Source organism: Triticum urartu, chromosome 7A, assembly GCF_056163025.1.
Source record: "Triticum urartu cultivar PI428250 chromosome 7A, HENAU_Tu73, whole genome shotgun sequence".
NCBI lineage: Eukaryota > Viridiplantae > Streptophyta > Magnoliopsida > Poales > Poaceae > Triticum > Triticum urartu.
In genome coordinates, this window is record NC_141879.1 from 698,013,968 (window position 1) to 698,129,289 (window position 115,322).

Below are 115,322 nucleotides of genomic sequence, written 5' to 3' on the forward strand. Positions count from 1 at the left end.
CACACATGGAGCCTTGGTGCTGATCATGTTTTGCTCGTGGAAGAGGCTTAGTCAACGGGTCTGCTACATTCAGATCCGTATGTATCTTGCAAATCTCTATGTCTCCCACCTGGACTAGATCTCGGATGGAATTGAAGCGTCTCTTGATGTGTTTGGTTCTCTTGTGAAATCCGGATTCCTTTGCCAAGGCAATTGCACCAGTATTGTCACAAAAGATTTTCATTGGACCCGATGTACTAGGTATGACAGCTAGATCGGATATGAACTCCTTCATCCAGACTCCTTCATTTGCTGCTTCCGAAGCAGCTATGTATTCCGCTTCACACGTAGATCCCGCCACGACGCTTTGTTTAGAACTGCACCAACTGACAGCTCCACCGTTTAATGTAAACACGTATCCGGTTTGCGATTTAGAATCATCCGGATCAGTGTCAAAGCTTGCATCAACGTAACCATTTACGATGAGCTCTTTGTCACCTCCATAAATGAGAAACATATCCTTAGTCCTTTTCAGGTATTTCAGGATGTTCTTGACCGCTGTCCAGTGATCCACTCCTGGATTACTTTGGTACCTCCCTGCTAGACTTATAGCAAGGCACACATCAAGTCTGGTACACAGCATTGCATACATGATAGAGCCTATGGCTGAAGCATAGGGAACATCTTTCATTTTCTCTCTATCTTCTGCAGTGGTCGGGCATTGAGTCTTACTCAACTTCACACCTTGTAATACAGGCAAGAACCCTTTCTTTGCTTGATCCATTTTGAACTTCTTCAAAACTTTGTCAAGGTATGTGCTTTGTGAAAGTCCAATTAAGCATCTTGATCTATCTCTATAGATCTTAATGCCTAATATGTAAGCAGCTTCACCGAGGTCTTTCATTGAAAAACTCTTATTCAAGTATCCCTTTATGCTATCCAGAAATTCTATATCATTTCCAATTAGTAATATGTCATCCACATATAATATCAGAAATGCTACAGAGCTCCCACTCACTTTCTTGTAAATACAGGCTTCTCCAAAAGTCTGTATAAAACCAAATGCTTTGATCACACTATCAAAGCGCTTATTCCAACTCTGAGAGGCTTGCACCAGTCCATAAATGGATCGCTGGAGCTTGCACACTTTGTTAGCTCCCTTTGGATCGACAAAACCTTCTGGTTGCATCATATACAACTCTTCTTCCAGAAATCCATTCAGGAATGCAGTTTTGACATCCATTTGCCAAATTTCATAATCATAAAATGCGGCAATTTCTAACATGATTCGGACAGACTTAAGCATCGCTACGGGTGAGAAGGTCTCATCGTAGTCAATCCCTTGAACTTGTCGAAAACCTTTTGCAACAAGTCGAGCTTTGTAGACAGTAACATTACCGTCAGCGTCAGTCTTCTTCTTGAAGATCCATTTATTCTCAATTTCTTGCCGATCATCGGGCAAATCAACCAAAGTCCATACTTTGTTCTCATACATGGATCCCATCTCAGATTTCATGGCTTCAAGCCATTTCGCGGAATCTGGGCTCACCATCGCTTCTTCATAGTTTGTAGGTTCATCATGATCTAGTAGCATGACTTCCAGAACAGGATTACCGTACCACTCTGGTGCGGATCTTGCTCTGTTTGATCTACGAGGTTCGGTAGTAACTTGATCTGAAGTTCTATGATCATCATCATTAACTTCCTCACTAATTGGTTTAGGTGTCACAGAAACCGGTTTCTGTGATGTACTACTTTCCAATAAGGGAGCAGGTACAGTTACCTCATCAAGTTCTACTTTCCTCCCACTCACTTCTTTCGAGAGAAACTCCTTCTCTAGAAAGGATCCATTTTTAGCAACGAATGTCTTGCCTTCGGATCTGTGATAGAAGGTGTACCCAACAGTCTCCTTTGGGTATCCTATGAAGACACATTTCTCCGATTTGGGTTCGAGCTTATCAGGTTGAAGCTTTTTCACATAAGCATCACAGCCCCAAACTTTAAGAAACGACAACTTTGGTTTCTTGTCAAACCATAGTTCATAAGGCGTCGTCTCAATGGATTTTGATGGTGCCCTATTTAACGTGAATGCGGCCATCTCTAAAGCATAACCCCAAAACGATAGCGGTAAATCTGTAAGAGACATCATAGATCACACCATATCAAGTAAAGTACGATTACGACGTTCGGACACACCATTACGTTGTGGTGTTCCGGGTGGCGTGAGCTGCGAAACTATTCCGCATTGTTTCAAATGTAGACCAAACTCGTAACTCAAATATTCTCCTCCACGATCAGATCGTAGAAACTTTATTTTCTTGTTACGATGATTTTCAACTTCACTCTGAAATTCTTTGAACTATTCAAATGTTTCAGACTTATGTTTCATTAAGTAGATATACCCTTATCTGCTTAAATCATCTGTGAAGGTGAGAAAATAACGATATCCGCCACGAGCCTCAACATTCATCGGACCACATACATCTGTATGTATGATTTCCAACAAATCTGTTGCTCTCTCCATAGTACCGGAGAACGGTGTTTTAGTCATCTTGCCCATGAGGCACGGTTCGCAAGTACCAAGTGATTCATAATCAAGTGGTTCCAAAAGTCCATCAGTATGGAGTTTCTTCATGCGCGTTACACCGATATGACCTAAACGGCAGTGCCACATATAAGTTGCACTATCATTATCAACTCTGCATCTTTTGGCTTCAACATTATGAATATGTGTATCACTACTATCGAGATTCATCAAAAATAGACCACTCTTCAAGGGTGCATGACCATAAAAGATATTACTCATATAAATAGAACAACCATTATTCTCTGATTTAAATGAATAACCGTCTCGCATCAAACAAGATCCAGATATAATGTTCATGCTCAACGCTGGCACCAAATAACAATTATTTAGGTCTAAAACTAATCCCGAAGGTAGATGTAGAGGTAGCGTGCCGACCGCGATCACATCGACTTTGGAACCATTTCCCACGCGCATCGTCACCTCGTCCTTTGCTAGTGTTCGCTTAATCCGTAGTCCCTGTTTCGAGTTGCAAATATTAGCAACAGAACAAGTATCAAATACCCAGGTGCTACTGCGAGCTCTAGTAAGGTACACATCAATAACATGTATATCACATATACCTTTGTTCACCTTGCCATCCTTCTTATCCGCCAAATACTTGGGATAATTCTGCTTCCAGTGTCCAGTCTGCTTGCAGTAGAAGCACTCAATTTCAGGCTTAGGTCCAGATTTGGGTTTCTTCTCCTGAGCAGCAACTTGTTTGCTGTTCTTCTTGAAGTTCCCCTTCTTCTTCCCTTTGCCCTTTTTCTTGAAACTGACGGTCTTATTGACCATCAACACTTGATGCTCCTTCTTGATTTCTACCTCCGCAGCCTTTAGCATTGCGAAGAGCTCGGGAATCGTCTTATTCATCCCTTGCATGTTATAGTTCATCATGAAGCTCTTGTAGCTTGGTGGCAGTGATTGAAAAACTCTGTCAATGACACTATCAACAGGAAGATTAACTCCCAGTTGAGTCAAGTGATTATGATACCCAGACATTTTGAGTATATGTTCACTGACAGAACTATTCTCCTCCATCTTGCAGCTATAGAACATATTGGAGACTTCATATCTCTCAATCCGGGCATTTGCTTGAAATATTAACTTCAACTCCTGGAACATCTCATATGCTCCATGACGTTGAAAACGTCGTTGAAGACCCGGTTCTAAGCCATAAAGCATGGCACACTGAACTATCAAGTAGTCATCAGCTTCGCTCTGCCAGATGTTCATAACATCTGGTGTTGCTCCTGCAGCAAGCTTGGCACTTAGCGGTGCTTCCAGGACGTAACTCTTCTGTGCAGAAATTAGGATAATCCTCAAGTTACGGACCCAGTCCGTGTAATTGCTACCATCATCTTTCAACTTTGCTTTCTCAAGGAACGCATTAAAATTCAACAGAACAACAGCACGGGCCATCTATCTACAATCAACATGAACAAGCAAGATACTATCAGGTACTAAGTTCATGATAAATTTAAGTTCAATTAATCATATTACTTAAGAACTCCCACTTAGAAAAACATCCCTCTAATCTTCTAAGTGATCACGTGATCCAAATCAACTAAACCATAACCGATCATCACGTGAAATGGAGTAGTTTTCAATGGTGAACATCAATATGTTGATCATATCTACTATATGATTCACGCTCGACCTTTCGGTCTCAGTGTTCCGAGGCCATATCTGCATATGCTAGGCTCGTCAAGTTTAACCTGAGTATTCTGCGTGTGCAAAACTGGCTTGCACCCGTTGTAGATGGACGTAGAGCTTATCACACCCGATCATCACGTGGTGTCTGGGCACGACGAACTTTGGCAACGGTGCATACTCAGGGAGAACACTTTTATCTTGAAATTTAGTGAGAGATCATCTTATAATGCTACCGTCAATCAAAGCAAGATAAGATGCATAAAGATAAACATCACATGCAATCAATATAAGTGATATGATATGGTCATCATCATCTTATGCTTGTTATCTCCATCTCTGAAGCACCGTCATGATCACCATCGTCACCGGCGTCACACCTTGATCTCCATCGTAGCATCGTTGTCGTCTCGCCAATCTTATGCTTCCACGACTATCGCTACCGCTTAGTGATAAAGTAAAGCATTACAGCACGATTGCATTGCATACAATAAAGCGACAACCATATGGCTCCTGCTAGTTGCCGATAACTCAGTTACAAAACATGATCATCTCATACAATAAAATTTAGCATCATTTCTTGACCATATCACATCACAACACGCCCTACAAAAACAAGTTAGACGTCCTCTACTTTGTTGTTGCAAGTTTTACGTGGCTGCTACGGGCTTAAGCAAGAACCAATCTTACCTACGCATCAAAACCACAACGATAGTTTGTCAAGTTGGTGCTGTTTTAACCTTCGCAAGGACCGGGCGTAGCCACACTCGGTTCAACTAAAGTTGGAGAAACTGATACCCGCCAGCCACCTGTGTGCAAAGCACGGCGGTAGAACCAGTCTCGCGTAAGCGTACGCGTAATGTCGGTCCGGGCCGCTTCATCCAACAATACCGCCGAACCAAAGTATGACATGCTGGTAAGCAGTATGACTTATATCGCCCACAACTCACTTGTGTTCTACTCGTGCATATAACATCAAACCATAAAACCTAGGCTCGGATGCCACTGTTGGGGAACATGGTAATTTCAAAAAAATTCCTACGCACACGCAAGATCATGGTGATGCATAGCAACGAGAGGGGAGAGTGTTGTCTACGTACCCTCGTAGACCGAAGCGGAAGCGTTGATGCAACGTAGAGGAAGCAGTCGTACGTCTTCCCGGTCCAACCAATCCAAGCACCGTTACTCCGGTACCTCCGAGTTCTTGGCACACGTTCAGCTCGATGACGCTCCCCAGGCTCCGATCCAGCAAAGCTTCGGGGAGGAGTTCCGTCAGCACGACGGCGTGGTGACGATCTTGATGTTCAACCGTCGCAGGGCTTCGCCTAAGAACTGCTACAATATGACCGAGGTGGAATATGGTGGAGGGGGGCACCGCACACGGCTAAGGAACAATCACGAAGATCAACTTGTGTGTCCTAGGGTGCCCCCCTGCCCCCGTATATAAAGGAGCAAGGGGGGAGGCCGGCCGGCCCTATGGGGTGCGCCAAAGGGAGGGGGGAGTCCTCCTCCTAGTGGGAGTAGGACTCCCCTTTCCTAGTCCAACTAGGAAGAAAGAGGGGGAAGGAAAGAGAGGGAGAGGGAGAGGGAAAGAGGGGCCGCGCCCCCCCTCCCTAGTCCAATTCGGACTCCCCATGGGGGGGCGCGCCACCTCCTGGGCTGCTGCCCTCTCTCTCCCCTCAGGCCCACTAAGGCCCAATACTTTCCCGGGGGGTTCCGGTAACCCCTCCGGCACTTCGGTTTTCTCCGAAATTACCCGGAACACTTCCGGTATCCGAATATAGTCGTCCAACATATCGATCTTTATGTCTCGACCATTTCAAGACTCCTCGTCATGTCCGTGATCACATCCGGGACTCCGAACAACCTTCGGTACATCAAAATACATAAACTCATAATGAAACTGTCATCGTAACGTTAAGCGTGCGGACCCTACGGTTCGAGAACAATGTAGACATGACCGAGACACGTCTCTGGTCAATAACCAATAGCGGAACCTGGATGCTCATATTGGTTCCTACATATTCTACGAAGATCTTTATCGGTCAGACCGCATAACAACATACGTTGTTCCCTTTGTCATCGGTATGTTACTTGCCCGAGATTCGATCGTCGGTATCTCAATACCTAGTTCAATCTCATCACTGGCAAGTCTCTTTACTCGTTCTGTAATACATCATCTCACAAATAACTCATTAGTTGCAATGCTTGCAAGGCTTATATGATGTGCATTACCGAGAGGGCCCAGAGATACCTCTCCGACAATCGGAGTGACAAACCCTAATCTCGAAATACGCCAACCCAACATGTACCTTTGGAGACACCTGTAGAGCACCTTTATAATCACCCAGTTACGTTGTGACGTTTGGTAGCACACAAAGTGTTCCTCCGGCAAACGGGAGTTGCATAATCTCATAGTCATAGGAACATGTATAAGTCATGAAGAAATCAATAGCAACATACTAAACGATCGGGTGCTAAGCTAATGGAATGGGTCATGTCAATCAGATCATTCAACTAATGATGTGATCCCGTTAATCAAATAACAACTCTTTGTTCATGGTTAGGAAACATAACCATCTTTGATTAACGAGCTAGTCAAGTAGAGGCATACTAGTGACACTCTGTTTGTCTATGTATTCACACATGTATTATGTTTCCGGTTAATACAATTCTAGCATGAATAATAAACATTTATCATGATATAAGGAAATAAATAATAACTTTATTATTGCCTCTAGGGCATATTTCCTTCATCCGGTAACCCCCCTGTACTCCGGTATATATCCGATAACCCCCGGAACCATTCCGGTGTCCGAATATAGTCATCCAATATATCAATCTTCATGTCTCGACCATTTCGAGAATCCTCGTTATGTCCTGATCACATCCGGGACTCCGAACAACCTTTGGTACATCAAAGCATATAAACTCATAATATAACTGTCATCGAAGCTTTAAGCGTGCGGACCCTACGGGTTCGAGAACTATGTAGACATGACCGAGACACGTCTCCGGTTAATAACCAATAGCGGAACCTGGATGCTCATATTGGCTTCCACATATTCTACGAAGATCTTTATCGGTCAGACCGCATAACAACATACGTTGTTCCCTTTGTCATCGGTATGTTACTTGCCCGAGATTTGATCGTCGGTATCTCAATACCTAGTTCAATCTCGTTACTGGCAAGTCTCTTTACTCGTTCTATAATACATCATCCTGCAACTAACTAATTAGTTGCAATGCTTGCAAGGCTTAAGTGATGTGCATTACCGAGTGGGCCCAGAGATACCTCTCTGACAATCGGAGTGACAAATCCTAATCTCGAAATACGCCAACCCAACAAGTACCTTCGGAGACACCTGTAGAGTGCCTTTATAATCACCCATTTACGTTGTGACGTTTGGTAGCACACAAAGTGTTCCTCCAGTAAACAGGAGTTGCATAATCTCATAGTCATAGGAACATGTATAAGTCATGAAGAAAGCAATAGCAACATACTAAACGATCAAGTGCTAAGCTAAAGGAATGGGTCAAGTCAATCACATCATTCTCCTAATGATGTGATCCCGTTAATCAAATGACAACTCATGTCTATGTCTAGGAAACATAACCATCTTTGATCCACGAGCTAGTCTAGTAGAGGCATACTAGTGACACTCTGTTTGTCTATGTATTCACACATGTATCATGTTTTCGGTTAATACAATTATAGCATGAATAATAAACATTTATCATGATATAAGGAAATAAATAATAACTTTATTATTGCCTCTGGGGCATATTTCTTTCAGTCTCCCACTTGCACTAGAGTCAATAATCTAGTTCACATCGCCATGTGATTTAACACCAATAGTTCACATCACCATGTGATTAACACCCATACTTCACATCATCATGTGACCAATACCCAAAGGGTTTACTAGAGTCAATAATCTAGTTCACATCACTATGTGATTAACACCGAAAGAGTACTAAGGTGTGATCATGTTTTGCTTGTGAGAGAAGTTTAGTTAACGGGTCTGCCACATTCAGATCCGTATGTATTTTGCAAATTTCTATGTCAACAATGCTCAGCACGGAGCTACTCTAGCTAATTGCTCTCACTTTCAATATGTATCCAGATTGAGACTTAGAGTCATCTGGATCAGTGTCAAAACTTGCATCGACGTAACCCTTTAGGACGAACCTTTTGTCATCTCCATAATCGAGAAACATATCCTTATTCCACTAAGGATAATTTTTGACCGTTGTCCAGTGATCTACTCCTAGATCACTATTGTACTCCCTTGCCAAACTCAGTGGTAAGGTATACAATAGATCTGGTTCACAGCATGGCATACTTTATAGAACCTATGGCGAGGCATAGGGAATGACTTTTCATTCTCTTTCTATTTTCTGCCGGGGTCGGGTTTTGAGTCTTACTCAACTTCACACCTTGAAACACAGGCAAGAACTCTTTCTTTGACTGTTCCATTTTGAACTACTTCAAAAACTTGTTAAGGTATGTACTCATTGAAAAAATTTATCAAGCGTCTTGATCTATCTCTATAGATCTTGATGCTCAATATGTAAGCAGCTTCACTGAGGTCTTTCTTTGAAAAACTCCTTTCAAACACTCCTTTATGCTTTACAGAAAAATCTACATCATTTCCGATCAACAATATGCCATTCACATATACTTATCAGAAAGGCTGTAGTGCTCCCACTCACTTTCTTGTAAATACAGGCTTCGCCGCAAGTATGTATAAAACAATATGCTTTGATCAACTCATCAAAGCGTATATTCCAACTTCAAGATGCTTGCACCAGTCCATAGATGGATCACTGGAGCTTGCACACTTTGTTAGCATCTTTTGGATCGATAAAACCTTCAGACTGCATCATATACAACTCTTCTTCCAGAAATCCATTCAGGAATGCAGTCTTTACATCCATTTGCCAAATTTCATAATCATAAAATGCGGAAATTGCTAACATGATTCGAACGGACTTAAGCATCACTATGGGTGAGAAAGTCTCATCATAGTCAACTCCTTGAACTTTGTCAAAAACTTTTTTCAACAAGTCTAGCTTTGTAGATAGTAACACTACTATCAGCGTCCGTCTTCCTCTTGAAGATCCATTTATTTCTATGGCTTGCCGATCAACGGTCAAGTCAACCAAAGTCCACACTTTGTTCTCATACATGGATCCCATCTCAGATTTCATGGCCTCAAGCCATTTCGCGAAACCTGGGCTCATCATCGCTTCCTCATAGTTCGTAGGTTCGTCATGGTCAATTAACATGACCTCCAGAACAGGATTACTGTACCACTCTGGTGCGGATCTCACTCTGGTTGACCTACGAGGTTCGGTAGTAACTTGATCTGAAGTTACATGATCATCATCATTAGCTTCCTCACTAATTGGTGTAAGAGTCACAGAAACAGATTTCTATGATGAACTACTTTCCAATAAGGGAGTAGGTATAGTTACCTCATCAAGTTCTACTTTCCTCCCACTCACTTCTTTCGAGAGAAACTCCTTCTCTAGAAAGGATCCATTCTCAACAACAAATATTTTGCCTTCGGATCTGTGATACAAGGTGTACCCAATAGTTACTTTTGGGTAACCTATGAAGACGCACTTCTCCGACTTGGGTTTGAGCTTATCAAGATGAAACTTTTTCACATAAGCATCGCAACCCCAAACTTTAAGAAATGACAACTTTGATTTCTTGCCGAACCACAGTTCATACGATGTCGTCTCAACGGATTTAGATGGTGCCCTTTTTAACGTGAATGCAGCTCTCTCTAATGCATAACCCCAAAACTATAGTGGTTAATCGGTAAGAAACATCATAGATTGCACTATATCCAATAATAGTACGGTTATGACGTTCGGACACGCCATTATGCTGAGGTGTTCCAGGTGGCACGATTTTGTGAAACTATTCCACATTGTTTTAATTGAAGACCAAACTCGTAACTCAAATATTTGTCTCTACGATCAGATCATAGAAACTTTATTTTCTTGTCACGATGATTTTCGACTTCACTCTGAATTTATATGAACTTTTCAAATATTTCAGACTTATGTTTCATCAAGTAGATATACCTATATCTGCTCAAATCATCTGTGAAGGTCGGAAAATAACGATACCCGCTGCGAGTCTCAACACTCATCGGATCGCATACATCAGTATGTATTATTTCCAATAAGTCAGTTGCTCGCTCCATTGTTCAAGATAACGGAGTCTTAGTCATCTTGCCCATAAGGCATGGTTCACAAGCATCAACTAATTCATAACCAAGTGATTCCAAAAGTCCATCAGCATGGATTTTCTTCATGCACTTTACACCAATATGACCTAAACGGTAGTGCCACAAATACGTTGTACAATCATTATTAACTTTGCATCTTTTGGCTTCAATATTATGAATATGTGTATCACTACGATCAAGATCCAACAAACAATTTTCATTGGGTGTATAACCATAGGAGGTTTTATTCATGTAAACAGAATAACAATTATTCTCTAACTTAAATGAATAACCATATTGCAATAAACATGATCAAATCATATTCTTGCTCAACGCAAACACCAAATAACATTTATTTAGGTTCAACACTAATCCCAAAAGTATAGGGAGTGTGCGATGATGATCATATCATTCTTGGAAGTACTTCCAACACACATCGTCACTTCACCCTTAACTAGTCTCTATTCACTCTGCAACTCCCGTTTCAAGTTACTACTCTTAGCAACTGAATTAGTATCAAATACCGAGGGGCTACTATAAACACTAGTAAGGTACACATTAATAACCTGTATATCAAATATACCCTTGTTCACTTTGCCATACTTTTTATCCACCAAATATTCAGGGTAATTTCACTTCCAGTGACCATTTCCTTTGCATTAGAAGCACTCATTTTCAGGCTTTAGTCTAGCTTTGGGCATCTTCACGGAAGTGACAACTTGCTTGCCATTCTGCATGAAGTTCCCTTTCTTTCCCTTTGCCCTTTTCTTGAAACTAGTGGTCTTGTTAATCATCAACACTTGACGCTCTTTCTCGATTTCTACCTTCATCGATTTCATCATCATGAAAAGCTCGGGAATTGTTTCCATCATCCCTTGCATACTATAGTTCATCACAAAGTTCTACTAACTTGGTGATGGTGACTAGAGAATTCTATCAATCACTATTTTATCTGGAAGATTAACTCCCACTTGATTCAAGCGATTGTAGTACCCAGATAATCTGAGCACATGCTCACTGCTTGAGCTATTCTCCTCCATCTTCTAGCTATAGAACTTGTTGGAGACTTCATATCTCTCAACTCGGGTATTTGCTTGAAATATTAACTTCAACTTCTGGAACATCTCATATGGTCCATGACATTCAAAACGTCTTTGAAGTCCCGATTCTAAGCCGTTAAGCATGGTGCACTCGACTATCAAGTACTCATCATATTGATCTATCCAAACGTTCATAATGTCTTCATCTGCTCATGCAATAGGTCTGTCACCTAGCGGTGCATCAAGGACATAATTCTTCTGTGCAGCAATGAGGATAAACCTCAGATCACGGACCTAGTCCGCATCATTGCTACTAACATCTTTCAACTTAGATTTCTCTAGGAACATATAAGAAATAAAACAAGGGAGCTAAACGCGAGCTATTGATCTACAACATAGATATGCTAATACTACCAGGACTAAGCTCATGATAAATTAAAGTTCAATTAATCAAATTACTTAAGAACTCCCACTTAGATAGACATCCCTCTAATCCACTAAGTGATCACGTGATCCATATCAACTAAACCATGTCCGATCATCACGTGAGATGGAGTAGTTTCAATGGTGAACATCAATATGTTGATCATATCTACTATATGATTCATGCTTGACCTTTCGGTCTCCGTGTTCCGAGGCCATATCTGTTATATGCTAGGCTCGTCAAGTTTAACCTGAGTATTCTGCATGTGCAACTATTTTGCACCCGTTGTATTTGAACGTAGAGCCTATCACACCCGATCATCACGTGGTGTCTCAGCACGAAGAACTTTCGCAACGGTGCATACTCAGGGAGAACACTTATACCTTGATAATTTAGTGAGAGATCATCTTATGATGCTACCGTCAAACAAAGCAAGATAACATGCATAAAAGATAAACATCACATGCAATCAATATAAGTGATATGATATGGCCATCATCATCTTGTGCTTGTGATCTCCATCTCCGAAGCACCGTCATGATCACCATCGTCACTGGCGCGACATCTTGATCTCCATCGTAGCATCGTTGTCATCTCGCCAATTTTATGCTTCTACCACTATCGCTACCGCTTAGTGATAAAGTAAAGAAATTACAGGGTGATTACATTGCATACAATAAAGCGACAACCATATGGCTCTTGCCAGTTGCTGATAACTCGGTTACAAAACATGATCATCTCATATAATAGAATTTAGCTTCATGTCTTGACCATATCACATCACAACATGCCCTGCAAAAACAATTTAGACGTCCTCTACTTTGTTGTTGCAAATTTTACGTGGCTGCTACGGGCTTAGCAAGAACCGTTCTTACCTACGCATCAAAACCACAACGATAGTTTGTCAAGTTGGTGCTGTTTTAACCTTCGCAAGGACCGGGCGTAGCCACACTCGGTTCAACTAAAGTTGGAGAAACTGACACCCGCCAGCCACCTGTGTGCAAAGCACGTCGGTAGAACCAGTCTCGCGTAAGCGTACGCGTAATGTCGGTCCGGGACGCTTCATCCAACAATACCGCCGAACCAAAGTATGACATGCTGGTAAGCAGTATGACTTATATCACCCACAACTCATTTGTGTTCTACTCATGCATATGACATCTACGCATAAAACCAGGCTCGGATGCCACTGTTGGGGAACGTAGTAATTTCAAAAAAATTCCTACGCACACGCAAGATCATGGTGATGCATATCAACGAGAGGGGAGAGTGTTGTCCACGTACCCTCGTAGACCGAAAGCGGAAGCGTTAGCACAACGCGGTTGATGTAGTCGTACGTCTTCACGATCCGACCAATCAAATACCGAACACACGGCACCTCCGAGTTCAGCACATATTCAGCCCGATGACGTCCCTCGAACTCTGATCCAGCCGAGTGTTGAGGGAGAGTTTCGTCAGCACGACGGCGTGGTGACGATGATGATGTTCTACTGACGCAGGGCTTCGCCTAAGCACCGCTACAGTATTATCGAGGTGGACTATGGTGGAGGGGGGCACCGCACACGACTAAAAGATCAACAGATCAATTGGTGTGTCTCTAGGGTGCCCCCTTGCCCCCGTATATAAAGGAGCATGGGGAGGAGAGGCGGCCGACCAGGAGGGGCGCGCCAGGAGGATTCCTACTCCCACCGGGAGTAGGACTCCCTCCCTTTTCCTTATTGCATTAGGAGAGGAGAGGGAAGGAGAGAGAGGGGGAAAGGAAAGGGGGGGTGTTGGGGATATTACTACCAGTATGACCCGCCCAGGAGGGGCCGAGTCAGCCCTAATGACGGGTTATGTAAGAAGCCCGATAAACATTCAAGATGATAGTTTACTAAACGTATAGAAGGCCCAAAGGCCTGGGGCTGGCTTAAGGCCTGATACTGTAAACCGCCGTATGTAAGGAAAGACTTGTAAAGAAAGGCATGTAAAGGAAGTCACCGAGCCGGACACGATTATGAGCCGGCCAGGACTCTGTAGGCCACCAGGCGTCAACCCGTGTATACAAGGGGACGACCCGGCGGCGGTTTAGGACAAGAAACAACCAAGTCGATAACCAAGCCGGCGAGTTGAGCCTCTTGGAGATCGAAACCTCAGCAATACCAATCCCAACTAGACGTGGGCTTTTACCTTCATCGTAAGGGGCCGAACTAGTATAAAAACTCTCCCGTGTGTCCTTTGTCCTGATTAACCCCATTAAGCTTCCTAGTGCGATGGTCCTACGACTAAGTCCTTGCTCTAGGACATCTGCCGTGACAATTCCACGACAGTTGGCGCCCACCATGGGGCCAGCGCATAGTGGATTTGAGTTCTTGGAGGGCAACTTCGAAGGGCTCAAGGGATATGCTGTGGGTCGGATGACCAAGAGTCGTCGCGGCAAACTCTACATCGACGATGAGGGCTGGGGCCCCAAGGCCGGCTCGATCGAGTACGGGTACCGGGTCCCCTTCAGCGGAATTCACGTCTTCATCGGCCGGATCGGCGAGTCAGGCCCTGAGCCGGACGTCCACACCAACCTCATCAAAACGGCTCAGCGCACCGGGTCCGCCCGTGTTCAATCTGTCATGAAACATGCCTTCGTAGGCTGCATCCATGGCGGTGAATACTCCGAAGGATCGATGGAAGGCGGGGAGACGGCTGTCTGCTCTGATACTGCATCATCAACAGGTGAGACGGACTCATTGTACCAACTGTAAGACGGCATGCTCGGGGGCTGTTCTGATGGTAGCAGTATTCCGGACCCCCTTGAGCCGCAGAATTGGGCCAGAGTCTTCATGGCGGGGACGCAGCCCGGGCAGAACTCCACCGCAGCGACGGCAGCAGCTACCAGGTCGGCAGCAGCCGGGTCAGGAGACCCCGCGCGCCCCCCGGCTCAGGTTCTAATGGACCTCATGGATAGGCTGACAACTCTGTTAACCGCGGTGGTAGAACCGGCAGATAAAGCCCAGCACGACGCAGAAGTGGCACGTGTGCGGGAGGAGATGGTGCAAGCTAAGGAAAATCTAGCCGCGGAGGAAACCCGGATGGCAGTAGAACGAGCAGCTCTGGATGCTCGTGCTCAGCAGCTTCAAGCAGAAACCTTCCGGCTCTCAGTGGATCTTAATGCATCAAACGAGGTCATGAGGAGGAGGCATCAGAAAACTCAGTCGCGTCTGCCTCTAATGTTGGATCCAAGGAACCTGTTCCATACACCCGGGGCCAGGGGAGCAACCCGCCGGAGGCAAATCGGGTCACGACACCCGGTGCACCAGTTCAGCCACGTGCCATGGAGCCACCTCGCATGAATACAGCTCCTCGTTATGTATCAACACCTCCGGGTCACTTCTCCAACCCTATGGAAAATCTCATCGCAGCGTCGGCTCGTTTGGCAGCTCTCCCAATGGAAGGCGACTCGCCAGCAGCAATTGAAACCCGGAGGGTAAGAGAACTACTTCAGACAGCTTTGGCCCAGCAGGACACATACTCCTACAGTCGAGACATGATTCATTCAACTCCTCACCCAAGCCGGAGCCCGAGTTACAGTAGACACATGGAGTCCACAGAGATGTCAAGTAATGCTCAACGCCACAACCGGCCATACAGGCATGAGCCGGTGCGGGCTGGAGCCCTTAACTTGGCGGATCAGGAGAGGATTCGTGGGTCGGATGACCAAGAGGCGGGACGGGCGGCTCAGATAGCAGCAGAGCAGGCGGCTCACCAAACCTTTCCGGCTTATCCAGCATCTCAGTTGAGGCCGGAGTGGCCACAAGAACCGGAGGCGTGCCTTGCCTGGTCCCAGCCATACGCAATGAGCGGTTGCCCAAGGATTTTAAGGGGCCTCGTAAGGTGCCTAATTACACGGCTGACCTACAGCCGGGGGCTTGGATTGAGAGTTATGAGATGGCTATGGAGCTGTTGGAGGTTAGCGATGCTGCAATGACCAAGTATTTTACCATGATGTTGGATGGAACGGCTCAGACCTGGTTGAAGGGATTGCCACCCAATTCTATCGGCTCATGGGCAGAATTGAAAGCACGGTTCATCCAAAACTTTAAGGACACGTGTAAGCAGCCAATGTCGATTGTGGACCTGACCGATTGCAAGCAAGAGGATGGTGAATCTACAACCCATTGGGTGCGCCGGGTCAAGGAGATAATACATTCATCTGATAAGATGGATGCCGGCTCAGCAGTTTTGATGTTGGAGAAAAATTGCCGTTTTGAACCTCTGAAGCAGAAGTTGGGGCAGCTTAAACGTGACTGTAATGACATGGGAACGTTGATGGCAGCTCTTGTCAAGTATGCTGATTCTGATACCACAATGGACCCGGTGTCTGACAAAGAAAAGGCAACAAAGGGAAAAAAGAATGGCAATGGCAAGGGTCACCAGCATAACCCGGCAAATTAGGGAGGTAATAAACGTAAGGCTGATGAGTTTGTTGCTAATACTAATGCGCAGGGTGGTAATCAGCGATGCAAGGGCAGACAACCCCCTTGATCGGGCGGGTCAGGCCCCACCCTTGAACAATTGTTGAATGAACCTTGTCCAAAACACGGCACCTGGGAGAAACCAGCCACCCACTTGTGGAAGGATTGCATGATCCTGAAGGCATTTAAAAATTCAAACGCATTCGATGGGGGTCACGGCCCAGGTGGCGGCTCAGGTGGAGGCGGCTTTCAGGGCCCGGGCGCCGGTTCAAGCGGAGGAGGTTTTCACGGTCAGGGTTATCCTGGTCACCAAGGAGGATATAATCAGCAACACGGCCAAGGGAATCAGCAGCAGCAGCAATCCGGCTATCAGAGCAACCCAAAGTAGTTGAGTAGCGGACAATATCATGTCTTTACTACCAGTTTATGTAAGAGGGACCAGAAACTCCACAAGAGGGTCGTCAGTGCCATTGAACTGGTAATTCCACATTATCTACGTTGGTCTGAGCAGCCTATTGTGTGGAGCAGAGAGGATCACCCGCCCCGGGTTGATAATCCGGGTCACTTGGCTTTGGTAGTGGCACCTCAGGTTGGTGGGTACAAGTTTACTAAGGTGCTCATGGATGGAGGCAGCAGCATCAACATCCTCTACTATGAGATGTTCCGCCGGATGGGATTGACGGATAAAAATCTTAAACAATCCAACACTGTTTTTCATGGTGTAGTACCTGGTAAATCGGCATACCCAGTTGGTAAGATTGAGCCAGAAGTAGCCTTTGGGGATGAGTATGACTCCAGAGCAGAAAAATTAACCTTTGAAGTGGTTAAGATCAAAAGCCCATATCATGCTCTGTTTGGGCGGCCGGCTTATGCCAAGTTCATGGCTCGGCCGTGTTACGTATATTTGCAGCTCAAGATGTCGGGTCATAAGGGCACCATTACAGTACATGGGAGCCGGAAGATAGCCTTGGAATGTGAAGAAGGTGATGTTGCGTATGCTGAATCTGTTTGTGCAACAGAGGAGTTAAAATTCTACAAGGATCATGTTGACCCGGCGGACATGACGTCATTAAAGAAACCGACAACAGAGCATGAGCCGGAGTTGAAATTCAAATCAGCTGATGACACTAAGATGGTTGACTTTGTACCTGGCGACTCATCCAAACAGTTCATCATCAGCGCAAACTTGGATCCGAAGTAGGAAAGCGCGCTCATCGAGTTCATCCGTGAGAACCAGGACATCTTTGCATGGAAACCTTCAGACATGCCGGGTGTCCCGAGGGAACTCGCCGAGCACACTCTTAATATCGATCCAAAGTTCAAACCTGTCAGATAGTTTCTCCGACGGTTCAATGAAGAAAGGCACAAGGCCATTGGAGAAGAGGTGGCCCGGCTCTTGGCAGCCGGGTTCATTGTGGAGGTCTTTCACCCCGAATGGTTAGCTAACCCGGTGCTTGTACTTAAAAAGAATGGCACCTGGCGTATGAGTGTGGATTACACATATTTGAACAAGGCTTGTCCAGCTGATCCTTTTGCTCTCTCCCGTATTAATCAAATCATTGATGCTACGGCGGATTGCGCACGGTTGAGTTTCTTAGATGCTTATTCCGTTTATCATCCGATTAAGATGGCAGTCAAGGATCAAGAGAAGACAGCTTCTATAACTCCTTTTGGAGCTTTCTACTATGTGTTTATGCTTTTTGGGCTTAAGAGTGCCCAAGCGACTTACCAGCGGTGTGTGCAGAATTGTCTTCACGATCAAATTGGGCGCAATGTTCATGCTTATGTGGATGATATAGTGGTAAAATCCAGGGAAGAGGAAACCTTGGTCACAGACCTGAAAGAGACTTTTGATAATCTTCGGGTTTACAAAATGATGCTTAACCCGGCCAAGTGTGTTTTTGGAGTGCCAGCCGGCAAGCTCTTGGGTTTTTTGGTGTGTAACCGAGATATTGAAGCTAACCCGGAGAAAATCAAGGCAATTACATCTCTAGCCAAACCAACCTGCGTCAATGATGTTCAGCGACTGGCGGGTCGTGTGGCCGCTTTGAGCTGGTTCATAAGCCGGTTAGGGGAAAAGGCTATGCCTCTGTATCAGTTGATGAAGAAAACGGATGTTTTTGTTTGGAGTGATGCTGCGAACGCTGCTTTTGAGGATCTGAAGGCACAACTGGCTGAGCCGCCGGTCCTGGCTGCTCCAATTGAGAAAGAGCCACTATTGTTATACGTAGCTGCCAACTCACGGGCTGTTAGTGTGGCTATTGTGGTAGAGCGCCAGGAGGCTGGCCAAGAGCATCCGGTTCAGCGGCCGGTTTATTATGTCAGTGAAGTGCTAATTGAGTCTAAGCAACGATATCCACATTGGCAGAAGCTTGTTTATGGGGTGTTCATGGCAAGACGGAAGCTTAAGCATTACTTTTAGGGACATCCAATCACTGTGGTTAGCTCTGCTCCTTTGGGAGACATTATTCAAAACAGAAAAGCCACGGGGCGAGTCGCCAAGTGGGCAATTGAGCTTGGGTCTCATGGGTTGAAGTATGTTCCACGTACTGCAATTAAGTCTCAAGCCCTGGTTGACTTCATCAATGACTGGACAGAGATGCAGATACCAGAAGAGAAGCCGGACAACACATATTGGACTATTCATTTTGATGGGTCCAGACAATTGGAAGGCTCGGGGGCTGGAGTCGTGTTAACTTCCCCATGAGGTGATAAATTTTGTTATGTGTTACGGTTGATGTTTCCATGCACTAACAACCCAACAGAGTATGAAGCCTTGCTCCATGGTCTTCGAGTGGCAAAGGAGATGAGCTTGAGCCGGGTCAGATGTCTTGGTGACTCAGATCTAGTGGCTCAATAGGTATCTGGCAAGTGGGATTCCAAAGACCCTCTCATGGCGGCTTATCACCGAGAGGTCGATGTTGTTGCAGGATATTTTAAAGGTTATCAGGTGGAACACATTGATCGTCGAAAGAATGAAGCAGTTGATGCTTTAAGCCGGCTGGGGTTTCAGCGTAAGCCAGTACCACCCAACACCTTTTTGGATGTTTTGCATAACCCCTCTGTCAAGTTGCCCACAGAAGAAGATTTAGCTGTTCCTGACCCGGAGGCGCAGTTGGTAGCGGCTCTTCATGTCATCCCAGATTGGACAGTGCCGTTCTTGGCTTACATGACCCGGGGAGAGTTGCGAGCGGATGAGACCCTGGCTCGGCAGATAACCCGGCGATCTAAGTCCATGACGATTTCGGATGGAGAGTTATTTCATCGCAGTGTTTCCGGAGCGTTTCAACGGTGTGTTTCCCCCGAAGAAGGTCAAGAAATCCTTCTTGAGATCACGCCGGGTCAAAATCTTTAGTGGCCAAAGCGTTTCGTCATGGTTTTTACTGGTTGACGGCTCACGCTGATGCAGAAGATCTGGTCAGTATATGTGATGGATGTCAAAAATTTGCACGACGAGCGCATGTGCCGGCTCAAGAGCTCCAGATGATTCCAATCACTTGGCCGTTTGCGGTTTGGGGGCTTGACATGGTGGGACCTTTCAAAAGGACTAAGGATAAAAAGACACATCTCTTGGTGGCAGTTGATAAATTCACCAAATGGGTTGAGGCGAAGCCTGTGAGTAAGTGTGATGCAGCCACGGCGGTTCAGTTCATGAAAAAAGTAATCTTCCGTTTCAGTTTTCCACACAGTATTATCACAGACAATGGCACTAATCTGTCCCAAGGGGCTATGGAAGAGTTTTGTCAGCGAGAGCACATCCGGCTTGATATTTCTTCTGTAGCTCATCCTCAATCCAATGGTCAAGCTGAGAGAGCCAATCAGGAAATTCTGAAAGGGCTAAAACCCCGGCTTATGGTTCCTTTACAGCGAACGCCGGGTTGTTGGGTAGAGGAGTTACCCTCAGTGTTATGGAGCATCAATACTACGCCCAACAGGTCTATGGGTTACACACCCTTCTTCATGGTTTATGGAGCAGAAGCAGTGTTGCCTAGTGACATCCGTCATGACTCGCCCCGTGTGGCGGCTTATGTTGAAGCTCACAATGAAAAAGCCAGACAGGATGCGCTTGACTTGTTGGATGAAGAAAGAGACTTAGCAGCGGCGCGGTCAGCAATTTATCAACAGGACCTGCGTCGTTATCACAGCCACCGGGTTAAGTCCAGGACTTTTCAGGAAGGCGACTTGGTGCTCCGGCTCATCCAGGATCTTTCAGATGCACACAAGTTATCCCCATCTTGGGAAGGACCCTTTGTGGTCAGTAAAAATTTAAACAATGGGTCATACTACCTCATTGATGCTCGACAGCATGCAGACTCATGTAAGTCGGAAGAGGAGACCCGCCGGCCATGGAACATTGCTCAACTTCGGCCATATTACACCTGAGCCACCGGCTCTTAACATGTACATACGTTCACGTTGTATATACTATGATAAGCAATAAAGTAAGACCATCAGTCTCTTTTCTTTTCACAGACTATACATCTTTATTATTTCTTACTTACAAATGACTATTAAGGAGCTGATCATATTTGAATCAAGTTTAACCTTTTTGGTCCAGCTTATGATCGTATTCGAATCTAGCTACAAATCTCAAGGTCACTTGGGGGCTTCCTGTTCAAACATAGGTCGTATTCAAACCAAAGAGAACATAGCTGTCGTAACCCTCTTGATCGGCTCAAGGCCAAACTCACTCGGGGGCTTCTTGATTGTATCCGAATCATAGATTAACCCCTTTTGAGTCCGACTTGGATCGTATTCGAATCAGGGTCCTTAAAAACCTCTCAAGGTCATTTGGGGGCTTCCTGTTCAAACATAGGTCGTATTCGAACCAAAGAGAACATAGTTGTCGGTACCCTCTTGATCGGCGCAACGCCAAAGCCACTGGGGGCTATATGGTCATATTCGAACCTTAGCTTAACCCCTTTGGTCCGGTTTACTGATCGTATTCAAATCAGAAACCCCCAGCCTTTTGAATACAGTGTTAAAATTATGTTTATTATATGTTGCTTGCCTTTTAGCTTTTGTTGTTTCAATATTACAAATAAGATAGCCTGGTTTTCTTCACCGGCTCAATTATGGGACAACACAGCCGCCCGGGTTATTCAAGCCGGTAGTTCAAGGATCCAAAGTTCACCACCCGGATTATTAAAACCGACAATCTAAGGATCAACAAGGACAAGGTATGGTTTTTACCTATATGCGTTTACCCCCTGCATTAACTCAAGAGTTAGTATTAACCCTTATCCTTTCTTTATATTTGTGTCTACTTTTTATTGAGGTAAATATATTGGCTGTAAATTAGGTGTTTAAGCCCGTTTGGTTCTAAACCGCCTTGCCAGTCTTTTCCTTGTATTCACAGGAACAGAGTTCAAACATTGCAGAGACAAACATTAAATGATGCATACATTGATGTCTGGAAGCAGATTCACATAGAAGTATTTTATGCGCGATGGCATAAGCAAACATGCGGTGTTTTAGCAACTAACTTATTACAAGGCTTTATAAGCCCATGAAGATGATCATCGTCCCTCCCTCGCCGGTTCACCACCTTCTATTTGCTGGAAGTTGGATTTTGACCAAATCAAAGCCGTTCATGGCGACAAATTCGGCTTCGTCGTCAATCAGGCCGACCGGATCAATTTCCAGGGCAAAGGTATCTTCTCGCACGGGTGGGATCAGATCTGCTACTTTGTATGAAGGAGTGGCCATCTTCTTATTTTCACTATCAAAACCCGGCTGGTACTTGTCAACATTGGTGTCGTCTCCAAGACTAGTCGCCTGAGGCCGGACTTCGCGTACGCATGCTATGAAATCATCCTGATCAAACGGAGACCCGTCCTCCTTCACAGTAGGGTAATCTCTTGCTATGTCCGCCGGGTCTAGGTCTGGCACCCAAGCCTTGGAGCAGCTTAGGGCAGTCAAAGCTCTGGCTCGCGCGCAGGAGCGTTTTACTTCTTGGAATCTAGCAAGAAGGATGGACAGCTTCTTCAGGACATCGCTAAGCCGGTTGGGTCCTTGATTTGCAGGAGAGACAGCGGCCAGAGCCCGTTGTGCACCAATATACAATTGTTCAACCAGGGTGTATACTGCCTTTAGTTTAATCAACGGGTCTTGGCTCAGATTTTTACTTCGCGGACCTGCATATATTTTTAACAAAGTAAGTTGGCGGATCATATTCTAGTTTGACAGAAAATTATACGAAAGGTAAAATCAGGCAGCTTACCAAAGATAGCAGCGACCATCTGAGACACCCGGCCTTTCAAACTGTTCAGCTCTGTTGAAATTTCTTTCAAAGCTGTTTCGGCTGTCTCAGCTCGTCGGGTCAGGAGTGTTTTCTCATTTTCCCAAGCCTTCTCCTTGGTAGCAAAGCTGGTCTTCAAATTTTCCGTTGCAGAAAAGCTCATTTGCAGTTTGGAAGTGGAAGATTTGATTTCGGACTCTTGACTTGCTAGCCGGGTCTTTGCGTCTGACAATTGAGAGTTCAATTCCGACAAGGCATTCTGTGAAACGTCCGGATAAGTCAAGACTTGGTTTCAAATTCAAATATCCAAATTCAAGATTCAAGTCTCGAAGTACTTTACGAGTAAACCACTTGACACTTGGGGGCTAATGTATGCCAAATCAAATTTTTACGACTCATCGCAAACATACTTAAAGTCCCAAGTCCCTTACAAAGTAACAGCACTTGGCACTTGGGGGCTAATGTACGCAGTTCAGCAAATTTATCAAGGTTAAACCGGAGTATTAAGTATTTTGAAGACGATTTTAAATTCTAAAGTACCGATTCATTGATGGTCAAAATAAACCGGTCCTTGGGGACTATAGGTGAAGTTTTTGTTTCTATCAATATCAGGCAAAGATTCAGAGGTAAAAGTCTCGGACTGTACTTTAAGCCTACAGGTTATTCAGTTTCTCTCATAATCTGAAGGCTTGGGGGCTGAAGGAATATTAGTAAACAGGAAACAACGTACCTCATACTTCAACTGAAGCTGCTTGACCATCTCGATCTCAGACTCACGACTGGAGTGTACATGACTGAGATAGCCGGATAAGATATCACTGGCATTGAGAAGGTCATAATTGGCAACATCAAAGTGAACCTTCTGCCTCTCCAATGCTTCTTGCTTTGCTGTGCACCGAGCCAACACCGTTGGGTTCCCCGGCTCAACAAAGCGGTTCCCAGTAATTTGAACATCTTGAACACGTGGAGACGGCGGGTCAGTTGAGCTTGACGGTCCAGCTGTAGAAGGATTCATAGTGGCTTTGTCAAGGGACGGCTCCGGAGGATTTACTTCTTTAACAATAGGTGGGTCTTCTGGGGCGGCAGTTAATGGAGAAGGCGGCCTAGCCAGGTCAGATGCTAGTACTGGCGGGTCTTCCACCGGTTTTGCTGCCTTCGCCTTCTTCGATTTAGCCTCGCCACTAAGGAAAAAATATTGCAGGATAGTCAGCGTCAAGATACAATTGATCAACCCGGGAGAAAAGAGGATTTTTGATTACCTAGGAGCAGTCTTGAAAGCCGGAAATTGTGTTTGTGATGAGTCGCCTGAGGAACGAGACACCTCCTGAAAAGGTAAAAGAAAGGAGTTAAAAGAAGTACAAGGAGCAGGATTCATTAAAACAAGTTAAGGACAGTAATAAGTAAACCTCGGTCGGGCGTTTTCGAGGGGTCTGTTGAAGGACGACAGCCGGCTCATCTTCAATCTCAACTTCACAGCGGTTTTCATGTTGCTGCTTTTTCAAATGAAAGTTGGGATCCAAGTGAGCTAAGGGGTTAGAAAACCTTACTTTACGGATCACTCGTCGAACTTTGTGTCTTGGTAAGGGCTCTGAGTCGGAGGAAATGATAGTTACCTATGCTTCCCCGGCCTGACTGGCCCCAATGTCATCCTAGTAAGGATCAGTGTCAATAAGATTGTTAAAAAGTTGGCCAAGGGAATCAAGGGCTACCTCCGAGTCATACGTGTCATCAAGTTTCATTAAATCTTCAATAGTAGTTTTCTTCTTCGTCGTCGTCCTCCGGGTCGATTTCTTGGCGTTCATGGCGGCAAGTTTCGCCTTCTTGGCAGCTTCGTGATCATATTTCACTTTCCAAAAGTCAGAGTTGGCCTACAAAGACAAGAGGAAGGATCAATGATAAACAATACGACTGGACAAAATACAAAGGGAAAAAGATCAGAATATCCTTACTTCTGGTACCGGGTTAAATTTACAGAAGGGATTTAACCCAACAACACTACAATCTTCATACTTCGCATTCACCAGAACATTTGACATTGCGACAACATCCTCCTCGGTTAGTGGAACCGGGGTATGACGGAGAGAGTCGTCCGGGTCTCCACCATATTCATACATCAACTTCGAACAACGGCTTAATGGAATAATCCGCCATGAGATCCAGCAGCGGGTTAGATCGACTCCGGTTAAACCGTTCCCTAACAAACTGTTGATTCTTCTGATAGATGGAAGCAGCTTCTTGTGTTCAGCAATGGTAAGTTTATCTGGCAGGGCGAACTTGGTGTCAAGACGATCAGGGCGGTAACCCGGTAGTGGCTTCTCGTTGGCGGGTGAGATGTCCTGACAGTAAAACCAAGTTTGGTTCCAGTCCTTTGGGTGACTTGGTAAAACTATGAGAGGGAAAACCACACCCTGCCGGCGCTGAATTGAAATGCCTCCAAGTTCTAAGCTAAGGCCATTGGTGCACTCGTTCTGCCGGTTCAGATAGAAGTACTCTCTAAATAGTTCCACAGTCGGCTCTTGCTGAAGATATACCTCACAGAGCACTTGGAAGTTACAAATATTGGATATGGAATTGGGCCCAGTATCCTGAGGATGGAGTTTGAAAAAGTGAAGAACTTCTCTGAAAAACTTTGAGTCGGGCGGTGAGAAGCCCCGGTTCATGTGGTCAGTAAAGACGATCACCTCGCCGTCTTTTGGATTGGGTCGTTCTTCTTCCGGGTCAGGAGCACGATAAGACATGATGTTTCTTGAGGGCAGAAATCCAATGAGGAAGAACTCTTTCAGACGCTCCTCGGTTATGGTTGAGGGGACCCAATTGCAGATGGTGGGTGTCTTTGACGGCATGATGTGCAAGGGACTGGAAAAGGAAAAACAACATGCCGTTTCAATTTACGGCAAAAGGTTGAAGTTGTAAAACAAGTAACGGCGGCTTAAGCTAAGGGCTAATGACATATAAGGAAAAGAAAGCCGAAGTGGTAAGCCGCCACGACTACAGATTTTCTCAGAAAGCAGATTCAGCTAAGTGTTGGCATAAACAAGTTTCACCAAGCTATCATTACTATTTTGGATCAAATGGCTGTCCCAAAAACAAAATATTCTAGACCTAAAAACCCAGTGCAGATGAGTTTATCAGCTAACAAAGCATCTATACAGGAGAAATAGATCTACTGCTATCAAAAATGAATACCAAACAGCTACCGCGGCAGTTCTACACTATCCGACGATCAGGAAAGGGCATCGGAGGTGAAATCTACCAAGAGTCTGTGACGAACACCGACGAACTCGAGAAGCTGAAATGCAGATCTAAGGCAAAGAAGGAAAGGGACTTACAGATGCAGGGCTACTACGGAGGTTCATCGCGTTTTCTCTGGTCAAATCAGGTTGATGCAGCGGCCTGAGGTGAAGAAGACGAGGGGATCTGCGGTGGCGGCGGTAGAGCTCGAGCGGCAGCGAAACAGCGAGAGGAGGAAGACGACTGAAGGGGGAGAATGAAAAAGACCTAGGTCGTGCCTATTTATAAGGGAGTACGCGAACAGGCGGGTGCGAAAATCAAGGAGACCCGAATAATGATTATCCAACTAAACGGGCGCCTCGATTCTCGAAAGGTATTAAAAAATAAAAGATCCGTTGGAAGATGACATCATGAAAGTTTTTTGTGTTTTCAGAAGATGACGTCACGGCGGGTTACAAAAGTTTTCAGACAGAGGATGAATTCCATCTAAGTATTGAAGATTGACAAAGAACAAAGTTCAAAGTCAACCTGGGGCCTAATGTTGGGGATATTACTACCAGTATGACCCGCCCGGGAGGGGCCGGGTCAGCCCTAATGACGGGTTACGTAAGAAGCCCGATAAACATTCAAGATGATAGTTTACTAAACATATAGAAGGCCCAAAGGCCTGGGGCCGGCTTAAGGCCTGATACTGTAAACCGCCGTATGTAAGGAAAGACTTGTAAAGAAAGGCATGTAAAGGAAGTCACCGAGCCGGACACGATTATGAGCCGGCCGGGACTCTGTAGGCCACCAGGCATCAACCCGTGTATATAAGGGGACGACCCGGCGACGGTTTAGGACAAGAAACAACCAAGTCGATAACCAAGCCGGCGAGTTGAGCCTCTTGGAGATCGAAACTTCAGCAATACCAATCCCAACTAGACGTAGGCTTTTACCTTCATCGTAAGGGGCCGAACTAGTATAAAAACTCTCCCGTGTGTCCTTTGTCCCGATTAACCCCATTAAGCTTCCTAGTGCGATGGCCCTATGACTAAGTCCTTGCTCTAGGACATCTGTCGTGACAATTCCATGACAGGGGGCACCGCCCCCCTCCTTGTCCAATTCGGACTTGGGGGAGAGGGGCGCGCGGCTGCCCCTTGGCCGCCTCTTCTCTTCCACCAATTGGGCCCATGAGGCCCAATAACCTCCGGGGGGTTCCGGTAACCCCCCGGTACTCCGGTATATATCCGATAACCCCCGGAACCATTCCGGTGTCTGAATATAGTCGTCCAATATATCAATATTCATGTATCGACCATTTCGAGACTCCTCGTTATGTCCGTGATCACATCCGGGATTCAGATCAACCTTCGGTACATCAAAACTTATAAACTCACAATATAACTGTCATCGAAACTTTAAGCGTGCGGACCCTACAGGTTCGAGAACTATGTAGACATGACCGAGACACGTCTCCGGTCAATAACCAATAGCGGAACCTGGATGCTCATATTGGCTCCCACATATTCTATGAAGATCTTTATCAGTCAGACCGCATAACAACATACGTTGTTCCCTTTGTCATCGGTATGTTACTTGCCCGAGATTCGATCATCGGTATCTCAATACCTAGTTCAATCTTGTTACCGGCAAGTCTCTTTACTCGTTCTATAATACATCATCCCGCAACTAACTCATTAGTTGCAATGCTTGCAAGGCTTAAGTGACGTGCATTACCGAGTGGACCCAGAGATACCTCTCTGACAATCGGAGTGACAAATCCTAATCTCGAAATACGCCAACCCAACAAGTACCTTCGGAGACACCTGTAGAGCACCTTTATAATCACCCATTTACGTTGTGACGTTTGGTAGAACATAAAGTGTTCCTCCGGTAAACGGGAGTTGCATAATCTCATAGTCATAGGAACATGTATAAGTCGTGAAGAAAGCAATAGCAACATACTAAACGATCAAGTGCCAAGCCAACGGAATGGGTCAGGTCAATCACATCATTCTCCTAATGATGTGATCCCGTTAATCAAATGACAAATCATGTCTTTGGCTAGGAAACATAACCATCTTTGATCAACGAGCTAGTCTAGTAGAGGCATACTAGTGATACTCTGTTTGTCTATGTATTCACACATGTATCACGTTTCCGGTTAATACAGTTCTAGCATGAATAATAAACATTTATCATGATATAAGGAAATAAATAATAACTTTATTATTGCCTTTGGGGCATTTTTCCTTCAATGATTCCCAAGCTCTTAGTGATGCTGAAATCGATGAAGGTAGAAATCAAGAAAAGAATCAAGTGTTGATGGTTGACAAGACCACTGGTTTCAAGAAAAGGGCAAAGGGAAGAAGGGGAACTTCAAGAAGAATGGCAAGCAAGTTGCTGCTCAAGTGAAGAAGCCCAAGTCTAGACCTAAGCCTGAGACTAAGTGCTTCTACTGCAAAGGGACTGGTCACTGGAAGCAGAACTGCCCCAGGTATATTTGATATACATGTTATTGATGTGTACTTTAATTATTAGTGTTTATAGCAACCCCTCAGTATTTGATACTAGTTCAGTTTCTAAGATTAGTAAGTCGAAACGGGAGTTGCAGAATGAACAGAGACTAGTTAGGGGGTGAAGTGACGATGTGTGTTGGAAGTGGTTCCAAGATTTATATGATCATCATCGCACACTCCCTATACTTTCGGGATTAGTGTTGAACCTAAATAAATGTTATTTGGTGTTTGCGTTAAGCATGAATATGATTTTATCATGTTTATTGCCATACGGTTATTCATTTAAAGTCAGAGAATAATTTTTGTTCTGTTTACATGAATAAAACCTTCAATGGTCATACACCCAAGGTGAATGGTTTATTGAATCTCGATCGTAGTGAAACACATATTCATAATATTGAATCCAAAAGATGCAAAGTTAAGAATGATAGTGCAACTTATTTGTGGCATTGCCATTTAGGTCATATTGGTGTAAATCGCATGAAGAAAATCCATGCTGATGGGCTTTTGGAATCACTTGATTATGAATCAGTTGATGCTTGCGAACCATGCCTCATAGGCAAGATGACCAAGACTCCGTTCTCCGGAACAATGGAGCGAGCAACTGACTTATTGGAAATAATACATACTGATGTATGCGGTCCGATGAGTGTTGGGGCTCGCGGCGGGTATCATTATTTTTTGACCTTCACATATGATTTGAGCAGATATGGGTATATCTACTTGATGAAACATAAGTCTGAAACATTTGAAAAGTTCAAAGAATTTCAGAGTGAAGTGGAAAATCATGATAACAAGAAAATAAAGTTTCTACGATCTGATCGCAGAGACGAATATTTGAGTTACGAGTTTGGTCTTCAACTAAAACAATGTGGAATAGTTTCACAAATTCATGCCATCTGGAACACCACAATATAATGGTGTGTTCGAACGTCATAACCGTACTTTATTGGATATAGTGCAATCTATGATCTCTCTTACCGATTGGCCACTATCGTTTTGGGGTTGTGCATTAGAGATAGCTACATTCACATTAAATAGGGCACCGTCTAATCCATTGAGACGACATCGTATGAACAATGGTTTGACTAGAAACCTAAGTTGTCGTTTCTTAAAGTTTGGGGTTGTGATGCTTCTGTGAAAAGTTTCAACCTGATAAGCACAAACCTAAATCAGAAAAGTGCATCTTTATAGGATACCCAAAAGAAACTCTTGGGTACACCTTCTATCACAGATCTGAAAGGCAATATCTTTGTTGCTAAGAATGGATCCTTTCTAAAGAAGAAGTTTCTCTCGAAAGAAGTGAGTGGGAGGAATGTAGAACTTGATGAGGTAATTGTACCTTCTCCCGAATTGGAAAGTTGTTCATCACAAAAATTAGTTCTAGTGATCTCTACACCAATTAGTGAGGAAGCTAATGATGATGATCATGAAACTTCATATCAAGTTACTACCGAACCTCGTAGGATAAACAGAGTATGGTCCGCACGAGAGTGGTACGGTAATCCTTTCTGGAAGTCATGTTACTAGACCATGACGAACCTACGTGCTATGAGGAAGCGATGATGAGCCCAGATTCCGTGAAATGGCTTGAGGCCATGAAATCTGATATGGGATCCATGTATGAGAACAAAGTATGGACTTTGATTGACTTGCCCGATGATCGGTGAGTCATTAAGAATAAATGGATCTTCAAGAGGAAGACAGACGCTGATAGTAGTGTTACTATCTACAAAGCTAGACTTGTCGAAAAAGGTTTTGACAAAGTTCAAGGTGTTGACTACAATGAGATTTTCTCACTCGTAGCGATGCTTAAGTCTGTCCCAATCATGTTAGCAAATTGCCACATGTTATGAAATCTGGCAAATGAATGTCAAAACTACATTCCTTAATGGATTTATTAAAGAAGAGTTGTATATGATGCAACCAGAAGGTTTTGTCGATCCTAAAGGTGCTAACAAAATGTGCAAGCTCCAGCGATCCATCTATGGACTGGTGCAAGCATCTCCGAGTCGGATATACGCTTTGATGAGTTGATCAAAGCATATAGTTTTATACAGACTTGCGGTGAAGCTTGTATTTACAAGAAAGTGAGTGGGAGCACTACAACATTTCTGATAAATATATGTGAATGACATATTGTTGATCAGAAATAATGTTGAATTTTCTGGAAAGCATAAAGGAGTATTTGAAAAGAGTTTTTTTTTCAAAGAAAGACCTCAATGAATCTGCTTACATATTGAGCATCAAGATCTATAGAGATAGATCACGACGCTTGATAAGTTTTTTCAATGAGTACATACCTTGACAAGATTTTGAAGTAGTTCAAAATGGAACAGTCAAAGAAGGAGTTCTTGCCTGTGTTGCAAAGTGTGAAGTTTAGTAAAGACTCAAAACCCGACCGCAGCAGAAGATAGAAAGAGAATGAAAAGTCATTTCCTATGCCTCAGTCATAGGTTCTAAAAAGTATGCTATGCTGTTTACCAGTCCTATTGTATACCTTAGCATGATTCTGGCAAGGGAGTACAATAGTGATCTAGGAGTAGATCACTGGACAATGGTCAAAATTATCCTTAGAGGACTAAGGAAATATTTCTCGGTTATGGAGGTGATAAAATAGTTCGTCATAAAGAGTTACGTCGATGCAAGCTTTTTACATCGATCTAGATGACTCTAAGTCTTGATGTAGATACATATTGAAAGTGGGAGCAATTAGCTATAGTAGCTCTGTGCAGAGCATTGTAGACATAGAAATTTGCGAAATACATACGGATCTGAATGTTGCAGACCCGTAGACTAAACTTCTCTCACAAGCAAAACATGATCACTCTTTGGGTGTTAATCACATAGCGATGTGAACTAGATTATTGACTCTAGCAAACCCTTCGGGTATTAGTCACATGGAGATGTGAACTAATCACATAAAGATATGAACTAGATTATTGACTCTAGTGCAAGTGGGAGACTGAAGGAAATATGCCCTAGAGGCAATAATAAAGTTATTATTTATTTCCTTATATCATGATAAATGTTTATTATTCATGCTAGAATTGTATTAACCGGAAACATGATACATGTGTGAATACATAGACAAACAGAGTATCACTAGTATGCCTCTACTAGACTAGCTCGTTGATCAAAGATGGTTATGTTTCCTAGCCATAGACATGAGTTGTCATTTGATTAACGGGATCACATCATTAGGAGAATGATGTGATTGACTTGACCCATTCCGTTAGCTTAGCACTTGATCGTTTAGTATGTTGCTATTGCTTTCTTCATGACTTATACATGTTCCCGTGACTATGAGATTATGCAACTCTCGTTTACTGGAGGAACACTTTATGTGCTACCAAACGTCACAACGTAAATGGGTGATTATAAAGGTGCTCTACAGGTGTCTCCAAAGGTACTTGTTTGGTTGGCGTATTTCGAGATTAGGATTTGTCACTCTGATTGTCGGAGAGGCATCTCTAGGCCCACTCGGTAATGCACATCACTTAAGCCTTGCAAGCATTGCAACTAATGAGTTAGTTGCGGGATGATGTATTACAGAACGAGTAAAGAGACTTGCCGGTAACGAGATTGAACTAGGTATTGAGATACCGACGATCAAATCTCGGGCAAGTAACATACCGATGACAAAGGGAACAACGTATGTTGTTATGCGGTCTGACCGATAAAGATCTTCATAGAATATGTGGGAGCCAATATGAGCATCCAGGTTCCGCTATTGGTTATTGACCGGAGACGTGTCTCGGTCATGTCTACATAGTTCTCGAACCCATAGGGTTCGCACGCTTAACGTTTGGTGACAATCAGTATTATGAGTTTATGTAATTTGATGTACCGAAGGTAGTTTGGAGTCCCGGATGAGGCCGGGGACATGACTAGGAGTCTCGAAATGGTCGAGACGTAAAGATCGATATATTGGACGACTATATTCAGACATCGGAAAGGTTTCGAGTGATTCGGGTATTTTTCGAAGTACCGGGGGGGGGGGTTACGGGAATACGAGGAAGAAGTATTGGGCCTCATCGGCCAAGTGGTGGAAGAGAGGAGGCAGGGCGCGCGGCCCCCCTAGCCCAAACCGAATTGGACTAGGGGCCGGCCCCCCTTTCCTCCTTTCCTCCCTCTCCTTCCTTCTCCCTTTCCCCCTTCCTTTCCTCCTCCTAGTAGGAGTAGGAAAGGGGAGTCCTACTCCTACTAGGAGGAGGACTCCTCCTCCTGGCGCGCCCTAGGAGGGCCGGCCGGCCTCCCCCCTTGCTCCTTTATATACAGGGACAGGGGGCACCCTAGAACACACAAGTTGATCATTGATCTCTTAGCCGTGTGCGGTGCCCCCCTCCACCATAACCCACCTCAATCATATCGTAGCGGTGCTTAGGAGAAGCCCTGCGTCGGTAGCAACATCATCACCGTCATCATGCCGTCGTGCTGATGAAACTCTCCCGTGAAGCTCTGCTGGATCGGAGTTCGTGGGACGCCATCGAGCTGAACGTGTGCTGAACTCGGAGGTGCCGTGCGTTTGGTACTTGGATCGGTCGGATCGTGAAGACGTTTGACTACATCAACCGCGTTCTCATAACGCTTCCGCTTACGGTCTACAAGGGTATGTGGACAATACTCTTCCCTCTCGTTGCTATGCATCACCATGATCTTGCGTGTACGTAGGAATTTTTTTTGAAATTACTACGTTCCCGAACACGATCGTCACCGAATGTTAAGCGTGCGGACCCTACGGGTTTGAGAACTATGTAGACATGACAGAGACACGTCTCCGGTCAATAACCAATAGTAGAACCTGAATGCTCATATTGGCTCCTACATATTCTACGAAGATCTTTATCGGTCAAACCGCATAATAACATACGTTGTTCCCTTTGTCATCGGTATGTTACTTGCTCGAGATTCAATCGTCGGTATCTCAATACCTAGCTCAATCTCGTTACCGGCAAGTCTCTTTACTCGTTCCGTAATGCATCATACCGCAACTAACTCATTAGTTGCATTGCTTGCAAGGCTTATAGTGATGTGCATTACCGAGAGGCCCCAGAGATACCTCTCCGACAATCCGAGTGACAAATCCTAATCTCGATCTATGCCAACTCAACAAGTACCATCGGAGACACCTGTAGAGCACCTTTATAATCACCCAGTTACGTTGTGACGTTTGGTAGCACACAAAGTGTTCCTCCAGTAATCAGGAGTTGCATAATCTCATAGTCATAGGAACATGTATAAGTCATGAAGAAAGCAATAGCAGTAAACTTAAAACGATCAAGTGCTAAGCTAACGGAATGGGTCAAGTCAATCACATCATTCTCCTAATGATGTGATCGTGTTTATCAAATGACAACTCATGTCTATGGTTAGGAAACATAACCATCTTTGACCAACAAGCTAGTCAAGTAGAGGCATACTAGTGACACTCTGTTTGTCTATGTATTCACACATGTATTATGTTTCCAGTCAATACAATTCTAGCATGAATAATAAACATTTATCATGAAATAAGGAAATAAATAATAACTTAATTTGTTATTGACTCTAGGGCATATTTCCTTCACAAACGTGGCTAGAAATTGAGGAGTACAAGGGAATCGAGTCTATGTGTCTGAATGGAGTTTGGGAGAAAATATGGAAACTACAATTCCCAACTAAGGTGAAAATCTTTTCATGTAGAGACATTAACAAGGACGCTTCCCTACCGAGTCAGTCTTCCCAATCGACACACTATGGTTTCTAGACAATGCCCATGTGCAATGCAGGTGCAGAGGATGTAACTCACCTACTATTTAAATGCAACAAAGCAGCCGAGGTATGGCGTCTTTTATGGTTGGATGAGATTATATATCAAGAGGGCGTGCAACATCGATAGGCGGATGAAGCTGTAATGGATTTTTTGATTCAGACTCCGATACAAGAGCTTGGTCTTCTCGGTCAAAATAATATACATGAAATAATAGCCATCGCCTATTGGCATTTTTTATGGGAAAGAAGGGAAATTGTCCATGGTGAGCAAACACATAATTATAATAAAATAGTATCATACATCAAAGCTTTAACAATGAATTTTGTCGCCTCATTAGCTTCAAAGGCAATGATAAAGAAAGATGGATGGCTTAAGCCACCAGTTGGTTTTGTCAAAAGTTAATGCGGATGCAGCTTTTGATCAAGACCACATAAAATGTGCATCGATTTGGACCTGTGTCCTTCGTGATTCATCTGGTAATTTACTAACTGATGCTAACTGAAAGATTGACATGTGTATAGATGTACTATTTGCTGAAGCTATGGCATTGCGTTAGGGTTTATTTGTGGCCAAAAGTGGGATGCAACAAGTTGATGATCAACTCGGACAACTTAAAAGCCATGGAAACTATGAAGAATGAAGGCTGATCAATGGGGATAGTGACGGTGATTTTCCATGACTACTACAATCTTGCTTGCAAGTTTCCTCATTTTTTTTATAATGGCGTAGCTCATGAGCTAGTTTAGGATGCCCATGAGAGCTCTTTCTTGCGTGTGGATGGATGATGCCCCATTGAAGTTTCTTCCTCGTTGAACGATGCAACCATTATCACTTGCTAATAAAAGAGGGATGAAATTATATAAAAAAGGTATAGATATAGATTGTAGTAGAGATATGAAAGAAGGTTTGTTTCTCCAATTTGTTTGTTTGTGCCAGTTTTCTTTACGTCGCCCGCCTCCTAGAAATTCACTATTTGATGCATTTTGCGTCAAATAGTCGTGTCATCGCATAGGAGGTTCGCAACAGCGAGCGCAATGGGCCAGTCCCTAATTTATAGCGGTACGCAGATGCATTTTGTTACGGTTTTAGGAACCTTCTAGATGGTTCCCAGTTCCTGGCTGCTTTTTTTGTTTTCTTTTTTGTTCTATTTACTTGTTTTTATGGTTTCCTTATTTTTATTTTTTACGTTTTTGTGTTTTATGTTTCTTTTTCTTCCTTTTTGTTGTTTCATAAATTCAAAAGTTGTTTGCATATTGAAAACAATTCAGGATTAGAAATTTTTGTTCGTGTTTTAAAACACAATGTTCAGAATTTCAAATATTTTTTCATGTTTTTCAAAAAGGTTCGAAAATTTGAAACATGTTCAAATATTTCAATAAATATTCATTTTTTTAAATATCAGCATTTCAAATTTTTGTTCACGGTTTTAGAAATTCTGCATGCTTTTCAAAATTTGTTTGGAGTTTCGAAAATTCTTCACACTTTTAATAAATGTTTTAAAATTAAAAAAATGTTTGATTTTTTGTTCAGGTTTTCCAAAAAATGTTCGAAATTCCAAAAATGGTTCAAAAGTTTCAAATAATAAGGTTCCCTCTTTGGTAAGTGAAGGCAGAAGCTACAGTAAGGCGCTGCAGTATTTATTTTTTCTGACCGTTGGTGCGTGGCCTCCACTTACCAAAGTTGTTCTTCAACACAGGAAAGGAAAACCCAGCCCAGTAGCCCACGCAATCGTCCGTCTCGTCCGTCTCCAACACAATCCGCCGCCGCCGTCTCCCCTCATCCCCGTCTCTCACATCCCGTCGCTTCCGCCGTCGGCCGTCCCGAATTCTTCGTCCGCCGTCCCTCCCCGCACTCAGGCACGCGTACACCTATCTTCCTCGCTCGCCTGGTTCCGTGGTTCGTGTACGATTCACAGCGGAGTAGGGGGTCAGGTTCGGCTTCCATCCAAACCGGCCATATTGACCACGCGAAACCCTAGACGCCACGGAGATGGAGAATCTCCGCGGCCTCGCCCAGTTCTTGCTCGCCTCAGCTCGCGGGGATGGAGCAGGACGGCGCCGCCCGTCCCCTCGCACCAGGCAGGACGACGGCGCCGTGGATGGCTGGGCGCGGAACGACAGCGAGCCCCCTCCTGTACGGCGCTCAGGCGGAGTGCCCCGAGGTCGTAGATCCTCCTCCTTGCCGGCGCTTCCGCGGCCACGTCTCCGCTGCTGCCTCCGCTTGCGCGACCCTCAACGACGACTGTGCGTGCCCTTCAACTCCTGTCTGGTATCCATCGATTGTATTGTCATTTGTTTCTGATCTGAGTATCCAAATCCATGGATGGTGGCAGCGGTGGGGAGGAGCCCTGCGACGACCTCGACAACGCCTGCTCCCCCGACCACAACTACTGCGTCCAAGAAAGGTACTGAACCAACCACACATCCCCCCTTCAAGAATCAAAACAACCATACATGCTGCCATGAACAACAATACATTACATTGCGTTGTTAGGACAAGCGAATCCATATGGTAGTAACGATTAATAAGATTAGCGGCCTTGGATGCAGTGAAGTGGCTATAGAATTTCAGAATCCAGACTGTTGCTGCTATAGATCTACTCTGCACCGCCATTTGGTAACTAAATGGCAATGCAGTAGTTGTGTGGTTCACGGTTTATGCAGCAGCTGTTCTTCTACCGATCTGTTGCTCGATTGTGTGGGGTTGGTTAATTTACTGGGTAAACTGCACAGCTCAGTAGCATGCAATGCGCTGGGATGACCGGACAAGTCACATGTTCAGTCAGCCATTCCCTGCCTGCCTATGGCTATGTGTTCCAGCGATATCCTTCTAAATTCCACTTGTTATGTGCAGCCACATGGATTGGGGATATGTACCTCGGTTTGGGTTTAAAGGGGCAATCTTTGAGCATTTGTATATCAACTATCGAGGATCTCAAGTTGACATGGACCGCACTATGATCAAGTGCATTCTGGTGCTATGATGATTGTGATAGAAGATGTTAGCTGCAGAAGCAATCACTATGTAAGTGTGACGTCTCTTTTGACCCTGCTTTGTTTATTTTTCAAATCATTAATATTTCCATTGCTTTCCTTCTTGCATAATTGCTCTAATCTCCAGAAATTTTGTGTTGATAAAAATTGCTAGTATATGGATCATGAAATTGTATTGAGCAGAATAGGAAAAAGGTCATTTGATTAATGGAATAGATTATGCCTTGACTCTGCTCAATACAGGTCTCAGCTGTGATAATGAAATTGTACTAAGCAGAACAGGAAAACATTTGATTAATGGAATAGATTATGCCTTAACTCTGTTCAAGATAGGTCTCAACTGTGATAATGAAATTGTACTGAGCAAAACAGGAAATATGTTGTTTTTTTAGTGGAATAGATTACGCCTTAACTCTGCTCGTGACAGGTCTCAGCTCCAATATTAAAAATCAGTGCACCTGAAATACGACACAATTTTTGTCATCTGGAACTGCGCTTATAAGGTGTTTGGTCTGAAAGCTACGCTCCTGAATACAATATGATATAAAAGGTTCATGAAATCATCAGGTATGGAAATGCTTGACCGTTTTTGTAAATCACTTAGTACAATATTATCAGTTTGTTTTTTGCATTATTTCCCAGTTCTCTTGCAGTCTATTCAACAACCTATCTTCCTGCCTACTAGATAAAAGAGGGGTTTTGTTTACTTAACATGGTTGCCTGATTAACATAGTCATGGTTTCTGTTAGTTATTTTTTCCACTACCAAAGCAACAACTTATGTTCCTACCTACCAGATATACTACTCCTTGATTGCTTAGCTCCCGGCTTAAGAAGCTCCACCATTCTTTTATATAATATTAGAAAAAAAATTGAGTTCTAACTTTGTTGAAAGACACGCACAGTTCTGATGTTCTGGGCCCAATGTTCATTTCTAGAGGCAAATACTCTCGGATTTCTTAGTGAACTGTAATCCCATCGAGATAACCCCCCTCGATATAGCTCCCTTTATTTGCACGACACAATCTAGCATATGACGGCTCTGATTTGGATTGTGCGTGTTTCTCCAAAAACTAGGATTATATACCTGAGAACAAACAAATAACGTTATAAACTTACCTCAAAGCCTATGGGTTGACTGAAGCTTGATAAATAGTTTCAGATGCACTATGGTCTCATAACAGTAGAAATAAACTTCGAGGGAAAGAGAACCATAAGTATAGGTGACTGCATAGTAGAAGACGTGTAATCGTGTTGCATTATACTGTCTTTATAGAAGCCGACAAAATCAGAGACATCCTAAATTTGGTTTTCTGTTCTTGTCAGTTAAGAAAAGAAACATTAACTCTTGGATTATCAGTAAGGGAATATGCCTTATTAGCATACTCTTATGGTGGTTATTATTGCTCAACGTTGTGAGGAAAAAGAAGAATCAGATTTTTCTATTTGTGGTTATATCTTTTGGATAAACAATAGAAGGGTAAACTGCGAAGAAGAAACATAACGACCACTAGTAGATATATCTTTATTTTGAATTAAACTAAAGTTGCCATGATAGCAATATTTTAGAATATTCAGATTTTTTTCAATATTTATGGTGATTATATCTTTTGCACATTAACACTGAAACTGAACTATTTTTGTCGGGCTAGAGAAGCGTAATTTCAATACAAACTGCAATTGCTTGGGCAAGAGAAATCAACTCAATACTACAATTTTCCATATGATGTAGTAAGAGGGGGCGTACCATTGTAAACCGATGTAGGGTGAAGGCTAGCCGCATCTTTGGCGTGTGGTCAAACCCGACAAGCTGCAACTATGTGGAGCATCCACATTACTGCCACCACATGCTTGCTAAAACAGTTAATATGTTCGTCCCCGTACATCAGACACATCTTCGGCGAGCATGCTTGATGGCAAAATCGGGCAACTATTGTTGTATTGAGTATCCAGAGATGATAACCGTCATGAAAATAATTGCATGGATCGATGATATCCCACACGGTCTTGTTTGCATCAAAAGCGTTGGATAAGAATACACCAACCATTTTGGTAATGGGCATCTCAACAGTTCTATTTGGGCGTGAGCGGGTATTGCCCCTCGCCAGGTCGTATGTGAACCTAGCCGACATGGAAGGCTCCAGCGACGAAAGGGCGGGTGGCTCCTTGTCGGGAAAGGTGAACCTGGAATGAGTCAGCGATTCGGGTGGTCGAGGGGGGGGGGGACCGGCCTGGATTGGGCTGACTAGCAGCGGCGGGGGTGGCAGCTGCACTCACGGCCTTGGCGGTGGTCAAGGCGGGGCTAAGAGTAGTGATGGACTCGTTAGCGGCAGCCAGGTCATCATGGCGACGTGCGAAGTTCCTTCTGACTAGCGGCGGCGTGGGTGGCAGCTGCACTCAAGGCCTTGGCGGTGGTCAAGGCGGGGCTACGAGTAGTGATGGACTCATTAGCGGCGGCCAGGTCATCATGGCGGCGCGTGAAGTTCCTTGTGAAGCACATCCTCTAGCCCAAGTGGTACATTTGCTCATTTGTGATATGTTCTGTTAGTGTTATGTTCTCCTTGTCTCTTGCTCTGTTTCTCTTGCCCACATGTACATTTGTTCATTTTCGTAGACCTGCTATGTTCTATTGTAATTCGAGTTCAAATGTCAAGTTGCGCCGCAACAAAATGCTGCTACTTTAACTTCTGTAAGCGCAGAGGCGGCCGTTGCAGCTGCTCACATGGAACGTATGCCCTGTTGCAGCCTCGCAGGTACCCACATCTCTCCCTCCCTCCCTCCTCTTGATTTGATCCCCATAAATTCTCAGCTTTATTTCTGTGGATTTTTGTTTTATCTATGCCTGTTATGTCTTTGACAAAATCCAAGCAGATTGAGGGGAAGATTTTGTGCTTAGTTTTTTACTCAAGTATTTCATCTTTCTCTCAAATTTAGCTCCAATGAACTGAATTATTTTGGCATCACTTTTTTCCCTGGAGAGCATTATCATCTCATCTCACCACACTCATGCCACATAACCTGGCGAGCTCACTCCTTACTCATTCTATGTACCACATTTGTAGATCAGTTTAAGGTACTGCTAATGAACCAAAAGTTAATGTTGTTGGCCTTGCCAAAATGCCATGAAGCTTAACATTCGACACTTCCTTCCAAGGAGAAGGGAAGTGATGTCTGACAGGGAAAGAAACTAGGCAAAGCTCTGGATGCTCGATTGAGTACACACCCAATTAGCACTCTACTTCGTCGGTTGTCCACTGAAATTTGCTCCATGACATCTTGCTTGCCATGTGGTCACCTTACCTCAAAATTGACATATTATAATCTATGAACTACTACAAGTAAACTATACAACCAAATGATTGTTCCAAAAATTCAAATTTGCACCATGCTTTCCACCTGATCTGCCAGTTTAACTATCTTAATTGTACCGCAGACATTTGATGTGTGGTAGTAAGTGTGTGATGAAGCATGGTGTAGTAGCAAACTAGCAACTGAATTTTTTGACATACCATGGATTTCTTTCTGCCTCTATTTGATGCTCGGGGGTGCTGATCCGAAGGTCCGTGCGGACCCTGCTCTGGACATACGTCTCCTTAATTTCCGTGTGCAATTCTGCAATCCATGCTTTACACTTTAAAATGAGACAATAAAATTTAGCTCATGTTGCCCTTCCATCATGCACCCAGAATATATTACCTTTCTGCTTTTTATATTTTGGTTGGGCATGTTTCATGATCAGAGGATCGATGATTTGTTATGCTAGACAATGGAAATAAGATTTGGTGGAAAACAAATGATATGATAGGTGATTTATGATGTATTACTATTTTAGATAACATTATCCAAAATTAGTTTTTGGTATACGCAAACTTTGGAATTTGTTGATAAAGAAAGATCACGCCTAATTTGCTGGCTCTCTGTTGACACTTAACAGTACTGGCCTCCTGACTCTAGTTGGATAATGTTGATGACTCGATATGCGGAGAGAGGTTAGGAATTGTTGCTATGGACTAAAACAATGCAGAGTTGAAGGTTCTGAACTGGGAACTTGAACAAACAGTTTGCCTACCTTTCTTGTGGAGTTGATTTTTTAAAAGTGAATGTTCTTCTGGTTGGTGCTTCTTCAGTGGGATCTGGACCATGGAATCTTCAATTGCATCTGCTTGGTTCACTGGGAATTTCCTAGTTTTAATTTGATTGACAACTAGCAAAACAGTCCGGCTAATTTGATGATTAATTCCTGCTGATTGTACACTTTCAACTCAAGTTCCTGCTGATTCTACACTTTTCAACCCAAGTTACATTGTACCATATGCCAGTTTGTTTCATACCTCATCCATCCTGGATTTTTAGACGCAAAGCATCTGGATTTTAAAACAAGAAATAACATGTCTTTAACAAAATTATTCACTCAAAGACCATGCCCAAGATTGGATCTCTCATCTTTACAGTAAATTTGGACAGCAGGGATCTCTCATCTTTACAGTAAATTTGGATAGCAGGGATGTTCAGTAGAAAAGCTATAATAGCATGGAAGCGTTGTTTCTGAACTCGAGCACATATGTGCTCTTTATCTGGGCAGTTCGTCATAGCATTGGGATGCGGTGCATTACTTTCTGTGTCAGGCTGTTGTTCACTGGAAAAGGGGGAAATGCAGAAGGAGCACCTCCTTTAACGATTCAAAACAGGGCCGTGGCTCATGCCGTCATTCCCGTCCTGATCCGTGGCTCGTTTAGGGCCTCAGTAGCTGAGTAAATGGAGGGATGGGTTGCTGGGCAGAGTTCTCTCCTACCTCCGGCTCCTGGTTTTTCCTATTATCGAGTGAGGCTAGATGGGCGGCGGAGCTTCTATTCGAAGGAAACAAAGGCTAGCGCAGAAGATGGAATTTCTGATGCAATCGATTAAAAGGTATGATTCTGCGGTGCTTGTATTCTATTGGCCTCGGATTAGGTATAGCTTTTGCCTGAGTTCTGTCTTCAATTTTAATTTTTTTTCTAAGCAGAACCACCGTGCTGGAGGACGTTAACGATGGCAACGTACTCATGGAGCCACTACACTGCCAGTGGTCGCAACCGTTGCAGATCCGCTGCCGCCCATGGCGGCAATGAGTGCGGAAGGCCAGATCTGTGCGGCTGATGGCGTGGTCGATACTGAAATCGATGGTTTACTGCAAGCATCCGAGCAGTCGATTACTCGATTTGTTAGATCGACCCAAAAGCCCCAGCATGGACTCGAAGGTATGAATTTATTCAGCTGTGCAGTCTGAAGAAACACGAAATGCAATTGCCATTACATGTGGACCAGCAGAATAGTTGTGGTTGCACATCTTGGAATTTTGATTACCCTGGGACTAGCTTAGCACTTATGTATGTAAGAATTAAGATGTGGATATGTACAATTTATGAACTGTAGCAAACATATGAACCTTGGTGAACTCAGGTTGAGTGTCATTAGACAGTGGATGGCATACATAATGCAGTTGCAAAATTTTGCACTGTACTTTAAAAAATATGACATTGCACAGGTTAAAATTTGGATTACATATTCAGTATCCTAAATACATGGTCACAGTTTAATAAGCTTTAGCAACTTAAGGCTGTCTATGAATTAACATCCATAATTATATCGACAGTGGTTGCTGATATGAGTAGTGGAGCTAGTGTGGGCTGAAGTACAAATTTGACAGAGAATGTGGCAAGCTGTCCATAATTGGGATTTCTATTTTGTTGTGTGCTGTATTGAAACTACTAGTCTGATATAATACAATATAATGAGGTATGTAGTTCATGTTCACTGATAAAAGACTTGAAAAAATGTTAGCTGGAATGCGGCAGTATTTTTATTTTTGAAAGCTTAGTTCATGAAGCGGGTTTTGTGTGATTGTGACTCCGTAACTAAAAATGGGCTGCTGCTGCTGTCATATATTTATATCTGTAGCTGATGGCATATCTGGTCTTGCGTGCACAGTGAGGATCGGTGCTGCCGCACCAGGAAGGTCACCTTGTCGTAATCGCACTAGTGCACTGGAGAAGGCAATTCATGGTTTTGCGGAAAATCCAGGAGATGATGTGATTGTCCCTGCACTAGGAACAAGCTTTGATTGTTTGAGTGAAGCCTTCGACTATTGCCATTGGACTTCGATTCTTTTGGATGAAGCATACGACTTTTACAAGCTTCGATTCTTTGACTAATCTATATTTTAGTAATCCTCCTTATTTTCTGAAACTGATGTATAGCGGTATGATGTACATTTAAATGGATTTCTAAAGTGACAGTAAATTAGACAACTATTTTACGATGTGTAGCCAAAAGCCAAAAGGATAATTGCACTATTATCAGAATCAGATATGATTTCAAGTCTGGAGAAAATCTGCCTTTTCTTCTTCCTTTGTGACTTCCAATAATCTAAATCAAAAGCCACTGGGTTGTACTGTTTTTCAGTGCATTTTGAAAGTTGTTAGCACAAAGTAGGAGCAAATGACCCAATTTCTTTGCATTCATTTTTGTCGGGTTTGCTTTCTTTTCACCTTCATTCTGTACTTTTGTGCTTTTGTACTGACTTTGCATACTCCGAATCCTAGTATTTTGTATGCACTAGCAACTTCACACTTAGATAATTATTCTTGTCACACAGAAGCTGTTATTTCACCATTACAAGTTGTACTGATTGTCACCGTACTTCGTGAGCCGTGCTGTCGTGATTTTATAGCGATTTTTCCTGAGAACGATGAACTGCCATCTGTTTTCCAATTAATCTTGAGATCTTGTCGAATGTTTTATGTTTACGGAGGTACTGCCACATCTTAGCTTTTGCAGATGAATTGATATGCGTCTTGGGTTGGCTGACCAAACATGGTAACACTGTCGACTAAATATCGCTGAGGTTTCCTGACTGCATTCAGATCGCAAACCAGACCGCGTTCAGAAAATAGTTGAAACATGGCGTGAAGCCGTGAACCATCTGTACACCTGAACTTGAGTTTGAATCTTGAATTTCGGAACCGTTGAGCGGGAAAAGCTTTGGATTTAGAATAATGGCGCAGACATAGCTTTGGATCTACTAGGCTTGGTGATGAAGAGCCGGACGCCCAACTATAATTCAGTGAGATGTTTGTAGAAGAAGACAGCTTGGCAGGTGGGAGGCATCGGAAACACAGCCGAGGTATTAAGGGCGCGTTTGGTAGTCTGCATTAAGGCCAACCAGGTTCTAGCGGGCTAAGGAAAAAAGAATTCTATGAGACCAGGTGTCATCCATCAGGACGGGTCTCACCTGCTAATCGTGAGACCTGGAGGATAATTGGTTTGATGCCAACATTTGGCATTGCCAATACTTGGCAAGCCAACAATTGGCAATATTCAAAGTTGCCATAATTGACAACTTCTTGTGAGGTTGGCAAGTAAACTTGGTAACCAACCAAGCACTAGCCAATATTTGGCATTTGTCAAATGTTGGCATGCCAATTTTTGGCATCAAACCAATCATGCTCCTGGTCTCATATAATTTTTTTTCCTGGGCTAAGTAGCATATGTTGTTTGGTTGTCTGGCTCGCACGTAGAAACTGGTCAGCACGAAACTTAAGCGCCCTCAACCTGGCTCACTAGGAACGTTTAAATTGACCGTTTTTTCAGATGCAGGCTGGGCTTAGTGCAATTTACGATATGAAGAATATGCGAGTTGGGCTTAATGTGGGCAACCAAACTACATGTAGATGATGGTTCGGAGCCTGTATCTAAACGTTCTCATATTATGAGACGGAGGGAGTAACAAACAGATGTGGGCCAGCTGTGTCCCCCAAATTTGAAATACCATCGCGTGTACATATGGCAATACTATGACGTGAACAAATCTTAGAGCCAAAGGACAGCGTAGATATAGCGAGCATCTGAGCTCTTTCGTAATAGCATAGCATACATACTTCATAGTTCAGAATATTCACAGGATGTGCAAGATTTGCATATGGATTTTAAAACAACAAATAACATGTCTTTAACAAAATTAACTCAAAGACCATGCCAAGATTGAATTTCTCATCTTTACAGTAAATTTGGACAGCAGAGATGTTCAGAATATTCATAGGATGTGCAAGACAATCGTAAGTACCATCCTAAATGACATGCTCAGCCTTTGGCTTTTGGATCAGACCTGGAAATCACGAGCACCCACATGCTATCTACTCCCAAGAAACTATAAATCATTTTTTGTTCATATGATGTACTCTGGCTCCAGATTTTATGGCAAAGCATCCAAAAGACGAACCAAGCATCCAAATTTTCTGACACCCGAGATAATGAAGAACTGCAGACCAACAAAGGCAGAGCTCCAAAAGCTAAACGATAACCAGACAAGAACAAATCTACTACTCTAGTAGATATCCTATTACAAGGTCCCACCAGGATCACATTCTGAGTGACAAATTGCATCTTCATGTATATGAAAATAGAGCAATGTGAAGCAGGGAAGAACATGTTGCTTCGTTGACACATTTAAGTTGCTGGCCGCATTCAAAACCAATAATGCTCTTCTCCGGTAGATATAAGCCATGTGAGTTCATCCCTGCAGTGCGAAGTCATCGCCCCCAACGGCATACTACAGTCATAGTTGGCTGCAGAAGCAACGACAAGAACGATGATGAAGCACGCGGACCAGGAGGGGAGATGGAGATGGACCTGCAAGATGGATGATGATGAATGTCTTTTGGTTTCCATTAAATATATAGCAGGAGAACACTTGTAATGCCAGCTTGTAGCCAGTCATGGCGGCGGAGTTTACGAGCATCAACTAATTGCTAAATTTTCCTGCAGACTGCAAACTAATTCATGATGAGCTACTCCAGCTAGGCAAAGGTTTTATTTGGAGATAATTCATGACGAGTAATTACTATCTACATTCACAAATACACAACTTTCTAGAAGGCATTTAGTCAAAGTTATCTTTAGACCGTCATTACATTATAAATACATAGGCATTTACATTGGTCATACTATTGCTAGATTTATGGTAAATTATACTATTGCTAGATTTATGATAAATGTTATCATATTTTTATGCTTTATTTCATTAGTACGAACAATACTGATCGCACCATGATACGAACTTCTAGCAGTAATTAAAATATTATTATACCACCGTATTACTTCTCAGCAACGACATATAAACATATTATGGAAGAAAAGATCCAAACTAACCACTTGAAGAACAGAAATGCCATATTTCTAACAAACCAAGCATCGCATCATAAACACTGTCATTCTTCAACAACAGAAATGCCATATTTCTAACAAACCAAGACTGAATATCGTATCATAAACATTGTCATTCTTCCACAACAGAAATGTCATATTTCAACAAACCAAGACTGAATATCGCATCATAAACACTGTCATTCTTGCTTCTTCATGATGCAACACGAAAGTAAATTTTGACAGCAGGGACAATCAGTAGAAAAACTAAAATAGCATAGATACTTCACAGTTCAGAATAATCACAGAGTGTTCAAGACACAAGCATCATCCGAAATGACATGCTCTACGAATAGTACTAATAAGTAACAGGAATCAAGATAAGGATCAGACCTGGAAATCCCGAGCATCCACATGCTGACTACTCCCAAAAAAGTACAAACATCCAACAAATATATCATTTTTTTCATATGAAGTACTCTGGCTCCAGGTTTTAGGGCAGCACATCCAGAAGATGAACCAATGATTCCAGTTCTCCAAGACTAGCCAACCAAGAGCTAGCACAGCCAGATAATCCTTCTCGCTACAGACCACCAAATGCCGAGCTCCAAAAGCCAAACGCTCATGAGATGAGAGCAAATCTACATCCTGTTACTGATCCCACCAGGATCACATTCGAGCGTGAGAACCATTCTCCTATTTAGTGACCTCCACTACTGCACCACTCAGCTTCAGCGGGGAGCCAGACGGTGGAGAGTCCTGCAAGATATGTACGATGGTTTCTGCAGACAGTGTCTCGTTCAGCACCTTTATTGCCTGGATAAACATCTCTGCTTCAAGCAACTCCTTTGGAGGTTGGTTCTCCAGTCGCGCATGTTTAAACTCACTCTTTATTCCTATAACGTCACAAGAACTATTTGCGGAGGAGATTCTTGATCCACTGGGTACACTACGCTTGCTCCTCTTACGGGTCCACTTCTGTCGATTGCCCTGCTGAAACTGCTGCTTCACATGCCTCACTCCATGCTTGTGTGCATCAGCCTGCCCAGGCTCCACCAGGGCAGCTTCCATGCTGTCCCTCGCATAATCATTCAGCACTATGAATCCACTGGGTACACTACACTTGTTACTGTTACAGGTCTGATTCTGTTGATTGCCCTGCTGAAACTGCTGCTTCACATGCTTCACTCCATGCTTGTGTGTATCAGCGTGCCTAGGCTCTGCCAGGGCAGCCTCCAAGCTGTTCCTCTTGCCCACGCTTGCATCATTATTCAGCACTATGGTCAGCGGTGAGCTCTGTACCACCATGGATTGCTGTTGAACTTGAACAACTGCTGCAGCTTCATCCCCCACCATGGATTGCTGTTGAACTTGAACAACTGCTGCAGCTTCATCCCCCACCATGGATTGTTGTTGAACTTGAACTTGAACAGCTGCTGCAGCTTCATCCCCCACCATGGATTGCTGTTGAACTTGAACAACTGCTGCAGCTTCATCCCCCACCATGGATTGTTGTTGAACTTGAACTTGAACAGCTGCTGCAGCTTCATCCCCCACCATGGATTGCTGTTGAACTTGAACAACTGCTGCAGCTTCATCCCCCACCATGGATTGTTGTTGAACTTGAACTTGAACAGCTGCTGCAGCTTCATCCCCCACCATGGATTGCTGTTGAACTTGAACAACTGCTGCAGCTTCATCCCCAGACTCCACCGGTTTGGACAGGTTGTTGACCACCTGCGGCTGCTGCACCCGGAAGAATCTCGTAATCTTCTTGGGTCTCGTAAATTCCAACCGGATTCTTTCCGTCACATTGTCGACTACCTGCGGTAAGATTCTGTCAAGTTGCACCCGAGCGAGTATTTCCATCCTGTCCTTCAACCCAAACACCTCTGGATGGTTTACCCAAACAAGTCTCAGGAGATGCAACCCAAAGTAAGAATTTTTATCATCCCTCTTTGGCAATTCAAGAATCTCATTCTGTACTAGGTCCCAGATCAGCTCACCCCAGTCGACGTTATGCGCCAACTCCGCCTTCACCTCCCGCATCGCAGCCGACACAATCGACGGCAACATGTCCCTGCCCTGGAACTGCGGGAGGATCCAGATTTCCATGAACTGCAAGGCGGCGGAGGTAACCGTGGACGAGCTCCTTGTGCTCCTCGTCCTGCGCCGTGGAGGGAGCACCTTGTGCTCCGCCGTGGCTTGGAGGGCTGCCGCGCTGAGGAAGGACTTGCGGTCGACACTGACGCGGACGCCCCAGAGGTAGGCGTGGCCGCGGCAGTTCTCCCGGTGGTAGGAGGCGACCAGATCGGAGACGAGGTCGTGCCGGGGGATACCGTCCGGGAGCTGGAGCCGCGCGAAATCGAGGAGGCCGAGGTGGCGGAGGGCGGCCTCCGTGTCGTGGTCGTCGGGCCAGCCACGGAGAGAGGATGGCGGCTGGTAGATGTGGAACTGGGCGGCGGAGACCTCCCCGGACCTGCCGCCGGCGCTGACCATGGGCGGCACTGCCTCTGGGGCTTTCTCGGCGGTGGGGCTCTTCTCGAACCTGCCGCCGGCGCTGACCATGGGCGGCACTGCCTCTAGGATTCTTTCGGCGGTGGTCTTGGGGGTTGGGGCGAGATTGGCTGGGGATTTGGGGGAGTTCTTGCCTGTGCTGCCTGCTCGGGTAGGGGACGGGTCGGAGGCGGGGGAGAGAGAGGGGCAAGGCGTGGGCTTCGGCAACCGCCCGCGCTGTGCTGTGCTGTGCTGCTGAGGATGGGGACGGCGGCTGCGGAGACGGCGGCTGTGGAGATGGATGAGGGAGAGACGAAGGGGCCGTGGGCACTGGGCAAGGAGGTCTCTCACGTCTCCCTTATTTCACCAATCTTCCATTTTTTTTATTTGCCATTAAAAATTTACTAATGAATTATTCAATTTATTTAATTCTTTACAATCGTGTTTTGATATTTTAATTTTTTGCGTACATATTCATAAATGTTCAAACAGCAATTATCCCAGTCATATTTCAAACACTTTCAGCAACGTTTCATGCAAAATTTAATTGTTTATTTATATTCAGTTTGAGAAACTTTTCATACGATGTACTACATTTTTATAAAAATAATATAAGAATATACTCCCTCTGCCCCATAATATAAGAGCGTTTAAACGCTCTTATATTGTGGGACGGAAGCATTTTAACTATTTTATTAATCTTCCAGTCAATTACAGAAACATTTCAAACAAATTCCCACAAAAAACACACATTTTTATAATTATCTGATGGCGGGCGAACGGAGCTTCGGCGTCGTCCAGGGCCGACCCAGTATAGTTGCCCTGATTCAGATCTGGACAACTTCGCTTACTCTCCGTCTAGCGAAGGTGCCAGATCCTTAAAGTAAAGTATCTATCAGCCTAGTGTACCAACCACGTGGTACGACGGGCACTCAAAGACCTGGCGAATGAGGGCCCACCCCACCCAAGAGCGCTTATGTCATATGGGAACTCTCGGCTGGAAACAATCCTTATGGTTTTTATATCTGGTTAGAATAATAAGAAAGAATCAAAGTCCAGGTTGGTTGGTGAGCCTAGTGATAGGAGACTATCTAGGCGGCGGTGATACAGACCTGGTCGGGCCGGTGATGGCGGCTGCACATTGTACTACAATGACCTCCCGCGGTTTCGGAGGTCATTGAAAGGTCTTCGGAGAGAGTTCATCTTCAGACCTGGTGGTTGACTTTGGCGGTGAGATGCAAACTATGGATGAAGACTTGACGCAGAGAGAGGGTTGTGCAGCAATGAGGATACTTCACATGTAGATGCAAGGATCGCGAAAAGTCGTGGCGACAACACATGTGCGCCCTCGATGGTGGTGATGCGAGCAACCTGGTCTCGAGCTCCGGAGTGAAAACCTAGGTCTGACCCGAGTTGGTTGTACCTGGCAATGACGACATTTTTTTATGTTGTTACCTTCTTGAGGCATTGCTTGGATATGCTCAGACTGATTTTTCAGGGTGAAAACCAAGATTCTGGCTTTGATGGTTGGATCCAATGACGACGATGCATGAGCGTCACTTTCTTCCTGGAGGCGTTGCTGTTGGAAAACTTCGTCATCGATGTGATGTCATGAAATGGTTGGTGAGGATATGGTCATTGCTATAGTTTGCTGACTACGAATCTGATCGCTTAGATCCCCCCACCTACATAGCTTTGAATTTATATGACTACTAGGTATCAGTGTGTGTGTATTTGTGATGCTCTCGATTCGATCGTACACTAATTATACATGCAAATGTGTATGATCAAGATCAAGGACTCACCGGAAGATATCACAACACAACTCTAGACACAAATTAAAATAATACAAGCATTATATTACAAGCCAGGGGCTTCGAGGGCTCGAATACATAAGTTCGAATACACAAGAGTCAGCGGAAGCAACAATATCTGAGTACAGACATAAGTTAGACAAGTTTGCCTTAAGAAGGCTAGCACAAAAGTAGCAACGATCGAAAAGGCAAGGCCTCCTGCCTGGGAGCCTCCTAACTACTCCTGGTCGTCGGAGGTCTCCACGTAGTAGTAGGCATCGACGGTGGCATCTGGCTCCTGGGCTCCGACATCTGGTTGCATCAACCGGAAAGAAGAAGAAAGGGGAAAAGGGGGACCAAAGCAACCGTGAGTACTCATCCAAAGTACTCGCAAGCAAGGATCTACGCTACATATGCAACATTATCAAAGGAAGGCTGTATATGTGGACTGGGCTGCAGAAATGCCAGAATAGAGGGGAGAACCTAGTCCTATCGAAGACTAGCATCTTCTGAAAACCACCATCTTGCAGCAACAGGAGGGAGTAGAGTAGCATAAAGTAAAGTAGTAGTGTTATCAACCTCGGCCAGAGATCCTTTCTCGACTCCCTGCGAGAAAGCAATCCCAGAGCCATACTATCCAGTTATCATCACAATCCATTACTCATCACAAGTATCCAGTTCTAGTTGTATCGATCGGGATACAACTCCAAGTGTCCGTTACCGTAGGACAGGCTATTGATAGATGTTTTCTTCCCTGCAGGGGTGCACCAACTTACCCATCACGCTCGATTAACTCCGGCCGGACACACTTTCCTGGGTCATGCCCGGCCTCGGCTAAACAATACGCCGCAACCCGACCTAGGATTAATAGAGAGGCCAGCACGCCGGACTAAACCTATGCCCCCAGGGGTCATGGGCCATCTCCCCGGGAACTCCTGCACGTTGCGTACGCGGCCGGTGAGTAGACCTAGCTACCTTCCTAAAAAGGCAGCAGCTTACCAGTCCAACCCGGCGCGCGCCGCTTAGTCGCTGACGTCTATTAAGCTTCGGCTGATGTATACGACGTAGAACGCCCATACTATGCCCACGTGATGGTTAGTGCTATCAGGCCAGAGGCCCCTCGGATCAAATATCCAAATCGTAGTGGATTATGAACGCGCGGTAACAAGTAGAGACTCACGAAAGATGCGACCCCGTTACCCCGTCTCGAGGACTTGCGGCAAGGGCTAGGAATGCCCGGCCACGCCTCGTAATTATCTCGCGGGCACCCTCCAGGTCAACCCGTCTCCACATCACTCGCAATTAAGCTCGCGCGGGTACCCCTCAGGGCCGACCCGTCTTCAGTAACATGGTTCAGCGTAAAGTCATAGTAACCATAGTAACTGTGTGTCCAAACATCAAGGAGAAAACCTGAGGAATCACCCTTGACGGATTCCACTCGATGTAATCATCAAGGTGAACGCAAGAGGAACCACCCTCTAAGTTCACACTTGAGGGGTTGCACGACAGAGCCGTATCGGAAGTAGTTAAGGCGGAATCACCCTCGATGACCACGACCAAATAGCTACACTACAGGGTAACATCAGAAGTGCTGATGAGGTCTCACCCCCGGCACTCGATAGTAACCCAGTAGTGTCGAGCAACTAAGGGGAAAGTGATGTGCGGTGTCGGGGCCTGGTCTTCGATCCCGTTGATTGGGTCTTCAATGATGAAGCAGGGGCAAAAGGACAAGGTGGGGGTCACCGATGGATCACTAACCAACCTATACTAAGCAGTTTAGGATAAGCAGGTAGGTAACAATAAGCAGGTTACAAAAAAGCAGGCTATGCATCAGAATAGGAGCAATCAATTACAGTAGCAAAATCTAATGCAAGCATGAGAGAATGGAATGGGCGATATCGGGATGATCAAAGGGGGGGCTTGCCTGGTTGCTCTGGCAACAAGGGGTCATCGTCGACGTAGTCGATCACAGGGGCGGCATCGGTCTCGGGGTCTACCGGAGAGAAGAGGGGGAAGAAACAGTAAATATAAAGCAAGGATAGCATCACAAAGTATAACATGGCAATAAGCTGTGCCAGGTGTGACCTAACGTATAGCTACACGATATAGGTGAAGGGGGAATTCAACCGGGAATGTAATCCCGGTTCCGGACCTGTGTCAGACAGATGACCGGAGGGGGAAAGTTCCATGTTCAGCATGCTAGGGGCATGTGACAGATGAACGGACCGCGTAATCGGATTCGTTGGATTTTTCTGAGCTACTTTCATTTAGAAAACATTTTCATCCGAGCTACGGTTTATTTTCTATGAAATTTCAAAGATTAAACCATATTCTGGATTTATTTACATTAACAAAAAAGATAAAATGATGTCAGCATGACGTGCTGATGATGTCAGCAGTCAACAGACTCGCTGACCAGGTCAAACTGACCTGTGGGTCCAGTGGGACCCACATGTCAGCCTCTGTTAGTCTAACAGTATATTAAACTAACTAATCTAGGTTAATTATCTACTGGACCCCACCTGTCATAGACTAATTAGCTAAACTAATTAGTTTTCATTATTAAAACATTTTAATTAAACGATTAAGCGGTGGGGCCCACACGTTAGTGGCTGGGGTTGCCCAGTCAGCAGTTGACTGGGTCAACCCGGTCAACAGGGGCCCATGGGGCCCGTTGGCAGTGACCCTGGGGGTGGCCCCAGGTCGGCCACGTCGGCGGCCGGCGCCGGAGTTGCTCCGGCGGGCCTGCGCGCGGCGACTGAACGCCGGTGAGCGCTGGAATCACGCTGTAGTTCCCCGTTTTGCACGTTCTTGGTCGCGTTTGAACGGGCAGAACGCGTCGCGTCGATCTGTGGCATCGGTTAGTGCGGGGGCGACCGGAATCATGGACGGCGACGAGGTCCGCGGTGGCGAGTTTTCGGGCGACGACGCAAACGGCGATGCAGCCCATAGTAGTCCAAACTAAAGCTTCGGGCGTGCTCTACGTGCGCGCGAGGACAACGGACACAGGCCCTTGACCAAAAGGTCACCGGAGACGCGCCGGCGACCAAACGAGGCGACGGTGGTTCGGGCTTCGTCGGGGTAGTGGCTACGGGCGGCTAGAGAGGGCAGGGGACGGCGCGTTCGGCGCAGGAGCTCACCGCGGGAGTGTGGGGTCTAGGCAGAGGGCTCGGGGAGGTCCGATGAAGTAGATCGGCCGCGAGGTCGTGTATTGGCCGTCGAGGAGGAAGACGAAGGGGATCTGGCGCTGGGGTGGCTCCCGCCTTGAGGTCGTTGGTGCGGACGAAGCAGAAGACGGTCGTGGGGCTCGTGGACACATCGGGGCGGCGAGGAGGGCACGGTGGCCACGGTGGCGCAGCAACGCGGCGGCGACAGTGCGTCGGGGCGAGGTGAATCTGGAGAAGGGGGCGAGGCCAGAGGAAGAGAGGGGAGAGGGGGCGTCCAGGGGGAGTGAGCGGGTGCGGGGAGCCCGAGGGGTCGAGGGGACGTCGCCCTTATCCCTTCCCCGACGGGGACGGCGACAGGGTTCGGTGGCGACCGGCGAGTGCGGTCGCTGGGTCGGGTGAACAGAGAGGAGGGGGGCGACCGGGGGAGGTGGGCTGCTGGGTTGGGCCGCCCAGATGACTAAGGCCCAGGGGGTCCAGTTTTTTTCTTTTCTTTCACTTTTGCTCTTTTCTTTTTACAGAAAAAGCATGGTAATATTTGGGCTGCCAAAAGGATTTTGTAAAATGTGGGACTTGGCCACATAATTACATTGCAATAGTTAGCACTACCACAAAAAGGTTGTGAGGCTTTTGACATAGTTTGAAATTTTTACAAAGTAAAAAGCCATTTAAACTATTGTTTTAGCCACTGCTTTAATTGCTTTAGGCCATTTAAACACCTTGCAAAAATGTTGGTTCACCACCAATATTAACAAATGGCCATTTGCCACAAGATGAACATTTTAGATCTCATGTCTGACAAATAAGAGTTTTTTTACTTTAGATTGGATTTGAATTTGAATCGGTGATTTGGATCAAGTGAAGATTAGCAATAGTAACAATGATGACAAGGCATCATTAGAAGGGGATGACTGTAGCATGATTCTTGGGGTGTTACAAATCTCCTCCACTACAAGAAATCTTGTCCCGAGATTTAAGGGGTGGAGTAAGGGGAAAGACTCGGGAAAGACGGAGTTCAACACAAGATAGGTACCTGGGGCTATCTCAATGAATGTGGCATAGAGGCATCTCTCGAGTTGAAATTCAAGAAAGTCATCGAGAGCAAGGTGAGGTGCAATAAGAAGCTCCAACCGGGTAGGCAATTGTTTGTTGCCTAAAACAGAGGGTGAAAGGGGTTCAGAGCAATGGGAATAAGTATTGCGTCTGATACCAGAATAGACCACTAGGAAGGTGGCTCGTGATTTACATACGAAGCCAAGTGCGAGGAACAATTTTGGAAAACAGGGATGTATAGGAGAGTCAGGTTTCGATCCCGTGGAACTGTGGGTTATGGGCCCACCATGTGGGTTAAAAGCAGGAAGACGCTAACACCTCGAACGGTCATGATAGCAAGACAGGCCAGAGGATAGCCTGTTAGTTATGTTGGCAACAAAGTTTGGTACCAAGGGCGTGGGACGAAGAGAACCATTTTCCTGCTCGTTGAACGAGGCAGGCCAATAGGCTAAGTTCTCATCCATCGATGGTTACCGGAATGTCATCAACTATAGTAATAGGGTCTTACTGACAAGGTTGTACATCAGGGTATTTTATAAGCAGGGAATTATTTCTGCTTATATCATATAGATCACAAGAAGGTTAAACAACCTAATGGAAGGAAAAAAAGAAATTATCAGATTAATCAGACCAATGGAAAGGAAAATGTGTTTACACACAAAAATTGGGAGTAAATCCTTCCCAAGGGGAAGCGGAGCAGGATATACATGATATGACAACAAGTTCAAAAGCATTTAGATAAAGGGGGCGAGGGAAGAATCATGATATTACCCATACAACGATGTTTGCATAATAAATCAAGAAACATTCGACAATGTGCTTCCAATGTTCTTGTTGATTGTCGGAATACCTCAGTCATGCTTCGAGGTAGCATTAACATGGTGTTCCAAGTAGGGGTTGGAATTGAAGATCACAAGAAATACTCAAGGAACAATTGCAGGAATAGCAAGGAGTCCAATAACCAAGACATGATCAAACATGTGTTGGAAAAAAAGACAAGGGGGTTGTCGATGACAACTCAAATCATCGAAGATCAAGGATGATATTTCTTATCCGAATTTGATTGATATGCTGGAAGAGCTCAGAATGTTGACGAGCACGGCACAATTATCAAGAGATTTCAGGAAGATGTAACCGATCGGCGATGACATCAAGTCAAAGGAATGATGAAGCAAAAATTTATTGGAACCACGGGTACAACACAAACTCGAAAGCAAGCTTGCTGTTCAAGGCGAAATGGTATAACGAGGAAAATCGACATAAGCTTAGCTCTTCGTCGAAAATTCTGTTCCGGGAAGAAGGACCAGGTAGCACAGTTAAAATTTAGCACGATAATGATATAGCCGATCATGCTAGGAGTGACTTGAAGGATTATTAAACTCGTAAGCAACGAAAATAGCTTAGAGTTATTGAATCGGAGTGTGGTATCGATTCACTTATCGGTGTTCTCGAGTGACTAATAACTCAGAACCCGGGGCAATCTGAAATTGCTGAGGAGCAATACCAGGTGAAGACTCATAGGAAGCAACACAGTTCTGTGTTATTCTCGAGATACCAGAGGGTAATACTTGAAGGAAGGTCAAGATAGAGGTTGCGAAGATGCATTGATCTGCACAAGACAAGTGCTTTAACTTGTCCGAGAAATAGAATCAAAGGGGAACAATCATGGTCAGAACCATGGTTGCAAAGTATCAATTCATAGATACAAGATGAGCTTGTACCAGAGAAATAATTATTTTTACGAGCAGCTTCCATGATAAGTTCTACATCAGGTCCATGGGCATGAACACAAAGGTTCAAGGTCAACTCCCACTTCTTCAATGCATAACCTTTCATTCACTCCTCGTTTTCGAAGAAATCATAGAGTAGAAGATTTATTTGGCGAAGTACCAGAAGAGTAAGACTCGTGAGAACTCTCGGGTTCACACGGATTATGGAAGGCATAAGTTCAACCCATCGGGGCATTTTTACGAATATATACAACCATCAACCAAGCAGAAGATACGAGTTCGAAAGCAGAGTATCGAAGTCAAAGCAGATGATACAATTTACCGAAGGTATTATGTATCAGGGGAAAACTCACAAGATTTTGGATGTGAAGGACACTGACGGATATCAACCTAGCACTGGATCTGGCGATTCACGACAGAGTTGATGGGAGTATCGGTAATCAATCAGATTAAGAAGGGGATGCAAAGGCATCGGCTCATAGAAACCGTATGAACGATTCGATGCTTGGGTACAAAGGAATTATGATTTCAAGACGACGGATCAGAAGCAGAGGCTCTGATCAAAAGATGAGTAAGTTGAATAGACTTAGAGTTGCACCCGATCAAATCTGGATTGGGCAAGAACCAGCTCATATCTGGAACGATGTCTGAGCCGGAAAGAAAATTTCCAAGGATTAATTGATGATTGCGAGTATTCGCTCACACGTTGAATCCATAGGAACAGAGTGACAAACACAAAGAATTTTAAAGAATATTGCTAGACATATGGAATTAATCCTAATGCAAGCAGGTAGGGGTGGGCATAAAAACCGACAAACCAAAAACCGAACCGAAGCCGAAACCAAATAAACCGAATTTTCAGTTTTTTCTACTGTCACAAAGAATTTCGGTTTTCATGTCCACTAACCGAACAAAATTCGGTAGGTTCAGTTTTTATCTCGGTTAACCGAAGAAAAACCGAATAACACGACTCAGTGTAACGAACAACGCAAAAGACGGCGCAGACAAAGCCGCGCAGGCGCTCAGCAACGACTCGCGGGAGTCACGCGCCCATGATCGAGCACAGGATCGACCGCCACCAAACACAACCTGGACAACATGCATGCAAGGCCCAACTCACGTGGGCTCTTTTGTAAAGGCTGTGCGTGCCCGCGCGTGCAGCATGCGAACGGCTGACCACGCGCCTGTGCCATTTGACTCATTTAGTCCCACCTCGCCCGACTAATGTGTTGAGGCAGATTTTTTGCCTATATAACAGGGTGCCGTTGCAGCACTCTAGGCACAGATACTTAAACTGTGGTGCTTCGGTTTAAAACCGAAAACCGCACCGAATATTTGGTTAACCGAATTTTCAGTTGCCATTTTTGGTTTTGTGTTTTCCTAACCGAATTTAATGAAAAACCGATTGGTAGAAACCGAAATTTCGGTTTATACCGAACGCCCACCCCTACAAGCAGGCAAGGAGAATCAAGAGCAACAGGCTGCAGAGGATTTTTGGAAGATCAGATAGTATTTCGAAGACACATAATCAACAGGGGAGAAACAAATCCTCGGTGTGGGTGAGGATTAACTTGTAGGCGTATTCAGGTGACAAGGAACTTCAAGGCAGTAGGCACAAAGTATTCTCGGAACAATAGGGAGCATTTCCGGGTATCTTGTAGGAACAAGAGCAACTGGGGACGAATGTAAGAATGGAAAGTGTATGTAGTTATCCATAGGGGTATTTCAATGGAAGGGAATTGAAAAAGCAATGGGCACAAAGTCTCGAGAGAACATCGGAGAGTATCTTCGAAATCCTTCTGTGCATCAAGTAATCATCTGGAGTAAGGGGCTCTCCGGGTGGAAGTAGTTACGAGATCCTAATGTTAGAGTTAGCAAAATCGTTTAACCTGAATGGAAGAGAGAGCAGAGTCCCAGAGTATAGACGAGGAATAAAAGATCCTAATACCACCCAATTGGCGACGTGGGCCCGTAAGCCACACAGCCAAGTTAGTAAAACGGTTTTCGGTTTCTAGACTCAACTTCGGCCAAGGAGTTGGAAAGGGGGATCCTACAGGCAGTCGGCTCTGATACCAACTTGTGACGCCCTCGATTCAATCATACACTAATCATACACGCAAATGTGTACGATCAAGATCAAGGACTCACGGGAAGATATCACAACACAACTCTAGACACAAATTAAAATAATACAAGCATTATATTACAAGCCAGGGGCCTCGAGGGCTCGAATACATAAGCTCGAATACACAAGAGTCAGCGGAAGCAACAATATCTGAGTACAGACATAAGTTAGACAAGTTTGCCTTAAGAAGGCTAGCACAAAAGTAGCAACTATCGAAAAGGCAAGGCCTCCTGCCCAGGAGCCTCCTAACTACTCCTGGTCGTCGGCGCTCTCCACATAGTAGTAGGCATCGACGGTGGCATCTGGCTCCTGGGCTCCGACATCTGGTTGCATCAACCGGAAAGAAGAAGAAAGGGGAAAAGGGGGAGCAAAGCAACCGTGAGTACTCATCCAAAGTACTCGCAAGCAAGGATCTATGCTACATATGCAACATTATCAAAGGAAGGCTGGATATGTGGACTGGGCTGCAGAAATGTCAGAATAGAGGGGAGAACCTAGTCCTATCGAAGACTAGCATCTTCTGAAAACCACCATCTTGCAGCAACAGGAGGGAGTAGAGTAGCATAAAGTAAAGTAGTAGTAGTGTTATCAACCTCGGCCAGAGATCCTTTCTCGACTCCCTGCGAGAAAGCAACCCCAGAGTCATACTATCCAGTTATCATCACAATCCATTACTCATCACAAGTATCCAGTTCTAGTTGTATCGATCGGGATACAACTCCAAGTGTCCGTTACCGTAGGATAGGCTATCGATAGATGTTTTCTTCCCTGCAGGGGTGCACCAACTTACCCACCACGCTCGATTAACTCCGGCCAGACACACTTTTCCTGGGTCATGCCCGGCCTCGGCCAATTCCGCCGCAACCCGACCTAGGATTAATAGAGAGGCCAGCACGCCGGACTAAACCTATGCCCCCAGGGGTCATGGGACATCTCCCCGGGAACTCCTGCACGTTGCGTACGCGGCCGGTGAGCAGACCTAGCTACCTCCCTAAAAAGGCGGGAGCTTACCAGTCCAACCCGGCGCGCGCCGCTCAGTCGCTGACGTCTATTAAGCTTCGGCTGATGTATACGACGCAAAACGCCCATACTATGCCCACGTGATGGTTAGTGCTATCAGGCCAGAGGCCCCTCAGATCAAATATCCAAATCGTAGTGGATTAGGAACGCGTGGTAACAAGAAGAAACTCACGAAAGATGTGACCCCGTTGCCCTGTCTCGAGGACTTGCGGCAAGGGCTAGGAATGCCCGGCCACGCCTCGTAATTATCTCGCGGGCACCCTCCAGGTCAACCCGTCTCCACATCACTCGCAATTAAGCTCGCGCAGGTACCCCTCAGGGCCGACCCGTCTTCAGTAACATGGTTCAGCGTAAAGTCATAGTAACCATAGTAACTGTGTGTCCAAACATCAAGGAGAAAACCTGAGGAATCACCCTTGACGGATTCCACTCGATGTAATCATCAAGGTGAACGCAAGAGGAACCACCCTCGAAGTTCACACTTGAGGGGTTGCACGACAGAGCCGTATCGGAAGTGGTTAAGGCGGAATCACCCTCGATGACCAGGACCGAATAGCTACACTACAGGGTAACATCAAAAGTGCTGATGAGGTCTCACCCCCGGCACTCGATAGTAACCCAGTAGTGTCGAGCAACTAAGGGGAAAGTGATGTGCGGTGTCGGGGCCTGGTCTTCGATCCCGTTGATCGGGTCTTCAATGATGAAGCAGGGGCAACAAGGAAAAGGTGGGGGTCACTGATGGATCACTAACCAACCTATACTAAGCAGTTTAGGATAAGCAGGTAGGTAACAATAAGCAGGTTACAAAAGCAGGCTATGCATCAGAATAGGAGAAATCAATTACAGTAGCAAAATCTAATGCAAGCATGAGAGAATGGAATGAGCGATATCGGAATGATCAAAGGGGGGCTTGCCTGGTTGCTTTGGCAGGAAGGGGTCGTCGTCGACGTAGTCGATCACAGGGGCAGCATCGGTCTCGGGGTCTACCAGAGAGAAGAGGGGGAAGAAACAGTAAATATAAACCAAGCATAGCATCACAAAGCATAACATGGCAATAAGCTATGCTGGGTGTGACCTAACGTATGGCTACACGATATAGGTGAAGGGGGAATTCAACCGGGAATGTAATCCCGGTTTCGGACCTGTGTCAGACAGATGACCGGAGGGGGAAAGTTCCATGTTCAGCATGCTAGGGGCATGCGACAGATGAACGGACCGCGTAATCAGATTCGTTGGATTTTTCTGAGCAACTTTCATATAGAAAACATTTTCATCCGAGTTACGGTTTATTTTCTATGAATTTTCAAAGATTAAACCATATTCTGGATTTATTTACATTAACAAAAAAGATAAAATGATGTCAGCATGACGTGCTGATGACGTCAGCAGTCAACAGACTCGCTGACCAGGTCACACTGACCTGTGGGTCCAGTGGGACCCACATGTCAGCCTCTGTTAGTCTAACAGTATATTAAACTAACTAATCTAGGTTAATTATCTACTGGACCCCACTTGTCATAGACTAATTAGCTAAAATAATTAGTTTTAATTATTAAAACATTTTAATTAGAGGATTAAGCGGTGGGGCCCGCACGTTAGTGGCTGGGGTTGCCCAGTCAGCAGTTGACTGGGTCAACCTGGTAATAGGGGCCCATGGGGCCCGCTGGCAATGACCCTGGGGGTGGCCCCAGGTCGGCCACGTCGGCGGCCGGCGCCGGAGTTGCTCCGGCGGGCCTGCGCGCGGCGACTGAACGCCGGCGAGCGCCGGAATCACGCTGTAGTGCCCTGTTTTGTGCGTTCTTGGTCGCGTTCGAACGGGCAGAACGCACCGCGTCGATCTGTGGCATCGGTTGGTGCGGGGGCGATCGGAATCGTGGACGGCGACGAGGTCCGCGGTGGCGAGTTTTCGGGCGATGACGCAAACGGCGATGTAGCCCATAGTAGTCCAAACTAAAGCTTCGGGCGTGCTCTACGCGCGCGCGAGGACAACGGACACAGGCCCTTGACCAGAAGGTCACCGGAGACGCGCCGACGACCAAACGAGGCGTCGGTGGTTCGGGCTTCGTCGGGGTAGTGACTACGGGCGGCTAGAGAGGGCATGGGACGGCGCGTTCGGCGCAGGAGCTCACCGCGGGAGCGTGGGGTCTAGGCAGAGGGCTCGGGGAGGTCCGGTGAAGTAGATCGGCCGCGAGGTCGTGTGGTGGCCGTCGAGGAGGAAGACGAAGGGGATCCGGCGCTGGGTGGCTCCCGCCTTGAGGTCGTTGGTGCAGACGAAGCAGAAGACGATCGTGGGGCTCGTGGACACATCGGGGCGGCGAGGAGGGCACGGTGGCCGCGGTGGCGCAGCAACGCGGCGGCGACAGTGCGTCGGGGCGAGGTGAATCTGGAGAAGGGGGCGAGGCCAGAGGGAGAGAGGGGAGAGGGGGCGTCCAGGGGGAGTGAGTGGGTGCGGGGAGCCCGAGGGGTCGAGGGGACGTCACCCTTATCCCTTCCCCGACGGGGACGGCGACAGGGTTCGGTGGCGACCGGTGAGCGCGGTCGCTGGGTCGGGTGAACAGAGAGGAGGGAGGCGACCGGGGGAGGTGGGCTGCTGGGTTGGGCCGCCCAGATGACTAAGGCCCAGGGGGGTCAGGTTTTTTTTTCTTTTCTTTTTACAGAAAAAGCATGGTAATATTTGGGCTGCCAAAAGGATTTTGTAAAATGTGGGACTTGGCCACATAATTACATTGCAATAGTTAGCACTGCCACAAAAAGGTTGTGAGGCTTTTGAAATAGTTTGAAATTTTTACAAAGTAAAAAGCCATTTAAACTATTGTCTTAGCCACTGCTTTAATTGCTTTAGGCCATTTAAACACCTTGCAAAAATGTTGGTTCACCACCAATATTAACAAATGACTATTTGCCACAAGACGAACATTTTAGGTCTCATGTCTGACAAATAAGAGTTTTTGACTTTAGATTGGATTTGAATTTGAATCGGTGATTTGGATCAAGTGAAGGTTAGCAACAGTAACAATGATGACAAGGCATCATTAGAAGGGGATTACTGTAGCATGATTCTCGGGGTGTTACAGTATTGGTATTGGTTGTGTACATCTTCGTTATGCAGAGGCCGGGTGTGGGCTCATTATGTTTGTATCCTCTTGATGCTCTATTTTAAGCTAATAAAATCCATCCTTTGTCGAAAAAAGCAAACTTATGAGAGAGAGGTGAGTGAGCTTAAGAATGAGAATGAGGAAGTGAACCTGCAGAAAAGAAGCCTATTGATGATGTGAGTAAACTATTTGATTGGCAAGAGAGGCACGTACATGAGATGCACCAATAGAAGAGATGAAACGAGAATAGTGAGATGTGGACGAAGGAAGAGCTCTAGAGGGCAAACATGAAGATTGACAAGGGCATGCGGCAACAGAATATTAACTACAAGGAGCTAAGGAGCATTCATATCTCTCAAACACGTGACACATTATGGGAATCTAAAGAAGGAGACAGATGATATCAAATAGGATATAGATTTGCTTTAAGGAGGAGATGAAGAAGAGAGAATTCACCATTGCTAACCTGCTAAAAGTTGGGATATGGGAGTAAGGACAAGCTTCTCAAGATCAAGGCCATCTGAGGTGAATTAACTTTCTCGATCCAATAGTTTTTTTTTAAATGTATGAATCCAATAGTTAGCTATGTTAAGTAGTATTTGGCCTGAGAACTACATAGTTGGTCTGGGAACCTAGTGATGCTGCTTGTATAATTTGAAAATGATGATACTAGTTGTATATTCTGCAAACCTGGTTATGTTAGTGGTAATGGTCTAAGCTCGTAGACTGTTATATTAAGTGTTGACTACCATGTTAAGTACTGAACCAGTTAATGTACTATGGGTAATGAAGCCAGGATGATGTGATGTTTGATCTTGTGATGTTGATGCTTACATGGGGCAAGAAGCAAATCTTTCAAGGGAAATGAATTGATCATGTCCCTTCCCCTCATATCAGTGGTGAATCTAAAAGGAAAATGGAGGGTGGGATCAAAGATTATGCCGAGAAAACTAAACGTTCTTTCAAAGGAAAATCGGTTATCTCCCAATCATTTTGTGCAAATATACTAAAATTTCCACAGATTACTACTGAAAACATGTAGCATTTACCATATTTTTTTGTATTTTTGAAAAATATCAAATTTGAAACCAAAATTTGAATATGTTTTGCAAAATAAGCTCTCATTTGTTGTATAGAGGGGATTGTGTCAGAAATCCAATTTGGCTCCCGGAAGCACATGCTCCTGCATGCAAAAAATGATTTTTGAAATATATTAAAAAAACAACAATTTTTTTATGTATTCATAGTCACATCCAAATGCTACCTACAAAGTTTTAGGCAAAAAGGCTAAACATTTTGGCATGTGCAAAAAAAAAACAAATTGAAACACCAAATGTTACCCCAAAATGCCACCCTAAATTTGGTTTTTTCACCAACGAAACACTATAGCTTCGTTTCACATGAAAATTGTCAAGCATGCTTGCGACACTAACACGAACATCCACAAAAAATTCAGTATGTTTTGAAAACATTTTATCACTTTTTTTAAGTTACTGTTAATCTGGGAGCAAATGTTCCCGGGAGCCAAAACGCCGCCCCCGGATTGTGTTCTCCATGGGGGTAGTGTTGGATTCATAAACAGTAGGGGGGCATATTTTAAGTCTTCTTTATCTTCATTCCTACAAATAATCAAACAAGACGTAAATTAGTTTGTGATAACCAGAACCAACTAGTAGCTACTGACTAGAACTTCACCCGCAAAAAAAGCTATTGACTAGAACTAAACTAGCTAAAGCGTACACCATATAATGACTGACATTTGACGACACAAAAGCACACTGCAGCACAGGACTAAACAATCAACAAAAAAAAACAAGAATGAAGAAAATGGAGAGAAAAGAAGAAATCTGCCAGCATGAAGGGGATCCTCGGCTGCCTGGGCGATGGGCGACAGCTAGGCGGTGAAGGATCTGGCAAGCACTGAAGGGCCTAGGCGACGAGCTGCCATTTTCTCCGTGCTGGCTCCCTCGGTGGGCGGCGATCTCGGAGCCTCGGATAGTATGGTAGGTCTGCGTTGTGTGTTGCCACCATGCCGGTCTCCGGCCGCCGCCACCGAACTGGTCCGGCGACTAGGTCGCGGAGAGAGCGTGCGGGCTGCCTCCATGCATCGCTAGTCGCTACACAACTCGCGCGCATGAGGGGGAGCTCCTAGTCGGCGCTTCGAGCGCTGGATGCCGTACCAGCGCTCACGCGCGCGATCTCGTTTGCCGGACCATTAGCAAGGTGCTTGCGTCGCTCGATTGGTCGCTACAAGATCGATCCTCGCTCGCTCGGCTCCACTATATTTTATCTTTAACCCTGTTGACCGTGGACTTCTCAAAATTTATTTTTTTATTCGAATTTGGAAAAAGTTCATCAATTTTTGGAAAAATCATCGAATTTGAAAAAAATCATCAAATTTTAAAAAGTTCATCAATTTTGAAAAATAGTTCAACAAATTTTGAAAAAAATTCATCAACTTGGGAGAAAGTTCAAGGGTTTTTGAAAAAAGTTTGTCGTTGAAGAAAAAGTTTATCAATTTAAAATTGCGCATTTTAAGAAAAAGAAATAAATAAAAAAGAAAAGGAACAGAAAAAAGAAAAAGAAAAAGAAACACGAACCGGGGAAAGAATAAAAGAATAAAAGAACAAAAGAAGTTACTATGCATAGGTCTCCGATGTTCCCGGGGAAAGAATAAAAGAATAAAAGTACATGTCTCGAGTTCGATATGTTACCAACGCTCCATTTTTGCACTTTCAACGGATATAAGAAAAACGCAAAATGGGCCGACCCAGGTCGCGGCTAAGGTGTGCACTTTATGCGCCCGTTTGCAAAATGATCTAAAGCGTCAAATAGGAACCGCCCACGGCGACTATTTCTGGCTTTAAGCAAGACGGTAGTTTGCTCTCGCTGAAGGTTTTCCCTCTATCGCGTTGCGTTGGGCTGGACCATTCGCGCGCGTAGGAAGTAATAATAGCAGATTCTCAGAAAAATAGTTAGTAAAAATAACACAGGACATGGAAGAAAATGAATCGCAGCCGGGGATCAAACCTGGGTTTCCTAGATCCAAGATAGCGACGCTAGTCACTCCGCTCTGTGTTGAGTTCGTGATGTACTGTAGGACGCGGCCTTCTAAATGTAAAAGAGCCGATTTCCTTCATCGTCTTTTCTGTCTTATTTAGTTTTCACCATGTTTTTTTTTTCATTTTCTGTTGTTTCTTTTCTTTTCCCATTTTTTGCATTTGCTTCTTCAATTTATTTTGTTTTTCATTTCTTGAGTTTTTTTGTATATGTCAAAAACATTTTTCTAATACAAGTTTAATTTTTTAAATCCAAATTTAACATTTTTTATTTCTGGTCAACATTTTTTCTATACATGTTTTCAACATTTTTCAAATGCTAGATTAACATTTTTTAAATACAAGATTAACATTTTTTGAATATATGGTCAACATTTTTTCCTTTGGTTTATTTTGTTTCCTTTTGTTTTTCATTCTACATTCTTATATACTTGCACAGCATTTTTATATACATGAACAACAATTTTTTAAATACTTGTTCAACATTTTTTCAAATACTTGATTAACATTTTTCAAATGTTTTTTGAAGATTTTTTTTTGTAATATATATAGTGTTACTATTCATCACCCAGGGTGCAGAATAAGTTATTCTTCACCCGAGGTAATCTTACGATCATTTCATAATTAAATTACGTTTGAAATTCAAATAGTTACATTTCTATTGATTTACTACGCAAAATTTGACATAAGAAAATAAAAATATAGGTCATAAGACAAGAAAATTTACAGTTTATGTGTATTTTAGACTATGTTTTTACGTTTGTAATTTTATATAACATAAAATATTTTTTACGGCGATTATATATTTCTTACGGTCTCTTTTTGCGTCAGAAATAAGACAAAACTTACGGAACGTAAAATTACGGTGCATTAATGGTAAAATAGAGGGGAGCGAAGAATAAATATTCTTCACCCAGGGTGACGAATAGCGTGATATATATATATATATATATATATATATATATATATATATATATATATATATATATATTTGGGCTATTCTGTTACGTGTAACAGAATATTATTCTATTACCCTACTTGAACTGATGAATTCAAGCGGTTGAACTGATGAAATTCGAGCGGTTGACTGATGCTTTCTGTTGCTCTTAAAAATTGTCTTTTTTAGTTCAAATTTTTTTATAATTTTTTTATCGAAACAGGACGTGTAATATATCGTTGGAAAGCTCTTGACATCAACATTACAATCTTATAATTTGTTTTTACAAAAAAATTATGATTTAAGAGCAGTTTTGAAAAAAACGTTTTTTTCAAAACCAAAAACGCGAATCGTATTTTCGACTTAATTTTCAAATGATTTGTCAGAATTGACCAAATGAGATGGCGTTGGAAAGGTTGTGAAAATCCGCATCTTCCATATATCTACTTTTTTTCAAATTGTATATGATTTAAAAGTAATTTGAAAAATGGTGAAATTCTGGGCGAAATGTTTTTTCTCCTATTTTTTGCAAACGGTTTGTCGGATTGACGCAAATGATACGGCGTTGGAAAGCTATGGAAAATGCGCAACTTTTGTGTATAGAAAGTTTTTTCTAATTCCTTTCGGTTTAAATACGAATTCAAATACGGTTAAAATTGGTTTTGAACGCGGTTTTTATTAAAAAGTTTGTCGAAATGGGGCAAATAATATACCGTTGGATAGCTATCGAAAATGCAAAGCTTAGTCATGTTGAACATTTTTTGTACTTCGAAACAATTTAAAAGTAATTTTGAATAAGGTGAAACCCATTGTGTTGTTTTTTCGTGTCTAAAAAACAGAGTACTCGTACCGATTTATGTCTATGTTTGTACTGAGGTATTTTTCACAGAGTAATTTTGAATGGTTCCGAAAAAAGAATACTTTGAACGGATGTCTTTATGATTTTGTACTTGCTCCCATCTTTTAAGAGTAATTTTGAAATACGGTGAGACTCATCGTGTTGTTTTTCTGTCCGAAAAAAGAGTACTCGTACTGATCTATGTGTGTGTTTGTACTGAGATATTTTTCAGAGTAATTTTGAATGGTTCCAAGAAAAGAGTACTTGCACTGATGTTCGTATGGTTTTGTACTGAACATGTTTTCACATACTAGACTTCACTCTGTTTTTTGGGTATCATGGTCCCCGAACTTGCATGGTTTATATCGTCGAACTGAATGATGTTTTTTCAAAAGGAAATAATTTCTTGTGTTTGTTTTTTTAACTCAATTTTCTTGCAAGATGTTTTGGACTTCTCTTGTTTTGCGACTTGAACTTTTAGCATTTGATTTTTCATTGGGTTTCATTTTGTTTGAGCTTTTTTCTCAAACTTATCTGGGACGTCGTGTTGAACTTACAACTTTTTTAATTGTGAACTTGTTGTGTTTTTGCAATGCTAATATTTAGGAGAGCAGGGCGAGGACAAAGGAAATAATTTCGTGTGTTTGTTTTTTTAACTCAATTTTCTTGCAAGATGTTTTGGACTTCTCTTGTTTTGCAACTTGAACTTTTAGCATTTGATTTTTCATTGGGTTTTATTTTGTTTGAGCTTTTTTCTCAAACTTATCTGGGACGTCGTGTTGAACTTACAACTTTTTTAATTGTGAACTTGCTGTGTTTTTGCAATGCCAATATTGAGGATAGCAGTGCGAGGACAATGATAGAAGGAAGCTGCGTGTGGTGATCGTGGAAGCACTACAGGGCTGAGCCACAATGGTGGTTGATGGCAAGGCGGCACGACACGACATGCGGCAGAGAGGCATGGCGACGGGTTGGCGGCGCACTGACATGACACTTGAGATGCGCCTGCTGGACTGACCTCCTTGTCCCCTCTGGAAAGATCAGTTGCAGAACTTGGACATTTTCTTGGAAGTCAACGTCACAGAATACCAAAAGCTAACCATCTTTTATTTTTCAAACTGATCATTGTTTTTAATTCATACTGATCAATATTTTTGATTCAAACCATTTTTTTATTCTTGCATGCACATCAAGTTGTCATGTACTATACCTTCTTTGAAGAATTAGCAATCATCTCATCATATATAGAAATTTTCTTCACACATATAATACATGTACATGAATAACATATACACAACACCGACTGCAAATTTTCATACATGAATGACATATACACCACACCGACTGCACATTTTCTTGCTATTAGAAGCCTCTTCAGATTTAATGGTTTGTACTGGGCATAACAAATTAACCAAAAACCAAATTACAAAGGTCAAAGTTCTTGAATTACAGACCAAAAAACAAGCAAAGAAAGGATAGATAGAGGATTGACAGGGTTTAAGAGAGATCAATTGCAATACACTTTCACTCCATTTTCACTCAGTAATAGCATGACTGAATAAGTAGTTCAATACTGGAGCAATTTTTCCTTTTAGTATCGTTGGGCACAAGCTCCTTGAGGAAGCTTGCGTGGTCAATAGCACGTTGGTCCTGCAATTGTGTCGACATGGAGGAGCCGCCTCCAGGTCAACCCGCAACAGGGTAACTTATCTGCACTACAACAAATCAAAAGTAGTAAATGCACACATTTTGGACATACAAGCATAATGGAAATTTGCAGAAATAACATGGTGTATCCTGATACAAAGTACTGATGCTTTGGGAATTTTCGAACAGAGAAAAGAATTGCAGGCGGCTCAAAGCGTCAAGAGCAGAAGAGCATGGGCTCACCGGGGAAGGAGGTAGACAGACGACAGTGGTTGGCCCAGCGCCCGGCTCACCGACAGGCTTCAGTTCGGGCTGGATTCATCAAAGATGTCAAGCTTATAAGCACTGCAAGAACAACCAAGATTGAGAGAATACACTGAGCACCATGTCTAATTCTCAAGTTAGTGGTTGGTCCAATAAAATTACGAGGTCAGTGCTTCCATAGAAGTAACGAGATCAAGCTTAGTTCTTAGGTTACAAATTTGTAAATACTAGTACTGCTACCAGCATTTACAAATACTGGTGAACTTGAACTACGCACACCTACTCAACTGCTCCATGCCACCGTCCCGCTGCTCATCAATACACTTGCTACCTGCTCGTTGTCGTTGGACGTACCCTGCACACACACAATAGCCACCAATTAGCATGCACAAGTTCATGTACAGTAACATTACAAATTCGCAACGAAACATAAAAAAATATGTACTTTGAAATAATTCATTTTACTTTCCAAATACTTCATTTGTTTCAAAATATGAACTTCTATATTTATTTCCTTAGAACTTATTATGATTTTCCTCCAAACTACAAAAAACATGATTGGTTTACTTACCCACAAAATACTTGAAGTATGTCAAATGAAAAAACATCCCCAGGCCTGGAAGTGAGAAAACACATTACACTCATCGAGGTAGATATCATTCTGTGCATACCTTACCAGAGACCACATAGGATTCCAAGATCCTGAATTGCTAACCACTCCAAATAAACTCTTAACTACTTAGGACAAGTTTTTTTGAACTGACATTTCCCATGTTTTTTTGGTGCGTGTCTTTTCCCAAATCTTTTTCCGACCCTCTTCTCTGAACTTCTATATTTTATTTTTCATGAACTTTTCAAGTTACCCTAGTTGAACTTCTAGCATTTTCTTTCTTTTACTAATTTTGCTTTGTCCAATATCATCTTTGTCTGGTAGTTTCCCATCCATCTCACTATGTTCAAACTTTTGGCAATCTGGAACCTAAACTCTCTGTGAAAACACATGCTCCAGTATAATCTGAGACGCCAACTCAATCAAAACAATCAGTACTACTCACATCTATTAACAACGGCTTGAGATGCTTCATGTATAGGCTAGTGCAAGCTACTAGTACTAGGCATCCGGCGTGGTTGGAACAAACAAGATGAACAAGTGATTTAACGGAGCAACACTACATGCATTAATAGGAACATCACTATGTACCTGGAGACGGCCACAACAGCAAGCAACACATGCGACTACGCCAAACTTAACCATGGTGAGGCGGCCACCAGCAGCGGACCGTCACCGAAGCCCTCGTTGAACAGACACATGCGACGAACACCTGCATTTTGTTTTCATTTTTCCGTTGCCAAAGTGCTCGCTCCACACGTCCCTACAGTTCAAACCCACATAAACCAAATTGTTATGTCAGGACTGATACAAGACTATGAGTTAATGGAAATGCAGTTAGCAGTATGTACAGATACTACAAAATATCGCTTTAGTGTTGGCAGCATAAGACATAAAACTTTCAGTGACTAGAGGAGCCTTTTACAAGCAAGCCAACCAACTTACGTGTCATCCATCTTCAAGGCCTTTGTGCTAGACGCAACATCCCAGAGTTTAACAATGCAATCAGCCAATTCAGATGCAAGTAATGCTCCCTCACAGCTATATAACAAAGGAAGAATTGTTTAACTACGATGATTCGTTGGTATAGCAGATTACCATGCAATTAAGTAATTCTACTTCTCCAACAAGTAACATCATATGTAGCTAGACAGAACAGTACAACATGACACATCACTGAAAGACAAAAAATGTACCTTTTAATACAGAAGAACTATCAGTGGTATTCGATATAATATGTTGTAGTTTACATATACTGAAAACACTTTGTCTATATATCCCTGTCTCCTTGTCTGAGCTTCAGTTTGGAACATAGTGTACGGAGTAGCTCAATTCGTTCTGTATGAATGTTTAAGAGGAAAACCAACCTTGCATTGCAGGAGAGAAGAGAAGTCTATGGGCGTGGGGAGACAACGATGTCCGTTACCCTCCGGCGCCGACATCCAGTAGGGAGCCTGGCAAGATGTTCAGAATCAGTTTCCCCCTTTGTATGTAGCAAGTAACAGAAGATGTTCAGAATCTAAAGTCAGAAGCTCAATAACCTTGAACATTAGTCTAGTTTTCTCCTTTTCTCTGCAAACAAATACAGGAAAAATCTAAAAAGAATGCATTCTTTTAGTCCTCACACACCAAAGAGAAATCTGAAAAAAATGTTGAACTTTCACAAGCATAACAACCTGCTACGTGAGCATGTTGTGGAACTAAACAATCACCACAATCCAAACCGCAGGGGGGCGAATCATGTACATTATTGCACATCAAATTCTTTTTTGAACTGCTATGTGCTTACAATTTGTCCGTTGGCCGTGGATCTGTTCCCCGCTGAAACAAGCATGATTCACAAATGACCTATATTTCTATCATTAGTACATACTTGTCATGAACTGACGGAATTACACAAGTAGACCAAATATGAACTAGATTATACAAAATTCTACAGAAAAAAGTGCATGGCTCCTCCTTGTGCTGCTCTTGCAGTAGAGAGTAGGTGAGGTGGAAGATGGGGTCCTAACCTGCGGTTCCTACCGGCGAACTGACGGACTGACGAACTCAGCATAGTCGGAGGGGCGGCCGCGCTCGGGGTCCAGCAGGGGCGGCTCATTGCCGGAGATGGGACGCGAAGGGCCCCCAGCGCGCTGGGCAGGGGACTAGCGACGGCGGCGCGTGGAAGATGGCGGTGGGGGAGGGCCTGGTGGCGCGCTGGGGAAGAGGGCCAGTGGGGGTGGAGGGGCGAGCGCTGGAAGCATGGGGCGGCGGCGGATGGAAGCAAGGGCGCGGCGGTCGCGTCCGGCTGGGGGCGGCGACACCCGGTGGTGGGGATGAGGATGGCGGCGCGTGGCGACCGGGCGAGGGCGGCGGCGCGTGGCGGTCGGGCGAGGGCGGCGGCGCGCGGCGGTCGGGCGGGGGTGACTGCGCACGGCGGCGGGGTTGGGGGTGACGGCGCACGACGGCGGGGTTGGGGGTGGCGGCGCGCTGGAAGAAATGGGATCGGGGCTCGGGATGTGGTGGATGGTGTGTGGAATGAATTCTTCGCGCGTGCGTATATAGGGACGGATGGTAACAGAATAACATTCTGTTACTAGTAATAAAATAGTCCAGTCCTATATATATATATAAAATATTTTAAAGTATAAATAAAAGTAAAAAAAGAAAGCCAAAAACAAAAAACAAAACAAAACAGAAAACGGGGTGGTGTTTCCGCGCGTGGGCCGGCTTCAGCGAGGGGTGCGCTCCTGTCTCGCTTAATGCAAGACATAGGGGCGCTCGGAACCGCCCGCCCGATGTTTGCTCATGCGGCCGTGCGGGCTGACTAATTTGCTTACATGGGCCGGATGGTCTACTTTTGCTGGGCTGGGCCTATCGATGCTTAGTAGTAAAAATAATTTTGTGATTTTGGACGTTAGGCTCGAGCCTATGTAACCCTCACCGGTAGATTCGTCACTGCCTCAAATATAACGCACGAGGTGATGCAGGAGCAGATTCCCCCCAAAAAAGGTGATCTAGCAGCTGCGTAACATCCCATTGTCGGGAGCACTGGATATTTTCCCCTCCACAAGCCAGCGGAGTCGATTAAAATGAATTTCAGCCTTCTGTAAAGTCATTCTTTAGTTTGTAGATATTTGCTCTTTTTGTCAGCTTATTGCACTCACAATATTGTTCTTTTTTTCAAAACCAAATTGGGTTGGCCACCACAAAAACGAAAGATCAACCCTGGCCGCCGGTGTCGGCATTGCAGTTCTCGGGGACAAAGTAGACCCCGCCGGCGGCAGGGTCGTAGATGAAGCGTGTGCCAAGTTGCTGTATCGCGCCGATGATGGTGATGTGTGTGCTCGGTGACACGGCGAGGCAGATATCTTACTCTTGCGTGATGAACATCTTATTCGGCGAGAGCATAAGGTCCTGCTCGTGCTCGAAGTGCAACATCACAGTCGGCAACTGCGAGAGGATGGCACGGGTCGCGCAGAAGCAGAGGCCGAACTTGGTGCGGGGCACTCGCATCACCCCGATCCTCCTACCATGCTCCGCCAGGGTTCCAAATAGGAACCGCCCACAGGAGTGCCGATTTTTGGAGGCCGAGCTCCAGTGAGCTCGGTATTTTGAAAAAAATCAAAAAGTGTATCTAAAAGTTCGAAAAAAATCTGAAAAAAATTCCATGAAAACATATATGTATTCCGCAAGAACGTGTTAAGTTTCGTCGAAAAAATGCTGTGATTTGTAGGCTGTACAAAAATAACAAATTTCTGGTCCAATAACAAAAATAAAAGGCCCATTAAAAATGTGTATTTGTCTTTTTTCTCTACGCCACACGTAAACGTATAATGCTGTGAAATTTTGCATATACATAGCATACATGTGCATGTGTGTTCAAAAAATAAATTTGGAATTTTTCGCACTCCAAAAAAGTAAAATATGAAAACGAGCACACTGGAGCTCGGCCTCCGTTGGCATTTTCCGCCGCCCACAGCGACTATTTATAGCTTTAAGCGAGACTGTAGTTTGGTCTCACTGAAGGTTTTCCCTCTATCGTGTCGCGTTGGGCTGGACCATTCCCGCGCGTAGGTAGTAATAATAGCAGATTCTCAAAAAATAGCTAGTAAAAATAATACATGACATGGAAGAAAATGAACCGCAGCCAGGGATCAAACCCGGGTCTCCTAGATACGAGATAGCGACGCTAGCCACTTTGCTCTGTGTTGAGTTCATGATGCACTGTAGGGCGCGGCCTACTTAATGTAAAAGAGCTAATTTTCTTCATCAATTTTTCTGTTTTATTTAGTTTTCTCCACTTTTTTTTCTGTTTCTTTTGTTTCTTTTCTTCATTTTTTTTCATTCTTCACATTTGTTTCTTCAGTTTTTTCTTTGGTTTATTTTGTTTCTTTTTCATTTTTCATTTCTTTGGTTCTTTTATTTTTGTTTTCATTCTATTTTTTTTGTATATATCAACAATAGTTTTTTAATACAAGTTTAACACTTTTTCAATACAAATTTAACATTTTTCTTATTTTTGGTCAACATTTTTTAATATATGTTTTCAACATTTTTCAAATGTGGATTAACTTTTTTCAAATACAAGATTCATATTTTCTGAATACATTGTCAACATTTTTTCCTTTGGTTTATTTTGTTTATTTGGTTTTTTTGTGTCTTTTAGTTTTTCATTCTACATTCTTATATACTTGTTCAATAGGGTAACACTATTCTAAGCTGAGTGTAGAATAGCTTATTCTACACCCCAATAAGCTATGCACAAAATCTAGTTGAACGATGTATAAAATTTAGTAATTATGAAATACTTTTTTTTACTATCCATGTTTTTAATTTCCTACATTGTCAAAGAATTTACTATGTTTTTTACTATCCATGTAACATCATATAATATTTTAAAATATAAACAAAAGTAAAAAAGCCAAAGAAACAAAAAAGTGAAAAAAAAATAAAACAAAAAACAGGGTGGTGTTTCCTGTGCGCGTGGGCTGGCCCAACTGGCGGTTCCCTTCAGCGAGGGGTGCGCTCCTGTCTCGCTTAATGCAAGACATAAGGGCGCTCAGAACCGCTCACATGATGTCTACTCATGCGGTCGTGTGGGCTGCCTAATTTGCTTACATGGGCCGGATGGCCTACTTTTGTTGGGCCGGGCCTGTCGATGCTTAGTAATAAAAATAATTGTGATTTTGGACGGTAGGTTCGTGCCTATAGAACCCTCACCGGTAGATTCGCCATTGCCTCAGATATAACCCACCAGGTGATGCAGGAGCAGACCCCCTCAAAGGTGATCCAGGAGCTGCGTAACATCCCATTGTCGGGAGCACCAGATATTTTTCCCTCCACAAGCCAGCGGAGTCGATTAAAATGAATTTCAGCCTTCTGCAAAGTCATTCTTTAGTTTGTAGATATTTGCTCTTTTTGTCAGCTTATTACACTCACAATATTGTTTTTTTTTAAAAACTAAATTGGGTTGGCCGCTACAAAAACGGAAGATCAACCCCGGCCGCTGGTGTCGGCATTGCAGTTCTCGGGGGCGAAGTAGAGCTACCGGCGGCAAGGTCGTAGATGAAGCGCTTGCCCAGTTGTTGTATCGCGCCGATCATGGTGATGTGTGTGCTCGGTGACACGGTGAGGCAGATGTCTTGCTCTTGCGCGATGAACAACTTATTCGGCGAGAGCATGAGGTCCTGCTCATGCTCAAAGTGCAGCGTCACCATCGGCAACTGTGAGAGGATGGCACGGGTCATGCGGAAGTAGAGTCCGATGGTGGTGACTGGTGCGGGGCACCCGCGTCACCCCGATCCTCCTACCGTGCTCTGCTAGGGTGTGCTCTAGGATGTCGTACGTAGCCTTGACCATCACACCCTAGGGTGTCCCGGCGTCGATCACGCACCCGCTATGCCACCTGCCGTCGTCGAGCTGTCGGTGCCTGAACACCTCCACTAGGTTGCTGTGCAGCCGCGACCCGTCGACGCTGATGCCGACAAGGTTGACGAAGTAGGAGCTATCCTCAGGGTAGAGCATCCTGGTGCTCCTCAAGTGCCTTGTGTCCACCGGGATGTCGTTACCGAAACGGAGGAAGCCGTGCTGGTTTGCCGACCCGGGCACGAAGAGGCAATAGGAGAAGCGATGCAAGCCGTCACGATGAAGGAACCAGATGAGCGACGGGTACGTCTTACCCAGGCCAAACACGCCAACGACCACCCCATGGCTCTTGAAACTCGCGGTGGTGTGTGCGCAACCAATGATGACGGTAGGAATGACAACCAACATGGCGCTGTGGCCCGAGGCCGCGAAGGATAGGGTGTCTGCACCTAGCACCCAACTCGCTTGCGAGCCACCGGGGAGGGTGGGGGTGGCATGGAACCTACACACGTTGTGCCCCGGTGGCGAGCAAATGTGGTTCGTGGGTGCGAGTGGGTGGAATGACGGCGAGGTCGCCGGGTTGAAGGGCGGCGACACCTGCTAAAACGGGTGTTGGATCGGCACACACTGCATCCATGTCAGGCTGCTGGTCATCTCCATCGCGAGGGTGTACGTATGGTGTCCATGGCCCGTCCCGACACTGGTGGCGACGGTGTACCTCCCTTGGAAAGGGTGCACGTGCGGCCGGAGCATGGCGGTGTCGAGCCCAATTGGCCCGTTTAGGTGCAGGAAGTCGTCGTAGTTGACGTGGATGGTACTGTTCCAGCCGGGGCTGGGGACCAGGCGCATGCTGAAGCCACCGCTACACCCTGTTTTGGCATTAGCAACAACGACGGCGATGAGGACGAGGTGGAGGAGTGCCGCAAGCACTAGAGGGAGGAGGAGAGCGTGCGCGGCGAGCTCCATGGATGGTACCCGTCGCAACAATGCAGACAAACTGTGGCTGGCTAATCTGTTGGCTCGTGCACACAATAGTGAGTATGATTTTATCTCGACAGCCGGACTGTTGGAGGTGGGTTTGGCTGCATTTACTATGAACCAACAATTCTTTGTTCAGATTTGCGTATCCCTTGCACACTTCATATAAAGAAGGGTTTGACCGCATTTAATGTGAATAAAAAGAAAATCCCGGGTTGGGTTTCACGTACCTTGCAACCCTCCATGTAAATGTGGGTATGGCTGCATTTATTAGGAATCCAACATTCCTTGTTGAGATTTTCATATCTCTTTCACAACCCACGTAGAGAGGAGGATTTTCCTGCATTTATTATGAGTCGATAATCGCTTGTTGAGTAACTTTTCCACACGTTCATGTACGATGAATTAATTTATGTCATTTCTTTGCGCACAAAGGTCCGAGAAGGTTTCATAGTTCAAAGCAGCCACATTGCAAAAGCTCAAACAAGGACGTAAAAAGAAAGGAAATTACAACCAGTCTGGACATTTTCATGAGGGCCCTAATCTTAGAATATAAAATGTAATTGGGTCCAAATTGCAGCTCCGATGGAGGTCCAAGCCTTGTCGTCGCTGTACACGACACAACTTCCGACAATATGACCGCCACCACTGTATCTCGAGCAGCTACGCATGCCAGGGAAAATAGAAGTGGCAACCACACCGTCTCTACACTGCCTCCCTTTCGGCAGATCTGCCGGGAGGGAGCTAGTAAAATGCGAAAGTTCCACCCTTCGCCAGAGGATTTGCCGGAAAGGCTATGAAAGAATGCCATCGAACGTTCTGCGGGTGCCAAGGCTCCATCGCAAACATTGAAGAAGGATCACCAGCACCCAATCGACGGGATCCCGACCTTATCTCGCCCCGTTGTTGGTCCCAATCAGCACGATGGTGACTCAAGAATGAGCCGAAAGAGTAGGCAATCCTCCAGATCAAGGAGGCATGCAAAATTATTAGTGGTGACGCCAGTGTTACATCCACCGACAAGTTCAAGCCCAAGTCCATGGAGCACCGCGATTGGAAGGGTGTTACATCCACCGAAAAGTTCAAGCCCCAACCTAAGGAGCAGTGCAATCGGAAGAACAACACTCGCTAGCTGCCACACGCTGCTCTAATACGGCGGTGGCGCTCTCCAGTCTGGCATGAAGCCAAACGTCACTGTGGCAGGCGACCTAGACCTATTACTATGTACATGGACCCCCCTGCACCTCTCCCTCCTCTGCTCCAGGCCGGCATCACTGCCAGAGAATAAAGGGGACCGGGTCGGGCCCTGCTCATGAGAGATTCAAACAAGGAGTTTGCTGGTAGTACTAGCTTATTTTATTCACTATAATTCACTAACATTTTTAACCATTCAATTTGATTTGCTTCTTGATTCGTGTTGCATTCCCCTTCCTCATATTTTTCTATCTACTGTTGAGCTTTCTATACCTGGAACTATTGTTGGCCCGTCAGTAGCAACAACGGTTGATAAGGTTACCTGCTTAAGGAGTTTGCTGGTTAGCGGTCACAATAGAGATGAGAGAGAGCGAGGCATCAACGTTGTTCAGATGTATTGCTCACCTGCCAAAATTAACTGGAACCGCTCCAGACTCGGACGTGAAGCGTAGGAGCGTTACGAGTTCAAGTAGCAGAAAGCAGAGAGGAAAAAAATAATTTCAAAATGAAAGGAGTTCCGTCGCGGGGACTTGAACCCAGGTCTCTCGGGTGAGAGCTGAGTATCCTAACCACCTAGACTACGACGGAATTGTTGCAGTTGCAATACTAAAACATATCTATTTAGGTGGTATGTCTATCATGTACACAACACAGAACAACACGAACGTTAGAGCTGAATCGCAGCTTTGCTTGAATTCGGACAAGGGTGGCAACATCCCTGAACCGAGCAAAGGCTATATTTGCTCGTTGTAGCTCTCTTTGATCCATAACACATCAGAATTTACCATGGCGACGCATGATCGAATACCAATTAGGGAGAAAATTCGAGCAATATGCCTCCCAATTGATAGGTAGAAGTTGAACCCTACAATTGATCAAAGTCTGGAATCATCAACCATCAGTGTCTCTCAGCCATATAAATATCAAAAGGTTCCATAAAGGTCACCATAACAAAGTAGCAATTAGCTCATCAAGCAACTAATAGCTTGCCAAGGCTTAGCTTTTACAGGCATTTGCTTTTACCAAAGAAACTAGGAGGAAGCAAACTAAAAATATAGATAACTGTCCATCACCGAGAGAAGCATCCTGAAGCCTTAATAGTTAACACTACGAAAGAGATTATTGAGATTCAGGTTCAGGGTGAATCTGTCTTTCTTTTATCAACTAGTAAAGAGGAGGAGCTTGCATGTCGAGTCTTCAATGAAATTAGTCTTTAAGAACTAAGACTTTAAGTTGCACCACATCTGATATATTCTTAAAAACAATATAAAGCCCCGACGAAAGAACTTCATTTATAGACAAACTACCTGATACTGATTGGAGAAAGAAAAATGACCTCGCCAGTTTTGCCTGTGAGAACAATGATAAAATTTCTCAAGTCCCATAGGCAGCCATGTCGCCATCCACATCTACACGCCGGTCTTGATTGCTGCAGAGAAACACTCACTGGACCCACCTCCGCTGCTGGTCTCGACGTTGTGCATGAATCTTGGTTTGTTGTTGTATGGTGAACAACACATGGAGGGAGCCACTAGAGTGGAGAGAGCCGCCGGCTTGGAGGGAGCCCCATCAAATTGGCGTAAGACAACAGTTGGTGCTTAGGATTCATGGTGGATAAGGATTATATAAGGGAGGCGTGTGACGTTCGATGCAGTTCTCTAGAATCAACAAGAGTGCACGCATTTGATGAAAATCAAGAACAAAAAATGACATCTCCAGCTCCAGTAGTTGAACATCGTCAGCAGTTGTACCACCATGGCTTGCTATTTTTAGAGGGTTTTGCTGTTGAACTTGAACAACTGTTGACATTTCATCCCCAGGCCCCACTAGTTTGGACACCTGTGGCTGTGTATGAAATTCCTCATGAATGAGTTTTTTTAATCATGTCCACCATCCTGTCCATCATCCCGAACACATCCGGATCCTTTACCCAAATGAGTCTGAGAAGATGCACCCCCGAAGTATGAATTTTTATCATCCCTGGTTGACAATTCGAGAATCTCATTCTGGACTAGGTCCCAGATCAGCTGCGCCCAGCCAAACTTATGCGCTAACCCCACCATTGCTTTCTCAATCGCATCCGACACATTTGACGACAACATGTCTTTGACATGGAACTCGGGGTGGATACACATTTCTATGAATTGCAAGACGGTGTAGGTACCCGCGTCCGAGTTCAAGTTGGGAGGGAGCTCCTTGTGCTCCGTCATGGGTTGGAGTTCAATGTCTGTTGTGTTGAGGAAGGACTCGCGGTTGACATTGACGTGGGTCCCCCAGATGTAGGCGCAGGACTAGTAGCCCCATCGCCTCTGCAGGTGGTAGGAGACGACGAGGTGGAAGACGTGGTCGTGTCGGGGGATACAATCCGAGAGTTGGAGTCACGTGAAGTCGAGGATGCTGAGGTGGCAGAGGGCGGCCTCCGTATTATGGTCGTTGGGCTAGCCCCGGAGAGAGGATGGCGACTGGTAGATGTGGAACTCGGCGGTGGGAATTTCCTCGGACCTACCGCAAACACTTACCATGGCCGTGTTGCAGATCTTTTATGAAATTGTGTTGTCATACTACCGTTCTACCTTCATAAAGTGCATGTCATGTGCACGATGCCTATGATGGGTGTGTTGGGAATGATACTATGCATGCACTATAGGAGGAGCTAGATCTGTATAGAATGTGGGAACAAAAAGAACTAAAAGTGTTGCACAACTTCTAATAGAATGTGCGTGTCATGCATTGTACAAGATATGCCTTACATTTCCAGGGACAAAAGGAATTACAATCACACACATGTTCGTGATCAGTGCATTACTAAAGCTTTGATTGTTATGTTCTTACAAAATAAAAGCTTGTACTGATATATGAAAAAATGTTAGACTATGAATAATAGTAATGCAAACATCAAAATTAAGCACGGGGATAAAAAATAAACCTGTAGATGACTCGCAATATTATCTCTAGTGAGGCAATCCACATTCATCAGCTCCAATATCTTATTTGGAGCAGCCTCTACAAAAATGTCATCAAAATATTTGTTAATGATAAATACCAAATAACCACAAGTGTTGTGTCAATGAATGAGGCAAAAAATATGGTGTCTTACTATCAAGGCCGATCTGGTTGATAGCTTCTAGAAACTTGTTATGAAGCTCAATTGTCCATTTCACCCTTGTATTCTTGTGGGTAGTGGATGCACGAGTGCTCTCTTTGTTCTCGTTAGAACCATCTTTTTCATTGCTCTTACTCTTGGAGTCCTTATTCTTGGCAAGCGTCCCAGGATGTACTCTCTGGTCGTCATCATTATCTCTACTCATGTGGCTTATTGCTTGGGATCTTCTCCTACTTTGAACATGCTGCCATATGTTTTTGAGCTCGTTGGTATGCACTGGCTTCATCAAATAGTCACACGCCCCATGATTTATCCCCTTCATCACGGCCTTCTTGTCGCAATCCACTGATAGCACTGCATGCCATACGACCAACGGCTTAGCTTTGGAATTCAAACGTTCACAAAAATCTATTAACCGAACATAAATTTTGTCTAAGTGCTTATAGACAGAAAAATGAGTTTGATGTTTTCCAATGTGTCGTGCAAGTGGGGAAGCAAATATGTTACACATGATTTTCAAATGATATCACGACTACAATAAATCTGATGTTTCAATGCAAACTAAATGGGAAAACATTCATACACTCAATATAATGGCTAAAAAAAAGCATAACACAATGCCTAAACCATCATCACAACATGTTCCAACTAGGTAAATCAGATCATCACATAAATCTATTGGTGAACCACAAGATCAATTACTATTGTTGACCATGTTTCTCTAGCGTACTAGATAACAGTTGTCGACCCAAACAATGTTCTGAGCATGGTAAGCGGTCACACATATTAGTTTTTATATGGTAAGCAGTATTATCTATGGGGATTTTATTACAATTTAGGAAAATAAATATTTGTGGTTGCACTTTCTGTCAAAAATAATGTAACAGCATAATAGTTTTCTAGTTTAGCAAAACTAATCTGCATGATTTTTATATGATACATGGGTGACCTACTCAATGTATCTTCTTAGAAGTGGCACTCCTACTTTATATGCTATTCTTAAGAGTAGATAGTTTTAACTACTAACAAACTCAAGGAGATTAAAGATGCATAATCCTTGAATAATGTCAGTACAACTTCTCTGTTTTTGGAATTGTATTACTCATGCCACCATAGAAAACATGTATGGTGCAATTGTATAATTTCTGTAATTGGAAGGACTAGAAATTTAAGATAGTTTAGAAAATAATTAAATATAATTTGGTCATATCACGAAAAAGATATATTATAGATTTAATTCTTATGACTAGGATTTTACAATTTTTAGGATACCAAATTAAATTATGTCCATAAATGCACCCATCAAACAAGTACATAGTGGGGTCTACATTACATTGGAATGATAATTACCCATATATATCGTATGCATGATACTGAACTCTAGACTTCCGCATTAATTATTAAATTTGTAAAAACAAATGTATATAGAATGCAGACGACATCTTTGCATGCAATTGGGTGATAAATTGATCGAAAATAGAAGCAGTTCCTATAGAAAAAACACATCTTGTTGCTTGATTATTTGGAATGCATGACCATGTCTCTAGCATACTAAACACAATCAACACAATTATTGAAATCAACAATTATAATGGAATCTCATAACTCATGTGCTAACCTATCCACGTCCATTCCCCTCCCCCACTAGCCATTCGATCTGATGGATGTATGGTTAGATAGGATCCTATTAGTTCGGGTGATGAACCGACACCACTATGTATGGATCCTGCGCTCCCCCTCCTAACTCATGTGTCGATCCACCTCAGTTCTGCTACCTGCCCTGCCGGCCATCCAATCAAAAGGATGAACGGTTAGATGAGATCTGGATCCCACGCCCCCCTCCTAACTCATGTGTCAATCCACCTCTCCTCTGCTATCACACTGGCCATCCGATCGAGCGGATGAACGGTTAGATGGGATCCCGCTGGTCTAGGCTGGGGACCCTACTCTTTAGATCTTCTCAAAGCCCAAGTTCAAAATAGTGTGCGCATGCTGTGCATCTGTATGTGATTTCATAAAGTCATCCTAAAAATATAGGATCTCACATGCTGCCCAATTAAAGGAATAAATATACTTTTAGTGTATCTTTGAAGATTCAGGAGTAAAAGTACTCCTTAAAAACAATTGTACATGCAAAAATAGAATTAGGACTTCGGGTTGAGTAGTGAGTGTACTGATGACGGGCAGATCCATCTCGAGGCCGATGAGCTCGAGGAGCTGGAAGCCGTCCATGTCCGGCATGCGCACATCGGTGAGGACCAGGTCGAATTGCTCCTTCCCCGCCCTGAGTATCTTCAGCGCCTTCTTGGCATCCATCACCATTGTTGCTGCATAGCAGCGAGCATTATTCAGAGAAACAAAAAGGCTCGGATTCTGATCTAATGAACCATGGCAAAGTGGAGAGATCAAGAGACTCACGCTGGTACTTGCAGTGGCGCAAGAGGACCTCTAGTACCTTGAGGCAGACACGGTCGTCGTCCACCGCGAGCACGCGCAACCCCTCCGGGAACTTGTCCTCCGCCGCATCCTCCATCATCTGCCTCTGGTTCCCACCCATCGCGGCCATGTTTTCCCAACTTCTTCCCACCTGTCAAAGAAAACACCATCAAGAAAAGAGTGATTAAGAAACAACGGGGAGGCAGCAATGTAAGAACATAACCCGAAAACCTCTATTGGATAGGTCCCTCCTTTCCCACCTCTATTAAGAAACAACGGGGAGGCTTCCTCGCTGTAGGCAGAACAGAACTGCAGATTTCAGAGGAGAGCAGGACTGCAGTGGTGAGATGGGCTGGAAGATGCGGGGGTCTATTTGTAGGAGGGGAGGAGGGGTGGGTGGAAGGAGTTGAAGTCTTGCGCTCCAGAGGTCAAAGACTTTCTTACTCCATAATTTCTGCAGCTACTGCATTTGTTTTGGCGATGTCAATGTTTGTGTCTGCTTGTGCCATCGGCCCATGGTTCCTCTTCCATGAGAGGAGAGCAAAACCACGGGCCGTCTTGTTATTTTTTTGCTTTGTTGTTTTCTCAGCAAATGTTCGAGCACGAAGATATCATCTGAATTACAAAGGAGAGTAGTCTCTTGCTTTGTTCGGTTGCATGGCCATGGAGAGAGTATCCTTTTACTTCCTTTGACCGGGACGGATTGAGAGTGCCTTCATCGTCTCAAACGGTGAAAATGTGGTCCGTACGAAATATTATCGCGCGTTTAAAAAGAAGAGAGAAAGAACTACAGAGATCGAAGGTGTGGATTTTCTGTGGTCCAGGCAATGGATGTCTATAGTTTCTGCCGTTTTTGGTTTCGTTCCCCTCCATCAAATTTCCCTTTTTGTTTCCATTGCATTCGCAAATGTCAACATATCTGTTCCTGGCATAGCCCATGACCCAGTCTATGTTCCTGGTTGTGTTTTTGTTGCTTTCTCACCTAATGTTGGAGCTACATGATATTTATCATCTGTATTCAAAAAGGGCTCTTAGCACTGTTCAGGTAATATCTCAGATTAATGCCTTCACCACAGGTCATATCTCAAATTAATGCCTTCGCCTCAATTCTAATGAAATTATTCTGATGCACCGAAAGCGTATGTTCATTGTCTCACTAATTGCATCACGCTGTGATATTATGAACTAATAGATGGTTGGTTCAATGAGTGAGGCGATTTGGAGCCCAGGGCCAATAAGCCCATATTTTTTAAAAAAAAATTGTCTCAAAGTTAGCACGTTCGCCTACACTGGACTGCTGACATTCGCCTTGACCGTGCCGTGCGCGTTGGCCGGTGTGGTGCTGGTTGTGCCCATGCCCGTGCGTGGGAAGGGATGGAGGAACGATGACGAAGGAGACGATCTAGCTACCTCCTCATGTCGCTCAACGAGGAACCATGGGAGACGACGACGACGTGCACATGCATCGGGGCCGGCTTCGTCCCATGCTTCCTGCAGCTTCATGGTCGACGGTAACGAGCCGAGGAGGTGCTCCATGGTGACGCTTGGAGACGGGCGATGGTTGACGGAGGTGGTCTACGGTGGCCGACGGAGGCGGCGCTAGTCGTGCCCTCATGCAGCTTGAGCGGGTGGCGGCTCAGGGTGATGGGAAGAGAGAGACTCTGCGTCTAAGTCCTCTCCTCTCCCCTAGCGACTTCGTATTGGTCTTGGGCCAAAAGTCAGTCCAACCGAGCTAGACCGGTCCAAAACCAAAATGGACAGATTGAGCTTCGGGCCGGAAATGGCAGCTCAGATGCCTTGGGACGACATCACAATCCAAGATATTTGGCATTGATCTTTTTTGTTTATTTATTGCACTCTCCAAAACTGATGACAGCAAATTGGGTTAGCCATTACAAAAACGAAGGAATCAAGTCTGGCCGCCGGTGTCGGCATTGCAGTTCTCGGGGGTGAAGTAGACCCTGCTGGCAGTGAGGTCGTAGACGAATAGGATGCCCAATAGAAAAAAAAACAGAGGAGAAGGGTAGGAGTCAATGGCAAACAAATGAAAGGCTAGTCCAAGAGGAGAAGAAAAATAAACAACCCAGGGGACAAGGGTGAGGGGCACAGGTGGGATGGTGGAACAACAAATATAAGGTGACTGTATTTCTCAGCCGCCTGAACTATAGGCGCGCGCTATGTTTTACCCTAAGAGGCCAGGAGTGCATATTGAAATCCCCAACATTGGTAAGACCCGTTCCTCCAAAAGATTGCTAAGACAAACCCCAATTGACCAAGTGGTATTTACGAACATCTCCCAAGTTACAAAAAAAGTCTCATTTGAGAAGTGATGGAATTTATGCCCATTTTGGGAATTTTGTGAGAGACATTAAGTAAGAAGGGATTAACACGCAAGTGCAAAGCATGACAAGTCTTCAGTGCGGTCTTTCGGTGATGCTAAGTAAGAAGGGATTAACACGCAAGTGCAAAGCATGACAAGTCTTCAGTGCGGTCTTTCGGTGATGCTAAGTAAGAAGGGATTAACACGCAAGTGCAAAGCATGACAAGTCTTCAGTGCGGTCTTTCGGTGATGCTAAGTAAGAAGGGATTAACACGCAAGTGCAAAGCATGACAAGTCTTCAGTGCGGTCTTTCGGTGCTCAAGCATCAGGGAGGCCGCTATTTTGAAAAAAAAAATCACAAAACCCATTTTAAAGTATCAAAAAATAAAAATAAAAAACAATCCATGGAAATTTATATGTATTCTGCATGAATGTGTGAAAACTCATTTCAAAATATTATGATTTGTGAAGGCAGAGAGACACACGAAGAGTCACTGCCGTGAAGTTATATGCCCCCCTCCCTCGCGACCGCACCGCCTCCCCGCGGGCGGCCGACCGCGCCTCCGTCCCCTTCTCCAGAGGCCCTCCCTCGCCACCTCTCCCCCGCCGTCGCCGGCGTGCGGGGCCAGGCTTGCCCCGGGCGGCGCCGGTGGCGGAGGTCCCTTCTTTTCCCCTCTCGGAGGCGACCTGCGCGGGGCGGCGCGCTTCCTGGTGGTGTGCTCAGGCAGCGGTGGGGCAACCCGGCGCAGGCGTGGGAGGTTGGATGCGCGGTGGGCTGGCGGCTTCTCATCGACGGCGGAGCCCCCTGGAGGTGGAGTTCGGGCGTAGGAAGGCTGGGTGGGGGCGGCGCCATCGCCGGCTTGCTGCAGCGGGGCGGCAGCGGCTTTGCGGGCCCGAGATGGGCCTGGCCGGGCCCAGGTGGCCTGGTGTGCCGCTGCGGCCGCGTCCGGTCGGCACCTGCGACGGTGCTGGAGGCACAGGCCTTCCGCACGATGGCAGTGCAGGTGGTTCCCTCCGGCGCGGCTCCGATGCTGCCCCTCCCGATTTCTGGCGCTCCTCTTTCCATCCTCTAGGCCTCGTGATGGCGGTCTCAATGAGACGGCATGGATGACCTCAAGACCGTGGTGGCGTATGCTGGTTGGTGGCTAGCTGGCTGGTTGGCTCCGGATCGGACGTATAGTGGTGGTTGGGATGCGGGAGAAATCCCTGCCGGTTCTTCCGGCGCCGACGCGGTGTCGCCTGCGGGCGTCACCTTTCCTTCCTGATGGGCGTAGGTGTTACCCATCCTCCACTCTTCTCCGTGTGCCGGGGGAAACCCTAGGACATGTCCGGGCAGCAGCGTCGTCGATCGACGTCGCATCCCTTCTTGGAGGTACTGCTTGGTTGCGCGGCGATTCGGAGCCTTGGTGTGTGGTGGGACGAATCAGGAGGGCGTAGCGGCGGCGGATCATCTGTGCTTTGCCGAGTTGCTGTTGTTGGCATTTTGTTCTTCTTTTTTCTCTTTTGGGCTTGATGTGCGGTGCGCCCCAGCAGTTATCGTGTGATTGGTGGAAGTTGCTTTATTTATAAAGCGGGAAAACCCTTTTTCAGAAAATATTATGATTTGTAGGCTGTAATTAAGAAAACAAAATTCCGTCCGGCCAACAAAAATGGTCGGCCCTTTTGGAAATACGTATTCTCCCTTTTTTGTACTCCATGCATGAAAGTACAACGTTATGAAATTGTGCACATACTTAGTGTACATGTGTATGTGTGTTCAAGAAACCGAAAAATTTCACGCTGCGGAAATTTGTATTTTGAAAACGAGCTCCCTGCAGCTCGAGCACCGTCGGCATTTTTCTATAAGAAAGATATTTGATCTTTTTGTTTGTTAGTTATTGCACTCTCAATATAGTTTAATTTCCCTTTTATTTCAGAGACAGACGGTTAACCACATCGAATTGGGTTGACCGCTACAGGAACAGAAGATCAATCCTAGACGCCAGTGTCGGCATTGCAGTTTTCAGGGGCGAAGTACACCCTGCCGGCGGCGAGGTCGTAGACGAAGCGCGTGCCCACTTGCGTCGCTGGGCCGATGACAGTAATCTGCGGGTGCGGTTTCACGGTGAGGCACATGTCTTGATCCTGCAGGACAAACAGCTTATTCGGCGTGAGCACAAGGTCCTGCTCGGACTCGAAGTGCAGCGTCACCGTCGGCCAGTGCGACAAGATGGCGCGCGTCGCGCGGAAGCAGAGACCGAAGTTGTGGCGGGGTACGCGCGGCACCCCGAGCCTCCTGCCGTGCTCCGCCAGGGCGCGCTCCAGGATGTCGTACGCAGGCCTGATCATGAACGTACCCCCCCAGAACATCCCGGCGTCAAGCACGCAACCACTGTGCCAACTGCCATCCGCGAGCTTTCGGCGCCTGAACACCTCCGCCAGGTTGCCGCCCAGCCGCGTCCTGCCAAAGCTGATGCCGGCGAGGTTGACGTAGTAGGCGCTCACCTCGGGGTAGAGCAGCCTGGTGCTCTTCATGTGCCTCGTGTCGACCCGGATGTCGCTGCCGAACCGGAGGAACCCGTGCCGGTTCCCCTGCGTGAACGGGAAGAAGAGGCAGTACGAGAAGCGATGCAAGCCGCCACGGCCCAGTAACCAGATGAGCGATGGATACGTCTTGCCCAGGGCGAGGATGCCGGCAAGCACTCCGTGGCTTCTGAAACGCTCGCTGGTGTGCGCGCAGCCGATGACGACGGCGGGTTCGACCGCCGCCGCGGCGCCATGGCCCGAGGCCGCGAAGGACATGGTCTCATGGCCGAGCACACCGCTTGCACTCGCGACACCGAGGAACATGGGGTTGCTCCTGAACCTGCACACGATGCCCCCCGGCGGGGAGCAAAGGTGGTTGGTGGGCGCGAGTGGGTGGAATGACGGCGAGGCCGTCGGGTCGAAGGGCGGCGGCACCTGCTCAAACGGGTTTTGGATCGGCACGCACTGCATCCACGTCAGGCTCTGGGTCATCTCCATCGCGAGGGTGTACGTTCGGCAGCCATGGCCCGTCCCGACGGTGGTGATGATGTTGTACCTCTCTTTGTGAGGAATGTGCGGCCGAAGCACGTTGGGGGCGTGCTCAACTGGCTCGTTCAGGTGCACGAACCCGTCGTCGTCGACATGGATGGTACTGTTCCAGCCGGGGCTAGGGACCAGGCGCAGGCTAAAGCCCTTGCTGCGGCCTGATGTGGCATCGTCAACAGCGACGACGACGGCAGGATGGAGGAGCGCCGCAAGCACCAGATGGAGGAGAAGAGCGTGATTGGAGAGGTCCATGGATGTGGCTGTTGGAGAGTTAACTTGTTGGCTCGTGCACACAATAGTGAGCACTCTTTTGTGTATGGCTTGGCTGCATTTATAATGAACCAAGAATCCTTTGTTGAGATTTGCATATCCCTTGTACACTTCTATGTACACAAGGATTTGGCTGCATTTCTATGTATCTATCTATCTATAACAATACATCTATAAATCTATCTATATGTATCTATATATCTATTTATATCTATGCATCTATCGGTCTATCTATCTATCTATACATTAGAGACTCTAGAAGTTCTCATGTTAATCAGAAAATACGAGACATTAATTTGGTGGGCCCGAGTTATTATGGTTTAGATCTGTCCATTTAATATCCATATTAATCAAAAAATACAAGATGTGCATCTGATGGGACCAAGTTATTACGGTGTAGATCAACCCATGTAACCCTTGGTTGTAATTTCGTTCAATTCTACGAAAATATTTTTGTTCTTAAAAGGCCCACATCCATGTAGAGAAGGGCTTGACTGCATTTATTGTGAATCCAAAATCCCTAGTTGGGATTTGCGTATACCTTGCAACCCTCCATGTATACGAGGGATTGGCTGCGTTTAATATGAATCCAATATCCCTTGTTGACATTTGCAGATCCTTTAAACACCACCATGTAGAGGAAGATATAGTTGCATCTATTATGAATCAAAAATCTCTTGTTGAGATTTGCATATCCATTACACACTTCCATGTACCGCAAACTAATTTATGTCATAAACACAGGTAGGGGCACGAAGGCCCCAAAAGATTTTGGAAAAAAAAATCTTATACGATCAGATCATATGCTCCACCAGGTTACACCCACTTTGATGAGAGAATTCCTTATTTAACACTGTCTTAATTTTTTTTGCCCTATTTAACACCGGAAAACTTTTTCTTCCTTATCTAACAACAATGCTAAATTTTGTTCCCTTTGTGACACTTCTGTCTATTTTGAGCACTACTGGTGTTAAGTGGCACATGAAAAGACGATCTTACCCCTATTGCAACTTGTGACCAAAATAATTCAGAACAATATCAATAACTTGGTCCTGCTGTTAAGTGCAAAACTGGACAGAACCTCCCCTATAAACATGCCATTTTGGAAAGTTTTTTATTTCGAAATTCAATTCAAATTTTGGGCAGAACCTCCCCTGTAATTTGCCATTCCTGTAGACACAATCCACATATACATTTTTCAACACACAACTTTCAAATTTGCCAATGGCATGAGGCATAAACATGCAGACTCACATCCAAGTACACATATATGATTTACAACATATCCAGGTTAGTTCAAGTCCACACACACATGAAATTAGCAACCCAAAAGTGACTCACATCATACCCAGGTTCACATGCATGAGTCCAACTCCACATACATCACATTAGCAACCCAAAAGTGGCTCACATCATACCCAGATTCACATACATGAGTCCAACTCCACACAACATGACATGAGCAGCAACAAAAGTGACTTTAAGTGCAAGAAATTAGATGGAGTTCACAAGCTTAGTCTTCTTTTCCTTCTTGTGCCCATTGCAGGGCTAGTTGGGTAAGCTTTTTTGCTTCTAGTGCCCATTGCAGGGCTGTGAAATGGCACCATCGGATTATAGCAAGCTTCATCTTCCTTGTGGCCCTAAAAAGAAAGACATGGTTGTCAAATTATTATAGTGCATGCAATACATATGGATATATTTGATACATGTATGACAGCAAACAACAATATTAACTATTCATAATATGTGATATTAAAATTCAGAAACAGAAAAGGTCACCTTTTCCCCCCTTTTGCATTTTTCTTGTTTGTAGTCTCCAATGTTTGGTTATGTTTTCCCTTTTTCTTGGTTGTAGTTGAAGGAAATATGCCCTAGAGGCAATAATAAAGTTATTATTTATTTCCTTATATCATGATAAATGTTTATTATTCATGCTAGAATTGTATTAACCGGAAACATAATACATGTGTGAATACATAGACAAACATAGTGGCACTAGTATGCCTCTACTTGACTAGCTCGTTGATCAAAGATGGTTATGTTTCCTAACCATAGACATGAGTTGTCATTTGATTAAGGGGATCACATCATTAGGAGAATGATGTGATTGACTTGACCCATTTCGTTAGCTTAGCACTTGATCGTTTAGTTTGTTGCTATTGCTTTCTTCATGACTTATACATGTTCCTATGACTATGAGATTATGCAACTCCCGTTTACCGGAGGAACACTTTGTGTGCTACCAAACGTCACAACGTAACTGGGTGATTATAAAGGTGCTCTACAGGTGTCTCCGAAGGTACTTGTTGGGTTGGCGTATTTCGAGATTAGGATTTGTCACTCCGATTGTCGGAGAGGTATCTCTGGGCCCTCTCAGTAATGCACATCACATAAGCCTTGCAAGCATTGCAACTAATAAGTTAGTTGCGGGATGATGTATTACGGAACGAGTAAAGAGACTTGCCGGTAACGAGATTGAACTAGGTATTGAGATACCGACGATCAAATCTCGGACAAGTAACATAGCGATGACAAAGGGAACAACGTATGTTGTTATGCGGTCTGACCGATAAAAGATCTTCGTATAATATGTAGGAACCAATATGAGCATCCAGGTTCCGCTATTGGTTATTAACCGGAGACGTGTCTCGGTCATGTCTACATTGTTCTCGAACCCGTAGGGTCCGCACGCTTAACGTTACGATGACAATTTCATTATGAGTTTATATATTTTGATGTACCGAAGGTTGTTCGGAGTTTCGGATGGGATCACGGACATAACAAGGAGTCTCGAAATAGTCGAGACATAAAGATTGATATATTGGACGACTATATTCGGACACAGGAATGGTTCCGGGAGTTATCGGATATAAAACGGAGTACCGGGGGTTACCGGAACCACCCCCCCAGGGGTTAATGGGCCTCATGGGCCCAAAGTGGAGCAGAGGAGGGGCGGCTAGGGCAGGCTGCGCGCCCCCTCCCCCTCTAGTCTGAATTGGACAAGGAGGGAGGGGCGGCGCTGTTGGAAATATGCCCTAGAGGCAATAATAAATTGGTTATTATTATATTTCCTTGTTCATGATAATCGTTTATTATCCATGCTAGAATTGTATTGATAGGAAACTCAGATACATGTGTGGATACATAGACAACACCATGTCCCTAGTAAGCCTCTAGTTGACTAGCTCGTTGATCAATAGATGGTTACGGTTTCCTAGCCATGGACATTGGATGTCGTTGATAACGGGATCACATCATTAGGTGAATGATGTGATGGACGAGACCCAATCCTAAGCCTAGCACAAAGATCGTGTAGTTTGTATGCTAAAGCTTTTCTAATGTCAAGTATCATTTCCTTAGACCATGAGATTGTGCAACTCCCGGATACCGTAGGAGTGCTTTGGGTGTGCCAAACGTCACAACGTAACTGGGTGGCTATAAAGGTACACTACAGGTATCTCCGAAAGTGTCTGTTGGGTTGGCACGAATCGAGACTGGGATTTGTCACTCCGTGTAAACGGAGAGGTATCTCTGGGCCCACTCGGTAGGACATCATCATAATGTGCACAATGTGATCAAGGAGTTGATCACGAGATGATGTGTTACAGAACGAGTAAAGAGACTTGCCGGTAACGAGATGTATGGGTATCCAGATCCCGCTGTTGGTTATTGGCCGGAGAGTTGTCTCGGTCATGTCTGCATGGTTCCCGAACCCGTAGGGTCTACACACTTAAGGTTTGATGACGCTAGGGTTATAGGGAATAGATATACGTGGTTACCGAATGTTGTTCGGAGTCCCAGATAAGATCCCGGACGTCACGAGGAGTTCCGGAATGGTCCGGAGGTAAAGATTTATATATGGGAAGTCCTGTTTTGGTCGCCGGAAAAGTTTCGGGTTTTATCGGTAATGTACCGGGACCACCGGGAGGGTCCCGGTGGTCCACCAAGTGGGGCCACCAGCCCCGGAGGGCTGCATGGGCCAAGTGTGGGAGGGGACCAGCCCCAGGTGGGCTGGTGCGCCCCCCCCCCACAAGGGCCCAAGGAACCTAGGGTTTGGGAGGGGGCGCCTCCACCTAGCTTGGGGGGCAAGTTTCCCCTCTCCCCCCCTTGGCCGCCACCCTAGATGGGTTTGGGACTGCCGCACCCCTTGGGGTGGAAACCCTAAAGGGGGAGCACCCCCTCCCTCTCCCCTATATATACTTGAGGACTTTGGGGCTGCCAACACATGAGTTTTGACCTCTCCATGGCGCAGCCCTGCCTCTCTCCCTACTCCTCTCCCGCGGTGCTTGGCGAAGCCCTGCAGGATTGCCACGCTCCTCCACCACCACCACGCCGTCGTGCTGCTGCTGGATGGAGTCTTCCCCAACCTCTCCTTCTCCCCTGGCTGGATCAAGGCGTAGGAGACGTCACCGGGCTGCACGTGTATTGAACGCGGAGGTGCCGTTCATTCGGCACTAGGATCTCCGGTGATTTGAAGCACGACGAGTACGACTCCATCAACCCTGTTCACTTGAACGCTTCCGCTTAGCGATCTACAAGGGTATGTAGATGCACTCTCCTTCCCCTCGTTGCTATATTACTCCATAGATTGATCTTGGTGATGCGTAGAAATTTTTTAATTTCTGCTACGTTCCCCAACAGTGGCATCATGAGCTAGGTCTATGCGTAGTTCCTATGCACGAGTAGAACACAAAGCAGTTGTGGGCGTTGATTTTGTCAATTTACTTGCCGTTACTAGTCTTATCTTGATTCGGCGACATCGTGGGATGAAGCGGCCCGGACCGACCTTACACGTACGCTTACGTGAGACTGGTTCCACCGACTGACATGCACTAGTTGCATAAGGTGGCTAGCGGGTGTCTGTCTCTCCCACTTTAGTCGGATCGGATTCGATGAAAAGGGTCATTATGAAGGGTAAATAGAAATTGGCATATCACGTTGTGGTTTTGGCGTAGGTAAGAAACGTTCTTGCTAGAAACCTATAGCAGCCACATAAAAACTTGCAACAACAATTAGAGGACGTCTTACTTGTTTTTGCAGCATATGCCTTGTGATGTGATATGGCCAAAAGGATGTGATGAATGATATATGTGATGTATGAGATTGATCATGTTCTTGTAATAGGAATCACGACTTGCATGTCGATGAGTATGACAACCAGCAGGAGCCATAGGAGTTGTCTTAATTTATTTATGACCTGCGTGTCAACATAAAAGTCATGTAATTACTTTACTTTATTGCTAAAGCGTTAGCCATAGTAGTAGAAGTAATAGATGACGAGACAACTTCAAGAAGACACGATGATGGAGATCATGGTGTCATGCCGGTGACAACGATGATCATGGAGCCCCGAATATGGAGATCGAGAGGAACAAAATGATATTGGCCATATCATGTCACTATTTGATTGCATGTGATGTTTATCATGTTTTACATCTTATTTGCTTAGAACGACGATAGCTTAAATAAGATGATCCCTCACTAAAATTTCAAGAAAGGTGTTCCCCCTAACTGTGCACCATTGCGAAGGTTCGTTGTTTCGAAGCACCACGTGATGATCGGGTGTGATAGATTCTAACGTTCGAATACAACGGGTGTAAGCCAGATTTACACAGCAAAAACACTTAGGTTGACTTGACGAGCCTAGCATGTACAGACATGGCCTCGGAACACGGAAGACCGAAAGGTCGAGCATGAGTCGTATAGAAGATACGATCAACATGAAGATGTTCACCGATGTTGACTAGTCCGTCTCACGTGATGATCGGACACGGCCTAGTTGACTCGGATCATGTTTCACTTAGATGACTAGAGGGATGTCTATCTGAGTGGGAGTTCATTAAATGAACTCAATTATCATGAACATAGTCTAAATTGTCTTTGCAAATATGTTGTAGATAAATAGCTCATGTTGTAGCTCCCTGTTTCAATACGTTCCTAGAGAAAGACCAAGTTGAAAGATATTGTAAGCACTGATGCGGACTAGGTGTCCGAGGAGTGTCCTCACTGCTACATAGAAGGCTTACGTCTTTGATGCACCGCTCGATGTGCAAACCCCTACAACGTCGTCTGTGGATGTTGTGAACACCTGACAGACACATCCTGATGACTACTTGATAGTTTAGTGCACCATACTTTACGGCTTAGAATCGGGATTCGAATGACATTTTGAACGCCATAGAACATATGAGATGTTCCAAGAGCTGAAATTGGGATTTCAGGCTCATGCCCGTGTTGAGAGGTGTGAGACCTCTAACAAGTTCTTTTGCCAACAAGATGGAGGAGAATAGCTCAGCTAGTGAGCATGTGCTCAGAATGTCTGGGTGCTACAATCACTTAAATCAAGTGGGGGTTAAACTTCCAGATAAGATAGTGATCGATAGAGTTCTCTAGCCACTATCACTAAGCTACTAGATCTTCGTGATGAACTATGACATGCAAGGGATGGAATTGTTCCCGGAGCTGTTCGCGGTGCTTAAGACCGCAAAAGGTAGAAATCAAGAAGGAGCATCAACTGTTGATGGTTTAACAAGACCACTGGTTTCAAGAAGGGCAAGGGCTAGAAGGGAAACTTCATGGATGGCAAACCAGTTGCCGCTCCAGTAAAGGAACCCAAGGTTGAACCCAAACCCGAGACTAAGTGCTTCTATTGTAAGGGGAACGATCACTGGTAGCGGAATTACCCCAAATGCATGGTAGATAAGAAGGCTGGCAACTTCAACAAAGTATATGCGTGTTATTAATGTGTACCTCGCTAGTGCTCCTAGTAGCACCTGGGTATTGGATATCGGTTCAGTTACTATTAATGGTGACTTGAAGCAAAAGCTACGGACTAAACAGAGACTGGCTAAGGGCGAGGTGACGATGTGTGTTGGAAGTGTTTCCAAAGTTGATGAGATCACCATCGCACGCTCCATCTGCCTTCGGGATTAGTATTGAACCTAGATAAATGTTATCAGGTGTCTACATTGAGCATGAATATGATTAGATCATGTTCATTGCAATACGGTCATTCATTTAAGTTAGAGAATAATGGTTATTCTGTTTACATGAATCATACCTTTCATGGTCATGCACCCTATGTGAATGGTTCATTGAATCTCGATCGTGGTAATACACATGTTCACGCCAAAAGATGTAGAGTTAATAATGATAGTACCACTTTCTCGTGGCACTGCCGCTTAGGTCATATTGGCGTAAGATGCATGAAGAAACTCCATGTCGATGGATGTTTGGAGTCACTTGTTTTTGAATCGCTTGACACATGCGAGCCATGCCTCATGGGCAGGATGACTAAGACCCTGCTTTCAGGTACAATGAAACGGGCAAGTGACTTGTTGGAAATCATACATGCTGATGCGTGTGATCCAATGAGAATTGAAGCGTGCAGTGGATATCGCTATTTTCTCATCTTCACTGACGATTTGAGTAGATATAGGTATATCTACTTAATGAAGCACAAGTCTGAAACGTTTGAAAAGTTCAAGCGATTTCAGAGTGAAGTTAAGAATCATCATAACAATAAGATCATGTTCCTACGATCTGATCAAAAGGGGATTTTCTGAGTTATGAGTTTGGCAATCACTTAAGACATTGTAGAATTGTTTCACAGTTGAAGCCACCTGGAACACCACAAGGTAATGGTGTATCCGGACGTCGTAATAGAACACTATGAGCTATGGTGCGATCTACGATGTCTCTTACCAATCTACCGTTTTCATTTTGAGGTTATGCGTTAGAGACAGCTGCATTCACTTTAGATAGGACACCATCTAAGTCTGTTGAGACGACGTCGTATGAACATTGGTTTGGCAAGAAACCAAAGTTGTCGTTTCTTAATGTTTGGGGCTGCGATGCTTAAGGCTTCAGCCGGAGAAGCTCGAACCCAAACCGGACAAACACATCTTCATAGGATACCCAAAGGTGATAGTTGGGTATACCTTCTATCTCAGATCCGAGGGCAAATTGTTTGTCGCTAAGAACGGGTCCTTTCTCGAGAAGGAGTTTCTCTCGAAAGAATTGAGTGGGAGGAAGATAGAACTTGATGAGGTTGTCGAACCTTTATTTCAACCAGAGAGTGATGCAACACAGAAAGATGTTTTCTGTGGAGCCTACATCTGTTGAATAGGAAGTTAATGATAGTGATCATGAAGCTTCGGATCAAGTTGCTATCGAACCTCGTAGGTCGACAAGGATATGTACTACTCCTAAGTGGTACGGTAATCCTGTCTTAGATATCATGTTGTTAGACAACAATGAACCTACGAGCTATGGAGAAGCGATGGTGGGCCCGTATTCCGACAAATGGTTAGAAGCCATGAAATCCGAGATAGGATCCATGTATGGACTTTGGTGGACTTGCCCATTGATCGGCAAGCCATCAAGATAAATGGATCTTTGAGAAGAAGACGGACGTGGGCGGTAATGTTACCTTCTATGAAGCTCGACTTGTGGGAAAGAGTCTTTTCACAAGTTCAAGGAGTTGACTACAATGAGAATTTCTCACCCGTAGCGATGCTTAAGTCCGTCGGAATCATGTTAGCATTAGCTGTGTTTTTCGATTATGAAATCTGACAGATGGATGTCAAAACAAGTTTTCTTACCAGTTTTCATAAGAAAAAGTTGTATGTGATACAATAAAAGGTTTTGTCGATCCTAAGGATGCTAAAAGGTATGCTGGCTCCAGCGATCCTTCTATGGACTAGAGCAAGCATCTCGGAATCAGAATATATGCTTTGATGGAGTAATCAAAGCTTTTAGGTTTATACAATGTTTGCTAGAAACTTGTATTTACAAGAAAGTGAGTGGGAGCACTACAATATTTCTGATAAGTATATGTGGATGACATATTGTTGATATGAAATAATGTAGAATTTCTGGAAAGCATAAATGGTTGTTTGAAGAGTGATTTTCAAAGGAAGACTTGGATAAAGCTGCTTACATATTAGGCATCCAGATCTATAGAAATAGATCAAGATGCCTGATGATACTTTCAAAGAACGCACACCTTGACATGTTTTTGAAAGAGTTCAAAATAGATCAGTCAAAGAAGGGGTTCTCACCTGAGTTGTAAGGTGTGAAGTTGAGTAAGACTCAAAGATTGACCACGGTAGAAGAAAGAGGAAGGACGGAGGTCGTCCCCTATGCTCTTGTCATAGGCTCTATACGGTATGCCATGCTGAGTACCGCACCTGATGTGTGCCTTGCCACATGTTTGGCAAGAGGGTACAAAGGTGATCTAGGAGTAGATCACCAGATAGCGGTCAAAATTATCCTTAGAGGAATAAGGAAATGTTTCTCGGTTATGGAGGTGATAAAGAGTTCAACATAAAGAGTTACGTCGATGCAAGCTTAACACCTATCCGGATAGCTCTGAGTAGAGATACTGGATACGTATAATGGAGCAACAATTTGGAATAGCTCCAAGTGGAACGTGGTAGCAGCATCTACGATATAAAGTTTTGCGAAATACATAGGGATCTGAATATGGCAAGACCCGTTGACTACAACCTCTCTCACAAGCATAACATGATCAAACCCAGAACTCTTTGAGTGTTTATCACATAGTGATGTGAACTAGATCATTGAGTCTAGTAAACTCTTGGATGTTGGTCACATGGCGATGTGACCTGTGAGTGTTAATCACATGGTGATGTGAACTAGATTATTGACTCTAGTGCAAGTGGGAGACTGTTGGAAATATGCCCTAGAGGCAATAATAAATTGGTTATTATTATATTTCCTTGTTCATGATCATCGTTTATTATCCATGCTAGAATTGTATTGATAGGAAACTCAGATACATGTGTGGATACATAGACAACACCATGTCCCTAGTAAGCCTCTAGTTGACTAGCTCGTTGATCAATAGATGGTTACGGTTTCCTGGCCATGGACATTGGATGTCGTTGATAACGGGATCACATCATTAGGAGAATGATGTGATGGACGAGACCCAATCCTAAGCCTAGCACAAAGATCGTGTAGTTCGTATGCTAAAGCTTTTCTAATGTCAAGTATCATTTCCTTAGACCATGAGATTGTGCAACTCCCGGATACCGTAGGAGTGCTTTGCGTGTGCCGTCACAACGTAACTGGGTGGCTATAAAGGTACACTACAGGTATCTCCGAAAGTGTCTGTTGGGTTGGCACGAATCGAGACTGGGATTTGTCACTCCGTGTAAACGGAGAGGTATCTCTGGGCCCACTCGGTAGGACATCATCATAATGTGCACAATGTGATCAAGGAGTTGATCACGGGATGATGTGTTACGGAACGAGTAAAGAGACTTGCCCGTAACGAGATTGAACAAGGTATCGGGATACCGACGATCGAATCTCGGGCAAGTATCATACCGATGGACAAAGGGAATTGTATACGGGATTGATTAAATCCTTGACATCATTGTTCATACAATGAGATCATCATGGAACATGTGGGAGCCAACATGGGTATCAAGATCCCGCTGTTGGCTTTTGGCCAGAGAGTTGTCTCGGTCATGTCTGCATGGTTCCCGAACCCGTAGGGTCTACACACTTAAGGTTCGATGACGCTAGGGTTATAGGGAATAGATATACGTGGTTACCGAATGTTGTTCGGAGTCCCGGATAAGATCCCGGACGTCATGAGGAGTTCCGGAATGGTCCGGAGGTAAAGATTTATATATGGGAAGTCCTGTTTTGGTCGCCGGAAAAGTTTCGGGTTTTATCGGTAATGTACCGGGACCACCGGGAGGGTCCCGGTGGTCCACCAAGTGGGGCCAGCAGCCCCGGAGGGCTGCATGGGCCAAGTGTTGGAGGGGACCAGCCCCAGGTGGGCTGGTGCGCCCCCCCACAAGGGCCCAAGGCGCCTAGGGTTTGGGGAGGGGGCGCCTCCACCTAGCTTGGGGGGCAAGTTTCCCCTCTCCCCCCCCTTGGCCGCCACCCTAGATGGGTTTGGGGCTGCCGCATCCCTTGGGGTGGAAGCCCTAAAGGGGGCGCACCCCCCTCCCTCTCCCCTATATATACTTGAGGACTTTGGGGCTGCCAACACATGAGTTTTGACCTCTCCATGGCACAGCCCTGCCTCTCTCCCTACTCCTCTCCCGCGGTGCTTGGCGAAGCCCTGCAGGATTGCCACGCTCCTCCACCACCACCACACCGTCGTGCTGCTGCCGGATGGGGTCTTCCCCAACCTCTCCTTCTCCCCTTGCTGGATCAAGGCGTAGGAGACGTCACTGGGCTGCACGCGTGTTAAACACGGAGGTGCCGTCCATTTGGCACTAGGATCTCCGGTGATTTGAATCACGACGAGTACGACTCCATCAACCCCTTTCACTTGAACGCTTCCGCTTAGCGATCTACAAGGGTATGTAGATGCACTCTCCTTCCCCTCGTTGCTAGATTACTCCATAGATTGATCTTGGTGATGCGTAGAAAATTTTGAATTTCTGCTACGTTCCCCAACAGGCGCCCCCCCTTTCCTTTCTCTCCTCTCACCCTTCCTTCCCCCTCTCCTAGTTGGACAAGGAAAGGAGGGAGTCCTACTCCCGGTAGGAGTAGGACTCCTCCCTGGCGCGCCTCCTCCTGGCCGGCCGCCCCTCCCCCTTGCTCCTTTATATACGGGGGCAGGGGCACCTCTAGACACAACAATTAATCCTTGAGATCTATTAGCCGTGTGCGGTGCCCTCCTCCACCATAATCCTCGATAATATTGTAGCGGTGCTTAGGCGAAGCCCTGCGACGGTAGAACATCAAGATCGTCACCACGCCGTCGTGCTGACGGAACTCTTCCCCGACATTCTGCTGGATCGGAGTCCGGGGATCGTCATCGAGCTGAACGTGTGCTAGAACTCGCAGGTGCCGTAGTTTCGGTGCTTGATCGGTCGGGCCGTGAGGACGTACGACTACATCAACCGCATTGTGCTAACGCTTTCGCTTCCGGTCTACGAGGGTACGTAGACAACACTCTCCCCTCTCGTTGCTATGCATCACCATGATCTTGTGTGTGCGTTGGAAATATTTTGAAATTACTACGTTCCCCAACAGTGGTATCTGAGCCTAGGTTTTATGCGTTGATGTTGTGCACGAGTAGAACACAAGTGAGTTGTGGGCGATATAAGTCATACTGCTTACCAGCATGTCATTCTTTGGTTCGGCGGTATTGTTAGATGAAGCGGCCCGGACCGACATTACGCGTACGCTTACGTGAGACTGGTTCTACCGACATGCTTTGCACACAGGTGGCTGGCGGGTGTCAGTTTCTCCAACTTTAGTTGAACCAAGTGTGGCTACGCCCGGTCCTTGCGAAGGTTAAAACAGCACCAACTTGACAAACTATCGTTGTGGTTTTGATGCGTAGGTAAGAACAGTTCTTGCTAAGCCCGTAGCAGCCATGTAAAACTTGCAACAACAAAGTAGAGGATGTATTGGTGTTCACCATATTGATGTTCACCATATTGATGTTCACCATTGATACTACTCCATCTCACATGATGATCGGACATGGTTTAGTTGATTTGGATCACGTGATCACTTAGAGAATTAGAGGGATATCTTTCTAAGTGGGAGTTCTTAAGTAATATGATTAATTGAACTTAAATTTATCATGAACTTAGTACCTGATAGTATCTTGCTTGTCTATGTTTGATTGTAGATAGATGGCTCGTGTTGTTGTTCCGTTGAATTTTAATGCGTTCCTTGAGAAAACAAAGTTGAAAGATGATGGTAGCAATTACACGAACTGGGTCCGTAACTTGAGGATTATCCTCATCGCTGCACAGAAGAATTACGTCCTGGAAGCACCGCTGGGTGCTAGGCCTGCTGCTGGAGCAACACCAGATGTTGCGAACGTCTGGTAGAGCAAAGCTGATGACTACTCGATAGTTCAGTGTGCCATGCTTTACGGCTTAGAACCGGGACTTCAACGATGTTTTGAACGTCATGGAGCATATGAGATGTTCCAGGAGTTGAAGTTAATATTTCAAGCAAATGCCCGGATTGAGAGATATGAATGTTGGGGAACGTAGCATAAATTCAAAATTTTCCTACGTGTCACCAAGATCAATCTATGGAGTCATCTAGCAACAAGGGAGGAGTGGATCTACATACCCTTGTAGATCGCGCGCGGAAGCGTTCAAGTGAACGGGGTTGATGGAGTCGTACTCGTCGTGATTCAAATCACCGATGATCCTAGTGCCGAACGGACGACACCTCCGCGTTCAACACACGTACGGAACGGAGACGTCTCCCATGCCTTGATCCAGCAAGGAGGAGGGAGAGGTTGATGGAGATTCAGCAGCACGACGGCGTGGTGGAAGTAGCGGGATTCCAACAGGGCTTCGCTAAGCGCTGCGGGAGGAGGGAGATGTGTCACGGGAGGGAGAGGGAGGCGCCAGGCCTTAGATTGGTTTGCTCCTCCTTTTTCCCCACTATATATAGGGCCAAGGGAGAGGGGGAGGCGCAGCCCTTGCCCCTTCCTCCAAGGAAGGGTGCGGCCAAGGGTGGGGAGGAGTCCATCCTCCCCAAGGCACCTCGGAGGTGCCTTCCCCCTTTAGGACTCTCCCCTTTTTTTTCTCTCTTGGCGCATGGGCCTCTTGGGGCTGGTGCCCTTGGCCCATATAGGCCAAGGCACACCCCCTACAGCCCATGTGGCCCCCCGGGGCAGGTGGCCCCACCCGGTGGACCCCCGGGACCCTTCCGGTGGTCCCGGTACAATACCGGTGACCCCGAAACTTGTCCCGATGGCCGAAATAGCACTTCCTATATATAATTCTTTACCTCCGGACCATTCCGGAACTCCTCGTGACGTCCGGGATCTCATCCGGGACTCCGAACAACTTTTGGGTTACCGCATACTAATATCTCTATAACCCTAGCGTCACCGAACCTTAAGTGTGTAGACCCTACGGGTTCGGGAGACATGCAGACATGACCGAGACGTTCTCCGGTCAATAACCAACAGCGGGATCTGGATACCCATGATGGCTCCCACATGTTCCACGATGATCTCATCGGATGAACCACGATGTCAAGGACTTAATCAATCCCGTATACAATTCCCTTTATCTAGCGGTATTATACTTGCCCGAGATTTGATTGTCGGTATCCCGATACCTTGTTCAATCTCGTTACCGGCAAGTCTCTTTTACTCGTTCCGTAACACATCATCCCGTGATCAACTCCTTGATCACATTGTGCACATTATGATGATGTCCTACCGAGTGGGCCCAGAGATACCTCTCCGTCACACGGAGTGACAAATCCCAGTCTCGATTCGTGCCAACCCAACAGACACTTTCGGAGATACCCTTAGTGCACCTTTATAGTCACCCAGTTATGTTGTGATGTTTGGTACACCCAAAGCATTCCTACGGTATCCGGGAGCTGCACAATCTCATGGTCTAAGGAAATGATACTTGACATTAGAAAAGCTTTAGCATACGAACTACATGATCTTGTGCTAGGCTTAGGATTGGGTCTTGTCCATCACATCATTCTCCTAATGATGTGATCCCGTTATCAACGACATCCAATGTCCATGGTTAGGAAACCGTAACCATCTATTGATCAACGAGCTAGTCAACTAGAGGCTTACTAGGGACATGGTGTTGTCTATGTATCCACACATGTATCTGAGTTTCCTATCAATACAATTATAGCATAGATAATAAACGATTATCATGAACAAGGAAATATAATAATAACCAATTTATTATTGCCTCTAGGGCATATTTCCAACAGTCTCCCACTTGCACTAGAGTCAATAATCTAGTTCACATCGATATGTGATTAGCACTCAAGATCACATCCCCATGTGACTAACACCCAAGAGTTTACTAGAGTCAATAATCTAGTTCACATTTACCATGTGATTAACACTCGATGAGTTCTGGGTTTGATCATGTTTTGCTTGTGAGAGAGGTTATAGTCAACGGGTCTGAACCTTTCAGATCCGTGTGTGCTTCACAAATCTCTATGTCATCTCCTAGATGTAGCTACCACGTTCCATTTGGAGCTAATCCAAATAACTGTTCTACTTGGAGCTATTCTAAATTGTTGCTCCATTATATGTATCCGGTATCTCTACTCAGAGCTATCCGGATAGGTGTTAAGCTTGCATTGACGTAACTCTTTACGACGAACTCTTTTACCACCTCCATAATCGAGAAAATTCCTTAGTCTACTTGCTACTAAGGATAACTCTTGTACCCCTTGACTGACTCATGGCAAGGCACATTTCAAGTGCGGTACACAGCATAGCATACTGTAGAGCCTATGTCTTAAGCATAGGGGACGACCTTCGTCCTTTCTCTCTATTCTGCCGTGGTCGAGCTTTAAGTCTTAACTTCATACCTTACAACTCAGGCAAGAACTCCTTCTTTGACTGATCCATCTTGAACAACTTCAAGATCATGTCAAGGTATGTGCTCATTTGAAAGTACCATTAAGCGTTTTGATCTATCCTTATAGATCTTGATGCTCAATGCTCAAGTAGCTTAATCCAGGCTTTCCATTGAAAAACACTTTCCAAATAACCCTATATGCTTTCCAGAAATTCTACATCATTTCTGATCCATAACATATACTCATCAGAAATTCTATAGTGCTCCCACTCACTTCTTTGGAAATACAAGTTTCTCATAAACTTTGTATAAACCCAAAATCTTTGATCATCTCATCAAAGTGTACATTCCAACTCCGAGATGCTCACTCCAGTCCTTAGAAGGATTGCTGGAGCTTTGCATCCTTATTAGCATCTTTTCAGGATTGACAAAACCTTCCGGTTGTATCACATACAACCTTTCCTCAAAAATCGTCGAGGAAACAATGTTTTGATATCCTATCTGCAAGATTTCATAAATGATGCAGTAATTGCTAATATAATTCCAACAGACTCTTAGCATCGCTACGAGTGAGAAAGTCTCACCGTAGTCAACTCCTTGAACTTGTCGGGAAACTTCTTAATGACAAGTCGAGCTTTCTTAATGGTGACATTTACCATCATTGTCCGTCTTCCTTTTAAATCCATCTACACTCAACAGCCTTACGACCATCAAGTAGTTCTTCCAAAGTCTACACTTTGTTTTCATACATGGATCCTCTCTCGGATTATATGGCCTCAAACCATTTATCGGAATCCAGGCCCACCATCGCTTCTCCATAGCTCGTAGGTTCATTGTTGTCTAGCAACATGACTTCCAAGACAGGATTACGTACCACTTTGAAGTAGTACGCATCCTTGTCATCCTACAAGGTTTGGTAGTGACTTGATCTGAAGTTTCATGATCACTATCATAAGCTTCCACTTCAATTGGTGTAGGTGCCACAGGAACAACTCTTTGTGCCCTGCTATACACTAGTTGAAGTAACGGTTCAATAACCTCATCAAGTCTCCACCATCCTCCCACTCAATTCTTTTGAGAGAAACTTTTCCTCGAGAAAGGACCCGATTCTAGAAACAATCCCTTATTGCTTTCGGATCTGAGACAGGAGGTATACCCAACTGTTTTGGGTGTCCTATGAAGATGCATTTATCCGCTTTGGGTTCGAGCTTATCAGCCTAAAACTTTTTTCACATAAGCGTCATAGCCCCAAACTTTTAAGAAATGACAGCTTAGGTTTCTCTAAACCATAGTTCATACGGTGTCGTCTCAGCGGAATTACGCGGTGCCCTATTTAAAGTGAATGTGGTTGTCTCTAATGCCTAACCCATAAACTATTGTGGTAATTCGATAAGAGACATCATGGTATGCATCATATCCAATAGGGTGCAGTTATGATGTTCGGACACACCATCACACTATGGTGTTCCAGGCTGTATCAGCAGTGAAACAATTTCCACAATGTCTTAATTCTGTGCCAAACTCGTAATTCAGATATTCATCTCTATGATCATATCATAGACATTTTATCCTCTTGTCACGACGATCTTTCAACTTCACTGAAATTACTTGAACCTTTCAATAATTCAGACTCGTGATTCATCAAGTAAATATACTCAACATCTACTCTAATCATCTGTGAAGTAAGAACATAACGATATACACTACACGCCTCAGCACTCATTGGACTGCACACATCAAAATGTATTACTTCCAACAATTTGCTTTCTAGTTCCATTTTACTGAAACCGAGGCTTTCAGTCATCTTGCCCATGTGGTATGATTTGCATGCCTCAAGTGATTCAAAATCAAGTGAGTCCAAACGGTCCATTTGCATGGAGTTTCTTCATGCATATACACCAATAGACATGGTTCGCATGTCTCAAACTTTTCAAAAACGAGTGAGCCCAAAGATCCATCAACATGGAGCTTCTTCATGCGTTTTATACCGATATGACTTACGTGGCAGTGCCACAAGTAGGTGGTACTATCATTACTATCTTATATCTTTTGGCATGAACATGTGTATCACTACGATTGAGATTCAATAAACCATTCATTTTTGGTGTAAGACCATTGAAGTTATTATTCAAATAAACAGAGTAACCATTATTCTCCTTAAATGAATAACCGTATTGCGATAGACATAATCCAATCATGTCTATGCTCAACGCAAACACCAATCTCGATGGTAGAGGGAGCGTGCGATGCTTGATCATATCAACATTGGAAACACTTCCAACACATATCATTAGCTCACCTTTAGCTAGTCTCCGTTTATTCCGTAGCTTTTATTTCGAGTTACTAACACTTAGCAACCGAACCGGTATCTAATACCCTAGTGCTACTAGGAGTACTAGTAACGTACACATCAACACAATGTATATCCAATATACTTCTATCGACCTTGCCAGCCTTCTCATCTACCAAGTATCTAGGGTAATTCTGCTCCAGTGGCTGTTCCCCTTATTACAGAAGCACTTAGTCTCGGGTTTGGGTTCAACCTAGGGTTTCTTCACTAGAGCAGCAGCTGATTTGCCGTTTCATGGAGCATCCCTTTTTGCCCTTGCCCTTCTTGAAGCTAGTGGTTTCACCAACCATCAACAATTGATGCTCCTTCTTGATTTCTACTTTTGTGGTGTCAAACATCGCGAATATCTCAAGGATCATCATATATGTCCCTGATATATTATAGTTCATCACGAAGCTCTAGCAGCTTGGTGCTAATGACTTCGGAGAACCATCACTATTTCATCTGGAAGATCAACTCCCACTCGATTCAAGCGATTGTTGTACTCAGACAATCTGAGCACAAGTTCAACAATTGAGCTTTTCTCCCTTAGTTTGCAGGCTAAGAAAATCGTCGGAGGTCTTATACCTCTTGACGTGGGCACGAGCCTGAAATCCCAATTTCAGCCCTCGAAACATCTCATATGTTTCGCGACATTTCAAAAACATCTTTGGTGCCTCAATTCTAAACCATTTAACAGAACTATCATGTAGTTATCAAAATGTGTATGTCAGGTGTTCGCAACATCCACAGACAACGTTCGAGGTTCAGCACACTGAGCGATGCATTAAGGACATAAGCCTTCTATGAAGCAATGAGGACAATCCTCAGTTTACGGACCTAGTCCGCATAATTGCTACTTTCAACTTTCAACTAATTTTTCTCTAGGAACATATCTAAACAGTAGAACTGAAACGCGAGCTATGACATAATTTGCAAAATCCTTTTTGACTATGTTCAGGATAATTAAGTTCATCTTATGAACTCCCACTCAGATAGACATCCCTCTAGTCATCTAAGTGATTACATGATCCGAGTCAACTAGGCCATGTCCGATCATCACGTGAGACGGACTAGCCAACGTCGGTGAACATCTTCATGTTGATCGTATCTACCATACGACTCATGCTCGACCTTTCGGTCTTCTGTGTTCCGAGGCCATGTCTGTACATGCTAGGCTCGTCAAGTTAACCCTAAGTGTTTTGCATGTGTTCTGAGGCCATGTCTGTACATGCTAGGCTCGTCCACACCCGTTGTATTTGAACGTTAGAATCTAACACCCGATCATCACGTGGTGCTTCGAAACACGAACTGTCGCAACGGTGCACAGTTAGGGGAGAACACTTCTTGAAATTGTTGTAAGGGATCATCTTATTTACTACCGTCGTTCTAAGAAAATAAGATGTATAAACATGATAAACATCACATGCAATCAAATAGTGACATGATATGGCCAATATCATATTGCTCCTTTTGATCTCCATCTTCGGGGCTCCATGATCATCATCGTCACCGGCATGACACCATGATCTCCATCATCATGATCTCCATCATCGTGTCTCCATGAAGTTGTCACGTCATCTATTACTTCTACTACTACAGCTAACGGTTAGCAATAAAGTAAAGTAATTACATGACGTTTATGTTGACACGCAGGTCATGAATAAATAAAGACAACTCCTATGGCTCCTGCCGGTTGTCATACTCATCGACATGCAAGTCGTGATTCCTATTACAAGAACATGATCAATCTCATACATCACATATATCATTCATCACATCCTTTGGCCATATCACATCACATAGCATACCCTGCAAAAACAAGTTAGACGTCCTCTAATTGTTGTTTGCATGTTTTACGTGGCTGCTATGGGTTTCTAGCAAGAACGTTTCTTACCTACGCAAAGACCACAACATGATATGCCAATTGCTATTTACCCTTCATAAGGACCCTTTTCATCGAATCCGATCCGACTAAAGTAGGAGAGACAGACACCCGCCAGCCACCTTATGCAACTAGTGCATGTTTGTCGGTGGAACCGGTCTCACGTAAGAGTACGTGTAAGGTTGGTCCGGGCCGCTTCATCCCACGATGCCGCCGAATCAAGATAAGACTAGTAACGGCAAGCATATTGAACAAAATCAACGCCCACAACTACTTTGTGTTCTACTCGTGCATAGTAACTACACATAGACCTAGCTCATGATGCCACTGTTGGGGAACGTAGCATAAATTCAAAATTTTCCTACGTGTCACCAAGATCAATCTATGGAGTCATCTAGCAACGAGGGAGGAGTGGATCTACATACCCTTGTAGATCGCACGCGGAAGCGTTCAAGTGAACGGGGTTGATGGAGTCGTACTCGTCGTGATTCAAATCACCGATGATCCTAGTGCCGAACGGACGGCACCTCCGCGTTCAACACACGTACGGAATGGAGACGTCTCCCATGCCTTGATCCAGAAAGGAGGAGGGAGAGGTTGATGGAGATCCAGCAGCACGACGGCGTGGTGGAAGTAGCGGGATTCCAACAGGGCTTCGCTAAGCGCTGCGGGAGGAGGGAGATGTGTCACGGGAGGGAGAGGGAGGCGCCAGGCCTTAGATTGGTTTGCTCCTCCTTTTTCCCCACTATATATAGGGCCAAGGGAGAGGGGGAGGCGCAGCCCTTGCCCCTTCCTCCAAGGAAGGGTGCGGCCAAGGGTGGGGAGGAGTCCATCCTCCCCAAGGCACCTCGGAGGTGCCTTCCCCCTTTAGGACTCTCCCCTTTTTTTCTCTCTTGGCGCATGGGCCTCTTGGGGCTGGTGCCCTTGGCCCATATAGGCCAAGGCACACCCCCTACAGCCCATGTGGCCCCCCGGGGCAGGTGGCCCCACCCGGTGGACCCCCGGGACCCTTCCGGTGGTCCCGGTACAATACCGGTGACCCCGAAACTTGTCCCGATGGCCGAAATAGCACTTCCTATATATAATTCTTTACCTCCGGACCATTCCGGAACTCCTCGTGATGTCCGGGATCTCATCCGGGACTCCAAACAACTTTCGTGTTACCGCATACTAATATCTCTATAACCCTAGCGTCACCGAACCTTAAGTGTGTAGACCCTACGGGTTCGGGAGACATGCAGACATGACCGAGACATTCTCCGGTCAATAACCAACAGCGGGATCTGGATACCCATGATGGCTCCCACATGTTCCACGATGATCTCATCGGATGAACCACGATGTCAAGGACTTAATCAATCCCGTATACAATTCCCTTTATCTAGCAGTATTATACTTGCCCGAGATTTGATCGTCGGTATCCCGATACCTTGTTCAATCTCGTTACCGACAAGTCTCTTTTACTCGTTCCGTAACACATCATCCCGTGATCAACTCCTTGATCACATTGTGCACATTATGATGATGTCCTACCGAGTGGGCCCAGAGATACCTCTCCGTCACACGGAGTGACAAATCCCAGTCTCGATTCGTGCCAACCCAACAGACACTTTCGGAGATACCCGTAGTGCACCTTTATAGTCACCCAATTACGTTGTGACGTTTGGTACACCCAAAGCATTCCTACGATATCCGGGAGCTGCACAATCTCATGGTCTAAGGAAATGATACTTGACATTAGAAAAGCTTTAGCATACGAACTACATGATCTTGTGCTAGGCTTAGGATTGGGTCTTGTCCATCACATCATTCTCCTAATGATGTGATCCCGTTATCAACGACATCCAATGTCCATGGTTAGGAAACCGTAACCATCTATTGATCAACGAGCTAGTCAACTAGAGGCTTACTAGGGACATGGTGTTGTCTATGTATCCACACATGTATCTGAGTTTCCTATCAATACAATTATAGCATAGATAATAAACGATTATCATGAACAAGGAAATATAATAATAACCAATTTATTATTGCCTCTAGGGCATATTTCCAACAATGAAGTCTCCAATTAGTTCTATAGCTGCAAGATGGAGGAGAACAGTTCTGTCAGTGAGCATATACTCAAAATGTCTGGGTATAATAATCACTTGATTCAAATGGGAGTTAATCTTCTAGATGATTGCGTCATTGACAGAATTCTCCAATCACTGCCACCAAGCTACAAGAGCTTCGTGATGAACTATAATATGCAAGGGATGAATAAGACTATTCCCGAGCTCTTCGCAATGCTGAAAGCTGCGGAGGTAGAAATCAAAAAGGAACATCAAGTGTTGATGGTCAACAAGACCACTAGTTTCAAGAAAAAGGGCAAAGGGAAGAAGAAGGGGAACTTCAAGAAGAACAGCAAGCAAGTTGCTGCTCAAGAGAAGAAACCCAAGTCTGGACCTAAGCCTGAAACTGAGTGCTTCTACTGCAAGCAGACTGGTCACTGGAAGCGGAACTGCCCCAAGTATTTGGCGGATAAGAAGGATGGCAAGGTGAGCAAAGGTATATGTGATATACATGTTATTGATGTGTACCTTACTAATGCTCGCAGTAGCACCTGGGTATTTGATACTGGTTCTGTTGCTAATATTTGCAACTCGAAACAGGGACTACGAATTAAGCGAAGATTGGCTAAGGACGAGGTGACGATGCGCGTGGGAAACGGTTCCAAAGTCGATGTGATCGCGGTCGGCACGCTACCTCTACATCTACCTTCAGGATTAATATTAGACCTAAATAATTGTTATTTGGTGCCAGCGTTAAGCATGAACATTATATCTGGATCTTGTTTGATGCGAGACGGTTATTCATTTAAATCGGAGAATAATGGTTGTTCTATTTATATGAATAATATATTTTATGGTCATGCACCCTTGAAGAGTGGTCTATTCTTATTGAATCTCGATAGTAGTAACACACATATTCATAATGTTGAAGCCAAAAGATGCAGAGTTGATAATGATAGTGCAACTTATTTGTGGCACTGCCGTTTAGGTCATATCGGTGTAAAGCGCATGAAGAAACTCCATACTGATGGACTTTTGGAACCACTTGATTATGAATCACTTGGTACTTGCGAACCATGCCTCATGGGCAAGATGACTAAAACGCCGTTCTCCGGTACTATGGAGAGAGCAATAGATTTGTTGGAAATCATACATACAGATGTATGTGGTCCGATGAATATTGAGGCTCGTGGCGGATATCGTTATTTTCTCACCTTCACAGATGACTTAAGCAGATATGGGTATATCTACCTAATGAAACATAAGTCTGAAACGTTTGAAAAGTTCAAAGAATTTCAGAGTGAAGTTGAAAATCATCGTAACAAGAAAATAAAGTTTCTACGATCTGATCATGGAGGAGAATATTTGAGTTACAAGTTTGGTGTACATTTGAAACAATGCGGAATAGTTTCGCAACTCACGCCACCCAGAACACCACAGCGTAATGGTGTGTCCGAATGTCGTAATCGTACTTTACTAGATATGGTGCGATCTATGATGTCTCTTGCTGATTTACCGCTATCGTTTTGGGGTTATGCTTTGGAGACGGCCGCATTCACGTTAAATAGGGCACCATCAAAATCCGTTGAGACGACGCCTTATGAACTATGGTTTGGCAAGAAACCAAAGTTGTCGTTTCTGAAAGTTTGGGGCTGCGATGCTTATGTGAAAAAGCTTCAACCTGATAAGCTCGAACCCAAATCGGAGAAATGTGTCTTCATAGGATATCCAAAGGAGACTATTGGATACACCTTCTATCACAGATCCGAAGGCAAGACTTTTGTTGCTAAGTTTGGAAACTTTCTAGAGAAGGAGTTTCTCTCGAAAGAAGTGAGTGGGAGGAAAGTAGAACTTGACGAGGTAACTGTACCTGCTCCCTTATTGGAAAGTAGTGCCTCACAGAAAACTGTTTCTGTGACACCTACACCAATTAGTGAGGAAGCTAATGATAATGATCATGAAACTTCAGAACAAGATACTACTGAACCTCGTAGATCAACCAGAGTGAGATCCGCACCAGAGTGGTACGTTAATCCAGTTCTGGAAGTCATGCTACTAGATCATGATGAACCTACGAACTATGAAGAAGCGATGGTGAGCCCAGATTCCGCAAAATGGCTTGAAGCCATGAAATCTGAGATGGGATCCATGTATGAGAACAAAGTGTGGACTTTGGTTGACTTGCCCAATGATCGGCAAGCAATTGAGAATAAATGGATCTTCAAGAAGAAGAGTGACGCCGATGGTAATATTACTGTCTACAAAGCTCGACTTGTCGCAAAAGGGTTTCGGCAAGTTCAAGGGGTTGACTACGATGAGACCTTCTCACCCGTAGCAATGCTTCAGTCTGTCCGAATCATGTTAGCAATTGCTGCATTTTATGATTATGAAATTTGGCAGATGGATGTCAAAACTGCATTCCTGAATGGATTTCTGGAAGAAGAGTTGTATATGATGCAACCGGAAGGTTTTGTCGATCCAAAGGGAGCTAACAAAGTGTGCAAGCTCCAGCGATCCATTTATGGACTCGTGCAAGCCTCTCGGAGTTGGAATAAATGCTTTGATAGTGTGATCAAAGCATTTGGTTTTATACAGACATTTGGAGAATCCTGTATTTACAAGAAAGTGAGTGGGAGCTCTGTAGCATTTCTGATATTATATGTGGATGACATAATACTGATCGAAAATGATATAGAATTTCTGGATAGCATAAAGGGATACTTGAATAAGAGTTTTTCAATGAAAGACCTCGGTGAAGCTGCTTACATATTAGGCATAAAGATCTATAGAGATAGATCAAGACGCTTAATTGGACTTTCACAAAGCACATACCTTGACAAAATTTTGAAGAAGTTCAAAATGGATCAAGCAAAGAAAGGATTCTTGCCTGTGTTACAAGGTGTGAAATTGAGTAAGACTCAATGCCCGACCAATGCAGAAGATAGAGAGAAAATGAAAGATGTTCCCTATGCTTCAGCCATAGGATCTATCATGTATGCAATGCTGTGTACCAGACCTGATGTGTGTCTTGCTATAAGTCTAGCAGGGAGGTACCAAAGTAATCCAGGAGTGGATCACTGGACAGCAGTCAAGAACATCCTGAAATACCTGAAAAGGACTAAGGATATGTTTCTCATATATGGAGGTGACAAAGAGCTCATCGTAAATGGTTACCTTGATGCAAGCTTTGACACTGATCCGGACGATTCTAAATCGCAAACCGGATATGTGTTTACATTAAACAGTGGAGCTGTCAGTTGGTGCAGTTCTAAACAAAGCGTTGTGGCGGGATCTACATGTGAAGCGGAGTACATAGCTGCTTCGGAAGCAGCAAACGAAGGAGTCTGGATGAAGGAGTTCATATCCGATCTAGGTGTCATACCTAGTGCATCGGGTCCAATGAAAATCTTTTGTGACAATACTGGTGCAATTGCCTTGGCAAAGGAATCCAGATTTCACAAGAGAACCAAGCACATCAAGAGATGCTTCAATTCCATCCGGGATTTAGTCCAGGTGGGAGACATAGAGATTTGCAAGATACATATGGATCTGAATGTTGCAGACCCATTGACTAAGCCTCTTCCACGAGCAAAACATGATCAGCACCAAAGCTCCATGGGTGTTAGAATCATTACTGTGTAATCTAGATTATTGACTCTAGTGCAAGTGGGAGACTGAAGGAAATATGCCCTAGAGGCAATAATAATGTTATTATTTTATTTCCTTATATCATAATAAATGTTTATTATTCATGCTAGAATTGTATTATTCGGAAACATAATACTTGTGTGAATACATAGACAAACTAAAACATCACTAGTATGCCTCTACTTGACTAGCTTGTTAATCAAAGATGGTTATGTTTCCTAACCATAGACATGTGTTGTAATTTGATTAACGGGATCACATTATTAGGAGAATGATGTGATTGACATGACCCATTCCATTAGCTTAGCACCCGATCGTTTAGTATGTTGCTATTGCTTTCTTCATGAGTTATACATGTTCCTATGACTATGAGATTATGCAACTCCCGTTTGCTGGAGGAACACTTTGTGTGCTACCAAACGTCACAACGTAACTGGGTGATTATAAAGGAGCTCTATAGGTGTCTCCAAAGGTAAATGTTGGGTTGGCGTATTTCGAGATTAGGATTTGTCACTCCGATTGTCGGAGAGGTATCTCTGGGCCCTCTCAGTAATGCACATCACATAAGCCTTGCAAGCATTGCAACTAATGAGTTAGTTGCGAGATGATGTATTACAAAACGAGTAAAGAGACTTGCCGGTAACGAGATTGCACTAGGTATTGAGATACCGACGATCGAATCTCGGGCAAGTAACATACCGATGACAAAGGGAACGACGTATGTTGTTATGCGGTTTGACCGATAAAGATCTTCGTAGAATATGTGGGAGCCAATATGAGCATCTGGGTTCCGCTATT

The 115,322-nt window shown here is 44.7% G+C and overlaps 5 protein-coding genes, 1 non-coding gene and 1 pseudogene across 18 annotated transcripts; 1 reads left to right on the forward strand and 6 right to left on the reverse strand.

The window, feature by feature from the left end:
• Nucleotides 1-35,788: 35,788 nt before the first annotated feature.
• On the forward strand, nt 35,789-43,432 carry LOC125521445 (uncharacterized). Of its 12 annotated transcripts, none has more exons than XM_087531479.1 (8): nt 35,789-36,326; nt 36,416-36,487; nt 36,937-37,107; nt 37,504-37,643; nt 39,775-39,828; nt 41,010-41,983; nt 42,078-42,312; nt 43,043-43,432. In XM_087531479.1, the coding sequence occupies exons 1-3, from the start codon at nt 36,073-36,075 to the stop codon at nt 37,064-37,066; spliced, it is 456 nt and encodes a 151-aa protein (XP_087387605.1). In that variant the 5' UTR covers nt 35,789-36,072; the 3' UTR covers nt 37,067-37,107; nt 37,504-37,643; nt 39,775-39,828; nt 41,010-41,983; nt 42,078-42,312; nt 43,043-43,432. The 12 variants fall into 12 exon arrangements, with proteins under 12 accessions (XP_087387605.1, XP_087387607.1, XP_087387608.1 ...); XM_087531481.1 differs by having other exon boundaries at nt 41,543-41,983; XM_087531482.1 differs by having other exon boundaries at nt 41,578-41,983.
• Nucleotides 43,433-45,079: 1,647 nt separating this feature from the next.
• Nucleotides 45,080-49,100, reverse strand: LOC125521444 (uncharacterized). The gene is made up of 2 exons (XM_048686497.2): nt 46,649-49,100; nt 45,080-45,742 (listed from the first exon to the last, which is right to left on the reverse strand). The coding sequence occupies exon 1, from the start codon at nt 48,821-48,823 to the stop codon at nt 46,952-46,954; it is 1,872 nt and encodes a 623-aa protein (XP_048542454.2). The 5' UTR covers nt 48,824-49,100; the 3' UTR covers nt 45,080-45,742; nt 46,649-46,951.
• Nucleotides 49,101-68,916: 19,816 nt separating this feature from the next.
• On the reverse strand, nt 68,917-70,307 carry LOC125521757 (uncharacterized; the record flags this gene model as incomplete). Its single annotated transcript, XM_087535789.1, has 4 exons — nt 68,917-69,557; nt 69,756-69,831; nt 70,048-70,092; nt 70,241-70,307. Coding segments are annotated over 4 exons (231 nt in total), but the record flags the coding sequence as incomplete, so codon positions are not given.
• A 2,983-nt stretch (nt 70,308-73,290) lies between these two features.
• Nucleotides 73,291-76,902, reverse strand: LOC125519368 (aspartic proteinase CDR1-like; annotated as a pseudogene).
• Nucleotides 76,903-78,486: 1,584 nt separating this feature from the next.
• LOC125524576 (two-component response regulator ARR12-like) lies at nt 78,487-83,976 on the reverse strand. Of its 2 annotated transcripts, XM_087537385.1 has the most exons (6): nt 83,908-83,976; nt 83,630-83,798; nt 83,386-83,538; nt 81,206-81,565; nt 81,035-81,111; nt 78,487-78,973 (listed from the first exon to the last, which is right to left on the reverse strand). In XM_087537385.1, the coding sequence occupies exons 2-6, from the start codon at nt 83,775-83,777 to the stop codon at nt 78,920-78,922; spliced, it is 792 nt and encodes a 263-aa protein (XP_087393511.1). In that variant the 5' UTR covers nt 83,778-83,798; nt 83,908-83,976; the 3' UTR covers nt 78,487-78,919. The 2 variants fall into 2 exon arrangements, with proteins under 2 accessions (XP_087393511.1, XP_048545566.1); XM_048689609.2 differs by lacking the exon at nt 78,487-78,973 and having other exon boundaries at nt 79,037-81,111.
• TRNAE-CUC (transfer RNA glutamic acid (anticodon CUC)) lies at nt 78,624-78,696 on the reverse strand. The gene has a single exon. It is a non-coding gene; the product is annotated as a tRNA-Glu (tRNA).
• A 3,882-nt stretch (nt 83,977-87,858) lies between the features above and the next one.
• Nucleotides 87,859-89,368, reverse strand: LOC125523719 (aspartyl protease family protein 2-like). The gene has a single exon (XM_048688781.2). The coding sequence runs from the start codon at nt 89,268-89,270 to the stop codon at nt 87,942-87,944; it is 1,329 nt and encodes a 442-aa protein (XP_048544738.1). The 5' UTR covers nt 89,271-89,368; the 3' UTR covers nt 87,859-87,941.
• Nucleotides 89,369-115,322: the final 25,954 nt, after the last annotated feature.

Bases quoted from the DNA above. Each gene is read 5' to 3' on its own strand.
- LOC125521445 (XM_087531472.1), top strand. From the start codon at position 36,073: ATGGAGAATCTCCGCGGCCTCGCCCAGTTCTTGCTCGCCTCAGCTCGC. The intron at 36,327-36,415 runs GTGCGTGCCCTT...GGATGGTGGCAG, and splicing joins CGCGACCCTCAACGACGACT to CGGTGGGGAGGAGCCCTGCG. The intron at 36,488-36,936 runs GTACTGAACCAA...TGTTATGTGCAG, and splicing joins AACTACTGCGTCCAAGAAAG to CCACATGGATTGGGGATATG.
- LOC125521444 (XM_048686497.2), bottom strand. From the start codon at position 48,823: ATGGTCAGCGCCGGCGGCAGGTTCGAGAAGAGCCCCACCGCCGAGAAA.
- LOC125524576 (XM_048689609.2), bottom strand. From the start codon at position 83,777: ATGGCCGCGATGGGTGGGAACCAGAGGCAGATGATGGAGGATGCGGCG. The intron at 83,539-83,629 runs GTGAGTCTCTTG...GCTGCTATGCAG, and splicing joins GCGCCACTGCAAGTACCAGC to CAACAATGGTGATGGATGCC. The intron at 81,112-81,205 runs GTAAGACACCAT...ACATTTTTGTAG, and splicing joins CAACCAGATCGGCCTTGATA to AGGCTGCTCCAAATAAGATA.
- LOC125523719 (XM_048688781.2), bottom strand. From the start codon at position 89,270: ATGGACCTCTCCAATCACGCTCTTCTCCTCCATCTGGTGCTTGCGGCG.